The 123,157-nt window shown below is 44.6% G+C and overlaps 1 protein-coding gene and 2 long non-coding RNA genes across 8 annotated transcripts; 2 read left to right on the top strand and 1 right to left on the bottom strand.

Annotated features, from left to right (window-relative positions):
• Positions 1 to 6,552: 6,552 nt before the first annotated feature.
• Positions 6,553 to 20,574, top strand: LOC121821337 (uncharacterized). The gene is made up of 3 exons (XR_006062091.2): positions 6,553 to 8,424; positions 14,600 to 14,714; positions 16,809 to 20,574. It is a non-coding gene; the product is annotated as an uncharacterized LOC121821337 (long non-coding RNA).
• Positions 20,575 to 43,473: 22,899 nt separating this feature from the next.
• On the bottom strand, positions 43,474 to 105,077 carry Ildr2 (immunoglobulin like domain containing receptor 2). 6 transcript variants are annotated; one of them, XM_076547920.1, is made up of 10 exons: positions 104,887 to 105,077; positions 88,368 to 88,700; positions 87,468 to 87,587; positions 69,874 to 69,930; positions 66,800 to 66,946; positions 65,614 to 65,790; positions 56,893 to 57,006; positions 52,533 to 52,746; positions 50,977 to 51,658; positions 43,474 to 49,651 (listed from the first exon to the last, which is right to left on the bottom strand). In XM_076547920.1, exons 1-10 carry the CDS (start codon positions 104,930 to 104,932, stop codon positions 49,616 to 49,618), a joined length of 1,926 nt encoding a protein of 641 aa, XP_076404035.1. In that variant the 5' UTR covers positions 104,933 to 105,077; the 3' UTR covers positions 43,474 to 49,615. The 6 variants fall into 6 exon arrangements, with proteins under 6 accessions (XP_076404035.1, XP_042114452.1, XP_076404038.1 ...); XM_042258518.2 differs by lacking the exon at positions 104,887 to 105,077 and adding an exon at positions 102,669 to 102,775; XM_076547923.1 differs by lacking the exon at positions 65,614 to 65,790.
• On the top strand, positions 81,171 to 84,051 carry LOC121821335 (uncharacterized). The gene is made up of 2 exons (XR_006062088.2): positions 81,171 to 81,256; positions 83,877 to 84,051. It is a non-coding gene; the product is annotated as an uncharacterized LOC121821335 (long non-coding RNA).
• Positions 105,078 to 123,157: the final 18,080 nt, after the last annotated feature.

Here is a 123,157-nt window from a genome sequence, read left to right as displayed (position 1 = left end):
GAGGTTTGAACCAACACCAGCTTCTAAGCACATGGAATTAACTTAATTATCACCAGGGCATTTTTCACCAAATTGTTGTGTGCTTAAATATGCCTAAAAGAAACTACATGGATCAGACTCTCAAGACTGAACTTACAGCTGAGCTGTGTTGAACCAATTACCCAAACTGCCTTCTTGCCTCGATGAAGATCATCCCTCTGCAGACCTCAAAGAGAGCATCCCCACCCTAATCCCACACCTCCCTGAAGATCATCCTCTCAGACCTTGAAGAGAGCATCCCCACCCCACCCCACACCTCCCTGAAGATCATCCCTCTGCAGGCCTCAAAGAGAGCATCCCCACCCCAACCCACCCAGCAAGTTCCTGCCTCCAAATCCTGCCTTGAGTTCCTGCCCTGACTTGCCTTTGGGGTGGACTATAATGGTTAATCTAAAATAAACCCTGTCCTCTCCAAGATGCTTTTGGTCATGGTATTTTATCATAGCAATGTAGAGCAAACTAAGACAGACACTAACCCTAGCATATCAGAGACCCACCGTAATGACCTCATGTAACCTTAGCTACCTCCCTAGAGGCCCCATCCCCAAATATAGATAGCCACACCGAGGGTTAGAGCTCCACTGTCTACATTTGGGGACATTCAGTGAGTCTGTGGTGGAAATGTTTGCAGTTTTGGGTTCCTTTTCTCACTCTTAGAGGCCTGTTTCTAGGACAGAGACATGGAAGGCCCCTAGGGATTTATAGAATGAAAGATTACACAATCCCCAGCACTGAAAAGTGGGCTTGTCTTCCAGATCTGTCCTGTTACTATTGTGATTGTAGTTAGCTTGATCAAGACATCTTCTGGATTTTTGAGTCTTAAAGGGAAAGGCATGATCTCTGCACATTGAGGTCATTAGAAGTCAGTCAACCACCCAATCTTGATACATTCCAAAAAAAAAAAAAAAATGCAAAGAACACTACAAATTGGTGAGTCTTTTCTGTGTTCTTTAGGGTATCATATGAAGTTTTTCCTCCCAGCCAGTGAAAGGGAAGCAGAGATGCACTTGCATTTTCTCAGCTAATGGGGCAGAATGTGGAGTGAGCTGGGATGCCAAATAGTTTCTGAGGACAGAGACTTGTTAGCTAACTGCTGTGGTTGGGGCTAAGCATCCCCCAGGGGCCCACATGTTAGAGGTTTGGTCCTCAGCTTCGTGCTACTGGGAGACAGTGGAAGCTCTCAGACTTGGGGCCTTGTGAGAAGTTGTAGGTCACTGAGTGTGTGCCTTTAGGAGGGATACGGGGACCCAGCTCCTTCTTCATCCTTTGTGTTCTCAACCGTGAACAGTTTTGCTCTACTAAGAACCATGTGCCACCCTTCCTGCTATTCCAAACATAATGGACCAATTAAGTATGGACTGATGTCTCCAAAGTTGTGAGCCAAAATAATATTTTGTCTTTTAAGTAGTTGGTGTTTGGTGCAGTAATAGAAGACTGATTAATGCACCAGTTGTAAGCACAGACCCTTAGGTCTCTCGAGACTGTGTCTGTGAAGTCAGTCTCAGAAGCAGCTTTCGGCTCCCCTTCTCACAATGGAAGCCTGGCAGCTCACATCTCCTTGGTGTGGTGATATTTTATTTATGCTGAAAAGTGATCTTCTATTTGTAAGTTAATAAAGTTTTCCTGGAGACCAGAGGTCATAGCGAGCCATAAACAGAAGTCAGGCAGTGGTAGCCCACGCCCTTAACCCCGATCACATGTCAGGCAGAGTCTCAGTGTGGTCAAGGACACAGCCAAGCATGGTGACACACGCCTTTAATCCCAGTACCAACCATAGAGACCTGGAGGTCTGTATAGACAGGCAGTGACAAGGAAGTGATGTGGCTGGGCTTAGAGCCAATGAGAAGGCAGAACAGCAAGGTAATAAAAGTGCAGGTTAGACAGGAGGAATCTCTCTCTTGGGAAGTGGTAAGTTAAGGTTAGTCTGTGGCTCTTCGCTGTTTCTCTGATCTCTGGCTATTACCTCTGTATTTGGCTCTGTGTTTCTTATTTAATAAGACTGTTTAGAAATTCGTCTACACCTCGGTCCTACATGATAGTAAAAACACCACCATCTTCAGGGAAGCTGAACCAATGGCTTAAAGAGCTCCAGGTAAAGTTGTCCCTGGACATGATAATGAAAGATATTTATGAGGCCTTTAAAAAAAAACTGTTGCAAGCTAAGTTATTAAACTGCACCTATTAGAAAAGAGCTCTTTCCTGCCTCTGCAACATTTGCAGTGAACTAACATGGAGACTTGAAGAAAGCCATGAACACTAAACACTGCTCACCGTGTGGGTGAGGGCTACAGGGTGCTCAAACATACTCTGTGTGGTGATGGTGTCAGTCGCTGGGAAGTCGTCTGGCAGGGGGGTAGCCCAAGCTTTCAAACTGCCACGAGGATTGCTCGTGATGTGGGAAGACTCTGCCGGACGCAGAATGAGCTTCTAAGATCGCCTTCCAGAGAAGGAAAAGGCCCGTTTGGCCCAGAAAGATGAACTGCTTTCTGGTGTTCCCCAGGAAAATCTAACCTCAGGGAAGGAACATGGTAAATGAATTTCACAAGATTTGGTCAAGGCTCATTGACCGAAATCGGGGAGGCGGTTTGCTGCCCGGAGTTACAGCTGTGAGTATATGGAACAGCATTTCCATCCACCTGTACTGAGTTCATGTGTCCTTGAGCCCTAGGACAAAAAAAGTCACTCTTACATTTCTGGTTGGCTTCTTGCTTAATTTCTTTTTTAAAATTGGATTACTTCTATAAAGATGTCTTCTTCTTGCCTGTTACTTTCCCCCTGTTACAGTGTCCACTTTATTTTGTTACAGTACTGGAGAGAAAAGAGTGTAGTGTTAAAAGGCAAACTTCAGGGATCTTTTGACTGAGGTTGAGTTTGTGTTTTCCTATGTTTACTGTTTCTTAATCACTGTGCCTCAGTTTCCACATCTGCAAAGTGGAAGTCATAATGTTGCTTACTTGAGGATTGTTGTAAGAAATTATTCTGACAGATAAGCATTCATGAAAGTTCTTGGCCCCCTATCAGGCACAAAATGAAAATCAACACGTGGGACCCGCAAGATGGCTCCCCAGGGAAAGGGGCTTGACCTTTGGACCTGGGTTCAATTCCTGGATCCCTCATGATGGAAGGAGAAAACAGACTCCCACAAGTCGTCCTTTGACACAAACACAAGGGCACACATGCACCCACACGGACGTATATTAAGGTGCACATAAGAAATAAAATGTAATTTAAAAAAAGTAATCATTGTTAACCCTCTACTCTTTTATCCCAATAGTTCCACTGAAGATTTTCTGAGATGTTTTATGTGGTTTCTTACATTGTCTGCCAAAAAGAAAACCCTATCCTGAAGTGGGAGTTCCGGGGTTAATAGCAATTTCCTAGAAGGAAAGACAGACTCACAGTCCACAGTCCAGTGCTGAATGAACAAACAGGAAACTCCCGGCCCACAACTCCGACTGGGCTAGCTGGTGTCTCCCCGGCAGCCACCAGGGGGCGCGGCTTCCTCACCTTTGCTCCGGGATGCTCAGATCCTGGCGAGGACCAAAGCTCTCCAGCCACCTCCGGACCCAGGATGGCTCCAATGGCCACCAGGCATCTCAGATGAGACTCCAGGAAGCCCTGTCCTTTGGACTAACACACCAGGCAATCCAAAGATGAATTTTTGTCAGTATTTCCAAAAATAAGATTACTGGAGTTCAACTCAAAGCTGAATTCTACAGGAAGAAATTGGAATACTTCTTCGTATTTGGGAACAACCTGGAAGAGGCTTTGGTCAGTTGAGTGATGAAGACTGGCGCCTACAGAGGAGGTCTTACATACGTTGCCCCACGTGATGATGGGAAATAGCAGAAGCCTTTGTGAGGGCTCATTCTCATCAGGCCTGTGGATAGAGATAACACATACTGATGTCTACAGCGTCACTCCCACTACCCCGAACTGTACCACAGAGTTTAAACTTCTGTTATCTTCATGTCATAGCTGTCCAAGATTATACAATGAGTGACAGGAGTACATGGGGGAAACTGAGTCCGAATGACACCAGAGTCCACTGACTTATCTCCCCTGACATTTTAACCAAGCCGACAACGGTTCATATCTGCCAAGCACTTCACTGACTACAGTCGTCCCTCAGAGTTCACAGGGGGCCGACTCCAGGATTTCCACAGAAACCAAATCTGGGAATGAAGTCCTTTATATAAGGTGGAGTCATATTCTCATGTAACACACACACATCCACCAAATAAACTTTAAATCTGGATTCCTTATAAGATGTAATATAATGGAAACAATAGGTGAATAGTTTTCCTACAGTGTTGTTTAGGGGATAAAAATAAGAACATGTCTTTACTTGTCAGTGAAGGTTTTTTTTTAATCCTCACCCGTGTGTGTGTGGGGGGGGGGGGGTGGTGGTGGTGGTGGTAGTTTGAATAAAAATGACCCCCATAGGTTCATGTGTTTAAATGCTCAGTCATTATGGCACTAATTGGAAGAGATTAGGAGGTGTGGCTTTGTTGGAGTAGGTGTGATCTTGTTGGAGGAGGAGTGTCACGGGAGGCGGGCTTTGAGGTTTCAAGGACCCAAGCCAGGCCCAGTGTCTCTCTCCTCCTCCTGCCTACGGACTCTGATGTAGAACTCTCAGCTACCTCTCCAGCACCATGTCTGCCTGCATGCTGCCATGCTGCCCGCCATGATGACAATAGACTAAACCTCTGAAAACTGTAAGCCAGCCGCAATTAAATACTTTCCTTTATAAGAGCTACCCGTGGTCATAAACCACTAAGACTGAGTGTGTGTGTGTGTGTGTGTGTGTGTGTGTGTGTGTGTGTGTGTGTGTTCGTTCATGCCTGTGTGGGTGCAGAGTGTGTATTTAGAGATCAGTGGTCAATCTCACATGTTTCCCCAGGAACTGCCCACTTTGTTTTTGGAGACAGAGTCTCTCACTGAGACCAAAAGCTGGTAAATTAACTCTGCTGCCTGGCTAATGAGCCCTGGCATCCTCCTGCCCCTGCCTCCCCTGTGCTGGGATTACAGGCTCGTACCCCCATGCCTTGGCTCTTTGCATGGGTCTGAGGGTCAAACACAGGTCATCCCACTTACTCGGCGCTTTACAGACTGAGCTCTCTCCCCAGCACATTTTAAAATAAAAATTTCAGGTGAGCATGTAAAGCGATAGATTTCATTATGGCATTTTTCATACATACATGTCATTATATTTTTGCTTTCTCTTATTCCTCTCCACCATTGCCTTCCCATGTGTCCTGCCTGACTCTGGCTCGTTCCCTACATTCCTCCATAAAGGGTTCCTTCTGCCTCAGGACACATGTACTCATTACCATCCCCACCTAGACCTCTTGCTCCCCTCCAATGACCCCCTTCTAGTTTGGTGATTTACACACATAGCTGTAAAGGCAAACACGCATGGAATTTTAAACCTAGGTACTGCATATAAGATTGAACATGCTTAGCCAGGCTGTGGTGGCACACGCCTTTAACCCCAGCACTCAGGGAGCAGAGCGAGGCAGATCTCTGTGTGTGTTTTCGAGGCTAGCCTGGTCTACAGAGTGAGATCCAGGACAGGCACCAAAACAACACAGAGAAACCCTGTCTCAAAAAAAAAAAAAGATTGAACAGTCTTGTCCTCTGAGTCTGCCTTACTTCATTGTACATAATGATTTCCAGCTCCATCTATCTCCCTGAAAATGTCATGATTTCTTTTTTCTTTACAGTGCATAAAATTTCATTGTGTACATGGGCCACACTTTCTTTATTCATTCATCTGCTGATGGATATCAAAGCAGATTCAATTTCCTGGCTACTGTGAACAGAGCAGCAGTAAGCACAGGTGTGCAAGTGTCTCTGTGATGCATTGACTTGGAGCCCTTCCGGTATATGCCCCGAAGTGGTACAGCTGTGTCATGTGGCGGATCTGTTTCCGGTTTTCTTGAAGAACCACCCCAATTTCCATGATGGCTGCAGCAGTTTACATTCCCACCAACAGTGAATAAGGGTTCCTTTCCTTGCACACCCTCACCAGCATTTGGAGTCAGTTAGTGTGGTTTGGTTTAGGTTGGGTTTGTTTGATTTATGATAGCCTTTCTGACAGGGCTGAGATGGAATGTCACAGCAGTTTTCATTGTATTTCCCTGATAACAAAGGATATTGAATGCTTTTTAAAGTACACAATTCGCCATTTACATTTCTTCTTCCCAGGACTGCCTGTAAGCATCACAGCTTAGATGGAAAGGTATCCAGACAGCCGGGAGCCAAAGAATACCACAGAGTCACACCACACAACAAACCTCACACAAGAGATTTACTGGGAGGGAAAAAGCCAGGAGGGTGGCTGCCTCTGCTCGGGCAAGAAACAGCAGCAAACTGAGCAGGGTAGAGGGCTTATATAGAGCTTCTTGGGAAGGGAGTGGAACTTCTCAGGGTGGAGCTTTCTGGGATGGAGATTGGTGGGATGTCAGTTGGGGCAGTTAGAGTATTCTGGGGGGGGGAACCTGGCAGTTAGGGGTCCTGGGGGAGGGGCCTGGCCACTCCTGTGGCTTGAGGGGCTTACACTGCCCATTCAGATTATTAATCCATTTAATGATTGGCTGACTTGGAGGGGGGTGGTTCTAGTTTTTACAATTCATTATCTAGGCGACACTAGTCCCCTTTGGATGTGTAGTTGGTGAAGACCCCATCAAGAAATGTTTAGACTCACAGCTCTCGTCACTCTGGTGGTTGTTTTCTCTGCTGTGCTGGAGCTCAATTTCATGTTATGCTGTTTGAAGTCCTCGCCTGTGTCTAAATCTTGAGTTGTTCCATCTGTGTTTACCTCTAGCCTTCAAAGTTCCAGGTCTTACATTATGGTTTTTTTGATCCATTTAGAATTGCTTTTTTGGAAGGCTGAGATGGGTCTTTCGCTCTTTTATATATGGAAATACAGTTTCCCAGCACCATTTATTCAATAGGTTTTCTTTTCTCAAATATATGTTTTAATTGTTTTGTCAAAAATAAGTTGCCTCAGTGGTTAAGAAAAGTCAGAGGACTTGGGTTTGATTCCCAGCATCCCCATGGTGGCTCACAACTGTCTATAACTCCTATTCCAGGAGATCTGCTGCCCTCCTCTGGCTTCCAAGGGACCAAGCATGCACATGATACAGGGATATGTGTAGGCAAAACACACACATAAAAATAATTTGAAAAAATAGGTTGTTATAGCTCTGTGGCCTTATTTCTGAGTCCTCTGATCTATCACTCTGCATGTTTTTTGTACCAGGACCATGGTGATTTTGTCACTATGGCTCTGTAATATAATTTGAGATCAGATGTAACACCTCCAGTATTGTCCTTTCTGCTAAGGAATGTCTTAGCTGCTTAGGGTACTTGGTGTTTCCATAAGAATATTAGGATTGTCTTCGCTAATCCTGTGAAGAATGTAAATGAGATTTTGTTGGTGACTATATACCAAATGTGTAAACTGCTGTTGATACTGTAGCCATGTCATGATATTCATTCTACCTACCATTGAGCATGAAATGTCTTTTCATTTCTAGTAGTGGCTCCTTCACCTTCATTTTTCAGCATCTTGAAGTTTTCATTGTACAGATCTTCACCTCCTTTGATTAACTCTATTCCTAGGAATTTTATTTTTTTAAAGCTATTGTGAATGGGATTTCTTTTTTCTGATATCTTTTGCACATGTTCATTATTGGTGCATAGGAAAGCTATTCATTTTGTGTATATTGCTTTTGTATCCTGCTACTGAGTTGAAAGTGTTTGTAGACCCAGTTTTCTAACTGAGTCTTTAGACCACTTTCCCTGGTTAATCTAGACACACACAAAAAATTCTCAATTAATCTGGCAAATCAAATTCAAGAACACATTAAGATCACACAGTGGGCCCCAGTGGTGAACGTATTACTATTATTTTGCTAAATGGAAACAATATCAAACTGCCCCTTAAATTTATATTCCTAAACCAATAGCTTAGTATAGCTCTCAGATCTCACCAGAGAAGTATCTCTGTGAAGTAGATCAACAGAGAAACTCATGACCAATCAAAGTGCAGAGAAAATGTCTGTGGCATGCTCAGCTACAAATGGGACGCCTGTACCACACCCCCTCATTCCAAGACTCCAGGATCGTTGTGGAAGTAGGGGAAACACTGTAAGAGTGACAGGTCAGGGAAGACAGAAGCAAGCAACGTCACCTGGATATGACAGGACCACTGCACTCATGAACTCGACAGCAGCTGTGATTGCGCACACCAGATCAAGGCAGTCAACATCCAAGCAAGTGATGAGGAGGGACTCGTGAGCCTCCACCCCTAGCTAAGGAGCTACTGACAGTTGGCTTTGGGAGAAGAGTCTGTTCTCTTTAAGGACGGGGTCTCTGGTAGGTCAACCACATTCCAGTCCCTTGTCCCACACTTATTAGTGTATCCACAACATAAGTTGGACTCAGTGAGCTATTTTTTTAAAAATAGAAGATAGGGAATTTAGAAGGGGTGGGGTGAATCTGAGAGGAGCTAGGCGAGGAGTGAGTTGAATATGATCAAACTACATTGTATAAATGTATGAAGTTCTCAAATAAGAAGTAAAATATTATTTACTTTTAAGAAGATCATACACCATGACCAAGTTGGTTTCATTCCAAGGATGCAGGGGTTGGTTTAACGTATGCAGGTCAATGAATTTAGTACAGCACATAAGTAGACTTAAGGACAGAAATTATATATTTAGTTCAGTTGATGCCTAAAAGAACTTTGATGAATTTTCACATGCTTTCGTGATAAAAGCCTTGAAGAAACTAGGAATAGAAGAAACATACTTCACCATAATAAAGGCTAAATGGAAATCACCTATAGCCAGTGAGTTGGGACAAAGTGAGAACATTTCTTCTAAAATGTAGAGTGAGATAAGGGAGCCTACCGTCTTCACGCTTTACTCAGTGAAGTGTCCCAAGTCTTCACTGCACCAATGAGACAGGAGAAAGAAGCCAAATTATTCCTACTCAGTACAGGCAATTTTCTAAAATACTTTTTAAACCTCAAGTTGATTGAATCTGTAGATGGAGGACCTTCTCCGCCCACCCCACCCCACCCCCAACCCCCGCCCCGACATAGAAAACCAGCTGTGTGGGTTTTGGTAATGATCGATTTACTCACCACAACCTAGTGGAGTAGGTTATATTATCATCATCCCTAGTCCACACGGAGTCGTGGGACATGAAGTTCTCCACCAGTGCACACCTAGTAACTGGTAGAGCTGTGCTTCAGCCCGGGCAGCCTTGCTCTGGAGTTCACCAAGAACTCCGATGTTCCACTGTGAAGCCTAATATATGTATATATAGCCAGTCACGCTTCTCACAGATTCCTCTAATACAAGTTGAGGCAGTGTGGTGTGCTACAGCCAAATCCTGGTCAAATTTCACCATTGAAACCAAGCAGCACACGTAAATTTTTTATTTAAATGTTGGACAGAAATCTTTATGGTGGCTGTAGAAAGAAAATGTGACACACATCTTTAATCCCAGCATTTGGGAGACAGAAGCAGGCAGATCTCTGAGTTGGAGGCCAGCCTGAACTACAGAACAAGTTCTAGGACAGCCAGGGCTACACAGAGAAATCCTGTTTAAATAAACAAGCAAACAAAAAGCCCCAGGCTCTCCAATAAACAGCATAGGCAGAGCTTCAGGGCACAAGAACACTGCATATGTAATATGTGCTTTATTGCATGATAATTCCCTGAGTCAAAGGTGATTCGTTGTTCCCTAGCTGGGACAGCCATGAGTAACAATGACTTCGTAAAGTCATACTTGCTTTTAATCTGCACAGACTGTCTTTAGGTTTCCCAAAAGAGAACACTAAGGAAAGGGGGAGCAGTGACTTCGGTTTGACAAGCACAAGCATAATTTTGAAACATCTGCACCCTGCCTGTGCATCTTTTTCGACATCCTCACCAACAGTGTCACACTCTCTCTCCAGTCATCATTCAAGCACTGTGCCGCCATAGTGACGGCTCGGGCCCTCGTTGTCATGGTGATAGTTCTAAAACACTTCCATCAGGGCTTCTCCTCCTAATTGCCGTTGTCAGTTGTTGAATTCGGGCTTGTATTATGTCATCAGGACCCAGCACCTGGAAAATTACAGCTGGTCAATGTACTGGATAAACACGTCTGTTAAAGTAGCCTGCTCTTTCTGTCTCCAGGCTCCATCCTTTGGGTCATAATGACTTATTTGTCTTCTTTGATTTACTGAAATTTTTAAATTATAGAAGCAAATGCATACTCATTTTAGAAAACTCACAGTAAAAATGCTTCCAACGTTAAAAGTAAATATTTCTCTCCCCACTAAAATTAGTGCTTGGGCAGATTAATGATTTCAGCATAAAAGACTTTAAATCACAAGAATTTATCTTCTGTGATGAAGAAATTGTTTTAAATTAAGAACAAAATCAGAAGTTACAAAAATACTATCAATGTATTTGTTCATACAGTATTTCAAAAAGCTGCATGGGAAAAATGCCCCCAAGCCAAGAGACTAATGACAAACTGGAACATTGTATCTACAAAATGAATGATAGAGTGTCAAACTTCTTCAGTTATCAAAAGAACCGTTACAAGTCACTGTGAAAGGGACCGCCAATCCAGGAGAACGGTTCAAGGCCTCTGAGAAAAATGAACATGACCTCACTCACTATTAATTGAATAAAACTGTGAACAAAGGGATTTTTTTTCTTGCTTCTCAGATTGACAAACATAGCTATAAGACGATGCCCAGCTGGGCAGTGGTGGCGCACACCTTTAATCCCAGCACTTGGGAGGCAGAAGCAGGAGGATCTCTATGAGTTCCAGGCCAGCCTGGGCTACAGAGTGAGTTCCAGGAAAGATGCAAAGCTACACAGAGAAACTCTGTCTCAAAAAAAAACCAAACCAAACCAAACCAAAAAAAAAAAAAAAAAAAAGGATGATGCCCAATGTTACAAGCCCAAAGGAATTGCTCTCACAAATTTCTGGTGGAAATAGATATTGCTGTGACCTTTAGTATAAAATGAATATCTCCTACCAACAATCCCTTTGACAGAAGCTTACCTGATAGATTAAGCTGGGCATGATTAGCAAAAATGTATTCTCAAGAATGGTTTTGCTTTATTGCCTTTGCAAAAGTAAAATGCTGGACAACTTGCCTAACATCGAAGTTCAGATGGTGGACTATAATGCCTCTGTGAGGACAATAGGTAGCTCAGCCTTCTCAAGAGGCAGAGGAATCAGTTCTGACAGTGAAGAGGGAAGATAAATAGATGCATATATGAGGTGGCTGTATGCATTGCAAGAGCTTCGCAAATGAACACAGGAAACAGTTATCAGCAGGATGGAAGCTGGTACAAAGAAAAGGAAAAGGGCTATTATTGTCATTTTGTGTCTTTCATTCATTAATATCTTATGCACGCATCCATGCACAGCATTTCAGAATCTGCCAGCAAAGGTTTCCTTTTCTTTACTGCAGTGGCCAGAGATTCTCTTTGCATTCAGCTTTTTTCCTCTGTGTATATAATAAAGATGCAAATATGTATCTTTAACTATGAATAATTATAATTTTCATTGCTACAAGAATGGAATCATCTATAGTTCTGGAAATTGCTTTTTCTGGTTTACACTATTCATATCTTTTCATGTAAAGACATCACAAAAATTCCATAGTAAGAATATGCTATAACTTCATAACTTTTATTCACCTTTCTTCTCTTCTTTCTAAATTTTACCTCTACAATAAATTCTGCAATAACTATATTTTGCATAACTTATTTGTATATAAAAAATTTCAGACCATGTAAGTGTTAAATTGAATCCAACTATGGAACTCTAGTTAAAAGCATAGATAATGCAGCCCAAGGAGGTCAAACCAAATCATATAAATCATCAAAAATGTCAACTCTTACATCATCTTACATCTTTTAACCTCACATTCCATATCACAAGTTACACTGAAAACCCAGGGTCAGTAGCTTAGGAAATCACACTGCCGGGTGAGGGCAGAGAAGGAAAGAAGAATTTGGGGTATATAATATAATCTAACTTCCTTTTTCTTTAGTGACATTAAATTAATGTTCTTGGTGTCTGTGGTGATTTGAATGAGAATGGCCCCCATAGTCTCATATGTTTGAATGCTTGGTTCCCAGTTGGTGGAACTGTTTGGGGAGGATTAGGAGGTGTGGCCTTGTTGAAGGAAGTGGGTCACGGGGAGTGAGCTTTGAAGTTTCAAAACCTCATGCCAGGCCCAGTCAGAGTCTCCCCCTCCCTCTCCCCCTCCCTCCCCCTCTCCCCCGCTCTCTCTCTCCCTCCCCCCTGCCTGATTACTGAGGATCAGGATGTAGCTCTTAGCTACTTCTCTAGCACCTGCCTACCTGTTGGCTGTGCTCATAGACTAACCTTCTGAAGCTATAAGTAGGCCTCCAGTTAAATGTTTTCTTTGGTCATGGTGTCTCTTCACAGAAATAGAACACAACTAAGACAGAAGCTTGTATCTCTGCGACAGGCCTGATCATGCTGTTGTTTAGAGGCATTTTGAACTAGAAAGTCAATTAAGCACTCTAACCAAGGGTTAATGAGTCATCCTAATAAGAGCGTTGAAGACAGTGATGTTGATTGTGATGTGAACCATGGGGCCCAGCTCAAGAGATTTCAAAGAATATTAGCAAGTGGCCAAGACACCATTCTTGTACTATTTTGGCAAAGAATGTGGCTGGTTTTGCCCTTGTCCTAAAATTCTGCCTGAGGCTAAACTGAAGTGTTTGGGATTGATGCCATTGACAGAAGCGATTTCACGACAGTCTAGTATTGACTGTGTCATGTGGTGATTAGTGATCACTCTTGTACAAATCTACAATGAAAGGGAGCAAGCTGGGTGTCTTAGGGTTATTATTCCTGTGAAGAGACACCATGATCCCAGCAACTCTTAGAAAGAAAACATTTAATTGTCGTGTCTGCCTTACAGTTCAGAGGTTCAGTCCATCATGGCAGGGAGCATGGTGGCGTGTAGACAGGCATTGTGCTGGAGAAATGGCAAATGTCCTCCTACATCTTGCAGGCAACTGGAAGTTGAGTGACTCACTGGGCAGTATCCTGAGCATAAGAAACATCAAAGACCACCCCCACAATGACACACTTCCTCCAACAGGGCCATACCCATTCCAACAAAGCCACACCTCCTAACAGTGCCACTCCCTATGAGATTATGGGGCCCAAATACATTCAAACTCTACACTGGGCAAAGAGAAATACAAACTGTACAGCTTGGGGAGAAAAAGAGCACCTGAAAATATAATGTTGGAGCCAAAGCCTATGCTCAAGGGAAAAAAAAGTTTAAAGAAAGGCCTAATTGAGCAACAAGACCCCACCCAGCTAAGCTTGCAACTTGTGAAAAGGAATTAAAAGAATGCCTAAGCAGCAAAGGAAACCATTAACAACAGAAAGCTTATGCAAATGTAATTCAAGGAGGGGGCTGGGTTCTAGACCCAGCAAGCAGAAGAACTTGGTAGCTTTGCCCATGAGGTTCTGGATAAAGAGTCAAGAAGGGTTCAAGAGAGGGGTTGTGGAACCTTCCTCTATGGTTAAGGAAAGCAGCCAAGAACAGGCATAGCACAGGAGTCCTTGAACAGAGGCCCAGAGAGGCCGTTGTCTGAAGCTGTGTGAAGGTAAAACCTGGGTTGTATTTGAGACTCCAAGATGTTGGGGACACCAGAGCCATGGGAAACCTGCTAAGGAAAGCTGCAGGCTGGGTTTGGAAGAGAGAGAAGTGTGCTGTAGCCAGCAAACCTGAAGGACAGACTCGTCTAACGTTCTTGGATACTGACATAGAGATGCTGGAGTTTAATCTTTCTTTGGCTCAGTATTCCCTCACTACACTTCCTTTTCTCCCTTGGGAATGGTAAGGTATATTCTGTGCCATTGTATGTTAGACATGTGTGATCTGCTTTCTGATTTTATAGATGGTTGTAGTTAAGAGATTACCGTGAGTCTCAGAAGAGACTTTGGACTTTGAAACAATCTTAAGATTGAAAGACTATGGGTATGTTTGAAGTCAGACCGAATGCATTTTGCATTATGATATGACTACAAGCCTATGGGTGCCAGGGAGTGGAATGCTGTGTTTTGAATAAGAATGACTCCTCGCATAGGATCATATGTTTAAATGTTTGGTCCCCAATTGGTGGAAGGTTTGGAAAGGATTAGGAAGTGGGGCCTTGGAGTAGTTATGACCTTGTTGGAGAAGGTGAGTCACTGGGAGTGAGCTTTGAGGTTTCAAAATCCCATGCCAGGCCCAGTCATAATCTCCTTCCCCACACCCCTCTCTCTCTGCTATCTGAGATCAAGATGTAGTTCTCATGTCTTCCGGCCTGCCACCACATACCCCACAATGATGATCATGGGCTGACCTTCGGAAGCTGCAAGCAGGCTCCCAGTTAAACGTTTTCTTCTATAAGTTTCCTTGGTCTTGGTGTTTCTTCACAACAATAGAACAGTAACTAAGACAGTGCCTTACTTGGACCCTTATTATATTCCTGTACAGGCCAACATGTTCACCATAAAAACCCCAACTTTCTTCAAGAATCAAAATAACTACTTGGAGGATGAACCTAACATGCTGGAGCATCCACGTCCTCAGAAGCAACTTTCAACCAAAGGTAGGAGAGAGAAACAGGGGGTGGTGGGGAAGTAAGTCCAGATTCCTTCCTCACTTCTTAATCGGGGAGTCAGTCCTACAGTCCAAAAAAAAAAAAAAAAAAAAAAAAAAAAATCCTGCTGGGATTGTGTTCCACTTGTGAGAAACGGTATCAGTTGATGACAAATTCTTCATTGGTTCCCTTCTGTTCCTTGAGTCATACTCCATCTTCAGTACCACCTTTCTCCAAAATCTTCTTTCTTCATCTTCACATTCTTATTTCAGGGTATGCTCTGTGGAAAGCTGTGGTCGTTAAAATGAGAGATGCTCTCCCAGAGGCTCATGTGTGTGAACACGTGGTCCATAGTTGGTGCCACTGTCTGTGGAGGTTATGGAACCTCTAGGAGATGGAGACCTGCTGGAAGAAATATGCCACTGAGCATGGGGCTTTGAGATTTTTATAGCCTCATCCCACTCCCAGTTGGCTGTCTGACTTCTGGGTGTAGATGAAGATGTGATCTCTCAACTTCCTGCTCCAGCTGCCTGCTGCTACCACCACCACCTTCAATTATGGACTCTCCTTCTAGAACCATAAGCCCAAATAAACTCATTCTTCCTTAGGTTGCATTTGGTCATGGTATCTTATCACATTAATAAAAGTAATACAGAACCCAAACCAAGACGACTCGAAATATTCATGTTAATCCCTGTGTGTTGAGATTTGGTATAAAAATACTCATATCATAATAAGCTATGGCTGGTTTATTTCAGTACATCAAGAATAGAACACAAACTCAGTGCCTTTGTTTAAAAAAAATTCCAGATGATTCTAAATATAATTTAAAATATAAATTCAAGCTATAAATACTTCTTTTTTTTTTTTTTTTTTTTTTTAAAATCTTTATTATTATTATTATTATTTTTTTTTTTTTTTTTTTGATTTTTTCGAGACAGGGTTTCTCTGTGTAGCTTTGCGCCTTTCCTGGAACTCACTTGGTAGCCCAGGCTGGCCTCGAACTCACAGAGATCCGCCTGGCTCTGCCTCCCGAGTGCTGGGATTAAAGGCGTGCGCCACCACCGCCCGGCGCTATAAATACTTCTATTTTTGCTTTTTAGAGATGACACAGAATTCAAAAGTGTCCTTGTTATGGATGTCTTTCTGTATGCTGTGAATATATGCTGTTCCCATTGGTTAGTAAATAAAGCTGCATTGGCCTATGGCAAGGCAGGATAGAGCCAGATGGGAAAATCCGAGGGAGAGAGTGAGAGGAGAAAGGAGAGTTAGGAGAGACCCCAGCCACCACCTAAGGAGCAGCAAGATGCCAGCAGACTGATAATGCCACAGTCACATGAAAACTTATAGATTAATAGAAATGGGTTATAAGAGCTAGCTAGCAAAAAGCTTGAGCCATAGGTCATACAGTTGGTAATTAATATAAGCCTTTGAGTGATTATTTTATAAGTGGCCACAGGACCTCAGGGCCAGGTGGGACTGGAGAAACTTCTGCTACATGTCCTTTAAAAACAAACAAACAAAACTAATGTTTAAGAAAATGATAATAACCCCTTTTATTTTCATACAAAACTGTAACAAGTAAGCAAGCTCTGAGGAATGGCTTTGTAAAAGTGAACATAAGGTTGTCCCTTCATTGGAGAAAAGCATGAAATTTATTCTTCGCCTTGACATCTGGCTTATATTATTTCTTAATTTTTTGAAGTTAAAATATAATTAAATCATCTCTCCTTCCTTTTCCCCCTTCCAAACCCTCTGATATAACTCTCCTTAATTTATTTTTCAAATTAATGTCCTATTTTAAAATTAATTGTTGTTATAGACACACATATATAGTTAAATGCATAAGTACCGCCTGCTCAGTCTGTATAACGTTACTTGTATGCATGTGTTTTCAAGGCTGACAAGTTGGTGTTAGATGGCCAGTTGGCATGTTCTTCCTCCTGTGAGACTGTTTCTCCCCCTCTCAGCATTCCCTGGTGGCCTGTAGTTCTCTGTGTGGGGCTGTGAAGTCACGGATCTTGGAGGAGAACCTACAACCACCATTGTACTAAACAACATAATCCCTAACTACATTCTAAATGTTTGTCCTTATACCCACAGGTGAATGGAGTCCTCACCCCTCATCAAGGAAACTTCTTTTTGTAACAGTCAGAGGCCATCACAGAAAACAGCCAATCGAAATACAGTTGTGGTTCCCAGTCTGAGTGAACGCACCTGCAGTATAATCCCTGCACCTCAGGCTCAGGGGTCACCGTGGGAGAAGGGGTGGAAAGATCGTCAGAGCTAGAGGAACAGGGAGTTTTCTGTGAGATGTGTCTCCTAAGAATGTCAGAAGCTACACCCACAAAATATCACCAGCCTGGCTGACTAAACATGAGTGGAACACGGAAGACACCCTTGTTCAATAGACATGTCAGTGTCAACCAATGGACATCCTAACATAGATGTGGGGAGAGCTCAGAGGCCTGGCTTATATTCTTATGAATTCTATATCCAGAATGTCTGTTATGTCTTTCTAATTATTTTCCAGGAATATCAATTTAATTTTCATGTTACGCGCGCGCGCGCGCGCGCGCGCGTGTGTGTGTGTGTGTGTGTGTGTGTGTGTGTGTGTGTGTTAGAAGTAATGAGTAGAAATATATTCAATAACTCAGTTCCTTATTATAGGGTCTGTTAGGCATTCATAGTCTAGCTAGTAGAGGGGAGAAATGACCAATCCTGGAGCAAAGAGGACAGAAAAGAGGAATCAGTATTACCAATAACAATTGTGATTGGATCTCCACCCCCACCCCTCACTGCCTGTGGCCAGTAGGAGAACTCGCCCTGAGGTCATGAAAATGGGAGAGCTGGCCCTGCACCTCACCCCCTGCCGCACTCTGGAGAGCTGGCCCTGCACCTCACCTGGTCAGCACAGTTGAGCTGACCCTGCTGGCAGGGATGTAGGTGAGCGAGCCCTGAGAGTGTGTGAGATCTGGTTCCGCCCCTCATCAGAGTGGGAGAGCTGTCCCTACATGCCTCATCTTCCATGCAGTGGTGAGGGCAAGGGAAAGATGCCCCCCTCTCATAGCCTGTGGCCGGTAGGGGAACTGGCCCTGAGGTCGGGAGAGCGAGAGAGATGGCCCTGCCTCTCACCAGGCGCAGCACTTTGGAGAGTGGCCCCTGCACCTTGCCTGGGCAATACAGTAGAGCTGGCCCTGGTGGTGTCGGTGTGGGTGAGTCAACCCCAGGATGTGAGATAGTCTTGGGGGTGGTGCTGGAGAGCTCACCCTGGTGGTGAGGATGGGGAAGAGCTGGTGGGCTGACCAACCCAGCAACCACCCAGGCCCAGAACCAGGCTTATGATTTGGCCCATCCCAACATCCATCCCATCTGTGATCTACTAGAGCACATGAAGTGGCCAGTCCTGCAGACCCAGGTCTCCATGACACAGGACAACAACAGGATATCCATAAGGAGTCTCAGTGAGGGCCTAATATCAATAGTGTAGTAGAAACCAGAAACCTCAAATTAGACCAATGACTCATGGCAATGAACACTTGCAAGTAAAGATGTATGGACTAAAGGGTACACTGTGTGACTCAAAATGTGTCACACTACAGCTTCCCTGACAAGATTTTTTTCTTTTATTTTAAATTTCATTTTGTTTTTATCTTGGGAGGAGGTTTTATCTTGGCAGAGGGTGGATGTAAAGGGATGGGGAGATGAGTGGAATCGAAATGCATGATGTGAAATTCACAAAGAATCTATAAAAAGTTAAATTAGGAGGAAGAAGAACTGTGATTGGAGAGGAAATTATGACCCCTGAAAGACACCCAACATCTAGTGCTTGGTACCTGTAAATATGTGCTTATTTGGAAATAAGATCTTTTAAATGTATTTAGATCTAAAATGGTATCATCTTGGATTTAAGGACACCATTAGTGGTTTGGATTTTGGTTTTGAGGAGGTTTTGCTTTTGTCTTAAGATGGAAATCTCAATACATAACTGGGTCTTAGAACTCCTGATTTCAAGTGATCCTCCTGCCTCATCCTCTAAAGTAGCTTTGACTACAACTATACTCTACTGTGAATAGGTAGGACTTGTGATCTTCTAAGAGGCGGAAAGGATATTTAAAACACAGACACACACAGGGAAAAGAAATCTGAGATGGAGGCAGAGACTGATGTGACTACCAGCCAAGGACTGCTGGAGGTTGCCAACAGGCACCAGAGGCTCAGAGATATGGCATGGAATCTCTCTGAAAGCCTCCAGGAAGAGCCAAGAACCATTAACAGCTTGATCTCCAGTTTCTGATCTCCAGGTCTGTGAACATAGCAAGTTCCTATTGTTTTAAGTCACCTAACTTGTGGTAATTGTCTATGGTAGCCCTAGGGAGCCAATACAGTGGGAAAAGCCTGGGAAGACATGCCTCTGGCTCTCTGACTTCTGCTGGACCCCAACAGCAAGGATCACAGAAGAAGCAGCCTGAAGTGAAAGGCCCACAGTGGTCAGGATGGGGTACACAGAGCACCAGCACCATGATAAAATAAAAATCATTGTGCATGACAATTAGTTTAAACAAGACAATGAAAGAAATCATAGTAGGAATAGCTGATGATGTCTTGCTTCAGAGAAGGTACAGACCCTGATGTCTGAAAGCAGTTCCTTTGCCACAGGGATTTGCTAAGTCACAATGACAAAGAGAATACAGATATCACCACGCCAAGTGTGTGCTCTTTCTGTTCACAAAGCAGCAGGCTAGCTGCATTTGCAGATCGGCTCGCTTTCTCTCAGCCAGAGAGTGGAAGAACTAGAACTAACATACAGCCTCATTAGTTCCCCACTGGCTAGCGTAATATTTTCTCTTTCCAGAAAGATTTCAGTCAATCAAGAATGCTACCATAGTGTATAATTTCCCCATCCTATGCTATCACCAGGAAAAGGACTCTCCTTTTCAACTCACCCGTCGTGAAGAACTCCACGCACCCCGGGGATTACGCCCCATTTCATGGTTGAACACATCCCCTGGAGCAGCAGGCATCAGTGATGCTGAGGGCGCCACCTGAGGAGCACACTGCACGAGGTGTACAGAGCCAGACTGGAGTCAAGCAGGCTGCCTGGCAGCCAACCAGTTGCCACGTGTTCTGACTCACTTCTTGTGCACACCGGCAGTCAGCACCACCAAATGTCAGGCCCTGTGCCAGACAAGGAGGATGCAGTGTTTTGTGGGATGCAGGGAGTGTGTACCTATTGTGCCTGGCTTGGGACTCAGGGACATTTCTGGGTGATGGAGAAGGCTGCTTTTCCCCAGTCACCACAGATATTTTACAGGTGCTGTTCTCATTCCATACTGTTTATTCCTGTTTTTAATAGTCCATGGTTAGAGGAGTTTTCAGCATTCCCTCTTGTCCGTATACCTCCCTCACTGTCACCCTGTCTCGGCAGAGTAGCACATTTGTTGCAATGAACCTACAAACCAAAGTCCACAGTCTTATGTTTGTGTTCACTCTTCATGTTCATTCTGTGGACTTGGGCAAATGTATAATGATAGCATCCACCATGATCTTACAAAATGCCTTCACTGCCTTCAAAGTCCTCTGTATCTGCCATGCATCCCTCTTTCTACTGGCAACCACTGATAAAAGTGGTCTTTGTGGTTTTGCCTTTTTCAAGAACGTTGTGTTGTTAGACTCTAATTGTACGTAGCCTTTCAGACTGGCTTCTTTGTCTTACATCATTTACGTGTTCTCCATGTCTTAATCACTTACACACTGAACGGTATTCCATTGTCTAAATGTACTATAGTTTTCTTATTCATTTACCTACCGACAGCATCCTGGTTGCTTCCAGATTTGGGCAATTATGAATAAAGTTGGTATAAACATCCATGTGCAGATTTTTGTGTGGATATGTTTTCATCTCATTTGGGTAAATACCAAGGAATGTGATTGCTGGATCATATGGTAAAAGTATGTTTAGTTTTGTAAGAAACAGCCAACCATCTTCCAAAGTGGCTATACTATCACACATTTTTTAAAAGATGATTTAATTTTGTACCAAGAAGCACCTACCTATATGAGGTATGCTTTGAGTGACTCCAAAAAACCTCTCTGCTTCTCCAAATTCTTCCCTCTTATTGGATGATGCCTCTTCTGTGATTCCTATGCCATCTTCCTGTAAGCCTTTGAACTCTTGTTAAAATGAAAGCCTTATGTGGTTGGTAATCATTCTCATGGTCATCAGTTGTGTCTATCTTGAACAGAGATAAACAGCGTAAGAGTACCTTGGAACAAATGGAGGGAAGGCTAGGAGCACACAGGGTATGTAGCTGGTCTATGTACTACTTCCCCCAGAAGTATCTGCTGTAACCATGGGAAGAGTTACATGTAGTTTAGTAAGTGAGAAAAGAGTCAATCATGGGCTGGGGAGAGATGATTCAGTGGGTAATGTGCTCATTGCTTAAATATGAGGGCCTGAGCTGACCCCACAACTTTGTAAAAAGCCAGGCATGGCCATATGCGCTTAGACCACAGCACTGGGGTGTGGAGACAAGCAGATCGCAGGCAGGGGGATTCTGGAAGCTCTTTGGCCAATCAGTCTAGGGGAAGTGATGGATTCCAGGCAGTGAAAGCCCTCGTCTCAAAAAGTGAGACAGAAGAGTGACTAAAGACAACCTGACGTCAATCTCTAACCTCCACACATGTCCACAAAGGAAGTGCTCCCCTCACACACACACATGTGTACATGAATATAGCACACACATGTATGAATATAGCACACATATGTGCACATGAAATATAGATAGCACACACATATGTGTTTATGAATATAGCATACACAGCTCATGAATATAGCATACACACATGCACATAAATCACACACACACACACACACACACACACACACACACACACACACACACAGAGTCAGAGGTACTAAACTCTAACATGGGATTTGAAGGTGAAGAATAGACAAGTTCTTGAGAAACTCATCTCCCAGGCATGTATAAACACAATTCAATATAACACGATAAATACTATAATTACAAAACCACTTTCCCTTGATAGTCTGTCTAGTTGTCACTTACATGTCAAGTCATGTGTTGCAATGTTTGATGCAGAAAAAAACAGCTTACCATAACGAGGCACTGAGGCTTGGTAGACGCTCCAAGGGAACTCTGATGGGCTGAGCCTGTAGGACCTGGAATGTGGTCAAGAAGCAATAAAGCTGGAATTTAATGCTATTCAAAAAGAAGAACACTTTTTCCTTCCAAGTGTGTCTTGGAGCTGGGGCTCCTCTAATGAAAGACAAATTAATAAGAGGGAAAATAGCCAGGCATGGTGGAGCATGCCATTAATCTCAGCCCTGGAAAATCTGAGATGGGCAGATCTTTGCAGATTTGAAACCAGCCTGGTTTACATAGCAAGCTACAGGTGAGACAGAACTATACAGCAGGATCCTGTCTTGGGGAGAGGATTTTTAATATAAGTGTTGGTTTTTTTTTTTTCAAAACAGGGTTTCTCTGTGTAGCTTTGCGCCTTTCCTGGAACTCGCTTTGTAGACCAGGCTGGCCTCGAACTCATAGAGATCCACCTGCCTCTGCCTCCTGAGTGCTGGGATTAAAGGCATGCGCCACTACCACCTGGTATAATATAAGTTTTACGAACATGAAAATTTTAGAAATAAAAGAAAGGTTAAAGGAAACAAATAAATACATGTGCTTTTATGTTTAGATTTGATGACAAGTAGATAGTTGAGAAATATGATTGGAAAATAAGATGATATGATTTAACAATGACAAAGAGAGACTCAGCACAGCCTGTTTGTTCAGATTCTTCTTTGTGTGTCCCTGTGTGTGCGTGTCCATGTCTGTGTGTGTATGTGTGTGTTGGTCTTTTGATCACTGTGGTGTAACATCTGAGATAAATAACTTAAAAGAAGAAAAACTTCAGTTGGGCTCACAATTTCAGAACTTTCAGTCCATAATCAATATGCCCTGTGGCCTTGTAGCCAGTGGATTTTACAGTTTTACAATACCAGGTATAAATTCCCTCCCATGGATAGGCTTCAAATCCAATCAGAAAACAATTGGTTGCCCCAATAATCTTCACGCCACTATTGCACCCATGGCCAATGTCACCTGGCAGGTCAGTATTATGGCAGGCTGGGTCCAGCACTGTGTAAGACCATTGACAAGTTTTATTCCCCAGCAGCTTGTGTGGCACCTTCTGGCACTAGAAAGCTAAACACCAGGGGAAGTTCCCCAGTCAGTTCCAGATTGATTTCTCTACATCCTGCAACCAAAGTGTGTGGTGTCTTCAGCAACAGGGCTTTACCATCCAGTTATGGTGGGCAACTAAGAACAATGACAAAGAGCCTGTGTCATTTGGGAGCTTCTGGGGTCTTCCCAACCAATGATTCATAGGGAGACAGCCCGGGTCTGGTCCCAAGATTTTCATTCAATATCCCATGTCTTCTGAGAGTAGCATTGTCTACCCATGCTCATCTACTGAGGATGCCATGAAACCAGCTGCCTCAAACTCCTGCCACTTTGATTTCCCCTAGAATGATGGACTACAACCTTGAATCATGTGCTAAAATAAACCATTTTCCCCTTAAGATACTTCTGTCTGAGTATTTCATCACAGCAACAGAAAAGATCTCTAACTTACCTAAATTCACTGAGTTGTAAAGTGGCAAATATGGGATTTAAACATAGCCTGATTCTCAGAACTATCCCTCATTCTGGGATGAGAGGCGGAGAGAATTGTAGTGATTCCTGGGACTCAGCTGAACTGAGCTAGTGAGGCCACAAAGAGAGACAGGGAAATGAGGTAAAAGAATGGATCCTTGTTTGGTGGGATAATATGGATGGAGGGTTCTAGGTTACAACTACTCACCTTAAAATTCTTAAAATTCTTTCCTTAAAAAATTATTTAGTCAGCCCAGTGGTGGTGGTGCACATGCTTAATCCCAGCACGTGGGAGGCAGAGGCAGGAGGATCTCTGTGAGTTCGAGGCCAGCCTAGTCTACAAAATTGAGTTCAAGGAAAGCCAAGGCTACACAGAGAAACCCTCTCTCTCTCTCTTTATATATATATATATATGGCTTGCCTCTTCCTGAATAAACTGAGCTTGTTGTTTCAACATTCTCTCAGGGTCTGTGTCATTGACTCTGCACCTACTTGGCCCCCTCCCCCAAAAGGAACAACAGCACAGGACCCTGCCACACTAGGAGCTTTATGACAGGACCATGCTTCCATATATGATAACTAGGACTTGTACTAGGAGCCTTATGAGAGGAGCATGCGGTTTAATGCAAATTAGGTGGTACCACAGCCATTGTCCCCCATCCTATTTATCTCCCCTCACTCTGGGATAAAGTTGAGCTGACTCACTGAAGCTGTCTCCTGGAGAGTTATCTCCACCGTGTTCACAGGCCATAAACTAAGCTTTCTGTCTCTGTTTCTGCCCCTTTGTCCTCATGGACTGGTGGCCAGTGGACCACGAGGAAAAGGAGACCCCACAGGTATGTGCACATGAGCATAGCTGCCCACAAAAGCCAGAAGAGAATATTGGATCCCCTGGATCTAGAGTTAAAGGTGGTTGTGAGCCACCCAACTTGGGTGTAGGGAACTGAACTGGAGACCTCTACAAGAACAGTACCTACTCCTAGCCACAGAGCCATCTCTCCAGCCCTGTAATTCCCCAGTTATTTTTAATGGTTTTTTTTTAAATTACCAACCTCCAATTTCTACTTTCTTTGTTCTATCTTCATAACAATTAAACCTGATGTTTATTTTAATTTTATTTTGTAATGGGAAGGTATCTTTTATAATACAAGCATAGGGCTACTACAATGTTCTTCTAGATTCTGACTTTTTTTTTTTTGTTTGTTTTTTGTTTTTTTGAGACAGAGTTTCCCTGTGTAGCTTTGCACCTTTCAATACTCTAAATTCTTTCTGAGGGAAGGCAAGGCAGTTGAGGGAGCACAGAAAAAGCAGAGGGAGCAATGATCCCTTTTTCTGAGCATTTAGTTCCTGCCCATCTTGGAACTAAAAGAAGTTCAGATTCTGCATATCTGATAAAAGCTAATTGGATAGTAAATGTTCTGTGCCTGCATTTTCCCATCCACGGTGGAATAAACTGTTCCCTTACTCTTAGGCTAAAGTCATAGCCATGACCCACATCAACCTGGAGTCATTTGGTGCTCTGAGATCATCATGAAGGATGACTGAGACCTTCATCTCCGTGACTCCAACTGTCAACAATTTTGAATAGTTTTCTTATTCACACAATGACAAGCAAGAAAGATGCCCAGCCAGGGGACCATCCCCCTGGGCAGAGCGGTGAGGCTTTTGATGGCCTGTCAACCATTGCTGGCTATTTCTTCTTATCTCCCTCACCCTGCCTGGACAAATGCTTCCTTTGCCCTCAATGGCACTGGCCCAGTTTGGTTTTCATATCCAAGATCTGACTTCTCAGAACGTCACCGAGCTGACTTAAAAAAGGGAAACCGTTTTAGAAGCCTTTGTGATCAGCCTTCAGCACACCACAGGCCTGTATTTCTATAGCACAAAGACCAGGGCCAGCAAGAGTTTTTATTTTGCTATCTTCTGCCCTGGTTCCCTGCCGAGCCGCCCAGACTCAATCAGTCACAGACAACACATCTGTGTCACCAAACATAGGCACCAGCTCACATTGGCTCACCCATATTGCACTCTTATAGTTTATTTGGGTCACTTTGATGTAAAGAGTCTCTTTATTGGTGCCAGTGAATTTGGGAGCAGGGTTTAGTTTTTCTTCTGCCAAACACAAAATCTGTGTTCCTTCACTTCTACCATGTCTATGCATGTATCCCTTTCTCAGACTGAGTCAAGCATGATTAACTCCAGCACTGGGAGGATGAGACAGGAGGCTGGTAATTGCAGACCAGCCTAGGCTACTTGGGGACCAGCCTAGGCTATGTAGTGAGAAGCTCTCTCAAAAAACCTTGCCTTGCCTTGGAATCATTCCCAGCACACCACAGATAAAAAAAAAATCAGCAACATGAACATAAACTTACAGTTGAGTGTATAAGTAAAAGTGTTATGTGTATGTGTGAGTGTGAGAACATGAGTGTGTATGATGTAAAAATGTGTATGTGTGAGTGTGTGAGCATGCAATGGTGTGTGTGTGTCTGGATGTGTGTATTGTCAGAGTTTGTGAGTGTGTGTGGGCATGCGGGCATGTGTGTGGATATGTGTCCAAGTATGCAAGTGTGAATGTGTGTCTGAGGATGAGTCTATGTGAGTGTGTAAATGTGAGTGAGTGTGTGACTTTGTGTGTATGAGTATTTGAGTGTGCTTGGTTGTATGAGGGTACAGGAGCATGTCTATGCAATTGTGTGTGAATGAGTGTGTATTAGTGTGTGAGGGTATCTGAATGTCATTGTGTGAATGTGAGAGTGTTGTGGTACTTGTGAAATTGTGGGCGTGAGTGAGATAATGTGTATGTGTGAGTGTAAATGTGTACATGGTTGAGTCTGAGTATGAGATTTTGTATGGAAGTGTGTGAGCATGTTTGTACAAAAGCATGTGCAAGTGTGATCATGTCTGAGTTTGAGTAGATGTGAGGGTGTCCATGTGTGAGTGCCTGAGAGTTTGTAAGTGTGTATGGAAGTGTGTTTGAGTGTGAGAGAGTGTGAGTCAGAGTTGGTTGTAGCTAGAGTTTTCCTGCCTTGTCCACATTCAGGACAAATCTCTGTCACCCACCAGTCCCACAGCCGCTCAGACCTAACCAAGTAAACACAGAGACTTATATTGCTTATAAACTGTATGGCTGTGGCAGGCTTCTTGCTAACTGTTCTTATATCTTAAATTAATCCATTTCTATAAATCTATATCTTGCCACATGGCTCATGGCTTACCAGCATCTTCACATGCTGCTGGTCATGGTGGTGGCTGGTAGTGTCTCCCCCACTCAGCCTTCCACTTCCCAGAATTCTCCTCTCCTTGTCCCGCCTACTTCCTGCCTGGCCACTGGCCAATCAGTGTTTTATTTAAACAGAACGATATCCACAGCAGTTGGTGGCTATGAGTGTGCGTGTATGTGTGTATGTTTGTGAGTATGTATATGTGTGTGTTTGAATTTGTGAGTGTGTATATGTGACAGTGTGAATGTACGAGCTTATGTGTTTTGGTATGTATATGAGTGTTTATGAGTGATTTGGGGTGTGTGAATGTATCTGAGTGTGTGACTGTGTATAATTGCTGTAGATTATGAGTGCAGTTCAGTGGGTGTGGGGTTATGAAAGTGTGGGTTTGTGGAAGGGTGTGTATGTTTATGATGTGAAATAGTGTGTGATATTGTAAGTATGCAAGTGTGTTGTTTTATATGTGTGAGTGGGGGCATGAATGTGGGTGTGTGAATGTGTGGAAGTGTAGGTGTGTGATTGAATATGAATGTGAGTCAGTGCTGAGCATATGTGAATGTGTGTGAGTGTTAATGTGTGACTGAATATGAATGTATGAGATAGTGTGAGGGTAGTTTGTGTCTGTGGAAATGTGGGGGTATGTGAATATGTGAATGTGTTTGAATGTGAAAGTGTGAATGTGTTTATGTGTGTGAGTCAGAGCTGAGTGAAAGTGTGTGTCTGGACATACATATGTGTGAAGTGTGTGTATCTCTAAGTGTGCAAATGTAGGCAAGTGTTTGTGAGAGTGTTAAGTATGTGAAGGTTTGAACATGGGTATGTGAGTGTGTATTTGTGTGAGTATTGGTTTTGTGTGTGTGTCTGTGAATGTGTGTGTTTAACAGTGCAGATGTGAGCATATAGACAGGTGTTTTGTGTGAGCCTGTGAGCATGAGTGTGAATGTGAATGTGTACAAGTGTGTGAGAAATTGAAGGCATGTGAGTCTGAACATCTGAGTGTGAAACAGTGAGTGTGAGTTTATGTGAATGTGTTAGCAAGTAAGTGGTTGCATATGAATGTGAGTCTGATAGTCTGATTGGGTGTGTGCATATGTCTGTTCAAGTGTCTGGTGAGTCTTAGTGTGTGAATGTGAGTGAGTGTGAATGGCATGGGTATGGAGTATGTCTGAGTGTGTGTGCAAGTGTGGGAATGTGAGGATATATATGGGGAAGTGTCTATTTATGTTAGAGTTTATTGTATGTGCCCATACAATGTATCAGTATGTCTGTATAAATGTATCAATGTGTTTTTGAGTCTTTGTGAATGTGTGAGTGTGTGACTGAATGTGTAAGAGTGTGTGTGTGCACAAACCTGAGTGTGTGGTGTGTCTGTGATAGTGTCAGTGTGTAAGTATGTGTTTCCATGTGTGTGCTAGTGCATGAGCATGTGTGTGTACATGAGTGTGGAGGCCCAAGGCTGACATCAGGAAGCTTCCTGGATTGTTCTCCACTTTATTTAGGTGAGAGGCAGCGTGTCCACGGAACCCGGAGCTCACAGACATGACTGGTCCAGCTAGCCAGTCCCTCTCCTTATTGTTTGTGCCAGTTTATGCCCAGTTTTAGGAGATGTTGCAGCATCACATGCCCTCTTCTGTGCTTCGTTTTCTACACTTCAGAAAATTCCACCGTGGTCTCAGCAGTCATTCAAGGCAGAGATTCCAGAATCATAGTTTTTTTCCTTTCCTTTCCCCTCCAAAATTTAACAAATCAGCAAGCCTACTTGTTCTACTGCCAAAACGTTCCTATTCTCCCGGGCATCTCTCTCCTGCTCCCACCTCATCCCGTGATCTCACACAGCAGCTCTGCTCTCCGTCCACTGCTGGCTTCCTACAATCGCTCTCCGTACAGGAGGCAGAAGGCGCTTCTTAAAGCACAGGCCACGGCAGTCCTCTGGTTGAACACTTTAGCTTTGAAAAGGACAAATGTCTCATCGATTTAATTATAGCAAGAGCTACATTGTTGTAATAAAAGCCTCAAAATACTGTGGTTTAAATAAGATAATTTATTTTTCTCTCATCTAACAGTCCAGCCTGGTGTTCTATTTTCATTTCTGTGGCTATGATAAAATACCCTGACAACAAGCAGCTTGGGGGAGGAAAGAGTTTATTTGGTTTACAGTTCCTAGTTACAGCCCATCGGTTTGGAGAAGGCAAGGCAAGAATTCAAGCTGGGCAGTGGTGGCACATGCCTTTAATCCTAGCACTCGGGAGGCAGAGCCAGGCAGATCTCTGTGAGTTTGAAGCCAGCCTGGGTTTCAGAGTGAGTTCTAGGAAAGGCACAAAGCTACACAGAGAAACCCTGTCTCAAAAACAAACAAACAAACAAACAAACAAAGAATTCAAACAGCTAGTCACACCACACCCATAGCCAAGAGCAGAGAGTACACAGGCATCTTTGCTTGCTTGTTCACTGGCGCCTAGAGATCTCTAGTTATTTACATGTTTAATTTATTTTAATTTTATGTGTATGGTTGTTTCCCTGCATGTATGTCTGTGCAACATGTGCATGCAGCACCCACAGCTGCCAGAAGAGGATGTCGGATCCTCTGGAACTGGCGTTATAGACAGCTGTGAGCTGTCATGTGGGTGCTGGGAATCAAAGCCAAGACCTCAACAAGAGCAGTGCATGCTCTTAACCACTGAGCCCTCTCTCCAGCCCAGTTTTCTTTACTCTTAGGCAGTTCAGGACCCGGTCCACGAAACAGTGCATCCCGCAATAGGTTGGGTTTGCCATCTGATCTAGACAGTCCTCCATGGAGGCTCTCCTCTCAGATGTCTCTAAGTTGTGATGTGTTGACATTTAAGATTAACCACCACCTCTGGTAGGATCGTTCCATATAGTCATTTGGGAGTGACATTCCTCCCATCTTGTCCTCCATCCCTTCAACTAGTACATTGTCTTTATTTGAATGGTTGTCACTCAAGGCAGGAAGAAGAAAGGAAAAACATAAACAATTGCCCTTCAATCAAGTGAGGGGGCTATTACACACATCTTTCCTGCTCACGCTCCCCTGGTATTAGCTTTTGTCATGTGCTTTCACCCCACTGCAAGGAATGCTGGGAAATTCAGTAACTAAGTGCCCCTTCTCTTCCGAAGGAAGGAAAGGAGAATTGACTTGGGGAGAATGGCCAATAGTCTGTCATCCCCATGATGCCATCACAGCCTGATTACCTAGACCCTGAGATCCCCATGACACCTCCGACGTCTTTCTTCTTTCACTGAGTCTGAGGCGTGGTGGCTTCCTTTCTGCTCCTTACACACTCTGAAGTCATGCCCACTGCAAGCATCTTGCTTGCTCTCTCCCTGGAGTGCTGCCCAGTGGTCCTTATAATCTTCATTGCTCTTCCCTTCAGGTAACAACTTGAAAACACCCCCCTCCTCAGGGAGGTCTTACCTGACCCCACCCCTAACATCATCCTGTTCCTGGTGAGCCAATGTCTTCATTGTACTCTCATTTTATTTTTTTCTTGGCACCGGGTTTTTATGAAACTGTTCATTTATTAGCTAGCTCCTCATTGTGGGCTGGGGTCTGTGCAGGGAGGCTTTATTTGTCTAATTCTTATTCACTGCTGTAACCTGAGTGCTGAGAACACTGAACAGACATAGTGACTTGGCTGTCCAACAAATACTTGTTTAGACAAGTTAAACAAAAGGATTCTAACCAATACATCCTCATCTTGTCCTTGTACGATCTTCTTGTAGATCAAAATACTGGTCTTTGCCTTGATACCCCCTGGTTTCATTTGGCTCCTGGTCCTAGTCTCTAGATCTCTCTTTGGATTTGATTCTGGCTCAGTCCACTGCCTATGGACTAGCAGGTCCTTCCCCTGTCTCCTACTAGTTGGCCACTTTGTGCCAAGTCAAAAGGCGCGCAAGGTGCTATGCTTCTTTAGTTGACACACACTTACTGCAACAGTCTCTCATATGAGCTCTGTGACCCCTGAGCCTGTGTGCACATCGTGAATTAAGTGCGAGATAGTTGAGGAACAAAGGGTTGGAAGATGTAGATGATAACTCCAAGCCTACTCAGCACTGAAGAAAAATAATAAACGAAGCTTAAAAACAATGTCACTTCCCTGTTTGCGGTCTTGATGTTCCCATCTGTAAAACAGAGGTGGCCACCCATCCTGCTTTCCCTGTAGACTGTGGATCAGATGGCAACAATCTTAAAATCCTATTGACATAGATGGGAGAATTCCAGGCAGAGCCAGGGAGAGCAGGGAATATGGAGAGCATCCTCTGGAGCCTGTTTCCAAAACTAGCAATGCCTGTCGCTGTACACAGCAGAGCATCCTGGCTCCCTCCCTTGCTTTTGATGCTGAGCATAGACACCTCCTCAAAGAAACTGTGAAAGAAAGGAAAAAAAACCCTTTTGAGCTAAATGAGAAGATAGAGGCCTTCCTAAAAAGGGGTGTTTTTAAATGCTGTTACAATCAGTTTAACCCAAGTGTTTCATCCTGACACAGTCTTTCAAAAACGCCTGAGAGTTTGGCATTCACAACAAACAAACCCTTGAAATCCTTTTCATGCATTTCTTAAAGCCCACATACATAAATGATGCTCATGCCTCAAAGCTCCCTGTTCTTTTTTCATCTCCCAAATCTCCTGATCCGGGCCTTACCCTCTTCTCTCCCCCATTCTGCTGTTTCCGAGTTGATCAAGTCAGACCAGACCCCATGGTCTGAGCTCTCCTCCTCCTTTATTTACACCGTAAATAGGAGGCCCTAGGCTGGCTGCTTCCTATCTTTTCTAATTACCACCAGATTTGTTGCCCTTTAGATGTAAAGAAGTTGAGTTTCAGAGATGATGGAGGAGAGAAGAGCAGACTCCATGTCTTCCTGAGACTGAGTTGTTGTTGTTGTGCTGTGTTGTTGAAGTGTCTCAGTGCCTCCCTTCTGTCTGGGTATTTTCCAGACACTCCTGAGTTGTCCAACCCTGATGTCCTGAATGGACAGCTTCTACTTTTTTGTGGTTCTCTGTAGATTGGGGATTTATGAATAGTAGTTACTAGTCTAGGTGCTGATTAAAACATACACCACACACACACACACACACAGAGAGAGAGAGAGAGAGAGAGAGAGAGAGAGAGAGAGAGAGAGAGAGAGAGAGAGAGAGAGAACATGAGCAAGTTGGCTTTTGGTCTCTGAATGTTCCAACCATGTCACCACCAAGAATCTCCATAGTTACAAATTCTCAGTTGGGGAGAGAAGCCAAGGTTGGTTGCTGATGTACCGTCCCAGGCATTGCCCTGCTATTACAGAATCTCTTATTTATAAGAGATTGCTAAGTACAACTAAGACCCACTGTCTTAGTCAGGGTTTCTATTGCTGTGAAAAGACACCATTACCATGGCAACTCTTATAAAGGAAAGCATTTAACTGGGGCTTGCTTACAGTTTCAGAGGTTCAGTCCCTTATCGTCATGGCAGGAAGCAAGGCAGCATGCAAGCAGAGAAGTAGCTGAGAGTTCTACATCTTGATTTGCAGGCATCAGGAAGTGAACTGTCCCACTGGGCATGGCTTGAGCAGATATGAGACCTCAAAGCCCACCTCCACAGTGACACACTTCCTCCAACAAGGCCACACCTACTCCAACAATGTTATATCTCCTAATAGTGCTATTCCCTATGGCCAAGCATTCAAACACATGAGTCTATGGGAGCCATTCCTATTCAAACCACCAACCCACATCCTGCCCTCTTGGGTCACTGACAAAGCACACTGTCTGTCAAGTCCCTTTGAAAAATTATGCAAACTCTGCCTAGCACATAGCTAGGCTGAAGGTCTCAAAGTGTCTGTCATCAGAGGTTGAGATGACCTAGCTATAAAAGTGTCTGGGTGATCAATCTCTTTGAGTGATTCTACCAGTCCTTCTAAGATTAGGCTCTCAGGATATCATGAAATGACTTCATTTGAGTTGAATTAAGCTAATATGTGAGATCTATTGTGTGCTCCATACCATCATCATCACATGAGATTATCCGTTTTAATTGTCAAGGTGCCACAATCTAAAACCATCAGGGAAGGGGGCCTTAATGAGAGATTGTCTAGGTCAGGTTGGTTTGTAGACACGTTTCAAGGAATCTTCTTAATTGGGCTAATTGACATGGGAAGACTCACCATGAATGTGGACAGCACAGTCTCAGGGGTTAGGCCATACACCAGCCATCTAAGAGTGAAGTATGGGGCTGTCAACCCAGTGTGTGTGCATTCATTTCTCTCTGCTGCTGGCTGCAGGTGTGCTGTGACTAGCTGTTTTCAGTTCTCATTGCCTTGACTTCCCTGCTGTGATCGATTATCACCTGGAGTTGTGAGCTAAAACAAACTATCCCCCCACCAAAAAAAAGTTTGTCTGGGGAGTATTTTATCTTCGTCACAGCAACAGCAATGGAAGTAAAGCAAAAATAAGATTACTTTTAGAACAGTGAGTACAGAAACAAAAAACGAGTATTGAATTCCTGCGTTGAGCTCGGTGACAGAGCACACACTGATGTGGGAACAGGGCACTGGGACATTTAGCTGAGTCTGGTGGGATATGACACTTGTCTCAGGGTTTCTATTGCTGTGAAGAGACACCATGACCACAGCAACTCTCATAAAGGAAAACATGTAACTGAGGCAGTGGCTTACAGGTTCAGAGGTTCAGTCCATTATCATCACGAAGGGGAGCATGGTAGCATGTAGGCAGATGTGGTGCTGGAGCTGAGAGTGCCACATCTTGCAGGCAACAGGAAGTCAACTGACTGTCCCACTGAGGGAAGCTTGAGCAAAAGAGACCTCAAAGCCTGCCCCCACAGTGACACACTTCCTCCAACAAGACCACACCTCCTAATAGTGCCACTCCCTTTGAGGGCCATTTTCTTTCAAACAACACTCAAATTGAACAGTTCAAGAATATGCCAGAGACAGCACAGAAGGCATTCTGGAGTATAGGGGCACAAAAAAAAAAAACAAAACAAAAACAAAAACTATGCAATTCGTTCAAGTGCTATAAGTGTCCCTCGTGGTACAGCATTGCAAGGAACAGGAAGAGAAGAAAAATGGATGTAGAAACTGGTACTAAGCCGTGAATGCAGAAAGCTCAGATCACCAAGATCCTTGCATGCACCCTAAGTCACTGGAGTGTTTCAGACAGGCTGAAGAGGTCCAGCAGGCTTGCAGACAGACAAGAATAAGTCAGACGTCAGTCTTTGCACAAAATTTACTGTCAATTGAACTACAGGATATTTTAGTTTTCAATTTTGTGTGTAGGAAATACTTTTACTTGTGTGTGTGTGTGTGTGTGTGTGTGTGTGTGTGTCCCTGTCTGTCCTGGAACTCACTCTGTAGACCAGGTTGGTCTCAAACTCACAGAGCTGGGATTAAAGGTGTGTACTGCCACTACCACTCAGCACATTTTCACATCCTGAACACCATCACTGAGGGAAACTAAGGTATGACATGGTTGTGTGTGAAGTTAGGGTATGCCCTCCTAGGTGATGTGTGTGGTACTCTAGTTTCTCACCTGGATCCAGTGGGCCTAGTTACCCATCACGTTAGGGCCATCACTGCGAAAGTGTCCAGGGCCTGAATCTTCTACGTAAATGCCGCCCATTGCTGGCCTCCTGCTGTAATCTAGTTCCAAGGGGCTGCCATCCTTGAGCTTCTTACAGTGCTGTCTAGTCTTCCTTTTTAAAACACGAGGTGCAGTTGGCAACTTTATCAAAATGCTATTCTCCTTAAATAAAACATTTAAAGCATTCAATTTCATTTTGAACTTCCTCGAGAAGCTGGGGAAACGTATTGATTAAGTGCCTTGGAGTGAGAGATGCAGTGAGAGCTGGTTGTCAGTTCCTGAAGCTCATTCTCTCTGAAGCAATGAAGGTGTACACAGAGCCCTCAACATCTGGAGAAGAGGGACCAGCTGAACACTCCCCAGGCCTGCTCTGAGAGTCTTGGGTTTGACTCATTATGGAAACCCACTTCACTTCTTAGCTATTTGAATCTGAAGAGTCACTGTGGGAAAACGTCCGCTCTTCAGACTCTCACATGGAAACTGCCTTGAGCACAGAATTCACTTCTCTTAATAAATGGCCTTTCCCATGAGAATTTATTGCTATGGATTTGTTAAAAATCGCCCAATGTGTTGTTTTAATTTCTAGAGCAAATGCTAGAACGGGAAGAAAATGTAGTGTTATGGAAAGCTTTGGTTAGATTAGTTTGAGGTTTTGTTTACGTGGAGGAAATGAATGAGTCTTTTTTTTTATTATTTAAAAGTCACGTCTATTTTAGAAGTCATACAAGTGAAAAAATACATATGTGGATAACAATTCACAAGTTAAATCGTATGTAAGTTCAATTATAATTTACTAGTTAAGTCACATATGTTATAATTGTAGCAGTTTAATGGGAGGGAACTCACCTATGGATAAATCCCTTCCCAATGTAGGGCTTCTCATAACCATGTGAGAGAATGAAGCTCTGTTCTAAAGCTGAGACACACAGGAAGAATTCTGTCCACGTGTGTCCTCCATATGAGAAAAGGAAACACAAAGATGCCGTTCATCTCTGAGAAGAAAAAATAAAAGGATCCGAGCCAGAGAGGGGAATACAAGACGCAGATCACTCGCTTTGACACAACAAACCTCACACTCTCATGGACTCAGGATGCCTTTCCTACATGTGCAGAAAAGACTACATGGGTGGGTAACTGCATTTGTCGTTCTAGGTTGCTGGATCAAAAATGTCACAGATTCTATGTCCTAAACTTTGTAAGTTTATTTCCCACAGTTTTATAAGCTAGAATATCCATGGCAAAGGTGTCAGTACATCCGTTTCTGGTGAAGGATTTTTTCCGATCGGAGATGGATGCTCTGTTGCTGTGTCCTCCTGTGACAAAGAGACAATAAGCTTTCTCCCATCTCCACCATCATGACTTAGTTACCTCCTGTCCTGGCTAGCTTTAATGGCCAACTTGACAGATTCTAAGTCCTCAGACAAGGGGTAAAATTGGTTTGTGAGCATGTCTATGGAGAATGGTCTTGATCGTTAGTTGATGTAGGAGGGCCCGCCCACTGCGGATATCACCATGACTTGGTTGGGTGCTCCTGGGCTGTATAGGAGAGCTAGCATGATCCTGACAGTGAGTCAAAAAGCAGTGTTCCTCTACAGTTTCTGTCTTCAAGTTCCTCTTTTGAGTTACTGCCCTGACTTCCCTCAGGGATGGACTGTGATGTGGAAGTATAAGCAAAATAAATCTGTTCCTTCCCTAAGTTGATTTTGGTCTGAGAGCTTTATCACAACAGAAGGGAACTAGAACACCCCTCAAAGGTCTACACATTCAAAGACCACAACCATGGCATCCAGGATTAGTGTTCCAACATATGAACAGAGGACCAGGGTTGGGGGCACAAACAGTCCATAGAAAGAGAGAAACAAAGAGTACCCCTGTTCTGTGGGACCTGGGAAGGCAGAAGACACCTTGCCCGAAATCCAGTATTTGTCCAAAACCATCTAGCGACTCTGACAACAAGGTACACAATAAATATGTAGGAGATGAAGCCCGGGGTAGGGGAGGAGAAATGAAGACGCCGGAACAATCAAGAGACGAGTTCAAAGGGCTCCTCTAACGAAGGTGGTGACGGGATTGGGTTTCTAAACTCACACTAAGCTGAGTGACACCGAGAAGGTGTGTGTGTGTGTGTAAGGCTTTGGCAGGATTTGTCACTGAGCTGCAGTGACAACAGTCTCCATGGAGGCCCGGGTGTGGATGCTCTGTCTGAGAAGCTGGCAGCAGAAAGGAGCTGGAGGGCTGTTTTTCCGTGCTTTTATGACCACAGGAGAATATGGATACAGAGTGGACAACTGTTATTATACACGTGCTGTGTCTTTGCCGTTTCTATTCATACCCTTAACCTCCTTTGGACAAGTGTTTATATCCTGCTGTGTTAGTTAGATCACCATCACAATAGTGGAAATACTAGTAGTTACGAATTTATAAAGGTAAAGGTTTATGGGGCTCATACTTTTTGAAGTTCCAGCCCACAGTCAATTGGCCCCCTTGCTTTGATGACCAGAACATCATGATAGGAACCCATGGCTGTGCAAAAGCTTCCTACATCATGAGCCAGGAAGCAAAGAAATGCTAAGCACCCACAATTCCCTTAAGGGAAAGCCCTAACGATCAAAGGACAATTCCCAGAAGACACTGTCTCCCAAAGTTCCAGTGCCGTACAGTAGTTCCAAAAGCATTCGCTACCGGGGCCTTTGGGTGACAGTCCCGGTCATAAGTGGATTTGCCTGTTTATGATCACCATGATTATCTAAAATATGAACATGTGACTCAATGTGGGTAGATCACAGCCTAGGATTGTCCTCTTAAGTAAAGTTCTTCTCCTGTCTGGTTAAATACATTGGCAAAATGTTCCTCTTGGACTGCTAGTGATCAGCTTCCACTCCTCAGGTCACTCCAGGATATTTCTAATAAGCCACTTCCAACCCTTCTGTTAAAAAAAAGTTAGCCTGAATTGGCTTTCTATCATGTGTAACCAAAAGATTTTTTAAAAATGTTATTCTCTTTTAATTGAAAATAGATTTTTTTCATACAATATATTCTGGCTATGATTTCCCCTCCCCCAATTATTCCCAGATCCTCTCCACTACCCACCCACCCAAATCAAAACCCATTCTTCCTCTCTCATTGGAAAACAAACAGGCATCTAGAAAAATAATACAATAAGACAAGTTAAAAACCAAACAAACCAGAAGAGGACAAGACAAACAAAGAAACAGAAAAAAGAGCCAAAGAAAAAGTCCAAAATATACACAGAGATGCACAGCCACACACATTCATACATAGAGAAATCCCATAAAAACACAAAGCCAGAAATCATAATATATAAGCAAAGACCTATAAAGTTTAAAAATAAAATGCCCAAAGCATTATGAGACCAAAACCAAACAAAAAGTCTCCCAAAAATCCCAATGAAGGGCCCACCCTTCAGTGTGGGTTGTATACCCAGTGAGATTCCACTGGATAAAATTAATTTTTCCCTCGAGAGTGGTTGTCAGTTGGAGACAGCTTCTGTCTACTTCCCCTCTCAGCACTGAGACCCCATCTGGCTCAGACCTGTGTGGGTACTGTGCATCACCAGCTCTGTTGTGTCTCGAAGGCCTTGTTTCCTTGGTGTCTTCCATCACCACTGGCTCTTACAATATTTAGTTGCCTGAGTCCTGAGGGGAGGGATTTGATGCTGACATCCCATTTAGGACTGAGTGTTCCAAGGTTTCTCACTCTCCGCACACTGTCCAGTTGTGGGTCTCTGTACTTGTTTCCATCTCCTGCAGGAGGAAGCTGCTTTGATGATGGCTGAGCAAGACACTGATCTACGAACACAGCAAAATGCCCTTAGGAGCTGTTTTATTGCTATTTCTTTAGCAGAAAAGTAGTATTTGGTTTTCCTCTAGGTCCCCTGCCTTTCTAGCTTCAGGTTCTTGGTCACCAGAGCAGTGCCAGAAAAAGCAAAGATTTTCTAAACAGAACACCAATAGCACAGGCACTAAGATCAACAATTAATAAATGGGATCTCATGAAACTGAGAAGCAGAAGCTTCTGCATGGCAAAAGACACCATCATATGGATAAAGTGGCAGCCTACAGAATAGGAAAAGATTTCTACCAACTATACATAGGATAGAGGCTAATACCTAAAATATATAAAGATCTAAAAAAAAATAACCCAATTAAAAATGGGGTACAGATCTAAACAGAGAATTCTAAAAAGATGAAACATAAATGGCTGAGAAACATTTAATGTTCAATATCCTTCGTCATTAGGGAAATGCAAATCAAAACTACTTTGAGATTTCACCTTACACCAGTCAGAATGGCCAAGATCAATATGATATCTGATGCTGGTGAGTAATGGGTACACTCATCCATTGCTGGTGGGAGTGAAAACTTGTACAGCCACTATGGGAATCAGTGTGGCAGTTCCTCAGGAAGCTGGAAATAGATCTACCTCAAGATCCAGCTATACCACTCTTGGGCATAAACCCAAAAGATTCTATGTCCTACTACATAGACACTTGCTCAATCATGTTCATTGCTGCTTTATTCATAATAGCCAGAAATTTGAAACAGCCTAGATGCCTGTCAATGGATGACTGTACTTTAAAAAATGTGGTACACTGCATGGCGTTGGCACACACCTTTAATCCCATCACTTGGGAGGCAGAGCCAGGCAGATCTCTGTGAGTTCAAGGCCAGCCTGGTCGATAGAGCGAGATCCAAGACAGGCACCAAAACTACACAGAAAAACCCTGCCTTAAAAAAAAAAGAAAGAAAGAAAGAAAGAAAGCAAAAACAAAAGTCGTACATTTACATAGAATATTTACATGGAAAATAATATTACTCAGCCACTAGAAGGAAGGAATAGATAGATAGATAGATAGATAGATAGATAGATAGATAGATAGATAGATAGAGAGAGAGAGAGAAAGAAAGAAAGAAAGAAAGAAAGAAAGAAAGAAAGAAAGAAAGAAATCCTCAGGTAAATGGATGGAGCTAGGGAAAAAAATCATCCTGAGTGAGGTAACCCAGACCCCAAAAGATAAATATGGTATTGCCTTAGTCAAAGGTCTGTTGCTGTGAAAAGATACCATGAACATAGCAACACTTACAAAGGAAAACATTTAATTGGGGATTGCTTTCAGTTTCAGCACAGCTTGGCAGGCATGATGCAGGAGAAGGAGCTGAGAATTCCACATCAGGGTCTGCAGGCAGCAGAAAGAGAGAGAGAGACACTGGGCCAGGCTTGGGTCCTTGAAACCTCAAAGCCCACCCCCGGTTACACACTTCCCCCAACCAGACCACACCTCCTAATCCCTTCCAAGGAGTGCCACTCCCTAATCACTAAGCATTCAAACATGTGAGCCTATGGGGGCCATTCTTATTCAAATCAACACACACACACACACACACACACACACACACACACACACACACAGGAGACTGGAATGGGACGATCAAGTGGGGGAGGGGAGGAAAGAAGGGAGTAAGGAGGGAATTCGGGGTGAGATAGCTAAAACTAAGGGCTAGCCAAAGACTTATATGGAAACCCAACACAGTAGAAGCTTCTTAAATTACATAGTACATGTAACAAATCTACTGGCAACATCAAATAGGGGAGATGGAGCCCCAACTGGATCTTCTCTCTCATCACCAAATGAAGCTTCCAGTACCGGGAATGGGTAACATCTAATCAAGTTGTTGGCCAAAGGGGCCCCATGGACACCCCAAACAACCCAGGCTATTGCCAAGAATATTGGTTGCTCTTCACAAACTGATGGTAAGGCCCTATATGTTCCTATATAACATGGTTATTGAACATGGAGAAATCGAGCTGGTGTCTACCTAGAACCTTGACTCCTACAGGGTAGTATTCATGGTACTAGAAGACGCTCTTCATGCTACTAGGGGAGAAAGATTAAAAACGAACCCAGCCACCAACCCTGCAATCTATACATGATACGTCTGCACGATGTGCCAATGTAATAAGGGCACCTGGACACATGCACCTCTGAGCAACGCTAAATGGACTCAGTAGGTTTATATGCATGTGTGCATGTGTATGCACTGAGTGTATAACAATAGTGATTAGAGATCATAAATTTGGGAGGGGGGACATGAAGGGATAGAGAAGAATAGCAGTGATATGTCTACACTTCTCATATATGAAGTTCTCAATTTTTTTTAAATAAAATTTTAAGGAATATAGGTGAATTAACTTTTAGCAAGTCATTTTATGTGTACCAAGAGCTATTCATGTGGCGGTGGTAAGCTTGTCTGTGTGGTTTTTGAATTTAGAATTTTCCGTATTATGGGTTTTTTTTGTTTTTTTTTTTACGTATTATGTTTTTAAGGTAGACTGTTGTGACTAGCACTTGTGATTAGACATCCTATGTGGGAGCCTGTCCCTGGAGGAAACTAATTCTCCCTTTCTGGGAGTCTCCACTTCATCTTCATCTAAGGATCCTATAAGCTACAGCTTTTTAAGACCCATGCACTCCTGCCTCTGTCCAGCACGGTGACTCCTGGAAAGTTGAGAGTCAGGCGTTCTGGTGAATGTATGCCACTAGATGGCGTGTCGAGATAACTCAACATCCCTTTCCGGGGCTGGCCAGCTCCTCTACTCCTGCCATATTGGGTGAGTCATCTCAGGCCACCCGAAAGGCATTCAGGAAATGCTTAAAACCAATTCAGCAGAGAATGGAACTTTCACCTACACGGTATGATAAGAATTAGGATATCTCTGCCAAGAGAATGTCTCTGCCAGGAGACTCTGAAATCAGCCTTCTTACTTCTTTGAATTAAAAGTATATAAAAACTTAGATTGGATTTTAGCTGAAGTGAAGGAAAATAGGTAACTTTATTTCTATCTCATACTATAAGCCTAGTCTTTCCTTGCTTCTTGAATGAAATCTAGATCCATAATTCCTTTAGTCATTCTTCACAATAGATGATCCATTCACGTTTAGCCCCTAAAATAGTCTTATGTCTGCTATTTAAATAGCCATTCTCTTATAAAGATCCAATTCTGAACTACATGTAAAGTCAAGTCTCCCTACTATCCCGTTTTATCTTATTAGAAATATGCATACTTTCCTTTTTTTCTGTCTAGCATGTCTTTACTCAGTCCCCCCTCAGAGTCTTAGGCTTTCTGGATGCTGGGTACATACAGATTTGGGCAGCAGGATACATTAAAAAGTTGGAAAGGTCTTCTGTGACCGACACTAACATATCATGATGTCCCACCACACGTGTCCACAATTAAAAAGTAAAAACCACACAAAAATGCAGGAAATCAGGAGTAACAGCAAATTTGCAAGCTCCAAAATTAAAACTACAAACATTGTCGGTATTGAAATATGGGCTGTAAAGTTGAGATGGATAGTTGCCAAGGAATAAAATGAAACTGTACATAAGGATAAGATGTGACCGTATCAAAATGACCATATAGATTTGTAAAAGGAGCTAAGCTGAACACCCAGAACTGAAAAATATATTAGAATCGGGACTGGAATCCGCTGATGAGAAAAATTAGTGACTGTAAGATAAACATGAAGAAATTGCCCAGAATAGAGAGCAGAAGACAAAGAAAGAGAAAACACAAGAACTATATTAAGAAACACAGACAGTAGAACAAAAAGATGTTAACATTTAATTGGATTTGTCAAAAGACAGTTTGAAGATGAAATATTTGATGTGTTAATAGCTTCAAGTTTTCCATAGTTGATGAAAAGCCAACCCACGGACTACGGAAGCACAAGTCCCAGCTGAAATAAATAAGAGGAAACCCACAGTGACATGTTCATGAAAACCTAAGGACACTAGAGACAAAGGGGAAAATTTTAAAGTGGCCAGAAGCAGGATGTGCAGGAAGAGTCCCGGTGAGGGCCCAGCATTGATGGCGCAGCAGAGACGGGTGCCCTGAACCAGACCAGTGGCTCTTTGTGATGAGCGCCTGCAAGGAAAGACGTATGGATACAGGGGTTTACTGTGTGATTCACTGTGTCACACTGCAGCTTCCATGATGAGATTTTCCCTTTCTTCCCATTCCCCCCTTTTTTCCTCTTAAATTTTACTTTGCTTTATTTGGGGTAGGGGGAGGGAGATGGGTGGGATTGGGAGGCATGATCTGAAAGATACAATGGATAAATAAAAAGAAAGCTTTCTTTAGAAAGTTGCCAGAAGACCAAGGTCGGTTAGGGAGTGACAGGAAGGAGAGCTGGGGTGGTGACTGGCCTCTCAAGAGCGACAGCGGGACAGCGGGAGTCGGAAGGGAGCGAGATAACAGTTTCAGGTGGGTAAAAGTGACTTAGGAGTGAGATTCTCTGTCAGGGACAACAAGACTCTTGGATTGAGATCAGCGAAGACCAACAGCGAATCCTACCAAGGGGACCAGCATAAAAGAAAACTTCCTTCAGGAAGAAAAAGAGTTCACAGAGAAATCTAAAATGCAGCCAGAAAAGATTTATAGGCGGAGGGGGGGAGCGGTGATTCTAAACATACTTGAGAAATTTAAAAAAAAATATATTTTTTTTTAAGGGCTGGGAAAACCAAGATGGAGTTAAAACGTTAACCACATAACAGGAAGTCCAGAAGAGGTATAAAAGTCTAACTGCTTTAGAGTCTAATTTAAACTAGATCTACATGGAAATATGTTAACAGAATTACTAAAAGAAGAGGATTAAGTCCAAACGTTTTTCAGCAAGGACAGACTGTCTGGAATCCCTTGACAGGGCCCAGCCGTCACAGGGATTAATAGCTCCCCCAGGTACTTACCACCGTTTATGCTCACAAAGGTTTTTAATTGTCTTCCCTTAATTACAGTGCTGTGGGAGCGTCTCAAATCTCTTCAGAAACTAAAATGTCCTCCCATGAATGGCTCCCCTCCTCCCCTCCCCAAACGTAAGTTCTATCAGGCAAATGCTGACTCTCTTCTTGAAAATGAGCCAGATACCATCCTTATCCAACTACCACATCTACCTGTGTCCTGAAATACTACAGCAGTGAGTGTCAACAGAATTTACCTGGCCAGTAGCTCATTAAAACGTGCTAGAACACACAGTAACTGGCTGTGTCTGCCTCTACGATATAGAATTTAGGCCATTCTCTGGAGAGTGTGTACTGCATTATTATTATTATTATTATTATTATTATTATTATTATTATTATTATTAGGCTCGCAGTACTGGGCTTCACAATTCCATTTCCACACCTTGTCACTTTGTATGATCCCTTATCTTGGAGAAAGCACTTACTGTAAAATCATAACACACCATAACCATGTTAATTGAGTATAACAAAAGTAGATGAAAATGCTTTATTTACTTTAAAACATTACAACTGAATGCACTTTGTATATGTGACATAGGAAAAAACATCATGGGTAACAACAGTGACACAAACATTTCAGTTTCCATGTCACAGACAAGGCACGAAACAACTGGGCAGGGTGACTCCCGGGAAGCAGGCGTCTTCTCGTCCCCCCACTGTCCAAATGTCACGTTCTTTATTCCCACAAGGAAATTCCTCACGGAGTAGTGTAACACCTCTGTTCATGAACGTGCAGGAGAGCAGCTCTGGGCATCTTTCTCAGCCTTTTAGATAAAAGGAGTCAGACCACATTGACCGCCCTGTCCAGTTAGCTCCGCCTCAAACTCTAACCAGACTTTCAGCTCAACTGCTACAACTTTTGTCTCCCTCTAGATCTGGATCCTCAGTTCTACCTCTATAAAAAAAAAAAATCTCAAAATATAGTGAAGGTGTCGGCTCCTGCTCACAACTCTGGAATTCTGAGCCTGGGTGAACCTGTAGCTTGGCTTAGAAATTCCTTTGAGAAGAATCCAGAAAGTCGAAACACATCTGTCAAAGCCTCGCCCCCCCCCCCTCACAGCATGGTGCTGAGAATGAAACTCTCACCCAGCCAAGACACTTCTCTCTCTCAGGGCAGACTCCTAAACATCATGGGGCTAGATGAAGTAGCAAATGCCTGTCTCCGTGGCTTCTCCGCACCACTGGGACTCTCCTTTACTACACATCCGGCTGTGAAGAGAATAAACTGGAGTCTGGGCCTGTGAGTACTGCAGGGATCTGAAAGAACCCTAGACAGTTCGGAAGGCCATCGAAAGACTCTAAATGCCTTTCAGGCAACAGGTGAGTCACTTGGCATACGCAGCCTCAGCTCCACACTCTGCCCAATGGGAGGACACCTAACCTGCCTCTACCACAGGGTTTGCTGTGAAGAACAAAGGAGAGAATGCTTGTGGGACTGGTCTGTAAACAGAATGTACCACAAATGTAATGCACATAGCACTAAAACCTGACTTTACCACCCAGCAATGCTAACCGCAGGCAGCTGCTTAAGAACGCAGCTCAGCTTGGCTTCTCTCTGTTCAGCTTTGATGCTAACTGGGGCCTCTGAGCTGCAGTGATCATCCCACGCAGCTAGGAGGTAGGGTACTGGCAGTGGAAACCAGGCACTATTTTGCTTCTAGGACCTTAGACCTTCTATGGATGATTTCTAAACTCCGCACATCACTTCTAAACTCCCATAAAATCCTGGCAGCAATTAAACCTGATTTTGGAAGGGGTAATGTTGTACATTTTATTATTTTTTTTCTCCACCTGCTTTCGGTCCTAAAATGAAAGTTATGTTATTAGCAAGGCTGTTAATTTGTACCCTTTAAAAATGATTTACATTTGCCATTTTGCCTGATGGCTCCTTTCTTTCTATTCACGATCTAAGTTTTATTCAGGATGGCATCAAGGGAATAAGAAAATTACCTGTAATTCCTGTTGTCTGATCTGAGCCTGTCACAACACATCACTATTCTGGGAGTTGGAACATATCAAGCATGCTCCTGGGGAGGGCTTCCAACACTCTCCCTTTAAATGCTTCCTTTCAGGTGGACGGTGGCGAGCCAGTCTCCAGTGTCACAGCCAGACTGCTGGGTGTCTCATCAGTGCCACTCTCAAAGGAGTCAGAAGCATCTCACCTTGGTATTTGAATAAAATAATCCACAGTCCCAACAATACTTATGGCCAGCAGTTTGGGGTGTACCGGAGATATGATTCAGTGTAACACTACCCAAAGGTATCTACCACAGGGCTCTCTGAAATTACATGTCCAGAGTCCAAATCTTTACCCCAGATCGACCCATCTATTCTCCAAGGCACAGCCCAACAACACTTCTTGACAGTGGCAGTCAAGTAATCCTTGTGGTTTTGATTTATTATTGTTTGGTTCTTGAAGACAGAGTATCATGTAGCCCAAGCTGGCCTTGAACTCACTATGTAGTCAAGGATGACCTTGAACTTCTAACCTCCTGCCTCTACCTCCCAAATGTTGGGATTACAGTAGGCATGTGCCATTACTCCCAGTTTGTACAGCATTAGGGATTGAACCCAGGGCTTTGTGCATATTATGTAAGCACTACCAACCCGGGTCACATTGCCAGCCCTCCAGGCAAGTAATTTATTTGACCAAGTATTTTTAAATGCATTACTTCTTTTTTATATGTGTATTTTGCCTGCATGTGTGTCTGTGCACCACATGTGTGCAGTACCTGCAGAGGCCAGAAGAGGGTACCGGTTCCCCTAGAACTGGAGCTAGGAGGCACCATGTGCTGAGATGAATGTGGGTCCTCTGGAAGAGCAGCCAGTACTCTTAGCCACAGAGCCATCTCTCCAGCCCCCTTTCTTAATTTTTAAAAATGTATTTATTTTTATGTTGTAAGTATTTTGCCTACATGTGAGTGCATCATGTGAGTATAATGCTCCCAGATGCCCTAAGAGATCATCGGGTCCCCTGGAATTGGAGTTACAGACAGTTGTGAGCCACCATGAGGGTTCTGGGAACCAAACTCAGGTCCTCTGCTAATTCAAGTAATTCTTATGGCCAGGCAATTTTGGAAAACGCAGATCCAACAGGAAAGGGCTAAAGATTGGGAATCTAAAGATCGGACAGGTTTGTGACTTCATTTATGGGAGTGATGGTTTATCCGTCTATTTAAAAAGGGGCGGGGAGTGGATGAACTAAAGCAGCGTCCGTTACTTCTTTCCTCTCAAAGACTGCTTCAGATCTAACCAGATTTATATATGTAGCGCCAGCCCCTCTCACCCTGGTGTGCCCAGCCCTAGGCCAAGCGCATAAGAAAGGAGGTGAAATGCCGTGTGAAACTTCTTACATTAGTGCAAGTCCTGCACCCCAAGCTGTCCTCCGTGCCTGGAGGAGCAGGTGCTGAGCTCCCCAAGGCTGGCTTGGGTGGGAGAACTGAATCCTGTCCTCTGTCTCCTAATGAGTCTACACCTGCCCTAGAGGAGAACTCTGAGCAGTGCGGGGACACCGCACCGCGGGACACCTCCAGCCACCTGCTTTCCAGCTCCCTCCTCCGGCCTGTCCCTGACTCAGCTGTGACTCACAGGCAAAGGCAGGAGCTCCAGCCCCCCAGGGCCCCTGTCACTCATCCCTCTCCACTGTTCTCCTTCACCTCTTTTCAGTTCAGATTTTCACAGCCTGGCTTTGCAGATCACTGCGCCTGTCCTAAAAAAACGGGATGGATGGACAAACAACAACACTTAAATATCAAAATATTCCCCTTTAAGTTTTAAAAAATTTAAATCTCTGGGTTTATTATAATTTATCCATAGCACTATTTCCTTTCATATGCATAAAATATTCTTATCCTTTCTTGGGCATGTCTCAGCTTCCTTATTAAATTGTAGGGACTCAAGTGGATGGAGATCACCTCTTATACCAGACTTACTTTATGCCCTAGGAAAACAGGAAAGGAACTAATATGTATAGGCACTTCCTATGCAGGACAGACTATTGGGATGTGTAAAGAAAAGTCGAGGGCACCGGGGACAGCCACCTTCGCCTTGTCCATGGAGCATTATCTCCTATCCACACACCCAGAAACGACTGCTTTCTCTCTCTGCTGAAGGTCTGGAAACTCAAAATGATTCATGCAGCCCTACAAAGAGCAATCTGAGCCCCCTCCCCTTTTCCCAGTTATTTCAAAAGCCTGTTATCATCTTTATGTTGATTTTTTTAAAAATTGTCTGCCTATAGTCTTTTTGCCTTGGAACTTTATGTTTCCAGTTTTAACAGGTTTTTCCTATTGCCCCCTCAGCTTTCACCAAGCTCACACATGCCCCCTGGCTTTACAAAGCAATCTATTTGGTCTCTGTAGCCTGTGCTATGGGGCTCTTTGGTGGAAAGAAGCCTGACATAGTGCTCAGTGTAACAATAGCTACCGCAGCTATCCAGTATTCTTCAGAGGTGCCTGAGCAAGTTGAAATCAAAAGCTGGTGATTGAGAAGTGATGTTTTTGCCATATTGATTTAGAGCCCAAACAGACAGACCAGACCTAGGCTTTCTGAGGCCAGGGACACTAGCAAGTCTAAAACTCAGCACCAGGGTTATGGCTTTTGTCTTCCAGCCCTTGGAAGTGCCAGCGCTGGGCTGAAGTATCTTCCTGTTCTATCTAGGGCAGGCCAAAGTAACTGTGACATCCTTTGGCAGGCCGGTTCCCCTCCAAGCAGTGACATCAGCTTATCCCTCAAGCCCTCACCCAGCAGCTTCTTACATCACACACATGGGACCTTTTTGGGAAATGCCATGAAGAACAATGGACGGTAGCAGAATAGACTTTGGAATTCCAGGCAGGCGGCCCTGGAAAAGTCTTGAGGAAATTCTGCCCGACCTTCTTCAGAGGGTATACATCGATCAGTAAGAGAATAGACTACGGCTGGATTATGGGATAGCAAGCATCATCTTCTTTAGTCACTTCACCCAATCACATGTCTCCCCACAATAACGCAGACTGAAAAGTCTGTCAAGGAAGGTGAAGGATGAGTAACTGATTCAGGGCCAAACATTCTGACATGTGAGAGGTTTATCCTTGATGATAAGTGAACACATAGGAGTACCAAACTTCTCCTCTCAAGTGGGAATCCCCAGTTGGGACTCGGCTCAGCTGGGCAGTTCTTTTGTTGGTCATGGCTAGATGCTCTTCTGAGTCTGCTGAGTTGATAAAACTGTCACCCACAATGGCAACAGTGACCAGGCTCGTCTCTCACCATGGAGGATAGACAGTTCAGGTACATTTGATGGGGTCCGAGAGCAGCAAGAGAGGACAAACTCCATGCACAGGAATAACGAGAAGGGGAAGAGTTCATGGCCACTTTGGCAGTTTACGAACGTTACAACGTCCAGAGCCTTCTCAATTTGGGATTTAGGCAAAACCAATTATTTTTGCAAGGGTAGGAAGAGGACTTGTTTCTTGCTGAGAAAGTGGTGCCTTTCTTCTTTCCAAAGCATCTACAGTGGCAGGTCAGGGAGGCCAAGAGGGGTGGACACCACATCCCTGGTGCCCTGCAGTGGCAGAATCGGGATGGTAGAAAAAATCCTTAAATGAAGTACAGATCCAATAAAAAAAAAATCTGAGTGTGTTTGTGGGAAAACAACCCACATTCAAGATCCAATGAGACGGCATATTATTTTCCTCCTAAATTCTTCCCCATTCCTCCTCTTCTACCACTGCTTTCTCCTTTTTCTCGTCCTCTTTCACGTGAGTGTTCTGAACATCTGTCAAAGGCACCTGATGACAAGTTAGTCCCACCGCAGAGAGGAGTGGGACACCCTCAGACGTGCCAGCCCCTCCCTGAAAAGTTCAGGAGAGGAGAGGAGAGGAGAGAGACGTAGGAGTTCAAGGCTCAGATGTCGCTCCACTCAACAGAAAGACGAGACGCAGCTTACATCCCCCGAATGGACAGAGAAAGACCACTTGGGCAGCTTTTCAAAAAGCTATCCTGTTTGCCCAGCCACTTAAGAACTGTGAGTCACAGCAGCAAATTGAAACCATTTCTGTGATTGCCCCGGAGGTCACTGCCATTAAGCTCAACAAGGGCCTTCTGATTTTAGCATAACAAGACTCGTTGACCAATGACTGCAAGTGATGGGGATAAAAGGTACATTTTACCTCGAAGTTATCTCTCTTGTGAGCGGAAGGTCTTCTGATGGTAGTAATAAATTCTTCTGTCTCTAAGCACAGAACAGCACTTGTAGAAAAACATACCGCAAGCATAGGTAATTTCTAGAGGTCAGGGGTCCAAAGCTACCTGTTTCAGAACTGGACACAGATTCCGCTAAGGAAATGTGGGTGGGGCAAGATAGACCCTGTGGGTTATTATGTGGTTCTCACACATCGTTGTCTTCTTGGTAAGTTTCTCAAGATAGATTGGGCACCAGGGTTTGAAATCAGCCTCCTTAAAGGATGCCTCCTGTCCGTAGCCAAAGCAGAGATCAGCAAATCTTCCAAGGTGGCTGCTGGCCAGAGAAGGTCCTAGGTTTGCTGGCTCTCAGATTTGTGTCTCATCTCGTAGTCTGCATCTGATCTCTAGTGATCCGGAGTTGTGTCTTGAAACGGTCAGACCACAAGGGACATTCTGGTTGGAAAGTCACTCTAGGGAAAAGCACAAAGAACCCCACATTAAACCACAGACTGAGAGAGCACCATACACAACTGATGGTAACCGGGAGAGTTGAGAACCTGCTCAAAACCAGGCACACCTTGACTCAGGACTTTGTTAGACATGTGACGATTATTCCAAAGCCCAGAAAATGCTAAAGCCAATATACATCAGATGGAAGTGGGTTCCATGGCCAAAGAATAACTTTCTATTGTCTGAAGGATAATGATGGCCAGAACTCTACAATACTAAGTGTGGGTGGTGTAGCGTTAACCTGAAGTCACCTGGAAGCTTCTTCCTCCCTCATGGTACCTTGGCCATGGCATTTCTATAGTTCACAAACAACAAAAGACACTTAGTAGCTTGGGAGAAATTAATAATAATGCCAAACACCTTTTTCCTGTTCATTGTCCTTCTCTCCATATTGCATATTCAAAAAATACCCAGAGCTGAGGATGTAGCTTAGTGGTAGAGTGCTTGTCTAGAATGGGCAAGGCCCTGGGTTTGAGCTCCACTGAAAAGAAAAGGCAGGACGGTAGGCAGGCAGCCCAGCTTGGAATGGAGGAAACAAAATGCCCAGCAGGCAGGTTACCTGATGAACAGAAATTCTTGGACATGGAAAATGATAGCCAAAGCACATTGTGTGTGTGTGTGTGTGTGTGTGTGTGTGTGTGTGTGTGTGTGTGTGTGTGTGTGTGAAGGGATGCGGGGGGGGGGGGGGGGGGAGGTCAGAAGTACTTTGGCGCCCCGCTGTGGACATGTGACTGTTCCCCAATGTTTCTGAAGTCCATAGCCCACTTTCGGGGGCTGAAGGAAGAGCAGACTGCTCTTGCATTTACAGAAAAAGCAGTCAAGTCTATGTAAGTCCATTAACAAGAAATCGGAGTGAAGGCAAAGGCTTCCTTCACGTATGCAAGGTACTGTGCCCAGCATACACCCGGAGTCAGGAGGAAGCAGGCAAGTTGTCCTTTGTTGGTGTCTCTAAGATGGGTGCTCTTTGAATGGCACCCATGCATAAAGTATTTTGCACGAATACCACAAAAACCCAGGTCAAGGCCAGCGGGGACGATTTTGAGGGTCTTTCCTACAATAGTCTACCCATTATCTACTCTAAAAAATAAGTTTTGTTGCTGTCGTTGTCTCTTGAGGGGTCCCACCCTTACTTCCTCCATCTAACCCTGGATAGAGTGAGGTTGATGACGTGGTGCCTCTCCTGGGCCTCCAACCCCGTATTTCTCGCCAGGGGCCCTGCACCCCCACCCTCTACCCCCACCCTCCACCCCCACCCAGCTCCGGAGGACTTGGGGTGCACCCTCACAGTTTTCTTGGCGGGCTCCTTTTTCCTCCTCTTCTCCGAGTTGCTGTGGAAGGGCAGGTCGCGGCCGCGGTAGGACGGGGCCCTGCTCAGCTCCAGCTCGCTGTAGGGTGGCAGCGCGTCCTCATCCGCCGCCTCATCCTCATCTTCGCCCTCGCTGGCCCCGGCCTTGTAAGTGGCGGGCGGCGACCAGGCGTAGTAGGAGGCGCTGCGCGGGCCGAGCTGCGCACCCAGCTTGGACGGCGTCTCCAGGCTGCCCCCGCGGCTGGTGCTCTCGGCTCGCCCCTGGCGCTCCAGCACGCTGCTCAGGTACGAGTGGTCGTACTTGGGCGCGGTGCCCGGGGTCCGGCTCACCAGGCGCGGCAGCGGAGCCTCCTCGGGCGGCCGGCGACGCGGGGGACTGTAAGCCCAGCCGCGGTCCCCGTCTCCCGGCGGCGGCTCGCGGCTGCGCCCGCGCCCGTAGTACTCGTCCAGCGAGCCGTCCTGGTAGAAGGTGCCGCCGTGCGCCCGCGACTCCGAGCGCTCGAAGCGGCTCCCGGTCCGCGCCTCGTGGCTGTTGCCGTTGGCGCGGCGCGACCGCTGGCCGTAGGAGTCTGCGAAGGCCGCCAGCTCGTCCATCGACACGGCCGGCACGCCCGTGGCAAAGTTCTTCCGCGACAGCATCTCGGATTTGGAGCGCGGCTGGCTGCGGGCAGATGGTCACTGGTTACTGCGTTTGCAGGGGAAACCTTGCAAGACACCCCACAGCGTTCCAGAGGCCCAGCCTGAGCCCTCCACCCAGAGGGATGAGTCACCTCGGCGTTTTTCATGCCGCCTGTCCACCAAGAGCAAACTAAACTCTTTCACGAGTTTGTGTGAAAGATCAGAATGGAGCTGTGTACCTAGAAATAGCCTGTGATCGGTGCAGTACTGACGGATCACCTTCTGATCATGTCCACCCATCCTCACAGCCACAGCAAATAGCAACACACAGCTCTGGTCCCAGGAGACTGGAATATTTGGTGACAAAGAGAGGGCTGTCCCTCCCTCAGAGCCAAGGACCAAGTGACCTATTAAGTCAGGAGGCCACAGAGAGGAAGGTGGGGTCACTATCTTTGGAGGGCAGATGATGGGTGATGGTGCCAGTCAGGGAGGAAGCTGGGGAACACATTGTTAAATGTTGACTGGGCTTGGCTTATCACCCCAGGGAAAATTCCTTAGCATCTGGAACTTGGTGTTGCCTTGCCTTAAAATAGGGACATTAACAGTAGCTGCTTTTTAGAAGGATAAGGATTAACTACAAGGATGTTAATACGATGCATGACAAATGATGAGGACAATGGAGATGATGGGTGGGAACCTTTAAAGGTTATAGAATAAAACCTAGGGAGAAAGCAATGTCCTAGTGTCTAAGGGGCTGAAGACACATTTCAACAAGCCTTAAGTGATTACTTCTCACACATGATGTCACAAGGGTGTAACATACGCAGGAGAGAGAGATTCCATAACCCTTAGAAAGAAATGTGGGAGAATAGACTAGAACAGATACATGGTGGCCCCTGCCCTCTGACCGCCGTCACCTGTGTCTGAAGCTCTCGCGGTCCTCTTTGTTATACTCCAGGGCTGGCCCCCGGCTGTTCCCACTGTTGCCTCCCATGACACCTGACCAGTAGTCCGGGTTGCTCTCCAAGTCCCCAGACAAAGGGAACTGCTTGCTCCTCATCTGGTGGAAGGACTGGCGGAAATTGTTGTCATCATCATGCAAGGAGCTGAGTTCTGAGATGGTGTTGTTATCTGCAGGGACAAAAGCCGCCGTCACAGAGTTTTCTACATGTTAGGAAGGGAATGCTGCTAAGGGCTGAGATTGGATACTCCAGAAACTCCTGCCTGAGGGCCTCGGTCCTGACCAGTGTGGGCTGTAGATTGCAGCGGTGGTATCTGTGTTCCTAGCTCAGCAGGAATTGGCTCCAGCTCAACCCCAACTTGCTTACAGAGAGGGAGGCTTCCTACGTGCTGTTCTTGGAACAGGGAGACAATTGTCTTTGTTCCACCTAAGGCAGGCTTCCCAGAACTCAGGCTGTCTGCAGCTGGCCTCCTGGTACATCACCCTTGTTCAAATGTTTTTCTCTGTCCTATATAATTTCTGTGATGAACTTCGACGAACCCAGCCATGCTGGGCCAAAAGAGACAAAGAGGGAAAAAAGCCATCAATCATAGCATCTTCCCAACTCCTGGCCCAGTCCCAAGAAAGGGGCTTTAGTACCACCACCATATATACCATTCCGTTCAATTTCCACCATTCTGTTCCCCAAAGAGCACAAAGTCAAGGTCAAGAGTATGTTAACATCTGGTTTCAGTACACTCACCTTTTAGACCATGCTCATGATCTAAACTATCCTGCCCACTTCTAAGGTCTGTTCCCCTCCCTACCAAAGTATTCCAGGTTTATGCAGTGGCGAGTGGCCAGGCTAGAAGTTTGGAGATAAGGAGGATGGACTTTGCCTTTATGTCCACTGAGCTGTGGCTTGAACTCTGGTCCCAGTCTAAAAATGTAAGAAAGATGCCTAGTCACAGCTTTCTTATTTCCTAAGTAGCTTTGTGCAGAAGTGTTTATGGATATGGACTAGGACCAGAATTATGATCTGGGCTGGAAAAAAAAAACAACCCAGAAAATTTGATTATTTATAGAACTTAGAAATGTACTGGATTTCATTTTACTTAAAAAACAAATCTAGTGAACCTGTTTGCAATGTAACAGGATCCACTTGTTTTCTAAATCTTTTCATTGAGACTTCAAAAATATTATTAAGAACAACATTTACTAGTTTAAGTCCTTGTTGCCGAGTGAAAGGTGAGCTAAGATTAGATGCTGGAATGCAGAAGTGTATATCTCAGGTTCCCTCTGCTTTCCCTTCATCCCCAGTGAACCTGGGAGGATTCTGTACAACAGCAGGACCTCCTCATCTTGTTTTACCAAGAACACACAGGAATGGCAATTTACACAGGGATCATTGGGTTTTCAATTATAATAAAAATTTAAACTTATCTTCCTCTTTAAAAAATTGACTGTGTGTGTGTGTGTGTGTGTGTGTGTGTGTGTGTGTGTGTGTGTGTATCTGGTGCATGCCTATGTGTATGCATCTGGAAGCCGGAGGACTTGGTGTGTTCTCCTTATACTCACACTAAATCTGGAGCTAGGCTGGTGGTCAGCTAGCCCCAATCATCCTCTTGTCTCTGCCCTACAGAGCTGGGGTTACTGGAAACGGCAACCATGTTCAGCTTTTTTCATAGATGTCTGGATCCAAACTGAGGCCCTTATACCTGTACAGCAAGCACTCTTACCCTCCGATCCATCTCTCCAGCCCCCCCCCCCCCACACACACACACAAGCTTTAAAATGCACTTGATAAGACCAACGCAAACCAATATTGTCGGTTCAGAACTTTCTCTAAATTTCGGGGAATACTTGACATTTTCATTTCTCCAGATGGTAAGTACAATCACTACTTGACCACTCACAGTAACAAGCTGTCCAGGTTATATGTCACACTAAAACTTCTGCCACGGTGAACACTAACATCAACATACCCTTTGACAGACATCTAATAATGGCAGTTTAGGACGGGGATACACCAACATTTTCTGTAAAGGACTAAGCAGGGAACGTTAGGCTTTATGAGCCACACCATTCAGTTCTGCCATTCAACAAGAAGTTATAGAAAATACGTAAGTGAATTAGCCTGGCTGTGTTCCAATAAAACTTTTAAAAAACAGAAATTGATATGCCTGTGCCCAGAAGATACTGTTTGCAGACTCCTGCTCTAGACATTCCAAGAATGTAAACATCCAGGAGTAACCACCACTTAGAAGAGTAACACAGAGGAGAATCACAGTGGCCGACAAATTCATGAACCTGGACCTCAAACCTCCAATTCTTACAGAATCTGTGAAACCAAGACATCTATTTTATAATGAGATGTTCTAGACTGACCACTCCATGATCCACTCTAGGATTTTCTCTGTTCTCCAGGATAGAACCAACCTCTAAAGAGAACTATATTCTGAGTCATTCCACACAGTTGTTCCACTGCCAATCTGGAGGCACTAGTGATCTGGGTTCTAGTCTTGACACTGGTGATTTTCTCTTCCTGGATCATTTCCTCCTCTGTGAAGGAGGTGGAGTCAGCAATCACTTCAAGGTCTCAACATTCAACCACCATAGTCTCAGTATGTATCCTAGATAGGAGGCCAATCGGCTTAGCACAAAATTTTTTGTATATAAGTCACAAGATTGGGGACCATCTAAGTTCTTCTAATTCCATTACTATACTCTGAGCGCTGGGCTACCTCATCTGAACACTGCACAGGTTGACACGGACCATCTCTAAAATCCCTTTCAACTCTAAGATTCCACTACATTGAGAGCAGCCAGTTTTTGAACACCATTTGGATCCAGGTAGTCAAGCGCAGAGACATCACATACACTCAAGTCCATTCTTTACTTCTGATCTTAGTTATTAACTTTTCCTCTAAGCCATGACACTCATAGATTTCTTGCCCCAGCTTCTCCTGGATCTAGGATCTCTGTCCCCTTACAGAGATCCATGACAACACCGTTACAAGGAGCTTGTCAAGTGCTGTGACATCTGCATTCCTGACATTCCAATCTGGAGATGGTCTTTTTATAGCTGGGTTGGTGGGAGGACACAGCAATGGCTGCAGCAGACAGGATGAATTTAGAATTGTAAACTGGGTGGAATATGTTGTCCTTAATCTGAATAAAATTCCTCTAGTCTGGGACTGTTTTCCCAACAGCTCCATCAAGTCTGTTGTTGGTTCCAAGAAGAAGAGGGTTCAAAGAAAGTGCCTAGTGACCTCACAGCCAGGCTTGCCAGCATCCTCTTGATAATTAGCCCATCCAAGTCAGACCTGCCCTGTTCAGCCTCCCGTGATAGACAGTAATTTGGAACCCACTCTAAGGACTCAGCAGTGTCAGCTGCAGTCTCCAAGGGCTGTGGCTAAGTGAAGGGTTGGGGCCCTGCCACCCACAGACTTAGTAATTAACACGTTCTTTGACAAAAGGCACAGCCTCCTTGCTCACCCCACCTCTCCGTCTCCGTGGTTGGGCACCTCAGAGGGAGTCCAGCCTCTTTTTCCTAGATTCATTTATCAGAGTTTCTTCCATTTTCATTTCAGCCTCCAGGTGGTAAGTCAGCATGTGGTTGTTCCACACTGGGGCCCTTCAGGCTGAAGACAGCCGATAGTGAATAGTGGCATCTCGGGTGTGCGGGTGTGTCTGTGCAGGTGTGTGTGTGTGTGTGTGTGTGTGTGTGTGTGTGTGTGCGCGCGCGCGCTATGTAAATGTAAGAGGTTGACATAGTACCTTCCTTGATCCTCTCCACCTTACTTTTTGAGAAAGTGTCTTTTACTGAACCTGGAGTTCACTGACAGGCTAGAATGGGTACCCATTGAGCTCCAGGGATTGGCTTATCTCTGCCAGCTCAGGGCTGGGGTTACAGATGTGATCTCTTGGCCCAGCGTTTCCATGGGTGCTGGGGATCCTGAGCATGGGTCCTCACACTTGCTCAAGCAATGACTTTACTGACTGAGCCATCCCATATCTTAAGTGACTATTTTTGAGTATTACTTAAAGAGGGTTGTAAGGGGACTGTTCTAATGAAATATTTTAAACCCAGGATCACAAAACCACAGCGATCAAGACCAGCTGCCCCACAGGCAGACACAATATGAACCACATGTCACTGTCCCATCCTTCCCATAGAGGCCCTTCTATGCCCTTCCTTGTCCCCAGAGGTCCTTTTGGGGATTGGTGTCACAAAAACTGCTGGCTCAGAGCTTCAAATCTGATGACCCCCATGTCCTCTTCAGCTACCAAATCCTGAATGAAGCACAGGTCACACGAAATTAACAGATGCTCACATCTGCCTCTCATCCTTCTGGCTGGATCGAACTGAGCCAGCTCCTTCTCGACATAGTACAGGACCTTCATGGAGTCTCTCTCTTTGTCGGCTTGGATCCGGTAACCTTTGCGAACTGTTGAGGAAAGCACACGAGAGGGAGCTAAAAAACAGAAGAGCAAGCAAAGGAGGCCTCCATTCATTTTACCAAGCAGAAAACGTGGTTCTGTTAGAACAGCTCTTTTGGAATCCCCCAGAAATAATAAACTATGGTTTATACACAGGAGGCAGACTTGAGGTCCTCTACCAGAGGGTGCAATGGGAGCAGAGCCTGGAGGTCGACAACCAAACCCCACTGCAGGGTCCGGTCCGTCACTTGGGATCGTTCCTTCCTGTTGTCTGGCCTTCTACTGCTGTACTGAAGCTCACCTCTGTGCAGCTTTTGAGTTCCACTGGAGGAACAAGCTCACCCGAAACAGAAGAAGAAGACCCCTTTCGGTTTAGGGCCCACATCACTCTCCAGCATGAGGTCACACTGGCACTTGGCAGAAGTGCACAGACAGATCCCCAAGCATCACAGACCTTCACAAAGGCAGACTGAAAGCCTCCAGTTGCCTGGGAGATGGGGAAAAAAATCCCTTAAGCTGGATGGTGCGTGCCTAAGAGCTAATATTAGATTCTAGACTGCATACACAGTAGCACAAAACAAGCTGCACAACACATGGATTTCTAATCACACTTCCATTTTATTTCCTTAGCATTTTCCTTTTAGGAAAAGAAATGCCATATTTTAGATGTGACTAATTTAATTAAACCTGCTGCTTTGTGGTTAGAGACAGGTGTTATTTTCGGGGCTTAATAAAACAAGACTAAAACAGGGGAAATAATACCATCTCCTCCATCTCCATCACTCACGCTGTCAGAGACCAAGGCTGCTCACTCCCCACATCCCCTAAGGCTAGCCCAACATCAGCCCACAGGGTGATAAGACATCAACAGGCATAACAGACAGATGGGTCGGGGGTGGGAATGGAGCTGAGGGAGGGACACTCGGGGTAACTGGACCATACTCACTGGACACTGACAATGTGCCAGCCACTATGCTGAATGTCTATGGGGAAGTTTGTTCCTCACCACCATGCAAGTGAGGACGGCCGTCGGTCGTATTTTGTGGCTGAAAAACTAAGGAGGATTTTAGAACACGACCAGAAATATTTGGCTTGGCAGCACCAGGCATGGAATCATGTGGTCTCATTGACCGGAGCTTAACTGGATTAGGGCGTCCTACCTCTCTAAAGTATAAAAGGAGATACTTTAGAAGGGGTTGCTTTTGTTTACTTGTTTGTTTTTAAAGAGACAGATGAAGAACACAAGACAGCAAAGCCTGAAGTGAGCAGTGGTCTTGGGTACTCCAGAGAGTGTATGATCTGAAGCACAGGCCTATCCTCTAGCCAGCAGGAATGTAAAACGGTAGTGGATAATCCCACTCCAACATTCCCTGTTCCCAAAGCGGTGCACAGAACAAAAACAAGGAAACGGCCGGGCGGTGGCGGCGCATGCCTTTAATCCCAGCTCTCAGGAGGTAGAGGCAGGCGGATCTCTGTGAGTTCGAGGCCAGCCCGGTCTACAGAGCGAGTTCTAGGACAGGCTCCAAAGCCATACAGAGAAACCTTGTCTCAAAAAACAAAAACAAAAAGGAAACCACATAAATGTATATATATCCAATAAAAGTGACGTTTTTCTGTCTCTGGATGTATTACTTTACTGAAAAAGCTCCCCACCCCCCAGCTATTTACATGGAAGATTAAAATAAAAAATTCTACAGGGCTCCAATCACAACCCAAGCGCTGAAGAAAGCCGCCCACACATCCATTTGCAGGTGCACAGATTTTCTGTGTGAGAAAACACTGGCCAGGGCATGTCCATCTCGAATTGTGAAATGGCTTAGAAAAAAATTAGTAAGTCCTCAGCACATACGTTTCAGTGGCACCTTCACCCAGAGGTCAGGTCCATCCATAAACCCTAGGCAGAAGACATTTTTAGCAGAAATGATTTTATTTATCAAGCTACACATTCTTCTACTTCTGCAGAGGCGTTTACAGAGTAGTGCAGACTGTTCAATTAAAATGCAATTATCCCACAGAAGTACTATGTCTGCACAGAGGCAGGTATGTCTGATGGATAAGGTGCAGGGCTGAAAAACAGGGGTCCCAACATCTTACAGGCATGCTGATGCTGGCTTACTGGGGGACCTCCAGAGAATGGAGACCCATCAGGGCTCAGTTTCCATGTAATCACTTCAAGAGAAGACAACTAAAAGCTAATGAGTGGAGCACTTGAGTGCTCTGTAATGAACTGAACTGGGGTATCTTAAATGCCACCTCATCCAAGGAGCTTCCTTTGGCTCTTATAATTCTGTCTCTTTCTGTTCCAATCTTTTTCCCAACTTAAAAATCATTTGATTTGAATTTGTATTATAGGCCTTAATATATTCTAGTTCATTCCAAGTTCTTTATATAGATGAGTATAATCTTAAAATTTTCTGAAGATATTATAATTTAAGATTTCCATGTGCCTAAGACTGTGTTTTACATACAACGAGTATTAAATGTTTGTTGACTTGTTCCTAGCCTAGGAATGGAAAGGATTCATGGCTCTTTGGAAAGTATTCTTTGTAAGCAATAATCCATAGGCCAAAACCTCCAAGAAGACAATGACTAGAGTTCTCTGTTCACCTACGTATCTCCAGCATCGAGCACAGAGTCTGGCACATTTAGACACTCAAACCATGCACATTTAAACGAATGGATGAAGGCATGAATGAACTGGAATTAGCAAATGGTTTTGTGTGGATTACCAAGTATGGCATAGGAAGTTATGTGGGTGATTTACTGGAGAATTTTAACCAGGAAGGGAAGGCCCTGAATGGTAGCCTGAGGAAGCAAGAAGGTTTTGTGGCTGTCATTACCGATATCATTTTCTAAGGAAAGAACACCAGCGTGGAGTCAGGGAGGGGCCCCCTCTGCCTGCAGCTCTGTCTCCTCTGCCCAGGTGTTCTTCATATGGGAAGCACTTTTACAGCCAATCTTCAGTGTCACCAAAATAAAGGTTACTGATTAGGGAGGGTTGTTGCTATCTGTAACTAGGTACCAGCTGTTCCCTAACAGAGAGAGGAGAGAAGAGAGAGAGAGAGAGAGAGAGAGAGAGAGAGAGAGAGAGAGAGAGAGAGAGAGAGAGAGAGAGAGCTGAGCAACAGCTGGAGGTGCTTGGACTAGAGTTTAGGTTGTCTTCAGTGTCATTAGGAAAAATTACACTCCTCATTATGATACAGATCAGATTGTGTGCATGGGTTATCAATCTCTGAGAAGTCGCAGTAACTACAGCCTCAGGGGAAGATGAGAGTTTTAGCTTTCAATACTAGCATCATACGAGACTCCACTGCGGCAGAATCCTTCAGCTTTGCCTTCTCCATCACAGCAGCCTGGAGACGTCAGAGACTTAAATTCTTCTAATTTGTCAAAAGACACAGGCAAATGATTGCTCTTCCGACTTTAGGAGCATCATCTGTTTGGTTTTAGTTGCTAAAAATCAAGACAATTCTCCCTTTAAAGGGTGTGGCTATTTTTATATAAAATTAGAAGCTGCAAGTTTGATTGTACAGCACACTAAATTCTTCTCTCATTTCCATAGAATCTGGCTCTGTGTCACATATGTGCTCAACAGCATTTGAATCACCAGGAAACCTTTTTCTGATCCTCTCCAACAACATGATTTCCTTTCTGACTGCATTACAGTTTTTCTATATACTGTTCTGTATTTCTTATCCATTTTATTTCCATCAACAAGACTCCAGCAACCATGCCAGTAGACTATAATTTTCTAATTTTTTTGAGGGCAGGGGAAATTTGTAAAATTTTTTGAGATGGCGGTCTTTGAACTTGCTGTGCAGTCTAGGTTGGTCTCAAATTTGTAGCTCCTCTTGCCTGAGTCTCCTGAGTGCTGGGTTTATAAGTGTGTGCTACCAGCCCCAGTTATAGATCATCTCTTGATTTGAGAACATGTAGAGCCATGTGTTTTGGCTCATGTCTATGATCTCAGCATACATGAAACTGAGACCAGAGGATTGCCCTGAGTTGGAGCTAACCTGAACTACATAAGACAGTTAAAGTCATCCAAGATCTTACAAAGTAAGAATATAATATACTTACTTAATATACTATAATATATTATATACTTCTTATAGTCTATATATATATTTAACATGCCCCAAACTAAACCAACCAACAAAAAAAAAAAAAAAAAAAAACCACATGGAATAGTGTCAGGTTGGTTTTACCTATAATTTAAAAGCAAGAGAACTCTTTGAAGTGTGGTGGTATTTTTGCAAAAAATGGCCTAGACTGTTGGCCAAAGTCCAGCATATTTAGAAAATGCCTTTTCTTGGTAATGTTTCAGCTCAGGGTCAAAGGTGATGTATTCTGTTTTCCAGTTCAGCCTGGTCCAAGTCCTTTGGTTTGCAGGCTCTTCACACTTCAGCCCCTCTCCCACCAGCCTTCTAATTCTAACTTTGTACTAGAGACAGAACATTAGACAATTCCCAGGGATGTCCAACTATAATCTAGAAAAACGTGTTGCTGTTAAAGAATTTAAGCTGCTATTTTGACCTAATTAAGGTTGGATTATGTTTTGATCAATTTCCGCATTTATAGCCTGACTCTTATGGACTGCACAGGCAATCTCTAAGGTGCACTTCCATGGATATAGGCTTGTTCTTCCTGCCCCATCCTAATGAGCTCAGCAAGGCTGTTTATGGATGGTGGAACAGCTGCCAGATTCCACCCCCAGGGTGACGGCAGCTCAACTGTGGGAGAAGTGAGTCTTAAAATTTGCATATTCTGTGTACATACAGTAGGCATATATATATATATATATATATATATATATATATATATATATATATGTGTGTGTGTGTGTGTGTGTGTGTGTGTGTGTGTGTGTGTGTATATGTAGGCACACACCTCTGTTCATTTTAAAATGACATTTCAAGAGCCTGCTTGCCTGCTCACTTCTTTTGTCAGCAAGATGAATGGAGTCCAGTATACTGAGATCAAATGGACTAGAGCAAGGGAGCAGTAGGGGGCGGAGCCAGTTCCACTCTGCAAGGTAGGGAAGGGGTCATGCAGTGAGGACCAGGACAGCTACAGTAGAGATGGAGGGAAACAGAACAATTTACGGTTAAAGTATAGGCTGAAGGCCTTGGTGACCAATTGGTAAGAGAGTAAAGAATAAGGAATAAGAGAAGAATTCCTGCTTCTGATTTGAGTCACTAGGCAAGCAATGATGCTATCCTCTAAGATAGGTTATATAGACTCTGGTTTGAAATAGAAAAGCAAAAAAAATTTTTTTTGAAAGGGTAGACTGAATTCCTAGAGGCTAAGGTTTAAGTGCCTGTAAGACATCCAGCCGGAGACATTCAGAAACAGTTGGCTATACGGGACTTAGCAGAAGAAGAGAGGTCAGAACAAATCATGACTGGGAACCATTAGCATATGGATGATGGCAGTAGACAGGATTAGCTGGAGAGTGGACCACAGACAAAGCAGGGACACCAACACTGAGAAGATGCACACGGGAAGAAAGGAGCATGGGTCAGAACAGGCAGGGAAACAGGCAGAATGTCGAGCGAGAAAGGCGAGGAGGGGGGGCAGCATTTTCGAGACGTCACGGGAGGCTGAGGACTGTGACGCAGCATCAGATTTAGCCATCAGGCAGCTTGCCTGCAGCAAGATGGAAGTTAGTTGAGTTGGTAAGAGGGGAAGGAAGCAGAGACACTGAGTATCTTAAAAGCGCTTTCAAGGGGTTTGGCTGAGAAGGAGCAGAGAAGCGACATCAGGGTCTTCTACCAATGGCTGCATTTCAGCGGGAGAGATCTGACCACATTCCGAATGCCGACAGGAAAGAGCCGCTGAGATGGAAGGTTAGAGCTGTGAGGTGGAAAACGGATGAAGTGTGGATATTCGACAGAGAATGCAAAGAAGATGATGGATCCAGAGCAGCCCAGGAGAAGCCCATCTTTTGTCGTAGTAACAGAGAAGGGCTTGAGTAGCAGCTGTAAATGATGGGAAAAAGGAATCTGGGTACCCCTTATCCTCTTCCATTTGGTAACTAAAGGGCTCTTTTCTACATAACTCATCACAGATGCCTTTCCTAACCAACGTTCAAAAAAGTGTTGTGTACAAATATAACCTGAAAATTACTATGGCTAGATGACTACCCTAATATGTATGGAGCAGCATACAGATGTAAAAAGGTGGAATTCATATTTTTATAGACCAGCATTTATTAACATTTTTTTTTTAGTGTTCCTTAAAGAATAATCTACATTGGCCCAGTCTATCTTCATTAAATGAAGATTGGCCGAACACCATCACTAATGCTGCCCACGAGTCTAGGAATGTGCTCTTGAGAACTATAAAGAGCCCTGTCCTGATGCCACAAGACACACATATCATGATGACAGGGTTTCTGACTAGCTATGGTCAGCACTGGCTGCCATCTTTCCTCTATGTCCTGGCTAACAGAACGGACTCTGATTTTGCTCACTTCCAAGGCAAATCTTTGTTTAGGCCTGAGAGGTGGGTCTTCGTGAGCTCAAGCCCATCTGGTTTAGGAAGAAGTGTGGGACACGATTTTTCTTCAGATGAAACTGCTGGAAAAGGGCTTTTTGGAAGAGGGAAGAGCTTCTGGGGAGCATTTTCTCACTCTGGGGAAAGTGGCACAAAGATGAAACACAGCTTTCTCTCTCTCCAAAGGTATCTAATCCCCAGAACTACCGCTGTCATCAAGGGAGCCACCCAAGGGGGACAAAGCGTGTGCTAAAAAGGACAGCACAAAAGACAGAACTCTGTCCTGCATGGGAGACACCCAACTGTGAGCAGTCAAGTCAGCAACTACCGCGCCTTGGGATTCTTGTCATAATTCATTTTTCTGCTACGAATTGCAGTTGGTTAATATGATGGGGACAGATGATTAAAACTGCAACAAGCAGGAATGGAGAAAAGATTAAGGCCAGCCTGGTCTACCCAGCAAGTTCCAGGCTAGCCAGAGCTACTTCGTGAGCCCCCGAGACCCTATCTCAAAAGGGGAGGGATACTTAAATACTTGTTAGTTAATTAATAAGACTTATTTTATCGTGTCAGTGCATTAAATAAAGAGTAAGGTGAAAGAGTTCTGGTCAGACAGGAAAAGGAAACGGGGTGTAAGGAGAAATTAGCAACTGAAAGCATGTGTGAAGTTCCCCTCAGTTTTCTTTTGCCTGCGCCTTCCTTCAGGGAAATGGACTGTGCTGTCTTTATCTCTTGCATGCCCTGCACATCCTTGATCATTAGCTTTTCCTTCTCAGCTTGTGACTCATTCCCAGTCTCCTGCGTCAGAATTCTACTAATAGTTCCAGGGAAGAGACAAACACAAATACCAATTACTCACTGAGGATATCCACTCCTGCCACAGCCAGGTATTGGGGGTTCAGTACGTGGGCTGGGAACCCTGCCTCACCTCCCACGTACACAGATTGAAGTCACTGAAATCCACGATGCCTGCAGTCTTAACCTTCACAGCTTGCAGTCCTGTTCCAATGCCTCCAGGAAAGCTGTATTTCAACATCTCTCCACCTCTCCACCCACCTTTGCCCCTCGGTCTCTGCTCTGCACGAATTCATCTTTCCCTGAATAAAGCTGATTGTCCCCCTCACCAGCCCCCTTCACCAATCATCTCATTTCTGATCTGTAGTGCTGGACAACTCGGGCTCATCCTGAAGTCTCCCCTTTGCTTCATTTTTTGACATCTCCTTTCTTTCAAAGTGTTTCTCAGATTTATCATGGCATTCTCGACTCCCACTGTCTCCACCATAAACCAGATGCTCGTGAAGCGCACCTGCACGCTGTAGTCAGGGCTTTGTTCTCGGTCTCTGAGCTCTCTCCCACCTCACCACCTGCCATCTCTGCACTCAGCATTCTGCCCATCATGGTGGCTCTCCCACTTGTTTGCACCACTAAGCCCCAGCTCTTCTGGAGAGGTGTCAAGGCCCTCTGTAATCCCCATCAAACCCTTCTATCTTCTTCCAGGCAGCTGGACAAGCTAGACACTGACTTGTTCACATTTGTGCACTGGGATTTGACTAAATGACCGACCTTGCTTCTTTGGGACAGTCAGCAGCCCCACGGTTTTCCTAACTCTTCCTCATCTCTCCTGGCCCAGTTCTGATCTCATCTCCTCCATGAAGACTGTAATAACTCCAGCTCTTTCGTCTTTGGACTCTTAAGTACCATATTCTTCAGCATCTAATTGTCTTAGTAAAGATCCATTCCCTCCTTTGAGAAGCTGTATTCTACAGTCTGCCGTCCCTCACAGTGCCTGGTACAGTCTCGAACCTTGAACACTAGGAGGGGATGAGATCACTATTTAACCACATGATCATAGTTTAAGTTACAATCTCCTTCCCTTTATAGTTACTAGGAACATTAAAAAAAGAAAAAGAAAACAGGGCTCAGAGTATCCTGTAGTCCTAGGAAAGACTAATATGCACTCCAAAAGATACCTGCCTTAGCTGGAAGGGTCCCATTTTGGGGATGGAGATCACTGTTTCCCAAAGCTACATCACTGAAGAACTGACTGTGCCTATCCGCAAGGAATGAGGGAGGGGCCCAAGCCAAGCATGGGGTGGGCAGTCTGGGACTACATTTACCACTGTGGCTTCCTCCAGTGGAGTCACTTGGTGCCAAGGGAGGTGGATGCGGCTTGTCCATCAGCATGCCAGAAGAGGGGGCTCCTCCCAAAGGGACAGAGGGGATGGAGTAGGGGCCTGGGACACCGGAGACAGAGGGAGGGTACCCGGCCTTGGCTGCTTTCCCTGCTTCATACACTGTGGAGGGAGATGAAGAGCAAGAGAGATTATGTAGTCCCACCCTCCACAACCCTCACACCCCAATCCCTGAGGTTCCATTCTTTGAAGGGAGCACCTAGACAAACATGAATTCATTCTTCCAAAACTGAACTAGTTCACTAGGACCATCAGAACCACTCTACCTTGGATTCCTCCGGCTCCATGGAAAGGGCAGCAATATGAGGAACTACGGTGTTTAGAATCCGGCAGCTGAGCAACCCTAGAGTGGATCTAATAGCTGCCATGGCAGCATCCCCACTTGGAACCACCCTGTCTACAAGCTACCATGGTCCCTCCAGAGGGGGCTAGCAAAGGGTCACTCAGGGATGCTTCCAGGAGAAGAAAAGCAAATGCTGTGTATGAACAAGGCCCCTGTCTGTGTTTTCAAAAGCAAAGCCAGTAACCCAGTTCCTTCTAACATTTTTATTCCTAAAGATTTTAAAGATAGAATGTTCCTCTCTCTTTCAATAATGTATTTAGTTTATGGTTGGGATGTCAAACTCAATGTATTCCTGGGCTTGACTAGTAAGCTAAATCTGTGAACCCCCCAATGAGAACTGGTTCCTGTTGTGGCCATGTTCATCATATGAGTAAAGAAAACGGATGGGTGTCTGCCGGATGCTGCCCCAAAGTCACAGTTTTTACACTCCACTTATAAAAGGAGGACGTTCTCTGCATCAAAGGAGAATGACCAGTGCAGGTTTTCTCTGTTTGAATGCTCTGAGGAGAGGGTGCAGCTTTACCCCACAACTTCACCATTCCGATCCTGCCCTTCCTTTAATCTACAGTGTCCATGAGCATTAGGAATGCATGGCAGGTGTGGATAAACAGCATGCAGATGTGCATGGAGCCGAGGAGGGAAACAGGAATGGTCTTCCCCGAACCCAGAGGTAAGGAGTAGAGGAGGAACTCAGGGCACGTGGCTGTCAGATGGAGAGGTGACATTTCTTCTGATCACTCTCCATCTCCCCCACGGATCCCTACTCACAGGCCTGAGGGCAGCAGCAGGTATCCGGGCAGCATGGGCAGCGGACATAGCAGCAGCAGCTGTGAGGGCAGCATTGGCACCAGCAGATCCCCACCAGCACGAAGAAGAGGAAGATCCCCAGGATCACCAGGCCGACAAACACCCACTCTGGAAGGATGCACAAAGAAATCTACTCGAGGTAGCCCTCCCTCCAGGGCACGGCATACACGGATGGGTGTCTCCCTGTAAAAGAGGTGAGTGGGAAGGACCTGGGCAAGAAAGGGTGTCTAACCAGGATGGAGGGGCCCCAGACTCATGAAGAACTCAGGGGGAGATATGCTAGGGCCCAGAGAAAAGAGAGCCAGGCGACCTGTATCTCTTGAGGTACACTGAGTAGCCAGCCCTGTGACTGGAGACTTTGGGGTTCCTGACTGGAGGAAAAGGTTCATCTACTGACTGTATCAGAAAAAAGTGGTGGGACAAAATCTGGGGGAGGGGAGTGTCTTGTGTGCTGGGCTTCTAACTCGGATTCTGTAAATGCTTATCTTTTATAATGAAGTATATTGTTTATAAGCTAAAAATTTTTGCCTTACATGGTGATCCATGCCTAAAGTTCCAGCACTCAGAAGGCTGAGACAGAAAGATCAAAGCAACTTGCACTACAACGTGAGACCTCAAACAAATAAACAACATCTGCAAATCTAAATCTTGAGGGGCAGGGAGGCTATGTGCCTCCATGGCGTGCATAGATGGTCTTTATGTCGTCCAGGCTCAGTGCGTATTCATCTACTTTGCCGAGACACCTTCCCTGTGATTAGCACCAGGGCAGAGATCCAAAACTCTTACTTAAACTTCAATATCTATCCACAGTTAGTGAGAAAAAAAAGAGGCATAGTTTCAAATAGAGAAGACACAGCCCCATCTCCAAGGTAGGGGCTTGGTTTGATCACACTCAAGATGACCATGGCAGCCAGCATAGCCAAGAATTTAGTGGCTCAGGGTGCTGATGAATGGCAAGCTGAAATGAGCATGGCTAATGTGTTTGTCAGCTTCTATAATTTTCATAGCTCTGTCTGAGGCTGAACATGATTTTTCCTTAATTCGCTCATCCAAAAGATTTAAAAGGCAGCAAATTCTATCTGGTTTACATAAAAGTGACTTGTGACTCTCAGGTGACTTGTCTCAGTGTTATGCTATTGGGCTTGGGAAGAGTCCACCTTGTCCCTGGAGACCTGGACAGACTGGTATGACCCATGCTTTTCTTTAAAAGCTAAAAGACCAAAATGATTGAAAGCCGTCCACTCAAAATCCCTCTATAATGAGTTCAGTACACAATGTTTTTCTTTAAGTTTGGTTATTAACTATCTCTTCCATTAAACAAATTACTCATTTGGAAACCTGAGAACGTGACTTTTACATGGAAAGAGTTTTATGACAGTGGTTGAATCATTTGACCTTTGGTTGGAACCTCAGCTCCTCAGAGAGAAAACAAACAGCTCATGTTTTCTGAATGTCCCCCACTTATCCATCTGCACTACATTCAAGTCCAGGCCAACCTCTCTTCAACTAGGGACTGAGAAGCCTTGGTGTCTGGCTCGAACTCTGTGGGGGACACTCCTGCTGAGGGTAACAGATACCACGAGGCTTTAGACGGGGCCTTATAAGTAACATAACTTAAGGAGGTGGAGTTTTCTCGCTGAGGTGGTTTAGGTCAACTCTAGGGAAATAGAAGCCGTTAAAGATAAACGACCAGCAGGTTATATTTGAGAAACAAAGGAATTCTATCTGAGCCTGGTTGGCAGAGCATGACTCCAATCCCAGCACTTGGAAGACAGAAGAAAGGATCGCTATGAATGAAGGCTGGCCTGAGATGCACACCAAATACCAGAGGAGCCAAGTCTACAGTAGCAAGACCCCATCTCAGTAAATAAACAGGTAAATAAATAAATAAACCTGTGAAAGGGTTCCTGGAGTCAAAGGGAAGGAAACTGAGGTGAACAGGACTGGATATAAAATACAGAAACTCTTTCTTGGACTTGAGAGACACATTTTTACTTTGAAACATTATATGTGACATTTTTACCTGTGTAAATAAATGCTTACACATTGAGGGAACTTTTGCTAAAGGTGGTTACAATGAAAATGTCTCTCTGTGTTCTTGAGAGCCACATCAACAAAGAAAAAGTCTGAGGTAGGTCAGCCAGCTAAAGATAAAGGGCTGGATGAATTCATAGAAAACAATTAGCAAGGCTGGGTTTTGAAGACTCTGGACATTTCTTAAGATTTCAATCAAGCCAAAACCAATGGCCAGGGATATTTTATATCTCTCTGTTGCTATTAGAAAGACTTTAAAAGTCTGGCAAAAAATCAAGGCTAATTATACACTTTGCTATTCCTTCTATGGAGACAAACCTTTCTATAGGTCATTGTTTCATTCTCCTTGAGTCTCCCTCAACTACAAGCTACGGTGCAGCACTGGATTGGTCTGTATGGCTGGTACCTTCACCCGAAGCTACACGAAAGGATGTAGATATGTATTTGGGGCAAGTTATCTTGACATATGGTTTATGGATGCCTAGGGATTTCCAGTGTCTAAATATACAAGTAATACAGGTCTGTGAACACATGGTTTGGCAGGAAGAAGGAGGACATGTCTTTTCTAAGTTTAAAAAAAAAAAAAGATTTTTGGTAATGTTACAAAAGGTACTTCCGTTTAACATGATTGCACAATCGTGAGTGAGTAAAGCATATAATTTAGGAAATAAGGAATACAAATAAATAATACTTAAGGACACATAACTATCTGGGTACAGGTGAAATACTGAGATGGGCCTCAAGATAAGCAATGATGCTTTATGCCTGACACCGAGGGACTAGGTCCCTGTCTCCACTTAGTCTTAATTCCCATTATTCATTGAGGGCCTAGGAACAGAAGGCATACAAAAGGCTTATCCAAGGGGTTTAGTTCATCCTAGAAAAAGACAACAAACATTATACAGATAAATGTACCTCCCCCCAATCAAACAAGGAATTAGTGACTAATGCAGAAGCAGGCAGATGAAATGACAGCAAATAAGAGTTAAATGATTGAATACCTGGCATGATCTCCACAGCAAAACTGGGCAAGAGATCAGCAAGCAGCCCTGTCCTGCCTAGAAGACGTAGAAGGAAAAGAAGAAGGAAAGAGGTTACTCCAAAGAAAATGCAGCCCAATTTCTGGCACCCACCAGTGCCAGGACTTTGTAGGGCCGTTGCTCTGTATGCTCTGTGGTAGGAGAGATGCATCGGGGCCGGGCTCAGTCAAAGGCAATAACTATAAGCAAGCATTTCTGGCAGCCATCCAAAGGAAGGCTAGGTGGAAGCAGAAAAGGAACCTTATCTCTGACTGTTTATAGGAAGAGGACATCTCTGCCTCCATGTGAGAAACCCTGCTTGAGCAGACTGACATACACCATCTTCATCTCCGTGCATTCACACAGCCTTCTCCACACACTTCAGTGGAAAGTCAAACCCATCTGTATCTAAACATTCCATCTACATTTTCATACAATCCATACACAGTCCCATGTCCACATAAAAACAAAAGTACATATTTGGTTTTAACTTAGAATTAACTAGCTACACGGTTCTATTTATGGCTTAAAGATATTTCAATGATTAAAATGTTCAAAAGCAATGAAGAGATAACGCTAGACTGGTTACACACTCCTCTACACTCCTTCTGGCTTCAGAAATACTCTGTACATATGTATATGGTATGGGTTTTCCATATGGCACCCACAGCTGGCGGTGTATGTACTCAAGAGCCTTCTGTGTGATATTGCCTAGAAGCTTCAAAGCTGGTGTCAAAGCAGGTGCTTCTCGGGGGCTCTGGGAAGCAAAGAGCTGCACAGGAAATAAGATGCTAGAAGATGTGAAGGAGGAGATTATCTTGCCTTATAGAAGCTACCCTGCATGTTTTCACATTAGCAAACTTCCTTTGTCTCTGACTTGTGATGATAAAAAGGTTACTGTGATACATCTAAGGCATACAACTGAATCCTCCTTCATTTTGGTGCATGGCAAGCATCTCCAGAATAGCACTGTTCAATGACAGTACAACACCAACAACATGGGTGATTTTAGCTTTTCTGGCAATGACATTAAGAACATACAAACAAACAGAAACAATTAACCTAATATCTTTTTTTTTTCTCACTTACACCAGTATCCACAACACATTGTCATTTCAAGGGCTCGGTCACCACATGAAGCTGCTGAACATCATACTTCTACGGGTCTGCAGGGTTGTAGCTTATACCCGAGATGACTTTCCATTATGAATCTAATTAATGTCTTGGACCACAACATACCTAGAGATGTTTAAAACATTGGCAGCCTTGAATTCTGAGTGGTAAGTACAAATGAATCTTCTCATTTAACTAGATGCAACAATAAGTATATTTATAAGTACCATTAATCTAGATTGAACACACACACACACACACACACACATACACACACACACATACACACACACAATGCACACTATATCTTTCCATCCATCCATCCATCCATCCATGCATCCATCCACAGAACTATTTCCATATAAAAAAGAAACTTGCACCCATGGATTTTGCTCATTGAGAAACAACTGTATTGCTTCCTGGCCTTTTGGCTAAGATCCAGTGTAGGAAACAAAATGTGTGGTTTACATTTTGAGTCTAGAAGTCATTGGCTCCTTGTTCTACACGGAGGTCCATGAAAAAGCAGTTCTGACAGTGGTCAAAGCGGGAAAGGCACCTCTGGGTCACTGGGGGAGGATCCAGCAACTGGGGAAGACAGTAGTGAGTAGGGAAAAAACATCTTTGCTTGCCCTGTTCCTCTGACCCTCCACAATAGCAGGAGGGTACCATGGTCACACGCACCCTGGTCAAGCCTCCTGGAAGGGAGACGGGTCCACATTTGGAAAGCTACATGGGTACTCCAAAAGACTACTCTCATTGGCTGATGCTTTAGACCAGCTCAGCTGCGGGAAGCCCTGACAAGAAGGGCTCTCCCCTTGTACCCCCATCTTTGCACAACTGGCGTGGGAAGACGGCCCTGAGGCTTGCAAGGTCCCTTAGAAGGAGAGCCAAGCAGGCATTAAGAGAGGTGTCCCGAAAGAGACTTCTCATGCTAGACTTTGGCCCCTGCCTTCACGAAACACTAAGAAGTGCTCTTCAATGCTTACACAACTCCCCAGGTGAGAGATGAGATGGAGTCTGGGACCAAAATCTGAGCACGTGATTCAAAGCACACACTGATCTCATCCGGAATGTTCTCTAAAAATATGCCTTGGAAACTCAACAAGGGAATAAACAGATGGTCAAGGATTTAAGAAATTTGGATCTTAGACATCTCTTTCACACATACTTAGTATTCATTACCATATAATAGGCAATTATCAAGGGAGAACTAGACAAGGTTTGTTAACAAAACAGTTGTCAGATGCTTAATGGTAGACTTTTGTTGTGTTTCCCTCCCGCAGACAATTGGTGTGTGTGTGTGTGTGTGTGTGTGTGTGTGTGTGTGTGTGTGTGTGTGTGATTTTTAGTTAAACGAGGAACTGTGCTTATGTTCATTCTGCAGACCTCCTGTCTACCAGTGTTTAAAACATCTCCAGGTGTGCTGTGGGCCACATGACTAATTAGAATCATAACATAAATTTACTCTTTACATAAGCTACCAATTTGTAGGCTGTCTCGTGATTTTAATTCTATGATTTATAGATGATGGATAGGTGTGTCTACATATATATGTGCATATACATTTTAATTATTTATTTATTCATACATTCATTTTGTGTTACTTGAGACAGAGTCCTGCTATATAGTCCAGCCTAGCATGCAATTCACAATCCTCCTGCCTCTGCCTTTTGAGTGATTAGATTACAACTGTGTGTCACCATATCTGGCTATGATAGCTATTAACTATAAGACATCCATATAGCCAAAGAGGATTTGGTTTTCATACTTATTCCACTTGTTATATCAGGAAAACACTGGGATACGAGTCAAAGCGGCCCGGGATGCTTTGCCACTGATTTACTTGGTAACTCCTTCAGGCAAATCCCTCCCTTTCCTGGTCTCAGTTTTCTCATAGTAGATGGAAGGACTGGGATGGAAGGGTGTATGTATATCTTGATTTTTTTTTTTCTGAGAGAGTCCTGATTTATGCCCATGACCTTGATGTAATTATTAACAGACACTGATTTTTGTTTGCAAATATCATCATTTGGACAATTAATGATATGGTCACCATATTGAGTTCTCAAATCTGAATCTCAGTGAATGGGATTCAAACCCAGATGTGCATAGGAACAAGCTGGTGATGCAAGTGAGCACAGCTGGCTATGAGTGAGACAACTGAGAACATGGAGGGGGTGACAAACTGCAGTGTCCTTAGGGGGCCACTACTGTTCCACTCTAGCCAACAGTTGCCCAGTGGAATGTAGTAGGTGATCCTCTACTCACGTTCACCCCAGATTTGATGGTGAAATATTCTGATTTTAAAACATTAAGCAAATTAATTCGTATATTTTTAAAATAGTGGATAAGCCAAACAAAATATGTCTGTGGTCTGTACAGAACCCTGGGATCATGAGTTTGCAACCTCCAAAGCTACACACACACACACACACACACACACGGGGGGGGGGGGAGGGAGGGAGGGAGGGGGAGAGAGAGAGAGAGAGAGAGAGAGAGAGAGAGAGAGAGAGAGAGAGAGAGAGAGAGAGAGCTGGATTTCCCCATAGGCTGTTTGGGTTACCCCGACAGTGTCCTAACATTGCTTTCACATGCAGAATGACAGTTCTGGTTACCAGCGTTCAAATTAAGATTTCAAAACAGCAGTACTACACACTGCTTCCTTGCCTTTCTTCCTTCTGGGGAACCAGAATGGGCACCATATGAGAACATCGGAGAGACCTTTACTCTGCACTCCAACCTGTCTCATTTTTTGTAACTGAAAACTATGAGCTAAAGAGGGAATGCATCAGAAATGCACATAGAAGATTCACAAACTTTGACACTCCAACAGGGAGGTCTACATCAAGTTTCTCATTTTCCCTGAAGCAACAGTCAATAGCTGAAGCTTCCAGAGGTAAAGGCTTCCCATAATGCACTTGAGTAGAGTTAGCCCCAGGGAGGCATGAGTGAGAGAGTCTTGCAGTGAAGTGAGCGAAATTAAATGTCTTTAGGATTCAAGACATAGCGAGAGTTTGGGGGCAGCAGACAACACCACTATATCAACAGCACGGGGTACAGAGCTCTCTGGCTTCTGCACCGCGACTCTGATTTTATTGGAGCGAAAAGCATTTTAAAAATTGAATTTATGCTGGAATCTTTATATTTCTGAAAAGCATTTTGCTTCCAGCTCCTTCCCTAACAATTCCTAAGACATGTTACTCCTGTCAGTTAGAAACACGCTATCGTTTCTTCTATTCTATCGCATCCAGCGAAGGTCTGCTCTTGAGAGTGTGGAAACAAGAGCGGTAAATACACCCTGGGTCTCAGCAGCGCTTCACCATGCCTGCGAATCACTGTTATTCTCCCAGGATTCAGCTTAAGAGAGGTAATTACAAGTCACTTTAATGTCTGAGGGAAAGATGGGAAGCAGACCCTGTGGATAGAAGGCCATATTTACTCTTTTCAAATCAAAGCTCAAGCGATCAGTAGAAAATATGGTTTTCATGTAAGCACTCAGTTTTCTGCAAGGCTTGCAAAATCCACTCCTTCAAGGAAATTTCCACATGAATAAGCCAAATGCATCAAGCACACCAAAAGCTTGTGCATGCACACACACAAGCACCAGTTTCGTAGCATGCTGGTCTACACTCCACAGCCACACGTGGTCCTTGGGTTGAACGCTCAGAGTAGAAACAAGCACTGTGAATGCACGATTTGCATATCTTACCTCCTAATTGTCAAATCCAGCTGTTCCCTCACATCACCACTTTCAAGTATCCCCAGTTGAGCTTTTTGCACATATTCCTGGAAAACCAGCTCTCTTCCAAATGTCCCCAGCTCACTCATTCATTCATTCACTCAAACAAAGATGTGTATATTTTGTCAGGTGGAGACGGAAGCGGCAACAGAGCAGAGTCGCTTGTGAGGCTCATTTTTAGCCACACCTGTGAAGCTCGAACACCAACATAAGAACTCCAATTTAGTCACTTGTTTCTTTGTCGTAAGACTTACTAATCTCAAAGGGCCTTCTTCCTGCTATGTCTGTTTTTGCCAGCCTCCTTGGACTGTGTGTATGCCTGGGTGTGTGTATATATATATATATATATATATATATATATATATATATATATATATATATATATATATATATATATATATATGTTCAGATGTGCCTGGGCACATGTGTGTGTGCAGGTATCTGTGCATGTGTGCACACACACGGAGGCCAGAGATTGACATCAGGCATCTTATTGAATTGCTCTCTACCCTATTTTTTTTCAGGCAGGGTTTCTCCCTTGAGCCTAGAGCTCACTGATTTGGCTCACCTAGCCAGAGAGGTTCCTCTGGTGTCCTCTATCTCTGCCTTCTATGTGCTGGGACTATAGAAGTCTGTTCAGCTGGCATTTACAGAGATTCTATGTCCTCATGCTTGCTCAGCAAGTGTTTTGACCTGGTGGCCATCTCCTTTGTGCTTTGGACATCAGGATCCATCCGGTCAGGGGGCTTTAGCCAGAGACAGTCCTTGCCACACTTTCTACGTCTCTGTTCCATAGCTTTGTCTTTGTACATTTCATAGTTCACTTCCTAGTGGCATTTCTCCCAGGGTGCTAATTTCTTTTCTTGGTAGCCAGGGCCCTCGAGCTAGAAGTTCATTGCTTTCCTTAGGAAAACAAGTGTTGGAACTGCCTTGGTCAAGCACTTATTGCTCAGTCTACAGGACTCCAAAATATGTTCTGACAGAGCCCTGGATGGTTGCTACAATAAGATGCTTCCTCTGCCAAGCTCCCCAGGAACACTGCACACACCTTCAGCAGAACATTGATCTCTCAGCACTGATTCCTTAACAAGTGCCTCCGTTTGCAGGCTGGAAACCCCTTTAGAACAAAGACTACGCCCTAAGCTTAGCATCTCAGCATCCGGTACCAGGACCCCCTCCACCATCCATTCATTGGATCCTTTGAGGCTTTCCAATAGCAAATCCCCACAGTTTGGTAGGCTGGGTTTCTAGCTAGGCTTTTGATATGTTGCTCAATATAGTGGCTTCTACCCAATCCAGGAGGCTCTTAATAGGAAGTATGAAGGAAGTGTTCAGTTGCCAAAGCATCCACGCAGCACTTTTCAATGTACAGCAAACCAAGAATGTACTCCAACCAGCAGAACATCTTGCCTTCTAAGAGTCGGGAAGCACCATCCCACTCCACACCAGTGAAAATAAAGCAAGCTAGTGTATTTCGAAGAGCTCATTATAGAGATGTAATCTGAATATAAATTTTACCCCAAAAGATCGCTCTTGTCCATGCCCTTCATACTTCCATTCAAGTTCTGATAGTCCAAGCCTTCCAAGTGTAAAGGAAGGCGAAGTTCTAGATTTCCTACAAACTTGTTTTCAGAAACTAAATCCGGCTCCTTGGCACACAATGGGCAAAGACAGGGTGTTGGGAAACTCGTGGAAGGGAGGGAAAACAGCACTTCTTCCAGCCTTATGATGCCCAGAGCACAGTGACCGCTATCCATTTCTTTGAGTAAAATCACTAGAGATGCTCTCAGGTGTGCCAACATACTCTGTGAGTGAACTTTCTCGTTAGGATGACAGCAAATGCCTTTCCAGTTCCGTGCAATTCCCTGCTCCCCCTTGTGTTTAGTGCACATCTCGGCTTCATCTGCTCCAAGCTTTCCTTAGATGCCCTGGATCCGTCTTCAGGGCTGTACTGTACCCACCCTCTGCGCGCTCTGCTCCAAATCCTCCAAAACGTTCCCTTCCTACATCTCTGAGGACAGCACAGATGCTTTCCTCTGGACCTTGTATGTATGTGTAAAGATGTTTCTATGGCTATGCTTTAAGGGTTGTTTCTATGGCTATTTAAAATGCCAAATATATTGGAAATTTCCCAGGGGCACACACATGCCTGCTTTTATTCTATATTCCCATGGCAACCATGCTTCCAATAAATATAGTTTATGACTATCTGTCACAGTGTGGATAGAGCCTCCCTTTCCTTTACATATATTTATAAACTGTGTATTTAAGCATTTCATGTGTTTATCTTTTCTTTTTGTGTCTTTTATATTTTAGTTCACTTTAAATTACAGACTTAGAGGAGAATAATTCTGACGGTGAATTCTCTCTGTAAAATGATTACTATTGGATCATTTGCAATTAAGTGGTAATAAATGCTTCCAGATTTTTGGCAGTGGATTGTAAGCTTGGTCAAAGGCATTGACTTCTTCTATTTACACATTTTAAGTCATATTTTATTGCTAAAAATGGACCACAGAGGTTAGTCCATACCACAGCCCCCACCTGGTATTTTCAAACAAACCAGAGAGGTTAAGAATCTGAAAGAAAGTCGTATAGCTGCCTAAAAGTCAAGCCAGGAATAGGACTACTTACTCCACCTGTGCCTTTTGCTCTCATGATGTCACTGAGTACCAGTCTTGGCTTATCCTTGTTGTAGGGATATATAGGAAGCTCTTCTTTGTCTCCTGGCATTTGGACTGAATGGCTGCAGTCAGTTAGTGCATCTGGAATTCCTCTACTTATATAACGAAAGTATAATTTTTGGATGTAGAAAACGTTGGAGATGGTTGAAACTCTGGGCACCTCTTACAGCGGCAACTAGAAAATGATTACTGGATACATCATAACACAGTGTGATCTAATTAAAAGGCATTCACCGCTGCTGCAAACTAATAAACAACAATAAAAATGATTGCAAAGGTACTTAGGCTGTGCAAAGTGCTGCAGTGATCCCACTTCCCACCCTGTGAGAGTGAATGGATGGAAAATACCATTAGTAATACAGCATGCTTGACTTGGTCTGAGGTGAAATGCGAAAGAGAACCAGACTGACTTAAAATTGATGAGGAAGGGGCGATGCCACTGAAGGGGGAAATTGAGTTTTAGAGGACCAGTGTGATTTCTTGCACTTATTTGTGCTGGAAACAGACTAGCACAAAGACATCCCTCCACCACCACCACCCCCGCCCCCCCCCCCCAGACTACATCCAATATTCAGGGACCACTACTTTCTTTAGCGGGAGGCGGGGGGGGGGAGTTGGGGGGAGGGCGGGAGACGCCCCGAGGTCACAGCAAGCCAACAGGGTACGCAGAGAGGTCATGCAAGGCCAGAGTCCCTGCTCTTTCCTTGGTGGCCAGCCCTCTCAGTGTAAGGGGCTTCCATCATGGACCCTTTCCCAGAGCCCTCTCTGGGAAGCCAATTCAACAAAATCCGAGGCACAGTTCTCCGCTGAACCAAACCTGCACGCTTGAATAGCGGCAGCTGGCTTTGAAGAAAATGGAACTGTCTCCTGACCGGCTTTGAGGGGCTGCCATTCTTTCCTCCCCGGGCTGAGCCGATTTCCCAGTACCACCCACTCCAGCGCGGGGCCCCGCATCTCCGCCCCCGCGCTGGCGGGCGCTGGCTCTGCAGACCACAAAGCGAGCTGAGCGCGCGGGTTGACCCAGCTGCTCCCGCGCCACCCGGGGTAACCACGGCAACCGCGGTGGTCAGGAATGCACGCTAATTGAAGGCCCCGTTCCTCCCACAGGGATGAGCAAAAAGTGAGGCAAAAAATAGTGAGCTGGGCTGCGTGTGAGGAGGGAGGGGAGGCGGGGCTCAGCTCCAGCCTTGGCCCTGGTGGATGAGGGACCAGGACCGTGAAGAGCGCCTGCCAGGCCTCATTTGTTTTCTTAAATGACGCAGGGCAGTGAAAAGCTGTGACAGGTCAGAAATCTTAGGATATATTTTCCAACCAACTACCACACCGTGAAGGCACCATGCTTTCGCTGGGCCGCAATGCTTGATTTATGGAAATGAAGGGAGATGTAACATCCCTAAGTCCTCATAAATGAAATGCCAGCAAGCTGTAAGGGCTGGGCTGGCCAAAGGGAGTGGACAGGATTCTGTTTTGTTCAGATCACAGGAGGCTCTTGAGATGGACGACCACCATTAACCAGTTCTGAAAAATGCCCGTCTTTGAGCTTGGACTTGCCATAAATGACTCCTGGCGTTCCCCCTCACCTTACACTCTTAAGTGTATCCTTGTGTAGATTATAAATTTTGTCACTGCCTTCCCAGGCCCAGTCAGATAGCTCCTAATCCAAGTCATGGGTCTCCTCCAAATGCCACTAGACATCACTGAATAAGCTCTACAATCGAGTCCTTGTAGTTAGCTAAAAGCCAGCCTCTCAGAAAATGGGGCGGGGAGAGGCTTCCAAATAGCATCCAAAATGAGGCAACCCAAAGACAAAATGGGTGTTGGGCCAATGGGGCTCAGGTGTTATTGAGAAAATATGAGTCTGCTCCTAATGGGTCAGTTCACAAGGGGCCCGTTAAATCCCTTAGTGCCCATGGACTGTGTTCAGCAGGAGCCCCCGACATAGATGCCCCTAAAGAGGGCTCCCTTGGATTAGGGATGGTGGGACATGTAGAGGATGGCAGGGTGGGAGGAGAAACTAACATCTGAGTTTTTAGTCACAACAATAGGTCTTGGGGGTAACTTTTATGACCCCTCTCCTACTTCCACAGATGGGGAAACTGAGTTCATATCAGCACACCAGGGCTGTCTGGCCCCCAAGCCTCTGCTCTTCACATTGGACCATGTCCTGTATCCAAAGAGAAATTTACTCACCACCACTGGCGCTTTTCAGTGTGAGTGACTTGGCCTGTATTAGGGAGGTTCCAAAGCTTCCCCAGCCTCGACTCACCGGGTTCATAACTCCCGGTGAGTGTGGCGAGTAAAACCAGACATCCAAAGGTCCCCAGAGGGCAAATCACCCCTCTGCTGTGAGTCAGCGGCCTAGATGCTTACTATCCAAGCACAGCTTTAAGGTTTTCTTATGCTGTTCTTCCATCACAGCCAAACTGTAACTTTTACCTTCACAAAAGACACAGAATTTTAATAGGGACAAGATGGCTATTTATGTATTTTGTATCTTCCTGGTGTGGGGTCCCAATACAACTAAAAATACTCATTACATTTTTAGCCTCATTTAAACAGAAGTCATAATTGAAGCAATACTGATCCGCTCTGTGGTGTCTATCAACGAGCAAGACTGGAGTTGGGCAATGAATTCTTGAAGCCAAGAGAAGTCCTTTCAGAGCGTGGAAGGCTTGGCCCCACATCTCTGAAGGAATCATATCTCTTCCCCTCCCAGCTACAGTCACTAAGGGGAGGCAGGACTCCTCCTGATGCCTGAGGAACTCCTCTGGCCCTTCTCTCTCCTCTATCCTTTCAACACATTTTCTCATTTCTTATAAAAACAAGAACAACCGCGCTGTCTAAGTAAGTTTAGGGCAGAGCCAGCCAGAGCTAGGCCAAAGAGGTTGGAGGAGAGAGATCAGGGCATTGCCTAGAAAAACCCAGTCCTCATTTTCTGTCCCTCTGTTCATGGGAGTCTGTGGGGTTGTCTCAGCCCCCCTGGAATCCTGAAGGTGCAGGTGTGTGCTGAAGTAGGATGTTCCCATATTTGCTAGGGGTGAGTCCAAAACACCGAAACATGATCAAATCTACAAATGAAATGTGGGCACGCCCAGACCCTAAGATGTTCCAAAGGTTCTCTCCAGACTTATGGCCAGAGTGTGGCTCTCTCTGTAATTCATTTTTTTTTCTCTTCCCTCTGCCAGGAGTAAACTTTCTTCTTCTCCAATTCTTTTGCCCTTCTTCCTCTGTTTGTAAATCTTCCAGAGAGAAACAGCCGCAGCCACTCTCTGAGATCAAAGTTTTAGCAAGCAACAAAGACCTCCAAGGAGGCTGTTGCCATGGGAACTCTGGGAGCTGAGGCCCTTCTAATAGGCAAATCTCCTTGGTTAGCAGCACCAGGCTGTGGCTGGCAAAGAGGGAGAGGAGGGGGAGGGGGAGTCTTGGCAACAAGTAGCCTTTCTGAACAGCCTGAACTAAAATCACTGGGATGTGGGACAGGGTCCAAACTGGAACTGCAGGAATGCAGGGGTGGGTGCTAGGACATTCCTTCACAATCTTAGGAAATACTTCCATTAAATATCCCTAGAGTCACCTCGTGGGAGATGTCCCCCGCCCCGCAAAATTTCATTGATTACTTATTCAGTTTGTAACGGCTTTTTAAAATACCAGTGAACAGAACAGAGACGTTTATTTATATCAGACATAGAACTGTGAATAGCTTGAATTAAAAAAAAAAATAATCCATGCCCGCCCATTCCTCCACTTGTCTAGGTAATAGATGCTGTACTCTTGGGTAAGTCACAGGAGGAGATGGGAGAAATAATAGGAACATGACAAGAAAACAAAGGTAATTCTGCAGCATTGTATTTATCGGGGGGAAAAATCAATCCCAAATTAGTGCTTACTCACAAGGACCTGCTGAGAGCACACCTATTTCTGGCCTCCTCAGTTAGCACTACATTTGGCCCATAAAGAAGCAGAAACTGATGATGAATTCCACAAAATGTTAACAGTGTGTGTTTTTGCCTGCCTGGCATTCCTTTCGTCTTCATTTGGAAACAACTGCCTGGTTTCCTTTAGGAAACTGCTTCTCTTTCCCTCTGCAGCCCCAAATGGGGGTTGACTGTATCCCTTCAACAACAGGGCTTTGCAGGAAGTCTGCAGAGAGACGAGCTCTATCCTCCCGAGATAGACGGGGGCAGGGGCCTGTCCAGGTCCTCTTTGCTTCATGTGAAGAGAGCCTGCCTGAAAATGATGCTGAGGACGGAGCAGACCAGGAGGTGGAGGCAAGGAAAGACCAGCTCTTTGGCCCACTGATCCGCCACCAGGACTCATTGATCAAAGCTGGGAATACCCCTGGGGTTTGCTTGGTACCTAAGACAAAAAGACGCACCTAAGTTCATTGGAGCCTCCATCCTTTGCAATCAAAATACTTGTGGAAAACATGACAGCTCAAAAGAGTGGGCTTTTCAGGGATAATTTCTCTTTCTGTACTTTACTGTTTGGCTTAAAGTATGATCAATAAGCATGATCATTTTTTTCCCTGAGACAGAAACAGTATTAAAAACAAAGCATTGAATGGTATTGGAGGAATTGTCTTCTATGGAGAATTAATTTTGAAATCTGGGGTCTTTGAAATGGAGTAGAAAAAAAAAATCATTGAAAGGTCTCTGGAATGCCATTTTGTTTATCCTTGTATCTAGGCAACCTGGATTAAACTTGTTCTATGTGTTAAAGCTCATCAGAGAAGGAGTTTCTGTGATTTCTCCAAACCATCCATAATTTCATTATAATAATTTGAAAAGCCTGTTATTTACCATTAGGAATGTCTCCCTTAGCTTGAACCTAAGCACCCTCTGGCTCATGACCTCTTATTCTAATGCCAGGCTAGAGGCAGGAGTGTTCGCTCAGCCTCATTTCCACAGAGGCTCTGTCCCCCCTTTTAAAATTAAAGGCCTTTAAACAACAAGCCTCCACCAGGGACATCAGAAAGAAAAGGTCAGGCCCTTAGACTGTCCATAGAAAGAAGTAAGAACAAGGTGAGCTGCTTTTAGATTTTAAAATAAAAACTTCCCTGCATGAGCCTTCCTGAAATGGTGAAGTCTTTTTCCTGCCAGCTGGAGCTGCCCCGGGGAACTTCATTCCTAACCAAACAGTGGCACGGTTCCAGGTTATAAACAGCCAATCCTTGCCACCGATCCCAGACCAATGTCTAACCTCAGGTGGATTATTTCTGGACACCCCCAACTTCAGGGACTGTCTGCTGGTGCAGCCCTACCATCATCCACCCTGTCTAAATATTTCTCAGGTATCTGTCTCTGTCATCTCAAAGCACCAAAACACTGTGTGCTTTTCCAACTTCAGAAAGACTTTACCCTCTGAATCATCAAAAAGACAGCAAAGGGTGTTTGGGATGGTTTTCCTGTTTAATGTCGAAGCAGTGGTTGTCCTCCGGTTGCCATGAATCACACATCTTCGGGTATTTCTGAAACCGCTAAATGAAGCATCCATAGCCATGGAGGGAGGGAGGTTCAGGTGTATGGGGTGGGAAGAGGGTGAGTCATGCTCTGCAGGGAGGTGTTCAATGGAGACCAGAGCAACTGTGCCTTTGAAGTGAAGGCCTAGGTCAATGGTTATACAGTTTAAGGAAGAGATGTAGAGAATCAAGGAAACAAGCCCAGGGCAAGTAGAAATCATGACCTACACCCCCCTAGCAGCAACCACAGTTTTTAGTACATAGCTTAATCCATAGTGTCTCAGTACACATAGGATTTGTGGTACTGTGAAAGCAGATAAAGTCAGAGATCAAGACAATGGGTCTAATCATCAACACTTTCTAAAAAGTAGTGTGCAATCATAAAAGCAGGGCATTGATTTTCTTTAATTTGGAAAATGAAGGGAATAATTTCTGCTCTCCTACCCCATACAAGTATTACAGGAAAGCATTGTGAGTTAATTTCAGTGTATAGTAACATTAGTGGTGGTCACAATGCTGCCATCACTTTGGCTGATACCTACTTGGCCAGGGGGAGGTGAGGCCGGAGGAGGTATTCCTGTATTCCTTCTCTTTATATTGGGGCACTACCCCCAGGAAGCTCTGATCTCCCGCGCAGTGGCCAACTGACCTAATGGACCGTGCTTTCTCTCTTAAGGCTAATGTTTTTTTGTTGGGAAAATACAAGAATGGAAAATAACATTTAAGTTGTTTGCTTGGTTTTCCTTTTTCTCTACCAAGGGAGCCCTAAAGATATTTTTCAACAATTCCTGCAGCATAAACCCAGGAGCCCTGGAGCATCTCTGACAGTGCTGAGAATAAGTGCTATGTTAACCGCTGTTACTTTTCTCTGGGGTGTTTACAAAATGAGTAAAGAAGTGCTCCATGTCACTACCAGATCTAGATCCTAAAAAGCCCTAGATGACCATTCATCCATTCTCACTTTCACCCCCTATCCCCACTCCTCCTTTAGCTGGGAACGAAAGTCTCCAACACAGCAGAGCTAAACAAAAGAGAAGCCTAGAACCACGTGCCACCACTTGGACAGGAACTGTTCATCTGACTACAGCAAATGTGGAAATAAACTTTTGGGCAGAAAAGTCACTGATGTTTGTATAAAAGCTAATAAATTCTTTCCCAAAAAGGTATATTCTTTAGCTCTCTTTTCAATTTTGATATCTTCCAATGCATTTTTTTTTTTGCTTCAGTTCACCAGAACCAGTACTTTGAACCATAGTTTCTGATGGATCCATCACTAATAATTACTTAAATACCTAGATGAAGACTGTGACCAATGAAGTCAAAGCATCTCATCTCACTTGTAGATGTCTATTGTGTCAGTCAAGCCAACAAAGACACATGCAGTATTCAGTAACATTTAAGAGGCACAAAGTAAGAACCATCTATAGCTCCTGCCCTTTGTCATTTTAAAGTGTCTTTAGGGTAGAGCCCTCCTTGATATAAACATGGAGAGATATTGGTCCTTGGCTCTGCAGAGCCCCTCATTCAGTGCTACCAAGGAACTCTGAGTTTTGTGAGGAATCGAAGACAAGTACACATACAGTATCGGTGTTACCGCTCTCACTAGGTAAAACCAGCACACACCACCAAGGGCTCTATTCTTGGCCTTGTTCATTTTACAGCAGTGTCTAGGGTGATTCATCTACTCTCACATGGCTCTGCCTGTCTGTTGGTCATGATTCTTAAACCCACTGTCCCCTGTCTTCTCTTTCCTCTGATTTCCAGACTTACATTTGCAATTGTCAGCGAGCAATTTACCATGGACAATTTTGGGTAACACTACTTACGTTACTTACTCAAAGAAACTGGATTCAATCTATGAAAAATATCCTAATGAAACATAGACCCTAGAGCTCTGTTGGTGTCCCACAGGAGTCAGTGACCTGTGGTGACAATGGTCACTGGTGACCATTGTCATTCGAGCCTTCCTTAAATTCTATATGTCCAAAACTAAACTCGTCCCTCTGCTTCTATACCTGCGTGCCCACCATGTACTCTTAGTTAAAGGGATGGCTGGTTACCCACCTAGTTAGAAATCCTTGTATCCTGTTTGGCTTATCTCTCTCACGGCCTTCTATACAGCCCCAAGATCGATTGCTTTGATCTCAGAACTGTTGTTAGGGTGTCTCCATTTCCTGTTCTGGTTCAGAATCTCATACCTTTCATCTGTGCTTCGGCCAACTCCATTTCCTACCCCTGCTCTGCTCTCCTGCCACTCATGAACCACCTGCCAGGCATACAGAGTAGGTTCCAATGCCTCGTGTACAAAACTTCATTCCAAATATTTGAAAACAAGTCCTTGGGTCTTCAAGTGCTTTTTTTACTAGAAGGAACCCACTAGCCATTCCTCACAGAAAATTCAATAACCATTAGTTCATGTTGTTGTAATTAGCAAACTGTGAACCCCAGAAATCTTTCCAGGCGACTCTATTCTTTAACAGAGAACCGAGAAATCAGGTTGCTTTCCTGGTCTCACAGAAAAAAAAAAGACCGTCAAACAAAGTGGCTTGCAGAATATAACAACCAAACAACTAATTTTTTTTAAACGTGACAGTATTTTGAAAATTTTTATGAAGGGCTGTCAAAGATAAAGACTCAGGATTTTGCATTTAGTACTTTGAAGCACTCAAAAAATTTCATAGATTGAAACCAATTCCTTTAAATAATTAACATAAGTAATATTGCCCAAAATTGTCCATGGCAAAACTATCACAGTTTGGACATTTCTAATTAGTGTGGAGAGGAACAGAGTGGCATGTGTCCCTCGGGCGCATCGGAGTAGAAGCCCTGATTGTAGGCAGAGCTCTGATGACATTGTTCCTCGTTTTCATTCAGGGTTCTCCTCAGGGCAGTCCTAATTTCTGCTCCCCATCTCTCCTCCCATCACTGGTGACCACTGTCGTCCAAGCCTTCCTTTCTCTCACCATCTGCTGACCCCTTTTGGCCCCAAGATCGGCATCCTCACCCCACAGTTAGCTTGGATTTAATCCAGAGGGATGTCCACCGTGTATTTGAGCTCATCCTCAGATGGTACAGCTTTCCCTCCATCCATTTCCCCCAACATCTGCTGAAGCGGAACCAAATTATCTCGAGTGGTTTTTTTACCTGGCCTCCTTTTCCTACACACACAATTGCTTCTCCACAGATGGCTGCCTCAGTCAAATCGCTGTGCTCACAATTATCTAACTGCGGGCTCAAACTAACTTCTTGTTCCTACAAACTCGGCTGTTGGAGTCCTGAGATTAGGCAACAATGTATCTCTTAGATCCTGTCTGATGTAAAAAACCACTGCAGGTCTCAAGTCTTACCTCGCCGTGTTCTTGACATAGTAAGTCTTCCACTCCTCTAATTTCCACTTTCCTACAAGCCACAGCAGTTAGAGTTTATAAGTTGGCCCTAAGGATTATGTTTAAGTCAACCTTCTAACAAGGAAGACCAGTATTACCTCAGTTCAGTTTGTAAAATGTAAGACTGAGACATGAGAGCAATTGCTTTGTCAAAGTCATGACAAACAACTAACAATTCTAAATAGAAAATGCTACTTTATCCTTGGGTATTGAGTTTCTCACAGTGAGTGGGTAAAAATCAGTTTTAAGCTTTATTTCCCTTTCAAACAAGGAATCCTTGCATGTTCCCACAAATTAGTGTCAGCTAACTTTTAGAGGCTACAAGAAAAACAAACAAATAAAAACGCAATGTCTTCTGAATCCTGGCTTAAAGGGTACATCACCAATGATTTTTCCCCCTAAAAAACCTATATCTCCCTTGATATAGGTTTTTTTCTTGTTTTCTGTGTTGGTTTAATCTAAACTTTTATGTTTGTTTGTTTGTTTGTTTGTTTGATCTAACCAACATTTATAAAACACAAAATATGTACTCAGTTTTCAAGGAGACCATTTCCCACTAACATTTTCCTCCAATTCACAAGAGGAGAAGTAGCCAGAGTAAGGAGTTTCCAGTTATGAAGCAGTTAATATTAATAAGATGTATTTGCTTGAAAATAACTCAGATGCTTCCCCCTCCAGGTAAACTAGCGCAGGTCTAAATAGCTCTTCTTATGGGATGCATTTTATTACTAGACTCTCCCGTTTACAGCCATCTTGCCTCCTAATTATCTTAAGTAGAGACAACTGAGTGTGAAAAGACTCCCGGGGTCTTCAGATGTGCTTGCACACCAGTGGGTTCTGATCTCTCTTTAGGCTGTACCATACTTCAAAGGCCTCTGGCATTTTCTTGAACAATTAATTGCCACATAAGAAAGACAAGAAAAGGATAAGGGGAAAGAAGGTTAAAGATGAAAGTAGGAAAGAAAGGGGCGTTGAGGAAATGAGAAACATTTCTGACAATGCTCCAGAAAGAGTCATAGCCTTCCAGAAGCAAGACTCGATAAAACAGCACCACTCAGAAGAGAACCCCCTACAGCAGGCCTGTCTGTGCACAAAAGATGAAGACCATGCATGCCGTCTGCAAATACATGCAGGGAGGAAGGGGACATAATGCAAGCAGGCTAAAGATGAAAACGTTGCCCCTGGTTTCCACTTACCCAACACCAGCAGTTCCACGGAATCCTCATTCTTGCCTTCCAGGTCATCCGGGGTGGTGATGATGCAGTAATAGAGTCCGCTGTCTCCCCACATGAGCTTTCCGATCTGAAGATCTGCATCTGTTATCACAAAAGGAAGAAAGGCACTGAACAATGGGGCCTGGGACAAGAGCGCCCTTCTGGGACATCTACACAATTCTGTTGCTTTGCCTGGAGAGTGGTTGGAAAAATGCTCGCTTTATTTCGAACAAAATAATACAAACTAGCATCCTCAAGGCAAGAGAAGCAGAGCACAGCCACAAATAGATCTAGTTCCAGTCCACTTTCAGGAGTAGTTGATAGCTTTGAATTAGGCCTACAATGGCGCCTAAGAATCGGGTAATTTCCCAAATAATTCTGGCTGGGTTCCTAGAAATAAATTGATTTCTTCAAATAATTTAATGATTGAATAGGTCATGAGATTTGTGACATTTTCTTATCTAAAGCTTTAGGGAACTGGAGAGAGGGTGGAATTGATTCCTCTACCTGGCTCTGTACTTGTATGCACACACCCCTTCCCCAGGAAAAGGCATCTTTAGGAAAGTCCACTTTTCAGGGCCAGTAAAGGGCAGGAAGGACAATGTCCAGGTACAGAATGTCTGCCTCAGGTTCTTCCACTAAAACTCATTTCAAATAGTCCTGAAAACCATCTCTAAGACTGGAGGTCAGGCTCTGAAAGGCAACCCCGGGGGCTTATTTCTGTGTTCCCGACATACTCTATCGTCTACACTCCCCTCCCTGTCATCCAGAGCAACACGCCGGGACTCCTGATGCTCCCATCTCCCACAAGATCAGACCCTTGAGGAGCTGAAAGGCTGACCTCCCTCCCACTCCCTGGGTCGAGAACAAGGGCACCAATACCATGAACTATGGTGATCTCTCTGCCCCTGTAGAAATCTCCCAGGGTAACGGTCGAGCCCTGCTTTGAAGCTACCACTCGAACGGTCCTCCTGCTGTCTAGACAGTCCAGGTAGGGGTCCCATTCCAGGTTCCTCTTGCTGAGAGCTTGGGCCCTGGGAGAGGACATGCCCAAGGATTCCCCCATGCGGTCCTGGCAGTAGGACTTGAACTTCCACTGCACCACTGCAGGCTGATGGGAGGATGTGGAGAAGTGGCAGCGGAGAACGGTGGGCTGGAAGAGCATGGCCACCTTCTTCTTGTCGGGCACTGTGACCTGCAGGCCTTCGACCATGGCTGCAAAACAGAAAGAACACGTCCAAGCCGTATCCGCGTCACGGGCCTCACCCCTTACCACGTGATCACATCATCGCTCCGCACACCCTTGGTCTGCCCTCATTTGGGCTCACAGGTTCAGGTTCTCGTCCACGGTGATCGTGAGGCAGCCAGTCACACCGCATCCACAGTCACGAAACCGAGTGATGACTGTGTGCGCTTAGCTTGTGTTCTTCTTTTTACACAGTCCGGGTTCCGAGCCCTGGGAATGATGCCACCCACAAGGAATAGGTGTTTCCACCACAACCTAAACCGGATAACCCTCACAGGCATGCCCAGAGGCTGTATCCCAGGTTATTTATTCTAGGTCTCATCTAACCACCACGCTTGGTAAGACATTCTAATACCAATCAGCTAGCTTCTTGCCTCCAGCCTCACCCCTTTGACATAACTCTGTGTGAGCACCGAGTCTCACAAATACCAACAACTTAATGTGAGCCATGTTAGTCCACATCTCCAGGTCTTGGCACATGATAATCCTTGTTTCGGGAAGGCTTTGCTTCACTTCCCTCGGAAATTTGTTCTCCATCATTCAAAACAGAATCCAAAGGCCTCTCAAAAGGCATCCTTTGACTGGCTTGTCCCTTCCTCCCTCATGTCAGCAACATATTCTTGTGTACACAGTTATTGTTAGCGATTCTGCGAGGATTTCTTTCCATGCCCTTTCAGGAAAGCATAGTATATTGTCTTGCCATCCTGGATTAGGAAGCCCAGGGGTGCTGAGAAAATACCTGATAAATAACAATGAAATCAGGAAGTATGACTTCAAGAGCCATTGACGTCCCTTCCAGATGGTGACTCAAGCGAAGGGGAAGAAATAAAGGAGAAAGGCAGTCTCTCCACAAAAAGGAGATCTCAGATCCAAAGCAGTAGAGTAATCAAAAGCAGAAAAGACACGAAAACAAGATGAGAAGGGATAATTACAGTGAATGAGAGACCAAGGAAATTGGAGAGACAAAGAGCCTGTGCAAACTCACTAATAAAATCTAGAAATTCTAAGCAATGAGAACACAACTCCCTAAGTGATGGGAGAGTCTAGAATTTTGAGCCTAGAAACATGTTAGAAGCAAAAAAAGTGGCGGGGGGAGAATTGTGATGAGAAGCAGAGAAAAAGAGTATAAAGATATATGGAAAAGGTTCCAGGCTGAATACAAGAATCACCAAGTTGACTTCAGGTAGCTTGGAACAGAAGGCGTTTCTTTTCTTTTCTTTCTTTCTTTTTTTGTTTTTGTTTTGTTTTGTTTTTTGTTTTGACTTTTTGGGACAGGATTTCTCTGTGTAGCCCTGGCTGCCTTGGAACTCACTCTGTAGACTAGGCCAGCCTCAAACTCAGAGATCCACCTGCCTCTGTCTCTCAAGTGTTATGATTAAAAGCATGCACCACCGCACCCAACATGAGGCAGAAGGTTTTGCCTTAGAACTGCCGCAGTGAGACAGGTGAGGAAGGTGCTTTTTGGTGACAACCTTTTCCTCTGTGTCTACAGTACACAGCACTCACCCTCATAGCTCAAACACACTTCTTAGGCACAGGCCTCCTTACCGAAGCAGCCTTGACAAGAGTAAGATGTACTCATGTAGCCGGGCGGTGGTGGCGCACGCCTTTAATCCCAGCAGAGGCAGGCAGATCTTTGTGAGTTCGAGGCCAGCCTGGTCTACAGAGTGAGATCCAGGAAAGGCGCAAAGGTACACAGAGAAACCCTGTCTCGAAAAACCAAAAAAAAAAAAAAAAAAAAAGATGTACTCACGTCTCCTGATTTCCAGACCCGTATCCCTCCTCCATGAGAGGCACAGTGAGAAACACAGGCCCTAATTCTCATTATGAGAAAATGATTTCTTCATTCCATGGAATTTGGTAGTGAACACAAGAGAGTGTTTTGGACCAGCCATGCGCTTGGAGGCTACCCATGAATAAATAAAGGACTGGATGAGCAAATATATGACTATTAGTATGAGAATTTTGAGGGCTTTGCAGAGGGAAGTAGTAAGTGAGTCATAGATCGCATAGTATATTAAAATAGTGTTGGCACCAAACAGGAAGGGCTTGGAATATCATCTGGCAACATACTAGTAGCAAGGCCTTAAAATCTGGGTAGCAATCTGAGATTCATTTTCCTCACCTACCCAGTAAGTATCATAATGCTTTCTCCCAGGGACACAACACGAACATGACATCTCACGGGGCTCCTTCAAGGAACAGACTTAACAGAGGTTCCCTGAGAGGTAGATCTCACGTGACAACCCCCCACGCCATTTTCATCCTTGCCCTTGCTTCCTGTTCCGATGCCACCACATCTCAACGACCATCTCCTATCATCGGGTCTGCGCATGCGTAGACCACATTACGTGGCCCAGCCCCAGCGAGGGGTAAATAACAATTCCATCTGGAAGCTCAGCTGCAACCTCGCACCCCAAACGCTGCTGTAGCTAATTTCACTCTCCCTGACTCACGTTGCTACAATAGGAACATACATTACTTTACAGTTACTCCTTAAATTACACAGCACCAAGCTTTGGCCCTGAAATACTTCGAATCTTTATTCATCTTCCAGTTTTCCAGGAGATATAAATGGAGCAGAGAGGTGACATGGATTCAATTAATAATCTCTGCGTCTGGATGACACACAGGCACTATTGCCAGGATACACCATGCACTTGACCATGCCAGTTCTCTGCTCTGTACCCTGCTGAGACTCTGCTTGAGGAAATCACAGTCCTTAGCCTCTCTAGGGTAATTAAATCAGCAAGGGGGAAGAGTGCACCATAAAAGCATTGTTGAGGTTTTAAATGTTAGGTACTCTTATATTTTTTTTTAAGAGTCAAGTTTGGGGTTTTGTTCATTAGATGATTGCTGAGAATGACCTCCTCAGCAGCTTTGCTCTCTGTTAATGAGATCAGCCATTTGAGCGAGCCAAGCCATGGAACCCTCTTGATCAATTATTAATAGAAGTTAGTCAGTTCTCAGCTTCTTCCGTGATAGACACACAAACTCATGCTCCAAAGAGTAAGAACTACATTCTCGGACACATTTGCCTTTTTACAGCATGGAGGTTAAAGGCCTGGATTTGGGAATCAGTCCTAAATTAGAATCCAGCTATGTAGCCTTAGGCAAGTTACTCAACTCATGAGCTTCAGATTTCTCATGAGTAAAACCATAATAATAGTAACAGTCTTATGGGTTGTTTAAAGGTTAAATGACATTTTTTTCTAAATACTGATGGTAGCGGATGATATATATTAAGCACTGAAAAGAAGCAACTGCTGCTTTGTGGGAGACTGTGGGAGTCCAGCTCCGACCTGTTTCTACCTTTTGAAGGGTTCTTAGGTAGAGGAGAGAGGAATTAAGAAATGATAGAAAGAGAGACCTAGCCGACAAGAAGAAAGTCAGAAACTCAGGATAGCTTTGGGAGGGCCTGGGTCAATACCCAACAGCCTCGTCCTTTATTGAAAAGGGCTTTTTATAATGTGCCAATGGGAAAGGCAAAAGACCTCCCCCTTGCAAGATCAAAGCACACTGTACAGTCAAGTGTAGACCCTTCCAAACATCTGGTAAACATGCCCGTAGCCAAATCATCTCCTTATACAGTTCTGCTGGGTAAAGCAAGTTCAGATTCTCTGACCCTGAGTAAGTTCTCACTAGGAAGTCTCTGTGGCCTCCCACATGGCTTTTGTTACCGTGACTATCAAGAAGTATCTATTGGCTTCTGTGGAGCTGTGGTCCCCAAGCTAGGCAAGTGCAGATAGCCAGGTATGAGATGCTGAGTGTGAAAAAGGCAGAATGGTCAGAAGCTGGATTATATACAAGCATGCTGGAATATATCATTAGGAGTTCCACGGGGATAGTGTCTGGCTGTGCTCATCACTTCACTAGTCTATGTCCTTGAAGTCAGAATGGAGAGTTGTGTGTGTGTGTGTGTGTGTGTGTGTGTGTGTGTGTACGTGTGCACACACTGTATGGGTATAGATGCACACAGGTGCAATGGGACCCTGTACTGAAGACAGAGCTGGGTCATTTGAGAGGACAGGACCAGGAGTTCTGAGTGGCAGTTTACTAGACTTTTGAGGACTGTAAGTGTTAAAGTTTAAAGCTAAAAATGACAATTCCTGTCTCCACTTTGTAGGTTTCCAATGGTAAGGTGAGTACCATTCAACTCCCAAGGCTGCTCTGGCCCCATTCATCAGGAATCCATCCTCACAAGAAGATGAAGGTCTAGAACTGCTTTTCTGGCCCCAATCCTAACGTCTAGGGTGAGAGACAGGATTCCTTGTGCCCACTGGACAGCATCTCTTCTTCTCATCCTATGTTTGCCTCATACAGAAACTGTTCCCACTTTGGTGTGCTCGTTTGCACCCTAATTGCCCTGCCCAAAACTTCCCTTTGCTTTTTCCAGACCCCCATGGCAGCCCCTTCTCCAAAGGCTTGGGTATTCTTCCTGTGTCCCATCATGCATAGTTGAGTCCCATCTGAAACCATGATGGCACTATCCACCATGCATCCTCTTCCATGATGAACTGAAACCCTACAAAACTGTGAGTTGTTGGGAAGTGTGGCCACAGTGAGGCAAAAGTAACTAATACACCCCAGGTGAAAACTTCAGCTTTGATGATTTGTTCTCTGCCTTTGACCTCATGCAGCTAGTCACTCAGTCTAAACATCTCTCAAACTTGAATTTTCTCTATTCCTACTATAACCAGGTCCCTAGTTCCTCCTACCAGGTAATGGCTGTGCGGCACTATGTGTCAAATCCCTCTCTTCTAGCATTTTAATGAATTCTTCCAAAAGCCTATAAAGCAGGGGTTATTATCACACTCGTTTTACATATGAAAAACTGACGCTCCAAGAATATGCGTACCCTGTCTACGACATCAGGGTAGCAGGTGACAGTGAGGCTGAGGCCCGGGCTGACTGGCTCCACAGCTCTTAACCATCCTTTCACATAGGCAGCATGACCACCTGTGTATGAGAACAGTGTCCCGAGCAGCCTCCCTACTTGGAACACAACCTACACTCAACATTTTTTCTAGAGCGGTCTTTTTTTTTTTTTTTAACACATTATATCATCCCTATGAGTTTCATTATCAAACATTCCAGTTTCTTGCTTTGAAAATTACTCATTCCTCATTCTCTCCAGGATACAATCCCCAAATTTCAGTGCCTTGGTATGATATAAGATCTCATTCACGGGTCTCAAGAGATGGCTCAACCATTAATAGCACCTGCTGCTCTTCCAAAGGACCTGAGCGCAGTTTCCAATACCTACATTGAGCAGCTCACAACCACCCATAACTCCAACTGCAGAAGATCCAATGCCGTTTTCTGGCTTCTAGGGGCACTCACATACACCTGTGGTATGTGCACGCGCGCGCGCACACACACACATACGCACGCACGCGTGCCCACACACACACACACACACACACACACACACACACACACACACACTAAAACTTAAAGACAGATCTTATCCACGATTGGTCCCATGTACACTCCAGCTATACATTTTTCATCCTTTGTCTATAATGAAAGGACACATAGCTGAAAGGTGTTCCTGGAGCCAGAGAGAAGCACTGAGGGACGTATGGCAAACATGGGAACAAGCACTGGCACACAGTGGGAAGACAGGTATTCTGAGCTTGGGCACTGGCACACAGTGGGAAGACAGGCATTCTGAGCTTGGGCACTGGCACACAGTGGGAAGGCAGGCATTTTGAGCTCAGGTTCTGGCACACAGTGGGAAGCCTGATGTTCTGAGCTTGGGCACTAGCAGTAGGAAAGATCAGGCACTTGTGTCAACTTAAGGAGCTTGAGTTTTGAAGTTTTCTTAATCATTTTAGCAGCACAGAAAGAATCAGTTCCACCCTCCAAACTAAGGTAGATATTCCAGAAAACTGAAGAGAGGCAGAGGAAAGTAAGGAAAAGGCAAAGGAGGAGGAGCAGGGGATGGTGTGTGTGATACAGAGCACACCTGCAAAGTTCAAAAATCCCTTAAAAAGTTGAACACAGGCTGAAGGAGGCACCACATGGCTATCAATGCTCACAGGCAGTACATCTGCAGAGGAAAGAGTCGTCATTCTCAGACTATCTATTCTTTTTTTTTTTTTTGGTTTTTCGAGACAGGGTTTCTCTGTGTAGCTTTGCGCCTTTCCTGGAACTCACTTGGTAGCCCAGGCTGGCCTCGAACTCACAGAGATCCTCCTGGCTCTGCCTCCTGAGTGCTGGGATTAAAGGCGTGCGCCACCACCGCCCGGTAACCATGAGTATTTTAATCCTGTCAAATGTATTTAAAATACTTCATTAAGCTCTAGAAACACCAAGAAAAGAAAAAAATCCCAGATCTTGGTACATTTCATCTAACCTTGCTTCTATTATTACTCTAAGGTCCCCAAGGTTAGTGGCCAGAATTTAGTTGAGTCTATATCCCCAGCATATAGCAAAGCCATAGAATATAGCTGAAGCCTAAAAACATGTGGCGTGAATGTGCAGATGAATGCACACATGAACCTGTGAGTATGAATAGCTTTCTTAGCAGGTGGGCCTCAGCGCAGAGCATGGATTCCGGCCAAGACCTAGGAAGCTGCCTGGAAGTAGACATGAGTAGTGAGAGCTCAGAACAGCAGCTACCCTCTTGGCTTATTTCCAGACTAGGGAAAGTCAGCTCCAAGTACAGACAGTGCCTGCAAAATAGGGTCCTACCCCGATTCTCGTGTGAAAAAAAGGAGTTTATATACGACAAACTGTGTTCTTATGGAAATAACAAAAGCAGATTCTAAAGCAAAGCTGTTCTTATTTTAGCACCCTCATTTTTTTTCAAGTTCCTTTTCCCCACTTGTTGTTAGCTATTCCTCCAGCATCTTTGAGAGGCAGCTCCATAAGCACACCCCCATTTTAGAGAAGCAAAATTGCTGCTAACAGTCACAGAGAAGTACCCTTGGAGACAGGCATCTTTAGAAGCTTTGTACAAAGCTTACCCATCACTTAACTTCAAGTCTCCAAAGCAGACTTGACAAATTTCTCATTCCCTAGAGTATCCCACAGACTGCTAAGGTGTGTCTCTATTCAGTATGGCATTTCAAATCTTCCTTCTCCTGCCCTCAGGTTGTCCTAAGAAATTTATCATTTGTTTCACATTTTAAACACGTTGTCTCAATCTCCCAAGACATTTTTTGAGGGACAATTGATGAGCAGGCTTTCTAAATGTAGGCAATGAATAGAAGGTATGCACATATCTCCAGTGGGGTTAGCCCCATAGTCCAGCCAAATAAAGAATGACTGTACATCCCTGAGTATCCAGGATGAAAGCATTTTCCCAATATCCAACTGTAGGTTAAAAGTTTAAAGACAAAGAAAATGCAGCTTGATAGTTTTCTTCTAGAAGTAGAAACCATCTTCTTGATCAACTAAGGATAAAAAATAAAATAAAGTCTTTACTAAGAGTAGTAGGCATTACCTTCGTACCTGTCTGTTTTCTGAGCTTTGTTCTCTAAGTTTCCCAATTCACTCCCCAAGTCAATCAGATTCTTTCCAAAAAAGTTCTTCCCGGCTTAAACTGGCTAGAATCCGTGTCTCTTCTTTGCTACCTCAGTACCTGAATCCTTTAGCTATATTAGTTATGGGGTAAACAGATAGACCATTTGAAGATTTTTTTTTCTTTTATACTAACATTCTAGTATGTTTTCCTTCTAAGAATCTCAAAGGTCGCCGGGCAGTGGTGGCGCATGCCTTTAATCCCAGCACTTGGGAGGCAGAGCCAGGTGGATCTCTGTGAGTTCGAGGCCAGCCTGGTCTCCAAAGCGAGTTCCAGGAAAGGCGCAAAGCTACACAGAGAAACCCTGTCTCAAAAAAACAAAAAAACAAAAACAACAACAACAACAACAAAAAAAAAAAAAAAAAAAAAAAGAATCTCAAAGGTCAACACCATGTCCCCATTTCAGACAGGATTGTGCTCAATGCCACGGGGGGGTGGGGGGGTGGGGGGTGTTGTTCATGGCCTAGTTATCATTGCTGCCAATAGCTCTGATGCCTGTGCACACAGAGCCCGCCACTCATTAAGCATACTTCCTATATCTCCAGCTGGGCCATGCTTTCTCACTGTGCCACCACCGTGTAGATAAAAAAACAGACATGTATCTCCTTTCTATCTGATTTGTTTCATCATCCACAGATCTGAAATGAACTATGGGTGATGTCTACTTGGCTTAAGTGCTGTTTCAACGGGACCAAAGCAGTACTGAAAGGGATCAGTCTTTATCCTGCAGTGCAGAGAAACCTTAGAAACCATCCTGGTTCTTTCAGATGGGTCAGACGTCAGGCATTTAGAAAGGGCAGGGAACATATAAGAAAGTTCCAGCTGGGCGGTGGTGACGCACGCCTTTAATCCCAGCACTCAGGAGGCAGAGGCAGGTGGATCTTTGTGAGTTCGAGGCCAGTCTGGGCTACAGAGTGAGTTCCAGGAAAGGCGCAAAGCTACACAGAGAAACTCTGTCTCCAAAAAACCAAAAAAAGAAAAAAAGAAAAAAAAGAAAGTTCCTATCAATCTTTGTCAACATGTTATTTGTATTTCCTGTCTAGATCTCCCCTGAACTCCAGGCCCAAACACACACTATTTTAGTGTTACATAAGCATATTCACACTCACTCTGTTAAAGAGGGAGACACATCCACTTCCTCCTTTTTAGTAACAGAACATTCCAGGTTTTCATTTGGCCAGACAAACCACCAAGAACTACACATTTCCTGGACTCTCTTGCAGCTAGCTGTGACCATGTAACTAGGTTTAAGAAGTGAGAAGTAAGGTGTATAGCTTCTAGGTCATCTCTCTGCCAGCAACCTGTTTGCCTTCAACTCTACTTTCCTTGTTCCTCATATTGAGAAAAGCCTATAGCTAGGAGCTACATGTTGGAAATGGTAGCCCTAGCCCCACAGATTCAAATTGTAATGAGAGAGAAATAAAGTATTTTGTATTAGTCATTATGTGTAATAGTTAAGATCATCAACTTTATAGGACATAAAATAACTGAGAAGGCAAGACTCTGGGCATGTCTGGAGGGAATTATTGAGATGAGGTTAAGTGAGGTGGGAAGACCAGACCTAAATGTAGACTGTATCATGCCATGGGCTGGAGTCCAAGACTACATCAAAAGCAGAAATGGCGGAGCCCAAGCATTTCTTTCCCTCTGCTTCAGACTACAAATACAATGTATCAGTGTCTCCTGCTCCTGCCACCATGACTCCCCTGCTATGGTAGACTGTAGCCTTGAACTGTGAGCCAAACATACTCTTGACCTGAAGTTACTTTTATCAGGTATTTTGTCCCAGCATTGCATAAAGTAGCTAATGTTTTAGGGTACCTTAATCATAGCAGCCTAGGCTATAATATAATTAGGGGAAAGAGATGGAGAGATTTCCATGCCCCTCCTTTATGTGTTTCCCCTTTCATATTAATTCATGTCCATAGATGGTATCCCTAGAAATTCCCAGATAGAAATCTGGAGGCATCTCTAACATTCCTCCCCCATCAACCTCCACATCCAGCTAATCCTATTTCCACCATCCTGTCAGTCTGTCCATGTCTGTCTCTCAGCTCACTGTACCATGTCGGTTCAGGTCCCATCACACCTTCTCCTACAAGGTTTTTTACCCACATCTAATCTATTCCCCACCTTGAGCCCAAATGTTCTTTCTAAAATGCACATTTGATCATGGCACTCTCCCGCCTCTGAGTCCTTTTTCAAGAGTCCCTCTAGCCTTCTGGAGGACAAAGGGGCTTCTCTTCTGTTTGTTCCTGCAGCACTAAATGCTTCAACCACAGATAAATATTTTTAGTTTTCACAAAATATCATGTGCTCCCTTGACTCTCAGCCTTTCCATAGCCTGTTCCCTCTGCACATTTATTTCTCCCCCACAGCACCCCTTCCCTTCTAAACTCCTACTTGTTCTCCAGGACTTCCTCAAGAATCACTGTCTCTGGAAGCTGCTCCCTGCTCTTACTGCGATCACCATACCCCGCAGAATCACATCTCATTGCCTGAGAATTCCCGTTTTAGTCATCTGGGGCTTTTTGCTAACAACAGTTCCATTCTGCAGGTTTCGAAAGAGTCTGCTACACAGTAACAACATCACGGTTGGTAGATGACTTAGTTCCTTGGATAGACTGCACTGCTTGCTCCCTCGCCAACCTTGCATTTGTGCTCTACCAGCAAGGGTACAGTTCAAATTCCCCAGACCACGCACTGAGCCACAGAATTTCCTTTGCCCAGTGTAATATGAGCAGGTAAGTCGGAAGACATGCCTAAGTCAAGGTTTTGAAGGCACTTGTGTGGTTTGGCGGGCTCTACACACTGCCTTTATACTCCCACCCAATGCCCCAAGCATTTGCCCTCCACTGTGAGAACAAAATAATCAGTCAGTGTCTGTCCCTTCATACTGGGGATTGGAAGACAACTAGTACTGAGTCAAGTCCGCCAAGTCTAGCCAGCAGCCAGCGACTCACAGCTGACTGCAGCTTCCCTGTGACATGATTAAGAAATAAATATCAACTACAGTGAGCTACTGAGATTTACTTCTCGACGTTGGGTCAAAATGCTAATGAAATACCTAGGTGGGTTCGGGAGAAGGACTGAGTTATGACTGTGGGCCAAACACTGCTCTGAGAGTTTTTACATGGTTTAATTTTAGTTATCTGACTAGCATTGTGAGATGAGTTAGCTTTCTACGTCAAAGCCAATGGAAATAAGATAAAATGCTAATCTGGCATTCGAATCCAAGTCAGTTAGTGCTAACCCCACCCCTAAACACAGAGAGAGAGAGAGAGAGAGAGAGAGAGAGAGAGAGACAGAGAGAGAGAGAGAGACAGAGACAGAGACAGAGACACAGAGAGAGACAGAGAAACAGAGAGAGAGACAGAGAGACAGAGAGGGACAGAGAGAGCGAGCTGCCTCTGACCTGCTTCTGCCTCGGTATCAGCCCCTTGGAAGCCCCAGTACAGAAGGAGTAATAATGTGAAGGCCCTGCTCCTAAGCCAGAACACAGCTTCCTGGGAGCTCCAGACACGGAAGGAGAACAGAGGAAGTAGCGTGCTCTTCTGAGTTCTCTCTTGTTTCTTGGCCCATAAAGAACTCCAGTCATCCAAAACGCTTTCTTTCATTTTCAGAGAGCCAAAAACCTATCCCAGGCACCAGGATTGGAGACCCACACATAGCACGGCCCCATCTTGCATGGCTCCTGGGTGTACAGCACCAACGCCCAGTCCCAAATGCTCAGCAGTGTCTTCTGTCCCCGGGGACACAGCCTCTGCCTTTCCAGCGAATTCCCCATCCCCACCCCCACATCTCAAGACTTGATTTAGGGAAAACCAACAACCAATCTTTCTCACTTTCCCCTCCACTATTTTCCTGAATTCCATAAACTCTAAGGCTCAATACCCAAGGTGCCACAATAGTCATGTATATTCACTTAAGTCGAGAGTTATAGTTTGATCCACCTTAGCCAAAATAGAATGGTTCCCTTGGACTCTGGCACTTGAATCAGCCAATTTATGCTAAAGTGGTGACACACTGTAGCTCATGCATTTTTCAATAAATAAAACTCCACGGACAGATACGTCCTTTATTTCCTCTGAGCCTTGGTCTTCTTGAGTACAAGGATCACTGAGATAATGCATATGAAAGTCACTGAACACAGACAAAAACATCACAGCACGAAATAAGAACAACCACCACAAGCCATTACTTGTCTGTATATTTCTGATGAAAGCAGAAGAAGAATAAATGCCCAAAGGAGTGAAAGACAGACAGGTCCTGGAAAATGAAGGGATAGTCCAGGGCCATGCTGGCTGTAGCAGGATTCAGCCCACCTAGTCCAATGTATTTGCCTTGCTCTACCAGTCCCCACGGTGACCACCCAAACCTGTCTTCCAAAAACTTAATGCTAATCCATTTGTTCTGAGAATCTAAACAACAGATCTCCCTTCCTAGCTGGTGGTTTTCATTCTAATCACTGAAAAAAGAGGAGATTGCCTCGGTTTCCTTCACTGGGTGAATTATAAAAGGATGAATAGACAGGTCACTCTTGAGCTTTGATATCCAGCTCATCAAAATTAAATGGAGAAAGAGTTCAGACTCAGAATCACACAGCCAAAAGAAACCCCAGGAATCACCTCGTCTAACAGACTGTAAGATCAAGATATAAACCTGCCCAGGGCTATACAGCTATTTGTGGAAGAGCTAGTCCTTGAACTCAACCTGCAACTCCCAGGTCAGGGAGCTTTTTTACCCACCAAGTTCCAGTACTAAGACAGCTAACATCGGATCAAGCATTAAGTACTTGGAATAAAGCTCCTCGCGCACAGTGGCACAGAGCTTCCAATGACACAAGTAGTACTAAGACTTGAATCTTTGCAAATCAGCAGATTTATGTATCTGAACTGTAGGCAGTGATAAGAGTACAAACACAGCCACCTTCTTCTAATCCAGCGAGAGGCATCCAGGCTGGGGGATGGCGAGTGTGGGAACAGCTATGATAAAGTAGTGAACAAAGTTTGATATAAACAATGTTGCTTCTGTGGAAGAACATAGAAGGAAGGGAAAGAGCGTAGGAGCTACACAGGACGTGAAAGGGATGATGGAAGTTGAGGTACCAGCAATCTCTGAAAGAAGGTCTTCCTTTCCCAGGATTAAAAACACTCTTAAGTCTCCATGCCCACTATCCTTCCATGGTCATCAAATAGCAACGTGGCCCGGGGAATAGCCATGCCAGGACCTCCCTGTCTCCTCCAGGCTGGGTCAGGAGGTTTTCTGAGGTACCTCACAATGCTCAGGGCAGGTTTCTCTTCCTGCTTCTACACAGTGCTAGTACTGCTGTCCACAGCTGTACAGTCGGTGTCTCTGCCTCCAGACTGGACTCGTTGAAGGCAGAGGCTGTATCTTACTCATCGTATTATTAATCCCAGGACAAGCCAAGAACTCACTGACTGCATGGGGGGGGGGTCCTTGATTCGGCCATCACCTCTTTAGGAACTTCAGTTCCGAGTCAGTTTGGGTTGGAATCCCCTGGTTTGGATTGAGTATGCCTATCCCCTGTGCCATAGCATCCAGGTAGCTCTTAGAGAACTGCCAAGCATCCTAACACATTACCTGAGTGCTTGTTGGAATCACCAACTAGGTTGACCCTTCTCTGAGGGTAAGAACTGTCCCTTTGGGGGCTTTATTCTCAGCACTTATCATCACACTTAGACACCACAGGGATCAAGGACGTGCCTTCAGAATGGGTTGAGTGAACGAAAGAGTGCCAACAGACATGCTGACGGAGCGTATAGTTCCCTCACAGAGACACTCAAGAGTCCCCGGGAAAATCTACAGCTAGTTCATGGAGTCATGGAGTGGACTCTCAGAGTTGAATCACCATGGCATTTCTCACAGCCTCTGCTGCCAGGGAAGAAAAAAAAAAGTCACCGGTTATGGGGGGGGGCAAAGACTGAACGGGCCCTCCTTCAAGTCTCGTTGCTAGATGGCACCTGTTGCTAAAATAGCAGCTGGTAAGCATTTTGTTTTGTTCAAAACAACAACAACAACAACAAAGCCAGTCTACTGCAGGAAGCAGCACACAGTACAATGAGAAATCATGAGGCTAAATATGTAGCAGGAAGAAGTACGGAATCTTAGCAGTGAAAGACAAGGAAGGAGCCGTTACAGCCTGAGGAAAAGAACCCAAGTGTTGATTGGAAATTGCTCAGCCTGCCTCACAGCGAGGCAGGGGAGTAGACCGGTGGGGAGAGCAGGGGGGAGGGGAGGGCGGGAGAGGATGAATGTGGTTTGTTCTTGGCTCTCTGTCTCATTTTTAATCTGCTTTCCCGCCCCCCCCCCCACTCTTCTCTCTCCCTTTTTAACCATGTCTCAAGAGAGAATTCATTGATTGGGCTGGACCGGAATTTCTTACCTTTCCTCGTATGGTTCCTGTGTGAGGAATGAGTCTAAATCTCTCTCATCCTTCACTGCTCCCCTCTCCTCAGGTCCCCTCTCTGGCAGCCATTGTTAGCCTCTCCTACTTTGGGGGGGAGGGGGGCTGAGAGGCGCCTTGTCCATCAGCACCTCTGACAACAGGGAACGGGGGTGGGGATGGGGGTGGTCAGGGGGTCGTCTGTGGCACCACAGGAACCAGCCTCATGTACAGATCGCCCCTGCCATCTGACAGCCGAGACACCCTGGTAAGTAACCTGTTGCCTGTTTCCAGGCACAGACAGCTCTCCAGGTGCGGGTGGCAGGAGGCACAGACAATGTGGCACCCCCCTCCAAACAAAAATAAAGCAACGGAGCCTCCCACAAGAAACCCACGAAGCAGGAGGAGCTGGTGCAAATAAGATTGGCTAGGGTCAGGGAGGACCGACCTTTAGCCCCAGCCACAAATGCACATATTGTTTCCCTGTCCGTCTATTTCTGTAAACCGGGGGTGCTGAACCAGAGTTCCTGTGGTCCCTCCACTAATAGGATTCCATTTCAGAAGAAACTCTTAGCCATCTAGAGAGACCATATGTTCTTCTCCCACTCTCTGTGAGTCCCCAGAGTACTTCTCTTGGGCAGACCCAGTCGGGGGGTAGGGTCCAGAAAAGCACCTCTGACTCATGGACCCCTCCTAAGACGCCTGGCTGACTTCAGAAAAGCCTGATGCCACGGGCTGCAGACCTAAGTGCCCCTTGAAGATGGCAGCTGAGCAACAGAGACGCTCCAAAGAAGAGTTAGAATTTGTGAGGGTGGCGGTGGAACGCGCTGGGAGGCCAGAGGAGGGAGAAGCATGGATCAGCCAAACCCTGGAATTAGATGATTCATATCTGAATAATGTGGGAAGGATGAACTCAGAGCAGCCAAGATAAGAGGCTAACTGCTGAGGGTGCCCCCCCCCCACCAACCACCACCTCACCCCAGCTGGGGGCAAGAACAGTGTTAAGGCCTATCATTTGCAACAGGGAAAGAACCCTGGCCATTGATAATTTCATTCTGAAGCTAGAGAAGATAGGGACATTTGCCTTTCTTCCTCCTTCAATGTATTTTCTCCCGGTTCAGTGATTTGCTTTGGGTGTTTTAAGCTGGTTCCCATTTTCCTAGCGTCTTGAGTCCTGTGCCCCCCACCCCCATGCCCACGATCTAGTGGGTGCCCTGCAGGATACAAACTTTTTCCTTCTTGCTGCTATTTGCTCTCTTCTCTTCTGCCCACCACTGCCCCCATCCTGTCCGAAAGACCTTTTGACACCTTATTGTGTTTCCTTGACTCTATCTCTTTGGTTGCCTCTGACCCACCCCAAGCCTTGGAAATCCTCCTGGCTCTGCCCCATCGATCCTTCAGCAGGGCTGCTCTGTGAATCTCTCTGAGGTGGCCACCTCAGGGCCACCTTGTTCCTTAACCCAGAATCGCCACATGGGACAAAGTGTTACAAACAAGGGCCTCTCCTAGCACCAGAAGATGGGAAGAAAGTTCACAAGAGGGGGAAGGGATGCACCAGAGGCACCACCGAAGTTCAGTGCCTCTGACCCGCCATTCAAATTAACCTTACTGGGGGGGAGGGGAGTTGATCTATTATCTTCTCCAAATGGTTCCAGTGAGACTTGTCAGGCCTTAAATTCCAGGACCAATCAAGCCTGTTTTCACGTTCCCAAACCCCCGTAGCCACAGAGAATGCCCCGGGGGTCTCCCTCCTTCTCTATAGAGAAGTAGCTGGTGAACACTCTCCTGCCCCCGCCTCTAGAACCTCTAGAAAACGAGTCCCCTTCATGAATCAACCCCTTCAAAGCTTTCCCCAGGCATTGCCCAGGACTCACAGCCTAACAAACTCGGGGGAAGAGAGAGGAAAAACCATTGTGTGAAGCGGAAATGTACATCTTAAGAACACCCTCATAGCGCTGGTGAGTCTAACACCTGCATCTCCATCCAGCCGCTTTGCAATCGGGCTTTTTCCCTGCCTCCTCCCCAACCAACCAACCACACACACACACACACACACACACACACACACACACACACACACACACACACACACACACACACACCACCACCACCACCAGCAGCACCAGCAGCAGCTTTAACACGGTCAGAAAGGAGGAAAATGAAGGTGGAACACCACCACTGTGGGAATACATATCAAAGTATTCCAAGCGACTCTTACCTGTTAACCAGAAGACAGCGGTCCACCCCAACACGACCCTGTCCATCTTCCCCAACTTCCCATGCAGATCCGGAGTGGGAAAAGTGGGCAGCGGCTGGCACCCGAGGATCCGGATGACCTCGCGGCGGCAGCAGGCGGCGGCGGCGGCGGCGGCGGAGCGCGGGCCCCGCGCGTCCCTGGCGCCGCAGCCCTCGGGGCTGGCCGCGCAGCCCGGGCCCGGGCGCTGGACGCCGCCGCCTGCGAGACGCGCGCTGCCGCCGGCTCCAGAGTCCGCTCGGGCTGCGGGGGCCGTTCCCGCACGCACAGGCAGCGCGGCGCGGGGCGAGCGCCTCCCCGCAGCAGAGCTCGCCGCGCGGGGGAGCTCGGCCGCCGCGCCGCCGCCCGGGCCACCGCCCGCCAAAGTTTCTCGGTCACGTGCCGCCTCTCGGGGGCCGGGAGGTCAGAGCCCAGCGGCGAAGTCCACCCCGGAGGGCGGACCATGCGGCAGGGGCTGCCCTCCGCGCTCTGCCCACGCCACTCCGCAGTCTCCGGATGCTAGAGGCAGTTTGCACCTGAAGTGGGTGGCAGGGACAGAGAGGCAGCAAGGACTTGGGATAACTTCTCATGGAGCTGACTATCAACGCCTGTAAGGCAGAACAATGTGTTGTTTGTTTGTTTGTTTTTGCTGTGCTGTGGCCGGTGTATCTGGTTCAAAGAACCAAGAGGCCTCAGTCAAATTGGAATCCACAGTGGGACAAACCCACTATACAACATTTTTCTAAAACATGGTGTGGTTTAAGGCCTTTTTAATAGAAAAATAAATAAAAACGAGATTGAAATGGCCTATACCAATACCTTTGCCGTTTGCAGAGCACATTTACATGTATGCCTACTTTTTAAATGGTGTTATCTCCTGTCTATTGGAAAGGAGTCGCACAATATGTTGAGAAATGCGTGCTTGGGTTAACAAATATATATTAAGGTTCTACTAGGTGCTAGGAACTAAGGCTACAGGATTTGAGTAATAGTATAGCCTTCCTGTCCTTGAGGAGCCTCGTCGTGGGTCCAGGAGATGAAGAAGGCCAGACTATCAGAGGCATAATGCATATTCATTGTAAAAATGGGGCCAGTGTCATCTTGGGAGAATAAAGGGAAAGGGCCTGGTGGACAAAGGAAGGAGCAAGTTAGCCCTGGGGTAGGACTGCAGACCACAATAAAAGAGATGTCTGCACTTGAAAAATGGGGCAAGACTTGGGACCAAGTTCAGGGTTGTTGGTGGTAAAGAAGCAGGCACCCACATTCTGGCTAGAGGTAGTGAGAAAGCGCGCTGAAGGACCTAACACAGCCCCAAACTCCTGAATTAAAAACCCTCACCCTAAGAACGGATGTATGTGAAAGCAGAGGTAATATAGGGCAAGATACGTGTAGAAGAAGAAGGAGGTCCTGGATGGTGACCTTCCGCCACAACGTGCCTTCTGAGTTCTTCCCGTTTATCTGAACAGTTCCAAATACCGAAGCCAGAAAGTCTAGTCACCTCCTGACCACCAAAGCTGGAGTGTAGTCCCTGCCCTCAGCAGGGCCAGGGTGACCTCTAACTCAGTTTTCTGAACGTGGATCAAGTGGTGTACGCAGGGGCCAGTGGAGAAAAGAGTCGGATTTGCCTTGAGGCATCAGAGGCATCTGGGGGGCGGAGCAACGGAGGTCAGGTGGTCACACACCGCTCATCGGTTTTGCCATGAGGCAGCAGAGGCATCTGGGGGGCCGCGGTCAGGTCCAGAGATGGTGGAGGTCGCGTGGGCACACCGCTCGGGAGTGTGATCTGAGCGGCAGTCTCAGAGTGGCCTGTCTGGGTTCCAACTTGTCTCCTGCATCTGGATCTTCAGCATTCTTCGTGAGACTTGGAGTCACTCACTCCATTTTCATAAATGGCCTTTTTACTTAATTCAGCCTGGGTTATTTCTAATGTGTGCCATTAAGAACCCCGAATAAGCAGCTCCATTGGAGAAAATCAAGAATGATTCCCTTTAGCACCCAAGAAATTAAAAATAAAGGCAGCATTTAACATCTGTAGGTTTCTTAGTAGAGTCTAAGCATGGTTCTGGATGTTTTAAAAGATTCCTCACTTAATCCTAATGAGGAAAGTTGGACATAAAGATTGTAGCTAATGCCTCTATGATTAAGTAGCCAGTAAATGGTAGAGCTAGAATTTGACCTCATCTTCTGACTCCAAAATGTATGCTTTGCACTACAAAAAGTATGTCTACATCAAAGGGTTGAAGTATCAATGTGTCTGTATTATGCTCTGTTATTTACTGCATGTCTATGTATGTACATACAATGTCTGGTTGAGCGTTTTGTGAACAACATAGACATATGAACAAGTTTATTCAGAGGGGAAATATGGGATATGGGTTGAACTGAAAAGTGATTGCTGACAGAAGAGAACTTTGAATGTGTGCTCAGAGTATGTCCCTATGTGTATGTCAAGGAATCAGGAGTCTTGCAGAGCTATGTCATAGTGAATCATAGAATGCAGGTGCACTGTCTTTCATCCTAAGAACGATTTTCAGTATATCATACTGTATGTTTACTTTACAACTAGAGAGATAGAGTGGTCTATCCCAAATATTCCTGAGTGTGTGGGGCCCCAAGCTACATTCTAAGTTGAACTATGTGCTCCTCCCAAATGCACATCGTCATCAAGGTGATAAAGGTCAAAATGAAAACACTAAGGCCACCCCTAGTGATCCAAACCACGCAACCTAAAGGATAGAGCTGGAAGGATGCTGCGACAGTGGTACTATTTTTGTCATATCGGTGGTGGATGGTAAAATATGGGACACCCAGAATCTCAATTAAAAATAATTACATCAAAATCAACATGCAGCCTGGGGATCTGCATTTTAACTCCCTTCCTCAAGCACTTTAGTTTTTAAGAAGTAATACTTTTTCTCTTCCCAGGAAGCTGTTCTGTTAGTATCTTCAAAGGAGCCCATGATGTGACTCATTTTCTGTTGTCCATTTATATTAGCCAAGCAAAGCAGGACTCTAGGTAGAGACTGGTTAATCACAACGAAGGGTGGGGCTTGATCCCCAAAATGTCACACTTTCTCTTGCAATGAGCCCAACATGTCAGAACAAGAGTAGGAGTCTCAGAAAGTCACGACTAGGATTGGGTTTGGAGAGGAGAGGGAATGGACAGTCTACTTTCTTCAAAGCTGCATACTGTAGAACAGAAATCAGGACACAGAATAGAGACATGAGCCACCACAAGGAGACATGCTGGGAGCTGGGAGCTGGGAGCAACACATAGTTATAAATATAATGCAGCTGAATCCTCTTTAAAACACGATTTCATTGCAGGCACACAGGCATGCATGCACATGAATCCTGCTTAACGTGGGTCTTTTTAAAGCACACAGATAAAAACCATATTTCTGCCTCTTTCTGCTCTTTGTTCCAGGAGGAATAGATGAGGTAGGACTTTAAAGCAAGGGCCACATATTTTTAAAAACCTAAGTTTGCTTTATCCTTCTTTTTTTGTGCTACCTATTGGGTCTGTTATCATCCCCAACCTCACACAGTGAAAATCACCCTCAGTGATTCTGAGTTTAAAAAAATAAATAAATAAACCAAGAACTCTACAGGAAATGGAAGCATTTTCAATCTGGAAGCTCTCTTGTAAACAAGGGATACATTGTTTCATTTTTTAAAAGCTTTAAAAACTAGCAATGTAAATGTAAAGCTCATGATGCCCTCCATGTCAACTGCCGCGAACAGTGGTAATTATATGCTAGGCAGAAGACTGGGAGGATGTGCTGTAGTTCATGTGTTAGTCGTGTTTCATCTTAGAGTCTGCTACCTCAGACTCCCGATTTGGGGGATGCAGGACCCTGAATTAAGTGGTGCTTTTGTGCCCTACCTGGGGTCAGAATCTCCTCTGCCTGAATTAGCTTCCTGAATACCTTTCCCAAAAGGTTCCATCCAAGGATAATGTGCAGAACAAAAGAACAGAGCAGCATGACCTCAAATATGGGGCTGGGGGAACCTTTTAAAAAGACAGAGGAAACAACAAAAAGATAAGATTTTCATTCATTTATACCTTCTTTATGATTATCTATACACTGTTATTTCTACAATGTGGAAAAGTTTCTGGCTAAAGACATGCTCCTCCCCAAATTTATTCAGCGTCTAGTACTTCCCTGGAGGAAGGGGAAAGGCAGAGGGGAGTGGCAGGTGTTTTGTCAGGCCTATATTTTTAGCCAGATACAAAGCTCCCAAATGTACACCTGCTCTCATTATGTCTCAATTGTGATCCACTAATCAAGTTAATTATGAGGATTTGCAGTCCTGGGAACCCTTACTGACTGATACTTCAACCCCTAAATTGTTTGTAATTTACAGGGCTAGAGATGAAGTAAGGCTATTTCTCTGTGAGGAGCCCCGATTCTGATTTCGGCTTGTGTTTTAGTTTCTGCTCCAATATTAGCATCTTTTGGAAACCCGGCTGACACTGGCAGCTCCTGAAATGGGGAACAGAGCAATTCTGAGCCCGGTGATGAAGCAGTGTCTGACACCAAGAGAAAGAAGAAAGGGGGCCTGGCCTGTTGGGTCTCCCAAGGCCGAAATGCCTCCAGCACTGGATCTTGACAATTAAGCTAAAAGATTCTTGCTCAGAGGTCTAAGCATTTTCTTCAGAGGCTTTCCCTGGACCCAGTCACAGACAGAAAGAACCCAAGGGATAGAAGTGAACTTAAAAAAAAAATAACAAAAATAACAACAACAACAACAACAACAACAACAAAAAATCATCTGATGACCTCACTCCAAGCGTATGGATAGGTGCCTCATTCAGCACAGTTCCAAGGTCAGACTGACTGGGGGAGTGAGGGAATGGAAAAAAAGATGGACACATAGAGACACATGGACAGACATCTTAGATGGGCTGGATTGGGCTCTCTGATGGAGAAACCTCAGCACACTGGAAGCCCAATGTGTTTATTATATACAGTTGAACACAGAGGCTGGGTTCTTAAATATAGACACACAGAAGGCAGGGTTTATGGCTTACTGCTGGATCAAGAAGACAGGCTTAGCTCAAACAAGTGAGAGTGTGGCTTGCTTCCAAGAGCATGTGCTCACATGGGCACAGGAGCAATAGCGCCGCAGGTAAGCCGAAATCAGACCAGGGAAATTGAGCTACACAGTCCGGACTTGGTAGAAGTGGTCTCTGTAGGGGAGCAGTCTTTAGGGCATAAATGTCCAACATCCCTCTAAGCCTCAGCTTAGGGTGTTGGGGGTAGGCTTTGCCATTTTCCCATGGGTCTGAGGCCATGATCCTTGACATGGCCAGGCCAATGTCAACAGCACATATTCACTCAGGACTTCATTCACTCAGGGATTCCTCTGTTGCACACACATAGAGATGGTGAGATGGAACACAAAAGCAGAACACTGAGCATCCTGAAAGGAAGCCGCTCAAATGAGCAAAGGGCAGGTGAACTGTCAAAGGCAGTATTAGAGAGCATCTACCTTGACCTTCACATTGGAATTGTGGGGAAAAGGTGTCTCATACAAGTGTTAATGCACTGTATTCCTCTTCCCCAATCACAGATGCCTTACACACAGAGAGAAGCAATATGGATTACCACCCATTCCGGGATAGTCTCCTTCCCTTTACTTCCCTTCTTCTTCTCTCTCTGTGAAATCATTCACTTATTGAGTGCCTACAATATTTAGAAATTCAAGATGAATAGGAATTCAAAGATGAATGAGTCATAGCCCTCCAAAGAACGTGCAGTTGCGTGACAGCCATGTGTGTGGGGAGGGAGGCAACTACGAAGGTGTGACAGGGAGGGACTATGTTAGGAAATGGGTCAGGTATGAAGTGGGAATGAAAACAGAGGGAATGGGACATTTGCGCTGCTCAGGAATGTTTTCATTAGAAGGTAAGACCTGATCTAAATCTTCAGCATCACTGGGACAGAATCTCTGAGGGCAGAAAAGAAGCTAGAGATACAGAGACAGAAGCAGCACGCGGAGGTGAGAACAGGGCTTGCTTCCCAGAGCGTGGGCTCACATGGGCAGAGGAGCAGGAACGCTACCCTCACACCCAGGAAACTGGGTTACCGGGTCTGGATTTCAAAGGACCTCATGAGAACTTCTAAGCAGAAGAACATCAGGCTTGTGTTTCAGCAAACTGTGCTTCTGGCCACAGAACACGGGATGAGTTGAGGACAGCAAAGGCAGATAGAAGCCTTTTCCATGGGGGAGGGGTGTTATTTCAAGAGGCCAGGAAGGGACAAACCACCCAAAGTAGGCCATGGCACACCATGAGCAGGAATTGAGAGAAATAGTACAGGACAACGCAAGAAGCAAATTCCATATGACCCAACAAAAGTTTGGAAGTATACAGACTCCGCAGGCAGGAGGAAACAAACAGTTAGAGTTGATTTACTCAAAATGTGGGGACACATTCAGGCAAAGTCTAGAAGGAACTCAGAAATTCCTGGTTTGGCTTTGGTAAATTTTCAGATCATAAAAAAAAATCTTAGCGTATCTATGATAAACATGTTGATATGAGAGTGTTAAAGTGTCATGGATCCCAGAGTCACGGGCAGTGTCTGTTGGGGAAGTCAGTTCTACTGTTGGCTCCAATCTCCTGGTCTATGAACATATGTAACCAAAGAATCTGTTTCTTACAGTTGTGAGGGGGATATGAAGTACCTCTTGTGGAGTTTTTAGCAGAGGCCAATATATACCTTTCAAAGAATGTTAACTGCCATTACTTTATCAGAACAGGGTGGAAGAGATACACAAACAGCTTCAGGTAATTAACACAAACCAGCACTGGGAAAAACTCAGCCCCATTTTCAAGAAGCCACTATGGTGTTCTTGGGTGCTTTTCAGCACACTTTGCTGAAGATTACACCTTCTGTGTGTGTGTGTGTGTGTGTGTGTGTGTGTGTGTAAGAGAGAGAGAGAGAGAGAGAGAGAGAGAGAGAGAGAGAGAGAGAGAGAGAGAGAGAGAGAGAATCCACCAAATCTCCAGTGGCTTTCCCCCATTTAGACTAAAATCTAAGTCTTCATGGTGGCCTTGTAAGTCCTATGTGGCTTGGCCCTCACTCACCATCTGACATCCTATTTCCTACCCTTCCACCTTATTCTAGTTCTAGGAGTGGCTTTGCTGTTGTTTGAACACCTAACACACCCCATGTCACCTGCGCATGCTTGCTGTCCTTCCTGCCTGGAATGAGATCTAGGACTGCCATGGTTTGGCTTTTCAATTGCTTCTAGTCTGTTCACACTTTGTTGTCTTACCCAGGGGCTTTTCTGACAACCCTAATTTTCAGGCTTTGTCCATTACTATTCCCCTGTTCTCTTTTTCTTCACTGGACTTGTGCAATATAATGTTCTGAATCTAATTAGACACATAATTGATTATTTCTTTATTGCTCATTTTCCTCATTACAACCTTTGTTTTATCTAACTTATTCCTTCGACTATAACAGGACTGGTACCAGAAGACTCTTTTAAACCTGTATTGAGTAAGTGAACTGCTGCCTGGTGGGGTTTCTCATCCCTTGGTTTTCCTCCCTTTCTTTCTAATTCTCCCTACATTCCTTCTCAGCCACCTTTACTTGGTCTTCTTCCTATGACTTCCAAATGCTTGTGTTCCCCAGCACTCCATCTTGGGTCCCTTTTTCTCTCTTTTCTCCTCTCCACTCTCTCCTTGGGTTGTCTCATCCATTTCCATGAATTTAAATTCCATCTTTATGTGGCTTGCTTCCCAATTCTGTCTCCAGGCCGGAACTCCAAACTTACATGGCCTCTTGCCCACTTTTATCCTCACTCGAATATATAATGGGCATCTAGAAATTAACATGTCCATAATGGATCCCTTAATCCCAAGACTACCTCAACCAAACAAAGTCTGCCAACCTCTAAATTTTCTGAAGAGCATAACTGACCTGGCTGAAAAATAGGTAAAGTTGTTGTGTTTATTTAGGACTTAAGAATGAAAAAAAAATGTCTCAAAGAATATGATGAACAGATACTAGAAGTTCCTCCGTGCTTTGGACCCTCCTTGGGACCAACACTGTCTCCCTGTACCCTAGAGCCTCCCCAACATAGTAAAAGCACTACTTGCCACTTGGTTACTCAGGCACATACCTTTAGGTTACTCCATTTCTCTTGTTTTTACATGCAATCTATAAGTTTTATTTTGTACAGTTCTAGTCTCTCCTTGTTTCCCTTGTCTGCCAGTGCATTTCTCTCTTGGCTGATAACTAGGTTCACTTAGACCTTCTTTAGACCCCCAGGTCCTGGGAATTGAATCCTAAGGCCTTGTGCATGCTAGGCAAGAACTTTGCCATTAAGCTACACCCCCAGTCATTTTCACTTTTTGTATTTTGAGTCTAGGTCTCAATAAGTTATTTAGGTTGGCCTTGAGCGGGTGACACTCTTGCCTCATGTAGCATTGCCTGGGCTCTCTTTCCTCACCTGGTGATACTAAGGACCCCAGGAATGCCAACAAGCACTCTACCACTCAGACACACCCATAGCTTTTACCACCTTGACTCTTGAAGGAACCTCTTAACAGAGCTTACCCTGCCAATTCTTGCTGCTTTTTAAAAACATTTCTTTAATGGGGAAGGTAGCATGGTGCACATGTGGAGGTGAGCGGACAGCTTGTAAGAGTCAATGTCGTTTGAATTTTAGACGATCTTTTAATAAAAAACCCAGAGCCAGATATGAGGGTGAAAGCTGAAAGATCAGAGAAGCAGAACGGCCAGCCACTAGTTCTTCCCTCTACGAAATCCTCAGCCTAAAGAGAGTAAGTCCCTGTTTCCTCACGCCTTATATACCTTTCTCTACCCTGCCATATTACTTCCTAGGATTAAGGGTGTGTGCCACCACTGCCTGATCTCTATGTCTAATCTAGTGGCTGGCTCTGTCCTCTGATCCTCAGGCAAGTTTATTAGGGTTCACAATATATCACCACAAGCCAATTTTTTTTTTAACCCATCATGTGGGTTCTGAGAGTTGAAGGCAGGTTGTCCAGCTTCTCAGCATCTTTAACCAAGGAGCCATCTTACCAGCCCCCATTCTTACTGCCTTGAGTCATTTAAAAACATTTAAATAATAACAGATTTCTGTTCCAGAGAGGTGGCTCAGCAGGTAAAGGTGTTGACCACCCAGCCTGAGACCTGCATTTGACCCTCAGAAGCCACAAGGTCAAAGGAGAGAATGGATTCCCTCCCGCAAGTTGTCCTCTGACTTCCCTTACATACCATGGCACATGAATAGCTCCCCAAACAAATACATGCAATTTAAAAAAGAGATTTAAGGTGTTCTCAACACAAAGAAAAGTACAAAAGGTAACACATATATTAATTAGCTCAATTTAGCCATTTCATGGTCTGTGCATATACAAAACCATCATGTACATACAATAAGTGTATGTGTTCTGTCACTTAAAGTAATACAACATAAAGCCCTTAAATGACCATTTTATTGAGATTACAATTTGAATTCTTCATAATGGCCACACCCAGGTCCCTGTTCATTATCCCAACCTCAACATATACCATTCTCTATCTGAACAGAATCATGATGCCAATACCAAGCAGGCTTTTGTCTGTACTGAGGACATGTCTAGATCTTTATCTTCTGAGCCTTTGTGTATCCCATTCCCTTTGTCTGGAATTCTTTTCTCTCTGTTTCTCTCTCTCTCTCTCTCTCTCTCTCTCTCTCTCTCTCTCTCTCTCCTCTCTCTCTCTTCGAATTTTAAAAGTCACCTACTCTTCAGGGTGATCTATCCTGACCACCTATCTAAAAATTTAGTAGTTGAGTATAATGATGTTCTTTTTAAGTGTTAAAATAAGAGCAAGTCATGTGGATCAAGGTGGAGGAACAGGGAACACGGATTCTTCCGACAGCCCGAAGCAACTAAAAACCTGGCCAAATACACGGACAATGACTTCAGACACTGGGCATCATCAGGGAGCCAAGGTAACTAATGGTCCCAGAAAGAAGAGACACAGGGCAAGCTCTGCGACTACACCAAGTGCTGCAGGAAGGATCCAGAATGCAGCCTCAAGAAGGACAAGCCCTAGAGCCCTAGAGTCTCCTTGGGCTGAGCACGTGGAGCCGAGTGTCCAGGTTGGCCAGAGTGAGAAGAGCTCGCAGGCAGAGTACCAGGAAAGAGGAAGCCGCATGAGGAACAGAAAGCCCAAAGCACCCTGGTGCTCTGGTGAGGATCTCCCTTGAAGCTCTAGCTGAATACTGATGAGTGCCTGCGTGGGAGGAGACTACACGGTGCCAGGGAAAGAACAACTTGAAAGGACTGAAAGAAGGAACAATCCTTGGAATTCACACAGGGCTAGAAATAGTTTGTGTGCTTGTCAGCCCAAATGGAAAAGCCTCCAAATTCATGGGCGATCAGGTGGAGTGCTCGGAAGGGTGTCACATCGGTAGAGGAGAAAATTCGTCTTAGCGGGTGCTCTGCTCTCAAATAACAAAGCCTGAGAGGAAGGAGCCACAGCAAGCATTGAGCTGTTTCCAAGTAATAAACCACATCCTAAAGCAAAGCAGAAGAATACAGAAATATACGGCATTTAACAAAGTCAAAGAACCGGCATCCAATCAAATATTACCGAGAAAAGACATAGGACGTTCACTCACAATAAGGAAAAATATCAACCCGTTGAGACAGACCCAGAAGTGGCTCAGATGACAGAACGAGTGGACAGTGACGATAATTAGCTGTTACTGTAACTTTTATATGTTATAACCCAACTCCGTGTGGAGGAAAGAAAAGAAGCTATGTTGAGTGGAGAGAAACAGGAGATATTTTTAAGAGATTCAATTAACTCCTGCTGATAGAAACGGAATAATCTGGTATGAAAATATACTGGTGGGATTAAGATCAGATATAGAAGAGGATATGAGTGAACATGAGGACACGGCGATGGGAGAAGAGCGCACAGTGAGACACAGGAGACTGGAGGGAAGAGGAGTGGAGAACTGTGGGACTCCGTGCATTAAAAGGGGGTCATGAGGAAATGGGGATGGGGGTGTTCTTTGGCTTCTGTGCAGGCTTAGTTTTACAGGTGTATAAATGTCAAAACTCATCAAGCTTCCTATTTCAGATATGTTGTTTGTTGCATGCTGATTATTTATCAACATTGGTTAAAAAACAACAAACAAACAACAACAACAAAACCACAAAACCCTGAAACTGTCACAAGTGGTTGGCTAAGGCTCTTTTTGTTTTATCCAGATACAAGTGCAGGTAGCAGGGAGCAGACACAGGAGACTGGAGGGAAGAGGAGTGGAGAACTGTGGGACTCCGTGCATTAAAAGGGGGTCATGAGGAAATGGGGATGGGGGTGTTCTTTGGCTTCTGTGCAGGCTTAGTTTTACAGGTGTATAAATGTCAAAACTCATCAAGCTTCCTATTTCAGATATGTTGTTTGTTGCATGCTGATTATTTATCAACATTGGTTAAAAAACAACAAACAAACAACAACAACAAAACCACAAAACCCTGAAACTGTCACAAGTGGTTGGCTAAGGCTCTTTTTGTTTTATCCAGATACAAGTGCAGGTAGCAGAACTCATCTCAACTTCTTGAAAGTTGAGATGAGTTCTGGAAGCTTACAGACGAGGCTCCTAATGCAGATCTAAGGTAGAGACTGAGAGCTCTATGCCTTGAGCCAGAGGTTTAGGGCTCCAAGTTTTTAAAGACGAAGGCTTATTGCTGGATGTGCTCAAAGTGAGCACTCTTCTGGGCTAGAGGACCAATACTCAGAAGCTGGAGTTACAGTTTGACTCTTTAACCTTTAGTGGATGTTTCAGACTCTTCTAGTGACCAAGCCTTGCTGTCCCAATAGCCTTGACTTCCAGCAATCTCATCATCCAGAGACTTTACCACACTATTTCTATCACTCTTCCTAGTATGAGCTTACTCCAGCTTCAGCCCTTGGGGATTGTCTGGAACACTCAGCTGCCTCTCGATAACATATCTCAGAGCTTGGATGCCAGGCAGGGCTCTCAGCTCACCGTGGCTTGACTGGACCTTTAACTGCCTCTTTTCTGCTGGTGCTATTGTTGAGGCTGCTCTTCATGAAGCCTGTTCAACCCATTATACCAATGATCAAGATGACATCTCAGCCAAAGGCCATTCAGAGAAGCCCTTATTGGGCTCAATGATGCGGCCCTGGGGCAGCACATGGGGAAAATCCTCCTAAGCGAACTTCAAAGGCATGGCAATCATCCTGCTTATATCACTAATGATAGGTGTACCATGACTATGTGCAGACTCTAGTCCCACCTAAGCTTTACCTAAGTACCAATCACAAGCCTTACATAAGCACCAAATCACAACTTTTTCTTTTTCTTTTTTCTGAGTCACCATAACTTTCCCATCCTGAGTGAGAACAGCTGCAGGAAGAAAAGCCCTGTCGTGGCTGATTGATGTTCCTGTGACTGATGTAAGCTGGTGCAGCTGTACCAGAGCAAGACCTCCTGAAGGAGAAACTGTGGCTTCAGCAGCAGCCATAACTGCAGCTGGAGGGTAGTCTCCTCAAGACATCTGTGAAGTGTTCTGCAGTGGGAGTACCATGGTGGCAGTCCATCCGGTCACCAAACGTGAGGCGGCTTCGTTAACAGTTCCCTCCAAAAACTGGCCAAAAGAAAAGGGACTGTAAGCTGTCTTTCAGGAACGGGGGCTGGAGAGATGGCTCAGCAGCAGGGAGAGATGTTTGCACAGGCCTGATGACCCGAGATCAAGCTCCAGATCCCACATGGTGAACGGACTCCTGAAAGTTGTCCTCTGGCCCCCACACCCTACCTATGGAATGAAGAAAAACAAAATGGGTAACTTTGAAGTCAGCAGAAAAGTAAGCAGAGTAGAAATACTGATCAATCCAACTAAAGCAGAAACGAGAGAAGTAAACCCATAAAAACAGACATTGGAAAAAATAAAATATTTTATTTCAGAAACTGGAAGAAGAAATGCAAAACAGGCCGAAGGCTGATGGTTACATTTAAAACAGAAGGGTAAAAAGAAAAACATTAAAGTTTCTCAATAAAATAAAAATTCAGATTATTTTATGATCAATAAAACACTTTAACAAATATTTTTAAAAGGCTTGGAAGGCTTAAATAATATTAGGAAAAAAACGAAGGAGATAGAATGTAATTTTTAAAACTATAAACAAGTGTGACATTCATTAATTATGCCAATCTTGTCTTAAAAATTCATTTTCTTAGCCGGGCGGTGGTGGCGCACGCCTTTAATCCCAGCACTCGGGAGGCAGAGGCAGGCGGATCTCTGTGAGTTCGAGGCCAGCCTGGGCTACCAAGTGAGTTCCAGGAAAGGCGCAAAGCTACACAGAGAAACCCTGTCTCAAAAAAAAAAAAAAAAAAAAAAAAGATTGACATAAAAATTCATTTTCGTAAACTGTAGTTTACACAATAAAATGCACACAACTTGACTCAGGGTTAGGAGTTCTTACTGCTCTTCCAGGGGAGGTAAGTTCAGTTCCCAGCACCCACATGGCAGTTCACAAACCATCTGTAACTCCAGTTCCAGAGAATCCAATACCCTCTAAGGGTACCAGGCAAGCACATGGTGCATGGACAGAGACGCAGGAAATACACCCATACACATAAAATAATAACTTTTGAAAATGTTATTTTGAAAATACATCTCAAAATACAATTTGATGAATTTTGACACGTCCTGCTTGTCACCACTAACACTACAAGGCACAAAATAGTTTGCCACCTCCAAGGTATTCTATGTTAGTTCCATTATTTCCCCTACCTCTAGGCCTCAGGCTGCTGCTGATCTGATTTCTCTAACTATGTATGGTCTTACCTTTCTCAAGGGTTGTATCCATCATGTCACAGAAAATGCACATTTTTATGTATGCTTTTTTCCACTCAGTAACATTACAGAATTCATGTTGAGTATCAAGACAAGCTCATTTCCTTTTAGTTCCCAGTAGTCTACCATATTATACATTACAATTTACCAATTCAACTGTTGATGACTTTGAGTTATTCAGCATGGGGCTTTTGAAGAACAGAGCTGTTATAAAATTTCCTCTACAAGCCTTTGTGTAAGTCCGCTCCTCTTGAAAGGGTGAATTTGCTGAGTCACTCAGCTAAGTATGAGATGATCCAGTCAAGCTGTTGTCTTATCAATATTTAGAAAAGTTTCAGTGGCCTCATCTCCTCACCAGATTTTATACCAATATACTTGTAATCCCAAATGTGACATAGGTTTCTAGGAGAACTGACTGAAGACACCCCATGCCAGATACTGACGAGGTTCAGCCCCCTGCTGCCCCCTGAGGCTTGTCAGTTTCAGAGCTTAAACAAGAAAATCTACCAAACTTCCAAAGAATCAGTAGTTCTCATCTCTTATTCAATTCTAAAAAGAGGAAAAGGGAGTACATTTTATGAAACAATAATAACCTTGATACCAATCTTTAGTAAGGAAAGCTGCCCCGTCCTGCATGGCTTGGGTCCTGGAACCCTTCCTCACTAGGGGCAAAGAGGGAATGAAGAAAGGACGGGCACACGTACAGTGAAGCTGGGATCAGGTGAGAGTTTTCTTCCCTGCAGAAACCTGGAATCTTAGCAATGTGTAGATACAGAAGACAGGGAGGAGTTAGGGAGTCTCCATGGGAGGTCTCTGTAGATGAGCAATTTCCACTGAACACATCCTGGAGGAGGAAGCCACAGTCGTTGCTCATCTCTGCACACACTGATCAGCCATTCATAAACACTCATTCTAGTACTCTCCAGGAGAGCTGTGCCACATTTCTCTTGAGACTGCCTAACAGCTTTGCTGGTTTCTCACCAGTTGGAGATCTTGGGACTGTGACCCTGTCCGTGTCAACAAAGCACATTCTTTCAGGACACCACTCACTCAGATCTTCCTCAGATCCCTACAGCAAGCACCACAAAATAATAATCCATATCTACTAAGAAAGCAAAACATTTTTTTTTTTTAAGTATCAGCAATGCCTCATGATCAAGAAGAATGTGTCCGTATAAATGTTAGGCTGGTTCAATACCAGAGGAATCTAGCAACATTATTAGCAACAATAAAGAATATGGTTATCCTTATTGGCACAGGAAACAACTTCCTGAACCAAGGACTGATAGTGCAGACACTAAAATTGGCAATTAATAAATGAGACCTCATGAAACTGAAAACCTTCTGTAAGGCAAAGAACACCATCAATAGGACAAAATGGCAGCCCACAGAATGGGAAAAGATCTTCACCAACTCTACATCTGACAAAGGGCTGATTTCCAAAAAATATATAAAGAACTCAAGAAACTAGATCAAAAACCAAATGATGTAATTAAAAACTGGAGTGCAGATCTAAACAGAGAATTCTCAACAGAAGAATCTTAAATGGTGAGGAACACTTAAAGAAATGTTCAACATTGATCCTTAGCCATCAGGGAAATGCAAATCAAAACAACTCTGAGATTCCATCTTACACCTGTCAGAATGGCTAAGATCAAAAACACAAGTGATAGCCCTCACACTTATTTACCCCAGGAATTCTTGAGGATTGAGGGATAAGAGACTTAGTTGGAAATAGAAAGTAAAGAAACAGAGAAAAAGCACAGGATAGACTCGGGTGGGTCTGGATCCTTATCCACCAGCCCAGAACTTAATTCCTAAGGTCTATTTATAACAATGCCAAGGGATGAAGCAAAAGGCCTCCCCCTTGCTAGTTACAGTTACCTGGTACCCAGGCCCGTGGTCCAATCAACCTCTTAAATAGTCCTGATGGGTACAGGCACTAGGAAACCTAGTGGGCTCCAACAACAGCTCATGCCAGAAAGGATGTGGAGCAAGGGGAACACTCTTCCACTGCTGGTGGGAGTACAAACTTATACAAGTACTTTGGAAATCAACATGCAGTTTCTCAGAAAATTGGGATTCGATCTACCTAAGACCCAGCTATACCACTCTTAGGCATATACCCAAAGCATACTCAAACGTATCACAAGAACACTTGCTTATCTATGTTCATAGCAGCTTTATTCATAATAGTCAGAACCTAGAAACAATCTAGATGTCCCTCAACTGATGAATGGATAAAGAAAATATGGTACATTTACATAATAGAGTATTATGTAAAAGTACTGTTAAAAACAGTAATTTTACATTAAAAAGCTGTTAAAAAAACAATGACATCATGAAATTTGAGGGCAAATGGATAGAACTAGAAAAATCATCCTGGGTGAGATAACCCAGACTCAGACAATCCAGACAATCATGGTATATAGTCACTTATAAGTAGATATTAGCTGTAAAGTAAAGGATAACCATGCTATAATCCACAAACCCAGAGAAGCTGGGTAACAAAGAGGGCTCAAGGGGGAATGCTTGGATCTTCCTGGGAAGGGGAAATAGAAGAGATCTCATGGATGGACTGGGGCAAGTGGGAATGGGAACATGAGGGATTAGGTGGGAAGGATTAGGGATTACTGAAAGAGACGACTGGAAAAAGGGAGACATTTCCAGATCAGGTAGAAACCTAGTCAAGGGAAATTCCCAGGAACCTACAAGGGTTACCTCAGCTAAGACTCCCAGCAATAGGGGATATGTAGCCTGAACCGACCATCTACTATAACCAGACAAGACTTCCAGTGGAGGGATTAGAACACCAACCCAGCCATATAACCTCCACCTACAATCTGTCCTACCTACAAGATGTGCTGGGGTAAAGGTGGGGCAGAAATTGTGGGAGTGACCAGCCAATCAACGACTGGTCCAGCCTGAGACCCATGCTACAAGAGTGAGCCCACCCCTGACACTGCCTGGAGTGCCAGGACCCAGAGGCTGGACCTCAGAGACCTAGGATAGAACCAAACACAACTGGGGGGAAAAAAAGTCAATGTAATGGTGCTTAGTGATATTCTGCTATACTCACAGATCGGTGCCTAGCCCAGTTGTCATCAGAGAGGCTTCATCCAGCTACTGACGGATGAAAACAGACACAGAGACCGCAGCCAAGCATTAGGAGGAGCTCAGGGAATCCTGTTAAAGAGAGGGAAGAATTGTAGGAGCCCAGAGGGGTCAACAACACAAGAAAACCCACAGAATCAATTAACCTGGGTTCACAGGGGCTCACAGAGACTGAGCCGACAACCAGGGAGCCTGCATGGGGCCAAACTAGTCCTCTGCATATGTGTTACAGTTGTGTAGCTTGGTCTTCTTGTGGGACTCCTAACAGTGGGAGCAGGGGCTGTCTCTGACTCTTTTGCCAGCTTTGGGGGCCCTTTTCCTCCTACTGGATTGCCTTGTCCAGCCTTAATATGAGGGGAGGTGCTTAGTCATAACTGCAACTTGATATACCATGTTTTGTTGATATCCATGGGAGGCCTTCCCTTTCTGAATAGAAACAGAAAGTGGGGGGTAAGGAGAGACTGGGAGGAGAGGAGAGAGGGGAAATTGCCTGCCGACAGGATGTAAAAGTAAACAAACAAACCAATAATAAAATGTGGTTATCTGAAAAGGTGTAATTTTTTAAATGAAGTTTGAACTGCCTTTTCTAAAAAAACATACTCTACTTATACACAGACTTAGTAAACTGAATAGACAAAGGAATTTCGTTGAGAAATAGGAGAAAACCCAAGTGAATTAGCAAGCACTAATTTGAACCAGTGTGAGAACTCAGTATTACTAAATACACAGGCTCAACCTTGAGTCAGCAGTAACTAGGTACACAAGATGAGAAAAAACACTTCATAATAACTCCCAAAATGCCACCTCATAATAAAATTGATGAAAAAGAAATTACTCAGCCCTTATGAGAAAGCCTATAAAACTTTATTTACGGACATTATTTGAAATCTCAGCTCTTGTGGTTTTGTTTGTTGTTGTTTTGTTGGTTTTTTTGTTTTGTTTTGTTTTTTCAAAACAGGGTTTCTCTGTCCTGGAACTCGCTCTATAGACCAGGCTGGCCTCGAACTCACAGAGATCCACCTGCCTCTCTGCCTTCCGAGTGCTGGGATTAAAGGCGTGCACCACCATGCCCAGCTTGTGTTACTTTCTTATGCCTAACTGTATACTGCACTTTAAAAATTGAGGTAAGGGTTGGGAACATAGCTCAGTGGTCTCCTCGCTTGTTGGGAGGCTCTGGTTCCATCCTCAGCTCCCCAAATGCTAACAAATAACAGAAGGTTTTCGAATACGTTGTGTTTGTTGTTGCCGTCTTGAAAACACCCTAGTGAGCCCACCTTTCCC

Source organism: Peromyscus maniculatus, chromosome 11 (assembly GCF_049852395.1).
Source record: "Peromyscus maniculatus bairdii isolate BWxNUB_F1_BW_parent chromosome 11, HU_Pman_BW_mat_3.1, whole genome shotgun sequence".
In the NCBI taxonomy this organism is placed as follows: Eukaryota; Metazoa; Chordata; class Mammalia; order Rodentia; family Cricetidae; genus Peromyscus; species Peromyscus maniculatus.
This window is presented reverse-complemented; position numbering and strand designations above follow the sequence as displayed.

What these genes read in the sequence shown, in the direction of transcription:
- Ildr2 (XM_076547920.1), bottom strand. Translation starts at nt 104,932, where the DNA reads ATGGACAGGGTCGTGTTGGGGTGGACCGCTGTCTTCTGGTTAACAG. An exon ending in CGCTGTCTTCTGGTTAACAG is followed by an intron (nt 88,701 to 104,886) that starts GTAAGAGTCGCT and finishes TCTGTTTTGCAG; the next exon opens with CCATGGTCGAAGGCCTGCAG. An exon ending in AGGAGCCCGCCAAGAAAACT is followed by an intron (nt 49,652 to 50,976) that starts GTGAGGGTGCAC and finishes GCTTTTCCCTAG; the next exon opens with AGTGACTTTCCAACCAGAAT.